At 42.4% G+C, this 144179-nt stretch overlaps 1 protein-coding gene across 2 annotated transcripts; it reads left to right on the top strand.

Moving 5' to 3' along the window:
- Window positions 1-75247: 75247 nt before the first annotated feature.
- On the top strand, window positions 75248-143270 carry LPAR1 (lysophosphatidic acid receptor 1). Of its 2 annotated transcripts, none has more exons than XM_054288780.1 (4): window positions 75248-75303; window positions 99417-99587; window positions 110726-111473; window positions 141460-143270. In XM_054288780.1, exons 2-4 carry the CDS (start codon window positions 99528-99530, stop codon window positions 141759-141761), a joined length of 1110 nt encoding a protein of 369 aa, XP_054144755.1. In that variant the 5' UTR covers window positions 75248-75303; window positions 99417-99527; the 3' UTR covers window positions 141762-143270. The 2 variants fall into 2 exon arrangements, with proteins under 2 accessions (XP_054144755.1, XP_054144764.1); XM_054288789.1 differs by lacking the exon at window positions 75248-75303 and adding an exon at window positions 75800-75894.
- The last annotated feature ends 909 nt before the right edge of the window (window positions 143271-144179 follow it).

Genomic DNA, 144179 nt, shown 5'->3' with positions numbered 1-144179 from the left:
ACTAGTTCTAATTATTTATATTTATCCTAATAGGTGAACAGTACTGGGTTATGTGTGAGCCCATGAAACTAACCATCTCCTGTTGTGTCCCACCTGATGCTGAAATCTTTCTCTTTCCAGAACTTTCAGAGTTGCTATTGAGGGCAGACAGAAGGAAAACCATGGATTGCTTTTCCTACAGCTGCCGAGCTTGGATTTCCATGCCCAGATGCCTGTGTGACAGAAGCTTTTTCGACTGAGGGAAAGCACGTGGTGTTAATGAGATGTGCAGTAATGCATTTTTAATTTCAAAGCTATCCCAGAGGGAGGTGCTTCAAGGATTAGTGGAAAGCCAAACACTAGTTATCTTGTTAAAATTTTACTTACTGTCCATCTTATCAGGACTCACAAATATTAAAGTAATTTATGTTTTCAGGATTTGTGATATTTCATTTGCTGGAGAGGTTGTTCCTTGAAAATTTGCCTGATGAGGTTAAAAACAAAGATTAAATAAGAGAAGGAAATATCTTTATTTAATAGGGGTAGGGTATTCCTCCTCAAGGTTTGGATAGTGGTGAGAAAAGGCAAGGAGGATTTCTCCTTTTGTTGAAAGGAAAGCATTAGTTACTTAATTTTGTTTAACCCTCCATTTCTTGAGCATTCCAGGATAGTTCCCAAAGTAAGATAGGACAGCCAGGAGAATAAAAGAACCACACAACTGCCTTGCCTCTCATTTCCCCTCTTGTTTTCATGAGCAATCTCCTATCCCCTGTGATATCAGCTAAAAGAACATCTCAAAGCATTTGTTAGGACCCTAAAACCTTAACAAATTAGCAGAGGATTGCTTTCCACTGAAATTTGCTTTTGGCCTTAGGCTTCAGTTTAACAGAGAAAAGTATACAAGATGTTTTTTTTTGTAATCAAAGTTTTGGGGCAAAACCTTTCAGCTTGACTCTTTTGGAAGTGTACTACTGCTAGCTGAGCAATGAAGGATGCTCTAAATATTCACCAGTTTTCTTTAAACTATTTCCAAAGAACAGATCTGTCAAAAATCAACATTTTCGTGCAGATGGAAGCAGGTTTTTTCTATGAGAAGATACAAAGGCCCAAGGGCATTCTCAGTAATGGGGAAATTATTTGCAGTTGGTCAGACAAGGTGTCTGACTCAGGTAATCTACAGTTCATCAGGTCATGTGGTTGAAACTGAAGTCCAAGACGAGACACTCTGCTCAGTTAAAATGAATTGTAATGATTTTTTGTGCATGTGCATGGGCCAGCATGTGTGTTTTTCCATGAGATAATCTGGAATTATTTACTTTATGTGTGCTAAGGTGTCCGCAAAACTTTTGGACAGCAGCAACCCAAACTGAAGAACAAAGCAGACATTTCATTCATCAATTTACTTTAAGGGGGCAAAAAAAAGGACAAACTATTTCAGGAAAGAAGACACAGATGTTCTAGATTAAAAACCAAGAGAATTGGGAGAAATACTCTTTCAGCTGATGACTAGTGTCAAAATACATAAGAGACTGGTATCTGAATAATACTGGTGAACAAAGTCACCAAATAACTCCCCTGAAAGAGGGCAACCGATGTGTTTAGCAGTCTCATTAGCAACCACCAGTGGCTGTCTAAGTGTTTTCTCATCCGCAGGGCTGGGAGAAGAAAGACTTGCTTTGTCATTGCTTGACTCTGGAAGTAATAAGAGAAATTTTCAGTTATTGTTTATTCTGTAGGTGTAAACCACATATCCCCAGTGGAAATCCAAGTCATGCAGTGTTAAGTTGTGTGTCAGCACACGGTGCTAGATGATCCCTGTCATGAGATTTTATTTCTAAATGAGATTTAAAGACAAAGGCAGGGAAAGATGTTTGTCCCAGTTGCCACCCTGTGACTAAATCTCTTGGTCTCTCACAAATTGACCAGTGCCCTTGCCTACTTTTACACGTGGTGAGACAAAGGAAAGTGTAAACCCAGTCTAATCTGGGTAGGAAACCATTCTGCAAGACTGTTGTGAGGCAATCAGCAGAGCTGACTTCTTCACCAAAAACAAGTGACACAGCATTCCCTCAGCAATACCCCACATAAAGCCACAGGGGCTGGGCCCTGGTAGCAAACTGCCCCGCAGTGCAGTGGAGGAGGGCAGGAAAAGAGACAATCCTTAAGCTTCAGTGATGCTGGCCTATTTTTTCTCATCTTTCTCCCCTGGCCAGGCAACTTCCCTGAACAGCTGCTTAAAAAAAGTCCAGCAAATGTCTAGTTAATGCCTACATGTGCTTCTGATTATCTCTTCCTCCTCCTCCCCCCTCCACTGAAAACTGTGGTTTGTGTGCAGCTCACAGAAGGCAGTCAGAGGAAGTACAGGGATGTCTTAGGGAGCTGCTGATTTTCTCCAGTTGGTCCTGACTGCAGCAAATAAACAATTCTTGTACATATATAACTTGTATGCAACTTTACTGGGCATTTCTTCCTGGACGGGAAACTAGCAGCACAAAAAGAAAAAAAGTATGGTCACAGCAACAATGTCATATTTTTAATTATCTCCTCTCATTGCTTGATCCAAGAACCATGAGGGTTTAAGCCCTGCCTGTAGACCACTGCCATAGGCATCACTCGGGAGCTCAGCTCTGGCTCTGATCACTCACCCTTTTCTCACTCACTTGAAGAACAGGAATTTTGCTTCACTGCAGCATCAGGACACACTGCTTTCATCATATGTTCAAAAATTCCTGGATACCTCCAGAATCTTTTTCAATATTCCCATGTGTACCTGTGAAGTCTCTACCAGTCTTTAGTGAAGTAATCAGCAGCACCAAGTTCTTCCCCAAAAACAAGTGACCTGGCCTGCCCTCCACCACGTGTTTGTAGGAGTCACTGCTCCCTGGGAAGAACCACTAGATGCCTAAGTACTGACTCACAAAAGGCTATATTTGAAGAAGTGGCAAGTACTCATGCACAGGTCTTATGCTTGCTCTTTAGGAAATAGAGGAAGGAAAAATTACCTTTGAAGAGGAGACAAGATTTGCCAAGGAAAGAAAGATTGGTAGGGAATTATCCCATGCTTAAAACAAGCATCTTGAGAGCTAGAACAGAAGTCAGAAGAGTGGTGGTGGTGTGTTTGTATGCCCTGCATAATAAATTCCAAAACCGACAAAAAAGGGGCTAAAGGTCACAAATGTCAAAACACCAGTTTTTCCAGTCCTCTCTTCCTACTTCATTCCCTGTATTCAGGAAAATAAGTAGCTGATTATTATGTTACGAGACAAGAGTCCAGGAAAGGTTCCTTATGGACAGTCATATCTCATCAGATGGAATTGCTTGGAGATACTCTCCAACAGTTACAGCACATGTCCTTCCAGCTGTGTGGAATTTTCCCTGTTATTTGTATTATAATAACATTTTATAATATATTTTAGAAATACTTGGAGTCCCAGCTGACATAAGATCCTTACCATATCGTTTGCATGGCTGGGGAGAGAATATCCTGTGGTGTTTAAAGCCTGCATATAAACAATTCAAAATATGAATTGAAGAGATCCACAAACTCTTCCCACAGTATGGTGATAGCACTGGTTTCACCTGATCTTTTGGGTGCAATTATATGGAATTACATTAATGAGAATTTTTAATCCACCCCATTACTTCTGTGAATAGTATCATCCATAAGCACCACAATCTGACTCGAAACTTCTGATGGATTTTCCTGAGAGAAAACAGCTGTTGACTGAAATTTACTTCTTTCTGCTCTTGTGTTTCTAAAAAAAACCCCTAAAACAACAAAAAAAAACCCCAAAACTCTCAACCAAAGTTTTTGTTGTAACATTTAAATACTCAAGTTAAAAATTTTACTGCTTTACACTGAAAATAAGGTTTGTCAGTGGCTTCATTTTGCACTTTTTTATGAGAGCAGGGTAGAAAATAATTTTATGGTTTCTACAAAAGTAACAATTTTTTAAAAGCTCCGGGTCTGTCCAGAATTGTACATATAACTTGCCTATGGTACTTTCAGAAAATACCCATCTGCAAGCAATTGTTCAATCAGTGTTCCCTGGTGGAAGTTCCAGCCTGACTGGAGGGAGGGAGGGAGGGAGAGGATGGTGGGGAGGGGAGCAAGAGGAGAGCAGACATACCCTCCTCCAGGGCTTGTCCCTGTTTGCAGTCCCAGCACTCGGTGCTCAGCCCTGCCTTGCTCCAGCCTTGCTCCGTGCTGGAGCAGAGCTCCCAGACAGCCTCACAAAGCTGCCACAGCACGTCCCCATCCGATCTCCATTACCGTGCAAAACGCGCCAGCCTCGTGTCGGCAGCAGCCAGCACCCTGGAGCTTCTCCTGCCCAACAAAATACTGAGCCATCCCAGAGCTGGATGGCATCCAGCCTCCAGGAGCGCTTGGAGGAGTATCCCCTTTGAAGATTCTGTAGGTTAGACAATGGATCCTTGAGAACAGCACTGTGAAACTTGCTGGTTTCTAATGGGGAGTCATTACCCAGAGGAAGATTTATGGCATTATCAAACAAACAAACATTATCAAAATGGTATTACCAAACAATATTAGAGGAATGAGGACAAAGGTGAGCTTGTCCACACACCTGAAGTCTACCTGCACCACGGCAATGCATTTTAAGGACCCCATGTACACCACGTGTGAGTCATTTACTGTAGGATGGAGTTGTGTGGCAGGAGGGAAAGGGAAAGCGAAAGGGAAAGGGAAGGGAAAAGGAAAAGGAAAAGGAAAAGGAAAAGGAAAAGGAAAAGGAAAAGGAAAAGGAAAAGGAAAAGGAAAAGGAAAAGGAAAAGGAAAAGGAAAATTTCTGGCTTTGGAAAATTTATCTCTTTTTACCTGTTTTGAACCAAATTATCAAGGATACAAAATAGTAATGTGGGTTAAAAAGTCTTAGAGTCTTCCTTAAACAGTTATATTTACTTGATGGGGCCTGGCAGAATGAGAAAGTACATAGTGATAGCTGATTCTGTTATCAGGTGAGAACCTGTAGCATGACTTTCAGTGGTGTCAGCCCTTCTAGTTTACAACACAGTCTCTCTTTTACACTGACCTGCCTGTGCCTCTAAGTCCGGTTTCTGTAGCCGATGTACTGTAAGCAATGGCTGGCTTTGCGTAAAGCAATCACAAATTGCACTGAGACAGATACAAGCACATTACACCCAAACTTCACTCCTTGAATTCCTGACTCCCTATGGTGACTGTGGTAGCATTTGACACCAGAATGATTCTGATGCTCCATAGAGCTAGAAAAAAATTAATACTTGAGAGGCTGGGTTACAAAAACAAATGAACTTTCAAATTTTGTTAAATGGAAGAAACCAGATAATTAAGAAAGATAGACTGATGTATTTAGTCTGACAATGGCATAAGTAGCCAGAGCATCATCTCATCCATTAAATGCTGCCTTCATTTCCATTTCTGCTACAATTCCCTTTTTTCATCAGTAGGTGCTCTAGTTTTGGGAGTGTTAACTGTTGGTAGAGATCTGTCAAATATAAATTAAAAGCTATTTATCTGATCATCCTAATTAGTAGAGTTTTACAATTCAGCTCTTTAAATGTCATAAAGCAAGATGGGCACACCTCAAATGTAAATTTCCGAAAGCCTTTGAGCCCATAGAAAAAATAGAAGAATTTTACACTATTGACTATATTCTGTAGTTAACTATATGAGATATGTAACAGCAGAGATCTTCCAAATAAGATTCAAAACCTTGAATGCCATAAAGGAATGCCCAGCTGACACAGAAGCACACGTTGCCTGGCATGATCTCCAGCAACTCATGTTGACCTGATTTTTAATATTGGTACTTCTGGTTATGCCAAACTTGTCGCAAGTTTTAACTTTCTGCTGTTATCAGGGGCAGAATCTCAGTTTGAAGCAGTGTGAAGGAAGTGGCTCATAAGCACTGGTACTAATTGTCAGTTCCTTCCCTTTCAGGTGATTTCCACTTTGCACATTTTGACTTTATGCCTAAATGCTATCAGAACTACTGTGCATCTCATGCTGAACGGAATGCTAGCAGCGACATGAAACACAAGCAGTGTCCATAACCTGTCTTCAGGGAAGCCTAAATCTAAGCATAAGCCCTATCACTCCAGGTAAGAAAGAGCCCTTGAAAAATAGAACATGACCTCTGCTTAGTTTTTGCAAATATGTGGATACCCAGAATTGCTATTCACTGATGGGGAGGGGTCCCCTGTGTCTGAGGGGCCACTTTAAGAGGGCAAACTGAGCTGTTCCTTTTCCCTTAAAGAAGGCATGAGTTTAGTTATTTTGTTTTCACAGGCTGCCTCTTTCCACCAAACCGCCTGAAATGGAGGGCTGGATTCTGTTTCATTCAGATAAGAATGGATGACAGCCTTTAAGCTGCTGGGGGACAGAAGCAGTCATCTAACTGTTCCTGTCATGCACAGAGGGAATGTGATCAGGTGCACTGAAACAAACAAAGATATCCATTTCTCATAATGTCTTTCAGTTGTGCCAGGATTGAAATGTTGGAAGACTGAACTGGCTTTACCTCTACCTGTGAGATCTGAGCAGTATGGAAACAGTATTGTTACTTCACCCTTTTGCACAGAAAATAAATACATACAGAGAAACATTACTTATTATACTTAATAGTACAACACTTGGCTCTTGTTTACCCTTATTCATGTTTAACATTAACATTGTCGTTTTAGGCAGCAATATAAGGAGACAGTTTAACAAATGTTCCTCAACCACTCAGATTTTAAAACAAATTCTCTTTGACTATCTCCAGATCCCTATTGTATTAGTAAATGTTTAAAGGCCAGATTTGGCACAGGGCGTAGGGATAAGTCAAAAACAAAGAGTATGTTTACTTCCTCGTATCTCCAGCGCTTTTGAAACTAAACATATTTACCATTAAGTATAGGCATGAATCTTTCACAAGTGAGTGGTGTAGAACTTGTTCCAAAGCCTTGTGGAGTCAACAAAAAAGGTTACATTAATGTTTTTGGTTTCAAAACAGACCCTCAAAGAGAGAGCCTTGCTACTTCAGTGTGTTATTTACCAGAATGGAACTTCAAACTGCACAGCAAAAAACCACCACATTTCTGAAGTTCTCTGAGAACCTGGGTTTGTAGTGAGGATAAGACTGTCTTAAAGCACTTTTCTGCTTGACTTTGCTGTCTTTGCGGTCCTCAAGAAGTGAAGCTAGAACAGAGTCCAGCATTTCTGGAAATTCAGTCTTTACAGTCCACAAGTAAATAAATGGATTACATTTTCCTATAGAGACAATCCACTAGAGTGCAGGCTTTATCCACAACTAAAAGAACAGAAATAGTCAGGACCTCTTCATGCTCTTCTGTTGCTTGCAGAACAGCCAATGATTACCCAATTACTCCGCAGCAGAGAGAGGAGCAGGGAGGTGCAGTGCACTCCCATTTCCAGGGAGATGCTGCTGCTGGCAGGTCCTGTGGCTGCATGCCAAAGCACACATCAGCAGCCTTCTCCCACAGGGTCCTCTCTGATTTTAGGGGGCTGTTGCAAGTTTTGCTAGGAGTCCTCCTCTGAGTCCAGCTCATTCCTAATTCCTCTAGTTTGGTTCCCTTGGTACAGGTCATGTTAGCTATGGGTGTTGGGAGTTTGTGTTTCTAGTAAGGTTTATGAAAGCTTTTTGTCCAAAAGCATTTTTGAGAAATGTAGCTTTGCCAAAACTCTTTGTTTTATGAAAGCACTTCAAATTCAGGAAAACATTCCTTTTTCCCATTTTAGAAAAGACACTGTAACCTTTCATTTCTCCCTTTTTTTTTTTTTTTTTTAAGAAAAATCTACTTTTATCTTTGTTCTACTTGCTGCTTTTTCTAAATACACTTATCTTGGAAAGTGAGGGAAGAGCATTGAAAGCCTAGAAGGAGAGGGATGGGAGTAAACAATGAAAACAGGGAGGGAATCCTCTCTCCTTTCGCTGTCCTCTCCCTCATGTTTTATTCTGACCTGTGCTCGCTCATGGAAAAAGAAGCACAGGAGCACATGTTTATAATTTAAGTCAGCTTCAAAGAAGTAAGGGCCCTTCGCATCCCCCTGCCCAGATGTGCAGAAGTGGGATGCACAGCTGTGTAGCCCCCGTACCAACCCACTCCAAGTCTCCTGGAGCAGCAACCTGGGAATGTCAACACTCCCAGTGTCTCTCCCATGTATCTCTCAGGCCCATCAGGATGTCAGTTTCCCAAACTGGTTGTAGTTTCCTCAAGCCAGATTTCTTGCTGCTCCATAATCTTCCTCACCTGGTCTAAGCCCACTAGGTTTTATGTAATCCCATTAGACACATATGTAGTGTAGTTTGCTGCCCTTGAGAAAAGTATGAGTGGTTTTGAAATGTGCTCTCCCCACAAGCAGGATTTACAAGTCTTCTGGACAGTCTTGTCTGGCTATTAGTCGCCATAGAAAGGATAAAATATTCTGTGAAATACCATGTTTCGCCTAACAGGATCTTCCTGCCATGGTAATTTTCAAGGTGATCAGAGAGTTTGGTTTGATAGAAGTCTGCAAGCTCAAGGCAGCGAAGTTTCATTTTTCAAATAGCGGTGAAAAAAGTACAAACAGTGGGTGAAGTATTTGAAAAGGTCACCATGACATGGCAAAGCTACCTCTATGCTTATGAAAGCAGTGGAAAATGAACTTTCATCACTGCCAGTTTATGAGGCTGCCATTAAAAAGTAATTGCAAAGTAATTTCATCTGCTAGTATAGATGTTTAACCCTAGCAGGCAATTATGTGCCACGCAGTCACTAGAGCCAGCTGCAGCTGGGGGATGCAGAGCAGAATCAGAAAGGCAAAACCTTTCTTGTGGATTGAGACAAGAACAGTTTAATTATTGAAATAAGAACACCATAATTATTGAAATAAAATAAAAATAATAATTGTAATGAAAATGTCTGCTCTGGGGAGGAAGATGTTAACTTTCAAGAAAGAGCCGTGGCTGCAGATACAGGGCTAACAAAATACTTCAGTTAGCTTTTTGTATCATTAATTTCTCAACTTTTTTTTTCTGCTGCAACCCTTTAGTGGGTGCAGCTGGTACCACTCATACTCCATCCCGCGGGTTCCTGTGATTTTGAAGCTCAGTGGATGGTAGCATTTAGATGTGCAACAGGCAGATTTGTGGGTGTGGAGCTGGCAGCAAGCTGTGAAGTGCTACCATTTGGCAGTCATCTTGTGGAAACCCCATTATTAACAAGCATGAGTGCACATCCATTGTGTTAGGAACATTCCTTGGACCCTTTTGCTAATTTCACACCTTGATTCTTTGTAATGACCAAGGTGCCTTTCACATTTGGTAAAGTGTACACTCTGCTGCTGCCACTGCTCATTTCAGTCCTGGTAGGTAGATTTGGAACAGGGCTGTTACTTTCTGTTTTGAAAAAATTAATTCCCACCATTAACATTTATTGACCACATTGTATTTCTCAGTTTCCTTCTAGATTTCCATCATATGGTTTTCAATATCATAAATTTATGTTTGACTGTCAGTTATTCTTTTTTGTTTATATTTTGTTTCATTCCTCCACACAATTGCTGGACTGCCACAGTTTGGGCTTGATGTCTCTGCTCAAGCCTCCTTGCTTTGCAATTTGACAGAAGACAGAGAGAAAAGGTTCTTCTGCTGACCAGAAGAGAATGCAATAAAAATTAATTCTGCCAAAATTTCATTAGTTTTCTTGTTGCCTCTGATTTTTAAATTTCTCTGTGCAATGGGACTTTGAGATGTCTTCGGGCTGCTTTAAATAACCATGCAACTGGTTTGGACCACAGGCACCCACAGTGATAGGAGAAAACTGCACTGACAATTGTCTTTGAACAATTCTAACTGCATTTAGTGCTCTGGCATAGAAAACCTGCAAAACCAAAGTGTCTTAAAATTTACCTCAGTCTCAAAGCCCAGTGAGACTGAGGTTTTTTCCTGCTGTTTCAAGAGAAGTTCCCATTGTTACAATATGCATAAATATATTTATTTGTATGTTTTTATTCTACATTAGGTCATGGGGAAAATATTTTAAAAGAATGGGCTATGAAGACTGTACATTACTGGTTTTTGGTTTGGGGTTTTTTAAAGGAACCTGCATTTTTGCTAAAGTCAATCTAACAACCATTTAAGACAGGTATTTTTACTGCATCCTCTAATAACAATACCATATAATGTCCAGTGTGTAGTTCTAAAATTTGGACTCCTAGTGCCATTTTCTGTACTTCTGCTGGGCAGCTTCTTGGTGGGGGTTCAGAAAAGCCAGCAGTTCCATGTTTGCTGTGAACACAGAGAGGATTGACGGCTCCCCAGCCCTCCCCAGCTGCCTGCAGGTGAGCGAGCAGAGGAGGCACTGCTGCCAAGGGGCTCACCCAGAGACCTGCAGCAGGCTGTGTGTGGGGCTGTGATTGCAGCACGAGTCTGGAGCGGAACAGAGAGCCTGCACGCCTCCCCCGGTCCCTCCTCGCTGCCTGCCCCGCCTGATGTGCTCAGGGCTCTGATTGGGACCAGCTCAATGCAGCAGCCCAGGTCAGAGCCCCCTGCAAATGCAAAACTGGTGTAGATGCCCCGTGCACTGAGCTGCCAGGCTACAACAGGCTGCAGCAGAAACAGACCTGCAGAGAAAAGAACGAAATTGCACCTTGTCAGGAGGGTGATGGAGAGGGCTGGAGAACAGAGGGAGAAAGCAGATCAGGAAAGCAGCTGGCTGCCTTTTTTCATTTTACATTTTTTTCAAATGGTTCTATGCTTCCTCCAGCAATGTAAGAGGTGCTGCTGAGGTGCTGAAAGGGAAGAGGGAGGCATAAATACAAAGGTGAAAGGGACGCTTGATAAAGGAAATTCGGACCAAGGAGAGAAAACCTGGAATTGTTTCAAAGCCAACCTTCCCTTAACTATGGGGAGCTGGCCTGTGAGTCCAAACAGTCTAAACAGGCTACATAATTTGCTGCAGCTCATACCCTCTAATTTAGCCACTAGGTGTATTTGTACAGAAATACAGAACTGAAAGCAATTCAGAGCATGTCAGGAAGTGGAGTATGTGTTTCTTAGGACTTTGTCTGGTTGAAGTACACTTAAATACCCATTTGGGAATATAGGTTTGGCAAACAATGTAGCCATAAAAAAGAAAAAAAATTATTTTTGCTTCAGAACTCCTCAGTCATTAGTGAGCTGTGCTGGAAGCGTTAATGAATTACCATTTCAGAAGTTTGTTCAGAAGCTGTCACCCCAATGTAGCAGCAGTACTGTTAGAAAAGCTGGAAAAAAACCACTTTTCAACTTAAGAATAGTCAGAGGAGTGTTGAAAAATACCTGGAAGTGCAAAATCTTTGCTTGTTGCAGGATTTGAATTCATCTGTGAGGCTTTTTTTTTCTTCTATCAAACAGTAATTCATAGGCATCCTCAACAATGTTATAGTTTACAGTGGGACTGCACAGGGAAACGAGGGATGTGACAGTATGATTATCCTGTACTTCCTTCTGCAATCAGGAAAGAAACCACTGCAGTGTGTATTGCAGTGAGAACCTGACACTGATTTTGTGGGGCTTGGCAGCATTTTGCAGCAGCATGTTGCTGCTGCAGGTAGGGATTATTTGTATGGAGCCAGTGTCCTCGAGTGTGCTAGATCCACACAATGAGCAATGATGAATGAAGTACACAGTAAAAATCATGTTTAAGAGACAACAATGGAAGTAAGAAATAAGAAACACAAATGGGAACCAACAGGAAAAACTGCAAAACAGCAAGATCACATCAATCAGGATAAAATGCTGTGCTTTTGGCACCAATGACCTCACTCTCTCTTGGTCCTCCAGTATTACCTCTCTCAGTGCCATTTCCTGAAAAGATCAAACTTCTTTACCTAAGTCACTTTATTCTCACAATATTCCGCCCACAGATGTTGCTGGTGCTCTCCACATGGAAATGGACACCCTGAGTCTTAAAATAAGGTCACCCACACTCAACATCACAAGTGTGAAATATCAAACACAGTCAAAATGCTAAATGCATTTGATTGGAGCTCACATCTGGTAAAAGGAGATTGCACCTGGATCAGCTACAGGCTTTAAACTGGCTTATTACTGGGGGTACAGTTTGTGCAGGAGTGCTAGAGAGGTTTTTCATGTATCTATATACACAGGCATGGGATTTGAAATTTATAATAGATGCAGGGGATTGGTTTGTTGTGGTTGGAGCTATTCTTTATTATTTTTTCATTTTGCTGGTGCATGCTAGAGGACAATGTTAAATGCAGTAGCTTGTGAGAGTTTTTATAGAATTTAAATACAAAACTCATTGGCGGGTTATCTGCCCAGCATATCTGATTAGACAGAAAAAAATATATATATATAATATAATAAATAATTTTTAATATTGTTCATATATTGGTCCAAAGTTAACTGTTATCAATTTATATATGGTTTATAGGCTGTAGTTTTTACGTAGTATAGGTAATACATTAGTCTGTAGTTAATAAATAACTGACATAGTTGCAGTATCTGTTATTGACACAGGAATATTTGCAAATATTAAAGCAACTTATATAATGCCTGTAAAAGCTTTCATTTCCTTAATGTCTGGACTAAATGTAATCATGAGTCACCTAATGGCCTGGAATGGTGTCCTTTGTACACCCAAACGCATAAGCTTATGAAGAGGATAGGTGAAGGAAAAAGTGGTGCGGTTTACTGAGGAATCCATTTCTGGCTGTTATGTTTACTTGTAAAAAGTTCCCAACATGCTGAAAGGCAATTATCTGCCATTGGGTATGCACTGAAAATCTGTGGCATGGCAACAAAGACCATAATTCATATTTAAGAGGATGGGGTCACGGCTGTGGTCACTTCCCTGGGCTTTTGATCAGGGTTGTGGATGGAGTGGAAATTGCTGCAATGTGATGGATGATCTTGGGCTCCCACAGTAGGGACAAACCTGGCAAACATTACTGCCAGGGGGGCTGGGGTCTGAACATGGTCATTAAAACGTAAAATGTTAAGTACTTTCATGCCATCAGCAAGAGCTTAATAGCAAAAAAATTTTACTTTAGTCAGTTAGCTTTGCTTGTGCCTCTGTGGTTTTCATCTCCATTCTTATCTACAAGACACCAGAAGAGCTGTTTGCTGAAGATGTTCTAATGACAGCATGATACTGTCATGATAACAAGCACATATCCCAGCTTAAACCTGTGTACTTGGGAAAAGAGCGCTGCTGTATTTCCCACACACGGAATACAGTGTAGGAGAAACAAATAGTCTTCCCTCAGGCTGACTGCACATCAGAGGATCTGGGTAGGTATGGCCTCCCTGCAAGGCTTTCTGGTTGTCATGTTGGTCTGAGACAGTATTCTCAAGGACTGCTCATCCACAGTCTTGTTTGCTTTCCTGAGGTAAGAGGATTTCATGTTCCGTTATGAAATCAAGCTCCCTAAAACACCATGAGTTTTCTGAATCTAGAAAACCTAGATTTTCTGGGAATGTTCAGATTTCTCTCCATTTTGGATGCATTTCCCTTTCATGTAATCATTTCAGCATGACATGAAATATTAATGGAGAAGCTAGTCCCGGCCAACACGTAGCTAAGGTGTTTAACCAATCTTTCAATATGTTTAATGTTCATCTACACCTCTTCTCTATCCAAAATTTGGAGCTCTTTTCCCATGCACTGACTTCCCTGAAACTTGTGTCACTCAGCTGGCCCCTTTTCCTTCCATGTTTCACATCCCACGAGACGGTTCACAGTCAGGATGCAGAACAGCTGCTTATTGCAATTGTTCAAGGCAAACATGTTCCTTGGACATGAACAATTCCTCAGTGAAACACCTGCAGCCTGGATAAGAGCATCCTGGTACTTAGTTCAGCCCTCACAGTGCTCTGTTTGTTGAAGGCCATTTAAAATTAGGAGGCTTGCCCGAGGGCAGTTGCAAAGGCCAGTTCTCTACACATTCTGGTCTAGGATCTGCTCTTCCCAACAAGCCCACAAAGAGCTTCTCATTGTTGGCACCTTCCCCATGTTTCCTGGGGTTGAAAGAGGACTTGATTTACATTGAGTTTCAAACTAAGCAGATTGACATCAAAGCAACGGAAATCAGGCCCCAGTAAGTGGTTTATAAATGCAGCCTAAGTGTTTTGAATCAAAACAGTTCTTTCAGTGAATTTGGAGGGGTACGTCTGTTGTCCTTATGATTGTTAGTTTCTGTCTTGAAAACACTGAAAGGTCACTCACATGAAATCCACTCGGGGGATCATTAGAAAAAAAGTTTCCATTCCTGAATAAAACCTATACCGGTAGGTTTTCCTGTTCTTTTTTTGCATGGTATTACTTGGAGAGTATAGTAATCTAAACAAGAAAGGTATGTATGGATTGTCTCAGAGAAGCCCCTGTGGGTTGTATCGTACAAAATTAAGGAACAGAACCTCAGTTCATGAATGCTTTTCTCATCCCAGATGGAGAAGACAAGGCTTTGCTCTGCAGTCTTTGCAAACAGCTTTGAGACTGCTTCATACCCCTGAAAAAAGAGCTTATGCAGAGGCACCCAGTGAGGACCAGATGTCTGACTCATAAAGTACTTAGCTGAAATGACAGCAGTATATAAGTTAGCTGGATGTTTGTTTTAGGAAATGTGCTATCTCTAGGTGTATATCTCTAAGCTGTCAATGACAACATTTCCTTCCAAAGCTGAAAGAACAGTGTCTTTTTGCAGTACTGGTGCATCTATTGGCTGCACCAAATAGCATAAAACAAGTACAATGTTACAAGGAAGGAGCAAGGAAAATCCAGCAGCTTTTGACATGAACATTTTCTGTAACTGGCCATCTGAAGCTTCATGGAGTACATGTGTATAAACACAGCACAGAATATGATAAATAAGGCTTCAATAAATATTTTGAATTACAATTTACCCAAACAACATCATTATTTAAAATCCAGTCTTCATCCAGACTTGACTTTTACAAAATGGATCTGGGATGTCTGATCAGCTCAACTAGAAACAGCAGGGTTTTCACTCAGGAGTTTTCACTCAGGAGCTGACGCACCTAGGTGCTCAAAAGAAGTGCTGTGTCTCAGAGCAATCTTGTCTTCTGTCTTCCTCTGCCTGAAATGGCTGAGTAGGCACAGTGATGTCACCCTGCTGATGAGACCAGTAAGAGAAGGAAAAAAACCTGCCAAAGGATGAGCTTAGACTTTGATAAACTAAAGTAAAAAATGAAGCCCAAAAACACAGAGGTGCTTCTGTCTCTTTCTGCCATTGAAACCCTTCAGAGATGGACACTTTATCAAACAAGCCTATGTAGAAGCTCACAAAAGGACATCTTTCTGGTACAGAATAAAATTTCCTATGTATTTGTTCTCAAAACATTATAGATTTGGTAAATTTTTCTTTAAGTTTCAGCTCATCTTTTCAAAATGTAAACTGCAAACCATCCTTTTCCCCTGAACTTGATTTAGAAGATAACCTCCAAAGAATAACAAAAAAAATCTGTCATGATTGAAACTCTTCTTTGAGCAATGTTGCTATTAAAATGTTACATTTTTTAGCAGCCATGAGGCAACGTCATGCACTTTTTATTGTGGCTAAGAGCAGTCGGTGCACTGTAGCTCACTGATGAATAAGTGAAACTGTATAAATATTCAGTAAATTACTCTACACAATGAGCAGTCTGTCTAAGCAAAAGCTTGTGTTACAGTGCAGACAATACTGAGAACTTTCTAGCACTGAACTTAGAGAAGACATACTGCACAGCCCAAATCCAAACATGACCAAGCTAAGTGCAAGCAAACCAGGGGTGCTTTCCTTTCATTAGAATTTCTCTCTGACCTCTGGATGACAAGGGCATAGGAAAAGGAAGCAATTTTTCTTCTGTCCTTGGGGAAAGAACATTTGAAAGAGATTTCCTGTGACTGGTCTGCATCATCTCTCTGGTGCCTGATGTGAAACTCTCGATGACCACCTTTTTTAGCATCCATCATACGCATTTATTCTTTTTTTTTTTTCCATGAAGAGCCCTGTGTGAAATTCACAAAAGCTTTAAGTGGGTACTGCAGGTAGCTGGATGGGATCAATCAAAATATTTTAGCACTTTAGAGAAAAGAAGTGTCTTACTGGAACAATTGTTCCAAAGTCAATCCTTCTGATCTCCTTAAATTTTAAACTATTTCCCATCTTTTTCTCACCAAAGGCTGTAGAAGTCTATTAATAAAGTTCAATGTGATATCCTTCTTTAAGTGTTTTGTTGAAATTTGAGAAGGCCTTTTTTTCAATCTTATGATAGGTTTAAAAATATATTTAGTATCTCAAAATTTGTCATTTTAAGTTACCACATGCATTACAGAAATAACACTTCTTATGTACTTCCAATCCTTTTGAGTTGTGGCCTGTTTCATCATGGTAAGGCCGTATGCCAAAATCTTTGTTCTCAGAGTCACAGGTCCCCAGGGAGCCCTTGGCTATAACCAGCAAGCCAGAAATCAGTGCTGGACCTCTCCAGATTTCCCTCTCTGGTGATATCCACCTAAGGGCAATTCATGATTCTGCATTTCCTACCTTCCTAATGCGCAGCTTACTGCACATTAGAGCTTTCTTTTTTGCTCTGCCTGGATGAACAGAATGCCTCAGCATTCCCTGTCCTCTTTCCTGTTGTGCAAGTTGCTGTACTGTAAAGAAGCACCCACCAAGAGTATCATGGTTTACCTAAGTGTTTTACATGGTAACATGAGCAAGGTTATCCTACACAGAGTACCAGCCGCATGAAAAGAAAGGTACTAAGTGAGCGAAATTCAGGCACAAGCATAGGAAAACAATTGATTCCTACACTAAACAATATACACTGCTGAGCTCTTTTAAATATGGGCCTCTCAGATGTTACAATATTATGAGACTAACCTTGTAGTCTCATAATATTTCTCAGAGAAACAGACATGTCTTTAGGGTGCATGTAGGGTGATGGTGGGCTACAGCTGTAATCAGGGAAGCCATTAGGATCAGCAGTAGGGTTTCAAGGAGGCAAAGGAACAACGGGTAATGTTCACAGGCATTCTAAATTTTTCTTTCCTTTGTGCTAATTGGGAATGGTAAGATCATAGTTTCAGAGGCTTCAGAGATACAGCATTAAGAATAAAACTGGTTGTAACTCTGAGGAGTGATCAGGATGGAAAATATGGCTGGGCTACAGGGGAAGGAAGGAAGGACCCGAAAGCAGATTGGAATACATTAACATTTTGGGCTTCACAAAGCAACAAGTGTCTGGCGCTATTTTTAGAAGTCAGGGAGATGAGGAAAAACTAGAGGTACAGTGAAATTGGGGAATTCAGGAAGGATCAGCTGTGCTGTGCTGAGACCTGCCATCAGCCTGGGTCCATATTTTCTGATTCAAAAAATGGGTGGTGTTCTAGTACAATGGCCAAGCATTGTAATGTGGTTTAGCCAGCTAGAGCTGAGTGGTCACCTCTGATGAAGATGTTCAGGACAAGTTTCCAAAGGGACCCACAAAGAAATTTGCATCAGTTACAGGGATGCTTTTAGGTCTTCCACTTTTAGTGGTCTGTAAGCTATGTCTGGGGGATTATAATTAGAATTTAGACTTCATAAAATTGATTAACTGGGAAGACAGATGTGTTTAGAACAATCACCCAGTTAGTTTTTTTCTTTCATGTTTATAATGGGATTAGTGTCAAGAAAGCGACACTTGAAGCAAAGAAGGCATTTGAAATTGACAGATAATCTTGTTTAGAACTGCTGGTAGTCACTTGGCCCCAAAATTACTTTTAATTCTGGATTTCATGCGTATGACTTGGACAAGTGTCAGGTGTCACTGACACTGGTTTAGGTAGATAATTGGAAGAAATTTAAAATAGGTCCCTAGGTATGTGGGAAGTTAGTATCACCATTATGCCCAAGATATTTTGCTCTGAAGTTCATACATATCTATGACATAAGGCTCATATTTAGAGTATTCTGCATGGTGGAATTAGAAGTATTGTGGTATTTGAAGGAAGAAACCACTGAAGAAGTGTTGAGTTCTGCTTTAATGTCACTGAACTAGAGTTTCACTTACTAAAATTCCTCAATTCAGGATGATATTGAGGTTTGGGTTTCACAGAGATCACCAGACTGTCACAGACATCTTTTTATGAAAAATCCTTTCCTTAGGATTTTTCCCTCTGAGAAGCTGAGAGGCCTCAGGAACAAAATGTAAACATTGATTATCTGCTGCTGTGAAATGCAACAGGTGCATCTGTGATTGGTCTCATGTGGTTGTTTGTAATCAATGGCCAATCACAGCCCAACTGGCTTGGAGACAGAGCCCAAGCCACAAACATTTGTTATCATTCTTTCCTTTCTATTCTTAGCTAGCCTTCTGATGAAACTTTTTCTTCTATTCTTTTAGTACAGTTTTAATGTAATATGTATAATAAAATAATAAATCAAGCCTTCTGAAATATGGAGTCAGATCTCCGTGTCTTCCTTCAACAAAAGACCCCTGTGAACACCGTCACACCAGACCAAACATAAAACTGTTGCTAAAACAAGGGCTGTGATTAAGGTGGAAGATCTGGGTGGGAGAAAAATCATAGAAGGAAAAGTCTAAGAATAGGACAGTATCCTAAGTTAGGGCCTTGTGTGGCTTGCTGCATATTTTTATCTCTTGGGTTTGTGGTGTGGTTGAGTCTTTGTCCTAGATTATTGGTGATACTCTGCTAGGAAAAGCGAGACAGTGAAAGACTACAAAAAAACCCAAAATCAGAAAACACAAAAGGTTAAGGTCCAGCAGGTTATGGAAAGTGTTTGAACTGTGGACAATGTTTTCTTGCTGCATTCTCCTACTCTGAGGCTCAGCCCTGGGCACCCACCACCCTTCCATTAGTCCCATGGCTCTTCCCAATTCTTTCCTGGTGTTAGTGGCCCAGGCAGGAAGGGTCCTGTGCTCTGCTGAGGCGCACACCTAATGCAGATTGGAACTGGAGTACACTTAATACTTTAATATTCTCCAAATATTTATGGAGTAAAAATAGTAAGGGGACAATTCCTGCACTATTCCTCAATTCTGTTGAATTATGTATTCTCTGCTTCTGACTCCAGTTTAACACGTTACTTTGAATTCTGATCCTAGTTGTTACTAACCCATCATTATTTGATATGTAAAAACCCTGGAAGACAAGTGCTGAAGGAGCTTTTATGCTAATTAAATGGCCTTTAGGTATGATGACACTTGGGATTTTTGTTTATCACAGTCTTAAACCAAGACATAACTCTCACAATACCTCTAGATACAGCTGTAGTCCCAAGACAGCTGAGAATCTCAAGCCTGAAATAGGACAAAGATAATTTTGGATATCAATCCTCAAATTCTCATTGCAGACCACTTACCATCTTTTCGTTACTACAGCCTTTAAATAAGCAGTCCAACATTCTGAAAATCAGGGTTAAATTAGCACAAACAAAAGATATAAGAAGTAAAAAGGATTTGAAACAAATGTTGGGGAAAATATCCCACTGTGCACCCCATTTCTCCTTATCAGAAACGTACTTGAAAGTGAATGCTGGTTAGACATGCCACCCAAGATTTGCCAATGAATGACAAGTTTAAAACTGAAACCCATGTTGTAATTGATCACAGATTTTCTTCTTTAACATCTTCATGCTCTATGGAAAGACTAGCCCTTATCTGGGTCTCAAAGCAAAGGAGGACAGGAAGTTTAAACTACTGCATTCACTCTTGTTGGAAACAGCCCCCAAGATATTAATATATTTTTGCATTATAATGGCTTCAGAAAAACAGAATGCCAGTCTATGTTTCTTGTTGTTTCTTCCACAGTCTAATAATACCTAGAAAATCTAAGTTTAAAAGTTAATACACCTATTGCGCAAACAATGTTTTCTTTAGAAAGCAGGTGATGTACGGTACAGGTAAAAATATTTGGGGATTTCTAGCAGGGAGGACGTATTTCTCAGCCTACATTTAGACATGAAACCCGGAAGCTTGAAAAAACAAAACACATATCAAATTCTATGTATGTGCAAGATCTCAAATTCATCTGTTTTATCCTTCATTAACCTCCTATTTCTCATAGACTGAACCCTAACTCTGATATGAAGGTTGGTTTCTATTGCACTGAGACAAGTCCTAAACTTCAGGGTGGATACATGAGAACCAGGATGGGTGAAATGTCACTACTGTTTCTGTAAAATTTGAAAAAAACATTTTAAATCCTCAAGGGGGAAAAAGCGGTCAAAATCCTCCACGGGAAAAAAACCATCTCAAAAAGCCAAACCCATCAGATGCATGTCAAGAAGATGTGCAGGAGATGAGAGGGAAGTTGTGCTCCTTGTGTTCCTTGCTCTCATTTCTGTCCAACACCACCAGTGAGTCCTCCCTTGGGCCCCATGTGACAAGGAGCTTTCGTGCTCCCTCGGCGGGGTCGTCCCTTGCTGCTGGCTGGCAGCATGGGTGATGCATGCTGTGAGCAGGCATTCTCTGCATCCCCAGAACAAAGCGCATTCCCAGCTGGATTACTCATACTCCACTGGCTTCTGTTTTTCTTCATGTGCACTCATTTGCAAGCCATTAAACAAGAGACACAAAGCTGTTGCTAAAATTGGGTCACGTGTGTGTTGCCCTGTCAAGCCACTGGGTTTGCCAAAACCAGGATTTTCTAGCCATCACAATGGATTTCTTAAAGCTCCATCCATGACAAAATTAACAACAACAACAGCAGCAAGAACTGCAACAACAAAAATGGGAGGAAAGGGAGGTAATGGAAAAAAGAAAATCCAAAAACCTGTAGTGTCAAGAAGTAAAAATGAAGTTAGTATCATGTGACACTTTTTTCATACACTGATGTACTGTTCTTCACCATGACATTTAATGTCCAACACAAGCTGATGTTTCTTACCATGTTTAATTCTTTTCTAGCTAAGATGCATGTGGAAAGACAATTCTAATTTTTTTTACAGAATATTGGTTTTCTGGGCTGAACATGAACTAAGCACTGGGATCAGAGAGAGTAGATAAACATTTACACAAATCATATGTCAAACTGGCCACCACTGACATTCAGACATACAGTACCTCTTCCTTTCCATGAACTGCACATCCTTTCTGAGCTCAGGGATCTGTCTGGCTTTTGGGAAAACTGTGTCAGGTTCAGTGGGCAAAGAAAGGTTCAGGAATTATGAATTCCCTGAGGCAGGAGAGTCTTAAAGAGAAGCCAGGATATGAAAGCTTGCAAAAAAGGTGTTGTTGGAATATTTTTGTTAAAAAGCAAAGATTTTTTGCCCCTGATAACAGGAGATTTACCCTGATAAGTGGGCAAACCCAAGCAATCTAGCTATGAGCACTGCTGGCAAAGTAGGAAAGTGCCTTATACAGGAAGAAAGGGGAGAATGAGACAAATCAGAGGTTATTCTGAGCCACGCCTGGCTCAGAAGTGATTTACTTTGTGGTGGAGGAACGCCCTCAAAAGGGTAGCAGCATTGTCATCCCTGTGCACAGATTTAGATTTCACTGGAATTTGTAAATTCCAGTAGGGAAGTAATGAATTAACCCAAGAGAAAAACTGCAAAAAATAAAACTTTTGCTGTCCCTTTAGGGTTGCTGTCATCCTGCACCAAGAGACCATGAGGCCAGAAGTATGGTGGGAGCATTAGGTCTGGGCAGCAGGACCAGGGCTGTTTTTCTCACCCAAGAGCAGTCAGTAAAAGTCCCAGCCTGCTTTGCTCTGAATGCTTATGTGCTGTCTCTGTGCAGACTATGAACAGCATCACATAATTACTTTCAAGAACAGCAATCCAGAACCTTAGCACTGTCAGATGTGTGCCTGTTACACTGCACTACAGCCTTTCTCCTTTTCTGCCCATCTGCTGTGTCTGCTGCAACACAAATGGAACAGGAATACCAGACAGAAACCAGTGAGGTCACAAGTGATTTATCCTTCCTTTCTGTTGTTCTGCACTCTCATTGCTGGGACCAGAGAGGCAGCATGCTGACAAGGTCTCCATCGTGAGCATGCTCTGGAGAGCCAGAACTGGCTGCTTCATATGAACCTGGGCCAGATCACAACCAGAGGCAGAATTCATCTGAAATTTGAGAAGATGTTTTGGTAATTTGGATGACAGATTCAGCTGTAGGAAAAATTAAGGTCTTGCTTGCCTCTCAATGCACATGAAAACCTACATTGGCATTATCCAATAAAGAGATAAAACAGACCCATCAATTTAGTTTTGCTCCTCCCAGAGAAACATGGTCAGTGCTCCTCCCAGTCAGATGAAGCTGCTGCTGAGCAGGCATTTCTGCCTGAGCAGAGAAGGAATAGTCTACTGTGAGTGCCATTTTAATTAGTGTTAATGATTTTGGCCTTCACTAGAGCAGTGAGATACATTTGCTCTTTTATAAGGTGTTGTAGTGCGTTCGGTTAGTTTATTTAATGTTTCCCCCATTTTGTGTATTACTCCCCCATTTTATGTATTGTTTCCCCCTATTCAGTGTAATTGGTTCTGCCCTTCCAGTTTTCCCCGCCTCAGTTTCTGTCTATTATTTAGTTGCCATGGTTTCCCCCTTGTTATGTAATTTCCCTGCCCTATATCTCCAAATATGTATAGTTTTCTCTCCTCCCTGGGCCCAGTCAATCATTCCCCACCACTCCCAGTCTTCCAGAATGTTCCTCTCGGTGGGAGTAGTGATTGGCTGAGGTCCCGGGGCCCCTCCTTTACAATGTATCGATTGGTTCCCCCTTGCAGTCCATTATGTTAAGCTCTTCCCCCATTCTTCCCTGATTGGTTTTCTGTAAATCCCTCCCCCAGTTACCACCTCCCTTTATAATCCCATGCTCTACCCATTTTCTTGGTCACTTCCTGCTGGTCCTTCCCAGTTTGTCACTCCCTGCTGGTCGTCCCCCGGGACATTAAACCCGTTTGACCCCAGGAAGTGTCCGGCTCTCATTTCGCTCCGCCCTGCTTCGCAGTTATCACCAAGACCTCGTCCTGCAGGCACAGCCCAAGGCTTCTACCGCTGAGGGGTGCCTGAAGCTGTCAGTCCTGGGGCCCTGCCACCGGGGCTGACACCCCCTGCTGCAGTGTGGCTGTTGGCCGCCCTCTCTGCCAGCTGGGTCATCAGGTCTCAGGCCACGGTCATCGCTGCAGATTGGCGCCGAACGTGGGGCCTGGGCCGTCGCTCGGACCCCGCGGACGAGGTCATCGGACCTCTGGACGTTAATCTACCACCGGTCGCAGCAGGCTCCATTGTAGGAGCGGCACTCCCGGTGGACTCGGAGCTACAACTCCTTACACCCAGGGAGAGCTCCGAGGGCGGAGTCCTGCCCCGGCCGGATTTCATTTAGTCATTCGCCTGACTGGTAAGCCCCTGCCTTGGGGGTCTTCCCTCCCACCTTTTTAATCCCTCCCAGGAACTGAGCCCTGCTTTGGGGACTGCTCCCAGCCCCTTTTCTCCCTACACCCCTTCCTTTTTTGTTTTCACTTTCCTGTGGGAGCTGTGCTCATGCCCTTCTTGGGACCGGCAACCTGGTAGTCATGCCCAACTGGGACCGCTACTAGGGAAGAGCTCCTACTTTCCCTAAGCCCTTTTACTACTGTCTGGTCACTGGGGGGTTCATGCCTGCCTTGGGACCGATCTCCTAAACTAGCAGTAGTGTGGGAGCAGGTGAGTGGACGGTTCTTGTTTTAGTTGTCTTTTGTTCCGGTTCGGGCGGTTTTTGTCATCGGAGGAGGACTCTTTTCTTTACTTTTTCTCTCGTTTTCTTTAAGTTCCGTGATGGGTGCGTGGCAGAGTTCTCCTCAAAAACGAGCCTACCATCAAGTTAAAAGTTTGTTAATGGGGGGAGGATTGGACCCCCCTAAAATTGATTTAAAGAAGTTGATAAGATGGATTTTTTCCCAGTTCCCCAACACTACCCCAGAGCAAATTAAAGACCCACTCTATTGGAAGGCCGTGTTGGCAAAATTGGATCAGAAGGTCAGCTCTGGGGAGGCAAAGCTTTACCCGGCCGCTTACTGGGCTGGTAAAGTTTTGCAGTTGTTGTCTCTGCAGGGGGAACTGTGGAAAAATCCATCAACATTACGTTCGCACCCCAGTTCTCCCAGTTCTGCTGTCCCTACCCCGTCTACCTCACCCCGTGTTCCTCGGTCGGAGCCCTTGAGGGGGGTCCTCAAGGCCAGCACAACGCAGAGGCTCCATCCTCCCTCTGCCCCCTCTCAATCGGCCCGACCTGGCCCTCCTAAAGGAGGACTCCGAGGAGATCCTGGCCAGACTCCTCGGAGCAGGTTTTCCTACCCCTTTTCCCAACCTCCCCAGTACCCAGTTGATATTCCCAAAAGTGTTAGGTTTAATGTCCCACCGCCTCCACAAGATGGCTCCCATGGAGCCCAAGATGGAGGCGGCCAGGCGTCCTTTCCCGCCAATTTCCCTTCTCCTTCCCATAATCCTTTCGCCCCTCAGTCCAACCCCTTCCTACCCCAAGACCCACCCTCTTCTCCCCTGCCTCCGCCCTCTGTTCATCCCTGCGCTCCTCCCCTCAGTGGTCCCTGCTTCGCCCCGCCTCCTCACTCCGCCCCGCCTCCAGACTCCACCTCGGAGGCGGAGAAGGTCCAGCCACCACCTCCTGTTCTGCCACGCCCATCAGCCTGCCCCTCCCAGATACCAGGCCCCGCCTCTGCCTCCCTCCTTTCCGGTTCCCACGCCTTCCCTTCCAGCTCCCACGCTTCATGTTCCAGGGGGGGAGGGGGGTGGGTAACCGGAAGCCAGGGCGAGCCCCAGTTTTTGAAGCCGCCCTGGTTAGCTACCGCCTGAGCGGGGAAGGGAGTTCCCAGGCACAGTGGATGCCGATTGCACAGGACCGGATTAAGGAACTATGTAAGGCCCAGAGAGAGTACTCCCGGGAATCAGAGTATTTCCGGGGGCTCCTCTGCTTGGCCCTTGCACCGGGAGATTTGGTCCCTGCTGACCTGAGAACTCTCTTTTCTAGCCTTTTAGGCCCTATGGAGTTTAGGGCCTGGGCAGTAGAGTGGGGGAGGGAGGTCGCAGAAGTTCTCCCAGTTCTCTGGGAGAACCAAGCGACCTCATATGACGCGGATGGCCAGCTGGTATCCACAAACCATCTGGTGGGTACAGGGGCATGGGCTGGTGGGGCAGTCCAGGCGCGGGTGCTCTTCTCGGCTCATATCACCGAGTCCTGCCGTGCTGCTGAGAGGGCCTTTTTTAAACTTCTAGCGGTCTTCTCTCAGCAGGACGAGGAAGAGCCCCGGCAGGGACCACAGGAGCCATACTTGGGTTTCTTAGAAAGGCTGTATAGGTATGTCGAGACCCAGGCTTCAGAGGAGGGAGAAAGAGAGACCTTACTGGGACAGATGGCATTCAAGAATGCAAATGCCGAATACAGGAAAGCCATCCGAACCCTCCCCCGTAGCCCATGACCGACCATCGAACAGATGATGGAGGTCGTGGCGCGGGAAGTCCCTTTACAAGGAGCGCCAGACACCAAGTCTAAGGTCAAGTGGAACTCGGTGGCATTTGCGTCGCCTTCCATCGCGGACGACGATGACCACAGCGCAGTGGCAGCTGGATCTTTGATGCCGGGAGCAGCCAGAAGGAACCCAGGCACCCACCCTTGCCACCTTTGTGGAAAAACTGGGCATTGGATGCCTGACTGCCCCCTGTGGGAGGAGTTCCTGACATATAGGAGGAAGGAGTGTCCTGCCGGGAAGCAGGAGGGAAAACAACAAAAAAACTAGACAGCGAGCGCAGCCCCTCCCTGCGCCATGACACAAATAAGGCGGGCAACGTAACACCAGGCAGGGAGGAGGGGACAGAGGAGAGCCCGCCACATGCCTCAACTGGACGTGACCTTTCTTTTCCGGACTTGACATACTGTACCTGTTGGCTACAGCCTCAGCCTGCTCTAACTACAATCTCTGCGTTTTCTCCATACAGGCTGCAGCTGACCCGTGATATCCACCTTGTGGACAGTGATTTCCACCTGGTGACTGCCAACATTCAACATCCCGGCACCTGGAGGAGACTTGGACGTTGCAGGTGGATCATTGTTGGGGACACAAAATATACTCCAACAGATCTACATATAGTCCCGGGGCTGGTAGCCACCGACCGGGACAGATTTGCACTAGGGCTGTACTGCGTCCGGCCCCTGCTTTCTTTCCCCAAGGGCCAGGTCATCGCCCAAGCCATCCCAATGCCGGAGGAGGTGCAGGACTCCAAGCCATCTCAAGGGTCCTCGCCTCCAACGGTTGCTTGGGCCCAGGTTGTGGGGAGGGAAAAGCCCAGGTTGACGTGCCAACTGTCCCTGGGCGCAGACCGTAAGATCGTGCGGGGGTTACTGGACACAGGAGCAGATGTGACGATCATTCCCTCTAGGGATTGGCTGTCACATTGGGATTTGCAAAACGCAGCCGGACACATTCAAGGTGTGGGGGGTGTTAAACTGGCTAAGCAATCAAAGAGCGTTGTGCAAATTACGGGGCCAGATGGGCAATTGGCTTCTGTACGCCCATTCGTTTTAGATTACACCGAGCCCCTGTGGGGAAGGGACCTGCTAGCCCAGTGGGGAGCCAGAATTGACCTCCCAAAGGCTCCCCAGGTTTTTCGGGCGGTGGCCACTGAGGAACGCCCTACCTGGAAGCTGGATTGGCGATCCGATGAGCCAGTACAGGTAGTACAGTGGCCACTTAATAAACAAAAATTGAAGGCGCTCAATGAGCTCGTTCAGGAGCAGCTGCTCAAAGGCAACCTGGTGGAGACCATGTCACCTTGGAACTCCCCAGTGTTTGTCATCAAGAAGCCCAAGAAGGACAAGTGGCGGCTCCTGACCAACCTCCGTCAAATTAACGAACAAATAATTGATGTGGGTCCCCTCCAACCAGGGATGCCGTCCCCTACAATGCTCCCCCAAAATTGGAATTTGGCCATTATTGATATAAAGGATTGGTTTTTTCAAATTCCCCTACATCCTGATGATGCCCCGCGTTTTGCGTTCACGGTTCCTTCCATCAACCGTGAGTCCCCGGCCAAGCGCTACCACTGGCGGGTTCTTCCGCAAGGAATGAAGAACAGCCCTGTGATCTTCCAGTGGTAGGTTGCTTCGCTGCTGTCTCCTGTTCGTACAGCCCTTGGGGATGTCGTCCTGTTACATCATTATATGGATGGCATCCTCGTTTGCACCCCAACAGATGATCTACTTGCCCATGCGCTTGACCTGACAGCCAGTGTGTTGGTTGCTGCAGAGTTCGAGCTCCAAGCGGACAAAATTCAACGGATGCCACCTTGGAAATACCTGGGCCTGGAAATTACTAAGCGGACCATTGTGCCGCAAAAATTGGCTATAAGGACTTCAGTCCAGACCCTTGCGGATGTCCATCAGCTGTGTGAGTCTTTAAATTGGGTGAGACCTTGGCTGGGCATACCAATTGAAGACCTAGCCCCCCTTTTCAATTTATTGAAAGGGGGAGAGGAGCTGAGTTCTCATAGGGAACTCACCCCAGAGGCTCAGGTAGCCCTAGAGAAGGTGCAAAAAACCATTTCGGCCAGGCAGGCCCACCGCTACCATCCGGGCCTGCCATTCAAATTCATCATTTTGGGGAAACTGCCACATCTTCATGGCCTTATTCATCAGTGGGACAAGAGTTTAAAGGACCAAGGCCTGGGTGACCCCCTCTTAATCATAGAGTGGGTGTTCCTCAGCCACCATAGGTCCAAAAGAATGACAAGGCCACAAGAGCTGATAGCCGAACTGATCAGGGAGCTGGCAGGTTGTGATTTTACATGCATTCACCTTCCAATTCAATTGGTTTCGGGCCAACTTAAATTAAAGACCTTCAATGAACTGCTGGAAACCAACGAAATGCTGCAGTTCGCACTAGATAGCTACACTGGCCGCGTTGCAGTTGATCGGCTGGCCCATAAACTTTTCAATTCAGAGTTTAAATTAGCTATCAAAGGGATTCAGAGCAGGAAGCCTCTAGATGCTCTGACAGTGTTTACTGACGCGTCCGGAGCATCCCACAAGTCAGTGATGACTTGGAAGGATCCTCAGACTCAGCGGTGGGAGGCTGATGTTGCCATTGTGGAGGCTTCTCCACAAGTAGCTGAGTTGGACGCAGTCGTCCGAGCATTTGAGAAGTTTCCTGGTCCCTTTAATTTGGTCACAGATTCGGCATACGTAGCTGGTGTGGTATCTAGAGCAGAATCAGCAGTTCTGCAGGAGGTCTCAAATCAAAAGTTGTTTAACTTGCTCTCAAGGCTAGTTGAATTAGTCTCCCACTGAGAGCATCAATTCTTTGTGATGCATGTATGGTCACACACCGACCTGCCAGGGTTCATCGCTGAGGGCAACTGTCGAGCCGATTCTTTGGCCGCGGTTGCTGTCACGGTGGGCCTGCTCCCCGACGTGTTCGGCCAGGCTAAGATCAGCCATCAGCTGTTCCATCAAAATGCGCCAGGTCCAGTCAGGCAATTCCATCTTACGCAGGACCAGGCCAAGGCGATCGTGGCCACATGTCCCCAATGCCAAGCCCATCAGATGCCCACCATCGTGGCTGGGGCAAATCCCCGGGGCTTGGCAAGCTGTGAAGTGTGGCAGACGGACGTGACACACATCCCATCTTTTGGGAGGTTGTGTTACGTCCACGTCTCCACTGATAGCTTCTTGGGAGCTATCTTTGCCTCTGCCCACACAGGTGAAAGGGCAGCGGATGTCCAGAAGCATTTGCTTTTGGCGTTCGCTGTCCTGGGCATCCCTAGGGCCTTAAAAACAGACAACGGCCCAGCGTATACCTCCAAGGAGCTGCGGAGCTTCCTGCAACAATGGGGAATAGAGCATAAGACCAGCATCCCCTATTCCCCGACAGGCCAAGCTATGGTGGAGAGGGCCCACCAGAGCCTGAAAAGGACCCTAGAGAAACAGCGCGCGGCTATGAAGGTGGAGACCCCCCACGTCCGGTTGTCGAGAGCTTTGTACACCTTGAATTTCCTAAACTGCTCTTTCGACAATGTGAATCCTCCAGTTGTCCGACACTTTGGCAGTCACCAACAGCTGCAGCCGAAGGCCAGGCCTCCGGTTCTCATAAGAGATCCGGGGACCTGGCGAATGGAAGGGCCTTATGACCTAGTTACCTGGGGGAGGGGATACGCTTGCGTGTCCACTCCCTCGGGGCCGAGATGGATACCATCAAAATGGGTCAAGCCCTTCCTTCCGAAGCAGGCAAAGACATCCGAGGCTGTGCCGCAGGTGCAGGAGGCATGCTGGCGGCGGAGGAGGAAACCTTCCACCTTTTCTCACTTCTATTTGCTTGACAGGTTCCCTCCGGTTGAGTCCTCTTCCTCACCTCCTCTGTTTCATGCCCCTTTTAGTGTGGTCTTTGACTCCCGACCTTCCTTCCCTGTGTCCGACTCCTCCTCCGAACTTGATTTATTGTTTGGGGCAGAACCATCCATTTAAATATGTTATGTCTAATTGTTATCCTTTTATCTTTTAGTACATCTCCCCAACTTACTTTTGAGTTTCACTCCCCTGATCCGCGGGCTGGTCCTGCGAAACAGACAACGTCAAGTGCAAACGTGTAACACCTTGGACCCATGGAAATGAGCGACCCTGCTTCTTGGACCTCTCTTCGGAGGCAGTGAGAGCCGCTGATGAAGAGGGGCCCGCTGTTCTACCTCTCAGCCATCCATGGGCCGATGAACATTGCCTGGAAGTCAAAATCACCTGTCCGGACCAGCCGCGGGTCCCTGCGTTTTGAGTTCCTCTATATGGACATTTCCGTTCTTTTCTGTTTTATTTGATAAAAAACGGGGAGATGTTGTAGTGCGTTCGGTTAGTTTATTTAATGTTTCCCCCATTTTGTGTATTACTCCCCCATTTTATGTATTGTTTCCCCCTATTCAGTGTAATTGGTTCTGCCCTTCCAGTTTTCCCCGCCTCAGTTTCTGTCTATTATTTAGTTGCCATGGTTTCCCCCTTGTTATGTAATTTCCCTGCCCTATATCTCCAAATATGTATAGTTTTCTCTCCTCCCTGGGCCCAGTCAATCATTCCCCACCACTCCCAGTCTTCCAGAATGTTCCTCTCGGTGGGAGTAGTGATTGGCTGAGGTCCCGGGGCCCCTCCTTTACAATGTATCGATTGGTTCCCCCTTGCAGTCCATTATGTTAAGCTCTTCCCCCATTCTTCCCTGATTGGTTTTCTGTAAATCCCTCCCCCAGTTACCACCTCCCTTTATAATCCCATGCTCTACCCATTTTCTTGGTCACTTCCTGCTGGTCCTTCCCAGTTTGTCACTCCCTGCTGGTCGTCCCCCGGGACATTAAACCCGTTTGACCCCAGGAAGTGTCCGGCTCTCATTTCGCTCCGCCCTGCTTCGCAGTTATCACCGAGACCTCGTCCTGCAGGCACAGCCCAAGGCCTCCGCCGCCGAGGGGTGCCTGAAGCTGTCAGTCCTGGGGCCCTGCCACCGGGGCTGACACCCCCTGCTGCAGTGTGGCTGTTGGCCGCCCTCTCTGCCAGCCGGGTCATCAGGTCTCAGGCCATGGTCATTGCTGCAATAAGGTAAGGACATGAGCTCTAACTGAGAGATCTATCTAGCAGGACACATTGTACACATCACTAGCTCTGGGGTTTGGACATAATGAGCTCGTTTCAGCTACTGCAGCTCTGCCTCTGTTGCTTGAGGTAAAGTTACTCTGGGATGAACTTGAGTCAGTGTTCCTAGCAGTATCTCTAATATTCTTGTATTATTTGATGGGTGGGGCTGGAGGCATAATACAAGATATTTCATTTTCTCACTGATTATTATTTCATAGCATTCCTTTGCTAGGCAGAAGTCTAGGTGGAAAAGTCAGGCAGGGCTGAGCCTACCCCCACTTCTAGCTCTCCTGGGATTGAGAGCAGCCCTGAAGAGAAGAGGTTGGGGCTGTTGCTGAATGAAAAATTCAACATGATTCAGCAATGGGCACTCCCAGCCCAGAGAGCCAAATGTGCCCTGGGCTGCATCCAGAGCAGCGTGGGCAGCAGGGCAGGGAGGGGATTCTGCCCCTCTGCTCTGCTCTGGGGAGAGCCCACCTGGAACCTGCATCCAGCTCTGGGCTCCCAGCACAGGAAGGACATGGATCTGTTGGAATGAGTTCAGAGAAGGGCTCTAAAGATGATGGCTGGAGCACCTCTCCTATGAAAACACCTAGCAGCATGGGAGTTCCTCAGCCTGGAGCATGGGAAGTCTTCAGGGAGACCATGTAGCACCTTCCAGTATATAAATGTAGCCTACAAGAGAGCTGGAGAGTGATTTTAGACAATGGAACGTAGTGATAGGATATGGGTAATGGCTTTAAACTGAAAGAAGGTGAGTTTAGATTAGATATCAAGAATAAATTCTTACTGTGAGGGGCTCAATGCACTGGCACAGGTTGCTCAGAACACTTGTGGATCCCCTGGAGTGTTGAAGAACAGGTTGGATGGGGCTTTGAGCAACCTGATCCAGTGTGAGATGTCCCTGTCCGTGTTGAGGCAAGTTGGAACTAGAGGGTCTTTAACATCCCTTCTAATCCAAACTCTTCTATAAGTCCATGATTTCGGAGGGATGAGCAAGCAGCTTGGCAATGCCACAGTGCACCTGCAATACTTTGCTGCACTCCTGATTTGTCAGACTGCTCCTCTGGCCCTGCCACAGACGTGTGCAACCATGGCAGGATCACACACTCCTTGCTACTTAATTCCTGTTCTGCAACACTGAGCTTTGGATAGCCTTGGCATTCACTACTGAAAGTGTTCAAAGTCTCCTCTGGTTGGATGGACCATTCCACCACCACTCTTTCTTTCAAGAGAGTATTTCCATTATTTCCAGTATCTACAATAGAGGTCATCTTCCTGTGCCATCAAACAATAGACAAGAACTTGCTCTCTGACAGTGGAGGAGCCTGGAAGAAATCTTCATGTATTTCTTCGAAATCTGATAACAGAGTTAGCTGATAAGCATGAAAATACGTATGACCTTAAACGTCATTGTGGAATAATATCTTGCAGATATTAAGCACAACTGCTGACTCCAGTGTGTAAGTATTCAAAGGGTTCCACATGGGGCATAACCTTTCTTGGGAGTGATTGTGCAGATTGCCTTGTAGTTTCCTGTCTTGTGGTATTGAAAGTCTGGATATGTAACTAAAATACAGCAATAGATTTTTGGTGCAAGAAACCTTATATGAGAATAAAACAGTCTCATGAACACAGCTAAAATACCTTAACAAGGCAGAAGATCTGTGTCTATATGTCCTACTGTCATGTATATATTTTCTTTGCTGTTGCTCAGAACAAAAACTTGACTATATGCAGGTACACACATACAAACAAAAAAATGTTTAATGCTATTTCATTGTGAAATAATAGGAAGCATGCCACTCTTGTCCATGGCAAGATGGTCAAACCTGCTGCCAGGAAGAGGCAATGCTTTATGTGTAGAAAGTAAGATAGACTTAGGAGTAAATCTTTTAAGTCCAGGTGTATCTGAAATATGCACACTTCCAGGCAGATTTTGCTGTCACTGTGAACAGTAATAAAAGTTCTGCTAATAGGAACAGGAACAGGATCAGACAAACAGTGATATCTTAGTATTTTGAGATTTACAGTGTACAGGGTCTGAAAGAAAATAACTCTTCCTTACTGCTGTGAATTTGGATATCATGCAGGTAGCAAAGGCTGGAAACTACCTCTTGTGCCATCCTTTCATGTTCAAACACTGGTCAGAGGCAGTCACTCCAGACTGAAGGGCTGCAGACAAAATGCAGCCCTTTTAGGATAAGATTGGAGGAAATGGTCGTATTTAAAGTTTGTTCTCTAGTCCCCAGAGGATTATTCTGAGAATGGTTATGAACTTTAGGGTCTCCCAAAACTGACCCAGAGAAAAGCTGATCATCACTTGCTTGGATCTGATAGCATTTGCTTGACACTGCATAAATTCTTGGGCAGCTGATAAAATGCCATGGCTCAAAATAGAAATCTGGCAGTCCAATGAGATGGTGTGTTCCCCTTAAGTTGTTTTACAGGGTAGTTCATGGGAACCACTGAGAAACCCACTGAAACCAATTAGTTGAACTGTATACCTCTCCTAGAAACAGTCTACATTTATGACTCTGGGCCATATTCAAATTACAAATCTCTCAGTAGGATGGTTACAAAAACAGAAAAACTGTCTTTGGAGAGATTCACATGACTTTCCAAGCCAGGTTTTCTGAAAATGCAGAATGATAATGCATGAAATATGCCTGTCCATTACTAAGCTCGTGTGTGACCTGTGATGTCCTCCTAAGGGAGAGCTGGATGTGGGTGTGTTTGCAGAGCTCAAACTGATCCATGCTCTGGGAAGGCTGTCAGGAGCCTCCCAAGGCATCTGGATCTTCCAGAGGGAAAATATCAAAGTTTTGTAAAGCATTTCTCACCTGTTCTTTAGCTGATATATGATCTTTTATCTTATTTACCACCTGCAAAGACAGATCATTTTTTCCTGATTTTCTTATCTTACAAATTCTCCTGCTATTTTGTCTCCTGTGTCACTTGGCAGTTTTTATGCCTGCAGGTAATTAAAATTTGTACATATATACTTCTGTTCTGAAAATGAGAAATAATACTGAAAAAATGAACATGTAATGTAAAATAGCCATTACATTTTTTCCATTTTTCAAATGAAAGGGAATTTTTAAACTCATAAAGTTTTGAATAAGTATTCCCTTTTCCTCTTCTTGTGGAATGGGAGAGCCTCCCTCTCCAAATTCAAAGAAACCATTCATAATGTACCTTACATCTGAAAGATCTTCATTTTCACATGTAAGACAAAAGAAAACACTCTTCCTTCTGGTTGTTCAGTGCATTCCCACATATATTAAACATGTGTGGCATGTCCCGCCAGCCAGCTGTCTTTCACATAATTGTGTGTGTGTGCTTGGAGCCACTGCTGCTAAGTGGCTATGTGTTATGCTACGTGTTACCTCTGTGTTATGTGTTACCTCTGTGCTATGTGTAATGCTATGTGTTACCTATGTGTTACCTCAGTGTGACTTTACTGATGGCTGTCAGTGCAAGGTCTACTGGGAGGGATGGCACCTCTTATCAGACAAACACATCCACTACTGACCAAAAAACAGACCAGGGGACAGGCACACAAGCTTTCTCTATATGTCTGAAACCAAAACAACAGACTGGAAGCTAAAATATGTGTGGAAATTAATGTTCCATTTCCATAATTAAAGACATTTTGTGTCTGTGGCACAGGGTAATGTCAACAAGGTTATAGAACCCTTAATGCCTGGGAGGGGACAGAAAGAGAAGGGATTCATTTCCGCCTCTAGGCAGTCATTTCTGAAGTGGAGAAGAATGTAATTTTTTAATGTTTTTAATACAGATTGGGGAAGACTATAGAGGTGTAGCATACATTCTCCCCGAGTCAGTCCAGTGCCTTCTGTGCTCTAACACATTTTTTCGGACGGGAAGCTGAAACAGCACAAGCCGATCAGATAGTGTCTCCAGATAGATCATGTACATAGGAAATGGGCCATTAGTCACTATTATTCAATGATTTTTGCAGGACACTCCTTTCTCTTCTTCACTAAGGCTGCAGGTTTTGTACTGCACATTCACTTCTGCACCATCCCGGGGTCGGCATTCCTGCAGGGTAATTGGAACCAGCTGGTTACCTACAAAAAAGGGAGAAGGGAGAGGTCAAAAAGTTGAATTTTTCTAGCCAGAGACATCCCTTTGGAGATAAGGATGTCTTTGACAGTGATATTTACTGTCTATTTGTCATTATAACTACTGCATCATTTTCTTTTCCTGGATGCCTACAAGGTCTAGTGGCCCTATTTCTGTGAAGAGTGAGTGCATTTAAACTCTGTTTGGCAAACTGCAATGACTTTTTTCCTCTCCATAAAAGCAAACCTGTGTGACTGCACTGTCAGTGCTGTTAAATGATTATATATGCAAGCATTTTCAGGAGAGGTTTACAAGGTGTTAACAGTGAAAGAAGACACTTCAAACTAAATAGATTCAGCTGAGGCACAAATCCCTTAAATTACTTGAAGCTCAGGGAGCCTTGGCAGGAATGTGCTTCCTCACTTTCTGAAAGACAGAGACAAACAAAAGCCACAAGAAAGTTTGAAAAATATTACCTGGCTTCTCCTGCAGACAACTAAGAGTGCTTAATTTAGAGAAGGTGCATTTGCACATAAACCTTCAAACAGGTTACAAATGATACAAACATCTGTTATTTTGTGCATGTGTTAATGAGCTGGGAAGAAATAATTTTAATTTTCATCCAAAAACAGACGTGAAGACTGCCTAGGAGGTGGAACAGGGGACCTAGCAAAGCTGATGGAATGGCTTTGAGAGGCAGTAGGAAGGAAATTGTGGTTTCATTGCTTTATAGGGAAGCAACTGCAATGCCACTGCATTTTCCCCCAGTGACTCCTTGAAATTTGCAGGGTCTGCCACAAAGGGCCAGGATGTTTAGAGTGAGTGAAGGTGCAGTTAGTTGGGCTGAAACCTCCCATCTCAAAAAGCTGGGGAGAGATGTAGGATCTGTGTGAGGGGGGAAGAAATACCTGAGAATGGATGAAATCTGAGCTGCAGCAGTAAAGCAAGAGAGGAGAGAGATGTAGCCAATATTGTCTTGTTTGTACAGAGGAGAGCACAATGAGCCACAAGCAACTCTCAAACACTGGGTTGGATCACTGTTGGTCAGGGCTAGACTAGGAACCTACAGGCTCTCTCAGAGCTGGGAGTGGTGCTTGTCTGACTCTGAAGCAATGAAGTTTTGGTTAGCATCATGAAATGTATGCAGATGTCCACAGCATAAATCAGGAGGTTTTCCAGAGTTGGAGTGTTGCTGGGTTCCATCCTGTCAGGCACTCTGTGTAAGTGACTGGTCTTTTCAATCACCATGGTGGCCTCCTTTTTATTTCAGCAGCTTACCTTTTGTCCCTACAAGGGGATAAAACATTCTATGTTTTAATTAAGAAGAACTTCTAGTGTGCAGATTTCTTTAAAATTATATGATATTATCAGAGTCCCCAATGTTATGGTATTTGTTCAGAAATCTCAGGAAACTTCTAGATAGAACTCAGTCATGAGGAATTATAATGTAACTGAATGCTGCTAGGAATGTCAAGAATCTCTGTCCTTGGCATTTTCAGCAAATTACAATCAGCAATTACTTCAGCCTTACAACCCTTACCTAGCCAGGATTTCTGAGATTCTCTGCAAACTCAGCTTTAGACAAGCAAAAAGTTCCATGGGAAAGTTAAGGAACCACCAAGCTTACCTAATTGTTTCTTCATCACAGCAATGCAAGCAACAACTTATGCTTTGAAAAGAGCATGAGCTATGTCTTTAACAACAGGTCTGTGTTTGATCCACTTAAGATGCTGCTTCTGAACTTCAGCAAAAGTATTCACCCATTTTTGATTTTATGGCAGCTCAAACACAGGGTATTTTTGTATCTTCTCTGCTTTTTTTCTTAAGCATTTTTTACTTAGCCAAACTTCACATATTGGTATTACTCTGTAAATGTATTCTGCAAGGTTTTAGAACCGCTCTGTTGCCTTTGTGTGTTTTGCATGGAGAGACAGCAACTCCACATGCCTTGGACCAAATAGTTCATATGTATGAAAAAGGCAGAAGATTATTCTGGTACAGAAGGGCAGAGGCCTGCAAATATTATCTGCAATCCAAGCAAGAAGTGAATCAAACCAAATACAACAGTTTATAGATAGCCCAAGTATCTTTTCACTATCACTGAGGTCTGCCCTTAGCTGGCCTGCAACCAGTGAGGAAACCATAGGCAATGACATGTAAGTGGCGTAGAGTCTGCAAAGCTTACCTGCCAGGAGTGGGTTATTGCAAACAGTGGTCAATGTGCCAAGGGATGCTGACACATAGCTTACATGTAATTACTGAGTTCATGATATTTTCCAGTAATGGAAGAGTAGACATGAGTAATGCCCGCTGAAATCACTTAGAATATCTGTCAGGCTGACTGATACAGGCTGTATCAATATATTTTCTGGGGTTCCTTGTAGCATGTCTCTTTCTTTGGAGAAAAATATGAGGATTGTCTGTTGACTTAAATGATCTATGCCAGAAGCATTTTGATACCGTATATGTATGTTAATGAGAGGAAAAGTCTTCAGCCTGGTCTCAGCTCTATGACACATCCCACCATGGCAGATCCCTCGGGCACTTGCTGGTGCTGCAGGTGTGCCCCAGCACAAGGGCAGGACAAGCATGCTAACACACTCTCCTACCTGGAGAAATAGCAAGACATTTTATTTACAGCAACTTCTAACTTAAAAGCCTGCCTGATAGCACTTGAGGAAGGAAACAATGAAATAAATAGTGTAAAATATTCAAAAGGGAAAGCACTAGACAGGAACTTCAGAAGTGGTTTAAAGCATTTTCCAATTACAATGGAAGTTTTAGAAGGAAGTGAATGAAAATAACTACTCTAGCATTCTTTAGATAGTCTGCATTATTTCAGAAAAAAATACATTGAGCTATTTCTTTTATTTAAAAATAATAAGATTCCAGGGAAAGGAAAACCAAAACCAGTAGCATCAGCAAAGAAAAAAAAAAAACAAACCAAAAAAAAACCAGGGAGCTGGATGTAAACCTAGCTGAAGTTAAATAAACAGCATAACCTAGGCTTTGTTTGCAATCCTGGAAGACAGAACATAAGATAATGCAATGTGTGTAATAATCGTTTAAGAGTTTCATAAAATAATGGGTTTGGAATAAAAAGATAATATAAGGGTAGAGGTATGATAAACCCACGGAGATCAATTAGCTCTGCATTTGAACTTTTGAATGCAATGAATACTTTATCAAATTTGGGACTGCACTGGATAACTCAAAATATTCCATATGTATTCCATATGTCTCTGTGCTATGTCATACTCCAAAAATCGTTACTGTCTCTTTAAGGGCTGCCGGCTGGAAAGGGAATTGTGGCGCTAGGGAAATGCCAGGACCTTTTTTAAGGTCAGGGTAGCTCAGGCAGGAGCTCTCTTGCCTTTATCTCTCATTCTTGTAGGGAAGCAGGGATGGTGCAAGGCACAAGCCTGTTTTTTCTCCTGGGCTCCCTAGCAGGTTGCTTCAGGCAGATCTCCGAGCAGCAGCCCAAGAGGCTGAACTTTGCAATCCTGAACTCCTGAATCAGGCAGATTCCACAATCCCTGTCCACAGCCAGGAGCTGGGGCTGTTCGGGGCCAGGCCAGCGTCCCTCGGTGCTCGGTGGGACCATTCCATTCCCCTGCAGCACACCAGCAGCTTGGAACCGCTGCCAGCCAAGGGAGAGGCCTCAGAGAGGCTGGAGCTGCACACTGGATGAGTTCTTCTGTTCCTGAATTCCAGACGCCAGAGCCTCTCTGTCAGTTCATCAACAGAGAGACTGGCAGACAACAGCCACACCAGAGAGATTGAGGGGGCATTTCCCTGGTTTTGGACTCCAGCTTTTCTTTTTGTTTGGTCCTTGTTCCCTCTTGTTTGGGGGAAGTAGGAGTTTTTGTCATCACAGTGGTCACTCCTTATTGGTAAAAAAGGAATGGTTAAAAATAAAAGGGATGGTAACTCATTTTGGAGTGTCTTCCCCTTAGATTGCGTTAAACCCAGTCAGGCATTCACTGTACCCTAAGAGTCCAGAAATATTTAACATATTTTCCATACTATTACCCACTTGAATCCCTGCTATGCTTTGTGGTGTTGTGTATGTTGGGTGTTTAGACCATTGCTGCTGCTTCCTTGTGACTGGCAGAGGGGTCACTTCCAGATCCACAGGTGACACAGCTCCCACTTGCTCATCACCCTCTTGGAGGCAACATTTCATAAATGGATAATGGGGTGGTGGTTGTCGTCAGGGCTGGATCATGAGCCTAACAAAGCCAACAGATGCTACACCAACCACCTGGGTATGAGATGTGATTTTGGGCTGTGTCTTGTAAGTGAAACATGTGACAGTGGTTTTTTACAGGGGTATTGGTAAATCCAGTGCAAAGGAGAGAGGCTTTCTGCACTACATCACACATAAGCCTTTGGTGTTCCTGGGGTTGCTTTTACTTTTCTGGCAAGCAGTGATACCAGTTGTAGGATCAGATTCCCCTGTGCTCAATTTCCTACTCAAGCAAAGCCATTTATGGCACTCTGACCAAAGGAAAGTCTCAGCCTGGGAGTACACACAACTGGAGGTGGAAATGGAACAAGTTCTTGGCAAATTATGCTGCCCATCATGAAAAAACTTGGAATAAAAAAACCCAACAAAATCAAAACCCCCCAAGAATTCAAGAGTTGCAACAGTTTCCAAGAAGCTGTGCCTCATTACTGCTGACCAACGCTGCATGCTGAGGCTGTCAATCACATACTTTTTCTTGCAAAAGTCACTGCCATCAAGGCATGTTACCTGTTGTGGTGTCAGCTTGATGTCAGTCCAACACCACCACCATGGCCCCAAGTGCTAATGGTTACACCAATACTACGCCATTACTAATTAAATTGTGCAACAGGCCAGGAGCACACGCCTCACATCCCTTAACAGAGGTTCATGTGGATGGGTGCCCGCCAGCCATTTCTGTACTGGAAGGGAATCAGTGGCCTCATGCAAAGGACTCTCTTAATTGAGTGGCTACAGTCAGGGACACTAGAAGGCAAGTAAAGCAGATGCCAGTTGATCTGTTCCTTCGGTCTCCCCAGATCTTTCAACTGTCACTCTATCCAACCTGCTGCAGCAGGCATCATTCCAAAACACAAAATCCTGAAAAAAGCCTCAGGACACCTAGATTAGAAGAAAACACCCTCAACAACTTTTGGTACTATGTAGTGACTTCCCTTCTCTTTATTTTACAGTTGCTAACCCTGCAGCAATTGCTTTATTCACATTTTTAAGGGGTTTTTTTTGGTTTTTTTTTTTTTACCACTGTGAACAGTGGAAACCTTGTAAAAAGGCATTTCCTGGGGCTTCATTCATGTTCGTTCATTCAGTGTAGCCTCAAGCAAACAGCTGCATGAGACGGAGGACAAACAAGAGAAATACAACTCAATTTGATAGAAAAAAACCCACAGGAAAAAAACCCAACAATAATATAAAATACTTATTTTTCTTTTCATTTTCAAATTGAATTTTGGAGTACATTTATTAGCCACTTTTTCCCACTGCTGCATATCATTATGAAGGCTACAATGGCGGCAACAATGCATAGTCTGTGAAGTTCAAGAAACAACTTCATGAGCAGAGATGGGCTCAGAGCTGTGTACAGTGCTCGAGAAAAGGTGCAAAACTTACCATTTGTGATGATGGGCAGTCAGCTTAGGATCATAGTACCACAGAGTTATTCTGGTGACATTACATCAATCTAACCAAATCCATTTCTTACTGTGTCAAAACAGATATAACACCTTTGTCAGATATTTAGCTTTTCGAAATGGATTTGGATCTAAAACAAGCCCTAAAACACATGTAGTGTCAGTGAGGATTCTTTTTTATTATGTGATCTAGGAATTGCTGAATTTTCTGAAAATATTTCTTACCAACTCTGTAGAGATTTTACCAAAAGCTGCAGGACTGAGATGAGACTGATGTCTCCTGATTTTTAGGTGCCCCTATTAGTTTGTATTCAGTGTGAGACAGTCAGGATGTGAATCGATGAAGTGGTGTAGTTGCAGTTGTGAAAAAAAGGACATTTTTTGAATTTGGTGGTAAATTTCTCTAAAAGCTTAAGCTTACACAAGGACTGTCATGATTGTTTTATTATTCAATGCCAGGTTTGCTATTCCCTTTGTCCATCTGATCTTAATGAGACCCATATTGCAAAAACGTCATGCAATCTGTAGGGAATACATACAACCTTGCATGTTTATTTAATGTCAGTTACTTCAAGACCACTTAGGATGAGGAGAAAGAAGAAGACTTGATTCCTGCATGTGCAAAAGTAAAGGCGTGTACAAGCTGTGTTATGAGATTAAGGGAATACTTGGAATTAATTACTTTCTGCCTTGCTTTGAGAATATTATATGCTGGTCTTGAGGAGTGCTGCTGATGTCATCTGCCATGAAAGCACAGCTGGAGCACAGCGTGAAGGCAGCAAATCCCGGAGACAGAATCACACTCTTGGTATTTCAGCCACGGCCACGTGTGGTTTTCTGGCAACTGGGCTGTCTTACAGAAAGGAAGTTTGTTTGGAAGCAGAGACACAGATCTGCCTGTACAGGTAGGAGGGATTCCTGCCCAAAGGCAGGGTGGCCTGAGAACCAGCGTGGCACAGCCATGCACTGGCTCCCATGCACTCAGTCAAGCCATGGCCTTTGGGGTCTGTCTGCACCTGCACGCTGACTGCAGCATAAAAAACAATGAACATTTCTCACTTCTGTGCTACAGAGATGTCTCTGCACCCAAGCAGGACAGAGGTACGAACAAAGCACGTAGAACAACAGACTGAGAGCAGCAAAGAGGTGAGGAATGATGGTCCCAGTTTAATAACAGGAAGGAAAGGTTTGGGCTGAAATGATATCACTCCAAGTCCTGCATGTTGCCTTGAACCTCAGGCTAGGAATCTGAGCTCTGAATGATAGTAAATTCCTCACTAGGCATGTAAATCCTAAGCCAAGAACCCTCTGTGCTAGGGTAGATCCTAACAAAGGAGTAGAGAGAAATACCTTGTTGAAATGAGGGCTAGCTATACTCTGAATTTTCATGGTTTAAAACTTGGAAAAGGAGAGTCAGGCAGAGCTCAGTATAAATCAGAATGAATTAGGCTGTACATTTATTCAGGGCAAAATTACAAGTGTAAGTGCACAGCAGTTTTCTACAGTGCTGCCTCACATCTTGTTGATGAGCAGCAGACACCCTTCCACTAGCTCGCTTTTCTTATGACACTGCTGTATCCTGAGTCACTGTCTGAGTCCCATCTTCTTAAGACTGGACTTCCTCTAACCTCAGTGCAATAAAGAAGCTTTTGCCTAGGAGTCTATTAGTAATGTAGTAGTCTTTTCAGAAGTGGAGGCAATTTCCTCCTGCTTCAGCCCTTTATCTTCTAGATCTTGGGCTAAGCATTCTCTATACTGTAATGTGAAATGCTGTTAAATTCATGATATTGCAGATATGTTTACTCATTTTGATAGAGTTATGTTTTCTCTTTCCCCATTCCTTCATAAAAGAGCAGCATGTCATCTGTATTGACAGCTCAGTAAAGGCAATGTCATCTTTCAATTGATACTTGGCTGCACTGTGAATTGTTCTGCTCTTTTCTCTTTCTTTTCCTGCACAGCTGGAAATTCCTCTTCAGTCCCTTTCGGGATGAGGTGAAGAGTGGAGAGAGAAAAAAAAACACAACTGGCAAGGACAGTGCTTGTTCTAGATAAAGTGGAATAAGCTGAAGTTAAACAAGGCAGTGTCTTCTCCTCAGGGTTAAGCTGATGGCTGGGTCAATGCTGCATTTGTGGAGCAGCAGCTGAAGTGTGGGGAGCATAAAGTAGAAATGTTCAGCAGTTTGGTGAGAAGGGGGTTGGCTGCTGACCAAAGGTCTGGGCACAGGGCTGTGAAGTGCACACACGCCCTCCTTGGCCTAAAATGGGGGACAGAGAGAAACACCCTTCTGTTTCACACAAGCTGTGGCTGACCCCTCGTTTGTGCTCATTGGAGGTGGTGAAGTCTGGGTGTAGTAATGCAGCCACCTCCCTCCCTCCCTGGGAACAGGGTAAAAATTACAGCTCGTAAAAGGCATTTGACACAACTGCAAAGGATGAGAACACAGACTGGAAGCGGGGCTCAGATGCACAGGGCTCCTCCTGAAGCACAGCTTGGTGCTGCAGAGGAGCTCCGAGCGTGACTCAGAGCCGGCTCCTCCCCGTCAGGGCCCCGGCGCGGCCCGGCAGGCCGCGATCGGCTGAGTCACCAGCTCCCCTGCCTTCATGAAGCTCGGAGGGGAAGAAATTTAACCAGACCACGAATCCAGTGAGGTTTTATTGGAGTTTTGCTTTTGGAAAGTATGCTGTTCTGTTGGGCCTGAAGTTTTTCCACAAGCCATCTCAGCAGCTTCCCTGCCTACCTCTCCAGCCCACTCATTCACATATACTAGCTTGAATGTGTATTCTGCTACCAGCTCAGAAAACATAAAGCTTCCAATTAACATTTTAAACTTACAAGCAGCAGAGGCAAAACCAGAAAAACAGAAGTACTGTCTTAATTACCCTGAAGCTATTTAGAGTAATGTTAAGTGACACCAGTTGTGAAGATTCCCAAAGGTTAACCACACACCTCCTAATTGCTTTGAAATTCTCCACTGTTCTTGCAAGAGAATTCACATCTGCGAGGGCTGGTACAGAGAAGTCTGAGGAGCCACAAAGAATGAAAGGCAGGCTAACAAAATGGGGAAAACCTGTAGCTTGTTCAAGGCGGGACATGGTTATTAACAGGAAATCCCTAAGGTTCCATAAAGCCCAAAAAATACTAACTCAAACTTTCAAATGAAAACCTCTGCTGTTTTCTTCTGTTTGGCAGCATACAACGTGCTCATTAGGACACATCCTCCTACATGTTAATACTCATAATGTTCATTAGAAGTTAATAGGAAAATGCATTACAGCTCTTTGTTCTTTCAGCAGCTCCTTACATTGGGAGCATTTCCTTGCAGTGAATATTTGTTCTTGAATGCCAGCCTTGCTCTGTGTATGATGCTTCCTTGGGCTGATGTGTAGAAATGGCACAGAAAGAAAAGAAAAATAGCAGAATGTAAGCAAGACTCAAGCAAGAGGCTGGGTTTTGGCCCATCTGCCCTGTCTGGGCCATTCCAAGCAGTAAAAGGAGAACTAGAAAGTTTAGAAGTAATACATTCTTCTTATTTACAGGGGTTCTATATTGATTTAATTGTTTAGATATAAATACCCTCCAAGCAACACTGGCGCAGCATTCGACATGGACAGCAAAGAGGGAGAAAGAACCAGAAGTTACAGCTGCCAGTCTTTAGATTCACTTCAATGCAAAACCCTTTAATGGTCAAAGAGAAGGGGTTGTCAGTGAAATCTTGAAAGGGACTGAGATTCTCACTTGAGTTGACTATAGTATGAGAACATATTGCACCATACAATGCTTTCTTGTCCTTTGATACAAATTTTTTCTCTTTGTAATAGCTCCATTCATTCATATTTAACTTCACCATGTCATTCATAATTTCATCTATATTCTCACAATTACTTTTTCCTGAACATGATTACTTGCCCTTTTTTCCCAGAGCTCTCCAACAAACCACTGTCTTTCAAGCAGAACAACATACCAACAAGCCAATACAGTCATAAAATGGTAGCCATAACTTAGAAGAAATCTGGCAGTCATGGGTAAGCCTGTGATAGCTGTCCCCTGAATTCCAGTCTAGTAGGAAAGGATAGATATTTGCTTCTGTGACCCATGTGTGACTGCCACATCACTTATTTAGGGCCTAAAGAAGCAAATTGGCACTGCCCTAGTGAATGTAAAAATTACACAATGGGATGTTTTGGTTTTTTTATTCTTCAAATCTTAAAATCCTCACTGCATTTGCAAAAGTGCTTTGGACCTACAATTCCACAGCTATTTCAGTTCCTGTATCATCATCCAAAGTAGCAGTTTAACAGGTTAAACTGTTCAGCTGTCACAAAAGCATAAAAAAGTGGCATCACCCATGTGTGTGTGCAAGGATATATTTTTCTATCACCAATGACATTTCCAGTTTGCTGTCACTGTGTGAGTGCCTCTGGATTCACTCCCAGTAGAGGGCAGAAATCAACATGAGGTTCATCAGGCACAAATTTGATATTCCCAGGTTTTGCCAGAAATGCTCAGCAGAGATGTGCCCAGCCCAAAATTTTGCATCCGAAGGAGATTTGAAAGAGTTTAGTGTCGCATGAGGTGCTTAATTCAGTATTCACTGAAGTAGCAGTACTCTCATGAAAAGTTCTTCATCCAAACATCACCAGCTTTTGAGCATATTGCAGTATGAACTTGATTCCTGTCATTCAGGTCTCTCTCAGCTGTAGAGTTCCTTGTTTCCAGGGAAGTGAAAAGCCTTTTTTTTTTAAGCATTTTTTACAGGTAATGTATTTTTAAGTTCTTAGACATAATGCCATTATATGGTCTGTGTAGCATACTGTTGAATGCTTTAGGAGTATGGTACTTGTACCGTCTAGATCCTAACAAGTCAGAAAACAATGAGGGAGCTACATTTCAGAAAATAGTGTCTGTGCAAAGCTAGTACTTCTGGGGCCCAAGCCTTTTTCATTCAAACTATACTTCCAGAAAGCAAAGTTAAAATACATATGTGAGAAACTCTAGATTGGGAATGACCTGTATTTCGAAGCCATTCTTCTTCCTTTCCTTTTCCCATGAGAACCATTCCCCATATATCTTGCTTTCATCTCCTGCCTACTGGTGGTGACCCTGTCACTCTTGCACCAGAAAAATAAAAAAGGCCCACAGAAGGTGTTATTTCTACCTCTGAGGACTGCTGATGATCTCAGAGAGGCCCAAGATCCTCACAAGGCAGGAAATTCTCTCACTCTGTTCCCTGAAACATATTTCTTCTTTAATCTCGTTTAAAAATATGCACAAAAGGTAACACATAACTTGTATGCCCTCAAAAAAACCCGAGTCTGTAAGTAAATTATATTTCTAAAAATGATCACAATTTTCTAAATGTTTGTTTGTTATCCTTAATATTGCGTGAAATCTAGAAAATCACTGTGGCTCTTGGATTTACCTTCTCTGTGATCTCAGTCTTGCAGGCTTCATTTCACAAGAGCACTCTCTTGTTTAGGCTTGGCAAAATATGAGATGAAAAATTAACCTCTGCATTTGCTTTGCAACACTACTTTGGTGAAATTCTTAACTGCGTCTCTTCACCTGTGGTAATGGTGGCTGATGAAGAAAACCAATAGCTGAATACCTTCAGCAGCTGAGGTAAGAAAAGGTCTTCAAACAGGAAGGAAAAGGAAAAAAACCCCTAAAACATGTTCTAGATGATAAACTGGGTTCCTCAGTTAAAATGAGGAATAAAACACCCTTCAATAAAAATTCTTACTTCTTTATATTTTCCAATAGTTTTTTCTTATTTTCATGCAGTCACTGTGTATCAGATCAGCAGTCACAATCCTCACCTGTAAACTGTGGTCCAACAAGACATTTTGGAAGGAAAACAGGGAGAGAGGTTCTTCTTCAGTTCTGTTTCTATGTCTAAAAGCTTATTCCTGATAAGCTTGATTGGCAGTGGTGTTCAAGCTGAGAACTGCCTCTTCTGAAATACTTTGCAGATGTGTTTCTGGGGGCAGCTGCTGTTTGGAAAGAGAGGCAGGGAAGTCACTGCTCGCTCACACCAGACGTCCTCCACCCTTATCAGTGGCTTGTAGATCTCAGTGACTGTGTCCTCCAATTGTACCAGGAAAACCATAAGCAGAGGTGAGTGTGGAAGAACACTTTGCCCGCATTGGCTCCCCTGGTTTAGCCTGTCTGTGTGCACAGTTGAGAGCAAGGGTCCAAGGCTGCAGCTGAAAACATCTCTGCCCTGATATTAAAGGCCGCAGAAGCATCACTGGCAAAGGAACTGATACCTAATGTGAGCTGAGCTGTTGATGTCTCAGATACACAAGACTTCCTTTTGTGGTGCAAAGACTCATGCTGCAGTGCAGCTCTGTGTGTGGGAAATGCACTGGGGCCCTGAAATAACCATAAGCAATTGCTTGGTCATACATCATTTTGCAAATAAAAGCCATTTTTGTTCTCCAGTGGCAGTCAGATAATGAGATGGCAGGTGATTTACCAGATGATGCTATCACATTTGGAAACTTGAAATGTCTTACAGAATCAGAGAAAATTTACCAATTTCATGGAATGGTGCTGAAGGAGGGAGTTGTATGACATTATGTGTCTCCCTCCCTCCCTCCCTCCACCACTTCCGCCACTTCCTTCCTTCCACCACTTCCTTCCTTCTACCACTTCCTTCCTTCCACCACTTCCTTCTGCCACTTCCTTCCTTCCACCCCTTCCTTCTGCCACTTCCTTCCGCCACTTCCTTCCTCTTGTTTAATATATGAGGTTTTATGTGCTTAATATTCTGCATAGTTAAACTGGTCTGTCCAAACCCACACAAGTTCTGCTGCCTGCTCCTCTTGCTTCTGTGCCCCTTCTGATGTATTTCACCCTTTAGGCTTTCTTCTGAACACAGAGCTGGACCCCCGGCAGCCTCCACTCGAGCAGGACTGCCTGCCAGGCTCAGGGAGCCTTCCATCAGAGGTTATTTGCAAGGGAGCAGCCTTTGTTCCATGGTGGAGGAGCAAGAGAGCGCCTACCTCCTCAGGCAATTAGCATGGCAGTAATGACAGTTGTAAGAGTGAGCTTTTTACAGGGCTACAGTGATTTTTAGTAGGGACAGGCCTGATGACAGCAACCTCAAGATGTCTGAAATACCACAGGGATCCTCTAATGGGATACAGGAATGCCTTTATCCTCATTGACTGGCTACAACTGGAAAGACATATGATTTTAATTTTAGCTAGCTCTGCACCATTTCAGAGAGATATTTACAAGAGTATAAATAGACAGAACAGCTCTGCAGGCCAGCTCATTGAAGCACCCCAGAGCATAACCCCTGCCCCCAATGCCACAATACAGGACCTACAATAACACCTGATGGAATAGACAAAAACAACCTCAGAATGGTTTAATGCTTAACGCATGCAATTTCATGTAATTTTTCCTGTCTGAGTAAATTTGTGCCCCTCCGCTGTACAGCCAGTGGAAGATAAATGCTGGACTAGTCATCCACAAGGGGCATTTTCTTACAAAAACATGTAAGCTGCCTTCCCCTCTAATAATTTTGTTGCATTCTATAATGGATATTTTGTTTGGTGGGGTTTTTTGTTTGTTTGTTTGTTTGTTTAATTATATATATATATTTTAGCAGGTGTTCTATTAGGGTTAGTATGGGATTGGAACACCATGATTATACTGAAGGAGACAGCTGAAATAGTATTCATGTTTCATGTGACAAAGAAATGATAGACTGTCTTGAGGAAAGTGGCCCTACCAGTGCAAACCTGAAGGTTTCTGAGTACAGTAATGACAGAAGAGAAGCAGAAAGTAAGTCAGTAGCATTAAAAGGATCCAATTAGGAACAAATAAGTCTTATTGCATTAGCAGAACAACTACGGAAGAGTGTCTGAAGGTCCAGAAAACCCCCAAGGGGTAGTTTGTCATTAGTGTACCTCCTGATGTCCAGAGCAGAAAGAATGCCTTATGCTTTGTGAATTAGTCCTGTTAGCCACAATCAAGGCACAGAAGGGAAAGCATCTAAGTCCCATGAGACGTTTTTCAGACTTTTTTAAATTTTATTTTTTTAACGGGCTATGTTTTGTCTATGTAGCTGAAATTTACAAAACCAATAAATACCATTTTTAAATAACATGTTGAAAGCACTGGTCAGCTCCCTCACTGTAGGACTTTCTGGTTTTTCAGTCATGGCTGATACATCTGATAGTGTAAATATGATATGACTTTCTTGATAGCAACTAAACACTCTTTAAAAAAAAAAAACAAAACTTTTTTGTTTTTTAAATCTGACACTGGAGAAACCGAGAGCTTCAGGGAGAAGACAAGGCTCAGTCTGAAAGCTCACATTGGAGCTGGACACTAGGAAACATTGCCTCTGGCTGATATCTTGCTGTTTGGAAAGACATTTAATTGTCCTTAAATTTTATTATGAAAAATATCTTGAAACTGTGATGGCAGAAAAAGAACACAGCAAAAGGATATGTGGCTCCTACATCCTCTCAGTAGTCTGGCGTTCTGCAAAAAAATGCAAGCAAACAAGGGATAAGAGGATTTTATTGGTCTTGAATTGCAAAGATCTCCTTTTATATCCCCCAAACAAGACTTGCCAGCACACTGTTCTACCTTTCTTTATCCTTCTTTTACTCATTGTCCCTGGAAAGAAGAGTAAAAGAACTATCTATCAACCCTTTGATGCTTTTTCCGCAAAATGCCACCCCATCCCCAAGGTGGCCACTGCAGCAAAACTTGTCCTAATGCCGTTGGTCACTGCTTTCTGGTATATGAGGAGGTCCTGAGCCTCCATGCAGTACCTAGAGAGGATGACATGAAGATTGTACCTACTTTGTGGACTTGTCTGGCAGGGCTCTTAACCATCCAACATTCCCACTTTTGCTGGTGCAAGAGGGGCAGTTGTGCTGCTCCAGTGCAGGCCGGGTTGTGAGTTGAGTGACATTACAGGCATAAAAGCTCTCAGGCCCTGCAGTGAGAGAGGTCACAGTGCTTCAGACAGGTCAGCTAAGTTTAAAATCCTAAGGGAAATCTTACTTTGTAGAGTCTGAGAGGGATAAATAATGAATGGCTGTAACTTACCTAGATAAAGGCAGTGTGTAGTGTCATATCTGTCTGTACAAAGCAGGGAACGATACTTGTATTTAAATATACTTGAACAATACAAAGCAGCAACATACTCTTTGGCATGTGATGTCATGTCTTAACTCAGAGTTGTAACCCAGTGGGAGGATCCCTGTGGGAAGTTTGGTTATGCTTTTGTTTTGTTTGAACGTGGAGATTGTGAATGTGCTGCCTTGTGCACACTGGTACATATGTGTGCATTCAGAAGCACACTTGTGCTCCCAGGAATGCTGTGACTTGTCCACTAGAGCTGGGGAGTCCCAGGCCACTCCCAGTAACCCCATTCAGCAGACAACAAGTAAGTGCCCGAGTGATACCAGAGAATTTGCTTCCTGGAAGTACTGGGTTACTTTGACTTCACAACTAGTCAAATTTACCTTCCTGAAGCCCTACTGGAAAAGTCAACAGAGTGTCAGGGGTTTGTTAGCTTGTATTCTTCCAAAGGATTATTTGGCAAAGCACAGCACCAAGCTGGTAGCTGCCTCCCTGAGCCCATCAGTATGGAATATCAAACAGGAAAAATAACAGAGGTTGACTCAACACAGTGTTCTATTTGCCATATTGGTAATGCTATAGTGAAGACAATATTCTGTCTCAAATGTTAAATTGCTTTATTATCTGAACACCAAACATTGCTAAAAACCCAAAGACAAAGTCACTTTTGGCTTTGACCACTCAAAACTGTCAACTGTAGCCACAGCACTCCCATACGAAGGACACCCAGAAATAAAGGTACAATCATCAAGATATCCAGAGAATATCTTTTCGTTTGTATCAGGTAATGGTCCCCTGGGTCCTGCAGAGTCCTGCAGTTTTTAATGGTGGATTGCCAGAGGAAAGCACTGGGTAAAGAGCAACAAAATTATGAGGAGAAGTTGCTTTTGCAACATGATCCTTCCTCAGTGCCTGATCACAAAGCTACAGGGCCCTCAGAGTCCCTTCTGATGGCCATCCCTGAAAGTCGTTCAAAAGAATTTAATTGTCCAAGACAGGAACTACACAGATCTTGAAGACAGAGAACAATTACTTGCACTGGCAAAAATCTCCGTTGTAACCATTGAAAAGTAACTCAGGAGTCAACACAGTGGTGCAGGGTCTCATAAGAATGTAAGAGAATAAACTCACCAGATAGTCAGGTGCTGAAGCAGTGGAAGCACAAAGAGGAGACCAGGAACAGCCATCACCCATGGGAACAATGCCACCAAAGTATGGCATTGGGTCAAAGCAAGGGGGCAGCAGTAAATCCCAGTGTAGTTTTAGACACACTAATTCCTGAAGATATTAAGAAGGAAAACCTGCTGTAGGTATGTATTATCTACACAAGAGCATTGTTTATAAATAAACAATATATTTACAGCTTAGTGTAGTAGAAGCTGTACAGTGAAAATTGGACTTCAGTTAGATAAGAGACCTCAGAGGCACTAAGCACTGTACCCATGAGGTTTCTTAGGGAGAAAATGGTATTTTTTTTTCCACAGGCTATGTAGATAGCACCCAGTAGACAGAGGCTTGGTGACAGAGCAACAACAAGAGCTGCCCAGCGACTCAACTGACCACAGAATAAAACCGTATTGGTGAGGATTAGCACAAACCAAAAACTGGGATAAACACAAACAGATTCTTCCTAGGGAAAAAAAAAAAGGAGGAACTTAATGAATACAGTCACTTCTGACAACACAAATCAATAATAATAATGATCAGACAATGAAAAACCTCCTCTCATCTGGAAAAATGTTCTTCTGACCTTAGGTTCACTGCATGCTGAACTTCTCACCAGCGGGTACACTGAGACCCCTCTTCCCCTTCAGAAAAAGATGCAATGGTAAATAGAATAGTCATCTTTCATCATATTTTGAAGTTTCTAGGAATTTAATTACTAAGTTTCAAATCCTTTTGTATGTAAAATTATATTTCCTGGCTATTTTTTCATTAAATATTAGTATTCAATAACTGTAATCATTCTGTTCTGTTCTCCAATTATCTTTTCCAGTAAAGATGTTTTAAAGTCAATTCTTTAGAAATTAATCATGGAGTATTTCTGGGACAACCAAAATTAGGTTTATCAGTGAAATAACAAAAATGTCACTGCTTAAATTATGGCTGGAATTAAGATTAATTTGCAAGTTGTGAAGGTCAGGGCTGTAAAGCAAAATTAAGCATGCCACTGCAAAGCAGATCCACATTAAGTTTACAAGAGCAGGCATTAGATTTTGCAATGAAAAATTAAGGATTTTGTATCTCTGTGTCTAGAGCAACCATAAATTTAGGAAGAGAGTTCAGGAAGAAGCACTCAGCATGCCAGTCAATAGACTTCACAGAACAAGATCTTAGGTCTTACCATAACAATATTAGGAACTAGAATAAGAACTCCATTTGAAAGGTATAGCATTAAGTTTATAGAAGAAGAGAGCCTGCCAAATAAATGTAGTACAAAGCTGCATCATCCTAAGAGAGGAACTGCAGAAAATGAAGCAACCTATAAAGCAAATAGTAATATTTAAAGCAGAAAAGGCAAGGCAAGGAAAAGAAAAACAAAAAGAGAAGAGAAGAGAAGAGAAGAGAAGAGAAGAGAAGAGAAGAGAAGAGAAGAGAAGAGAAGAGAAGAGAAGAGAAGAGAAGAGAAGAGAGAAGAAGGGGAAAAAAAAGAAGAAAAAGAAAGAAAAAGGAAAAAGGAGGGGGGGGCAGGGGGTGGAGAGGGAGAAAAGCTTACGACCAGGCAGAGAGCTTTTAATAAATAAGGAGTTAGAAGCCAAAGTAAAATCTGTACCCTTGCTCCAAAAGAAAACAAAGCAAAGTAAACCCTTCATTGTTCACAGACTGTAAGAGTTAAAAAGCTTTCAAAAGGAAAAAATGCATTTAAAAAATGGAAAGGTTACTCAAGTGAAAACAACAGGAAAGTTTTGAAAAGGGATTGGGGCAAATTGACAAATGACAAGTCTGTCAGTTGGCTCTATAGTGCATACGGAGGTGCTCTGGAACATCCCTAAAAAAGAGGAGTTCCCACTCCTCTCCTCAAAAAATTTAGGACAGTAGATTTTTCCTCTAGAGTCTCTGAGAAACTTCTCAGTCCTCTGTTTTTCAGTCAAGTAAGGGTTAAGATAAAGGTTCTGTTCAGTGAAGCTGTAGTAAGGGGATATTCATTCATGAATTCATTGTATTCTGCTCTGTCCTAACCCTCTCTACCCTTGTAAAAGCCCCTCTCCCTGTGTTTTATTGCCCCCTTTAAGTACTGGAAGGTGCTATAAGGTCTTCCTGGAGCCTTCGCATCTCCAGACTAAACATCACTGATCCTCTGAGTCTCTCCTCACAGCAGAGGTCCTCCTCTCTCTACTCACCTTGGTGACCTCTGCTGAGCTCACTCCAACAGATCCATGTCCTCCCTGTGCTGGGAGCCCAGAGCTGGCTGCAGGTTCCAGGTGGGCTCTCCCCAGAGCAGAGCAGAGGGGCAGAATCCCCTCCCTGCCCTGCTGCCCACGCTGCTCTGGATGCAGCCCAGGACACGTTTGGCTCTCTGGGCTGGGAGTGCCCATGGCTGGGTCATGCCCAGCCTCTCACCCACAAGAATCCCCAAATGTTTCTTCACAGGGCTGCTCTCAATGAATCCTTGTCCTAGTTTGTACTTGTGTCTGGGATTACCCTGAGGACAATCTTTTGAGTAGAAGAGGTAGAAACTTCATTCTACAGGATACCACTTCAATTCATGCAATACTTAGCTTAAGATTTATTTTTTAATTTACTAGAGTGATGCTAAAAGAACAATGGCAGCAATAAGGAGCAAGCAGGAAATCCATGACAATAGATTCTGCTTCCAAAAGACAGAAATACAAATTTCATTAGACATCACTGTGTTATGTCTGAGTCTATGTCTACTGTTAGTCCAGATACATTAAAGAACAATCAGAATAGCAATAGTAAAGATATCACAGGAAGCCAGAATCACAGGTTAAAAGTTTGGGCTGAAATGTATAAGTGATCTATAGAAAAAACTATGCCAAACTCCTTTTGTTGACTAGTCCTCAAAGCCCATTAAGAGTAAATTGGTTTTTAGTATCATATGTTTAAATTTTCATTTCCACTTGAGTTATAGAAAACAAAGAAGTTCTGAGAAAGCTACAAAAGTTAAGGTATGGCAGTTTCCAAGACAGTGAATTTATGTCTGAGAATGAGCTGTTTGCCATGTGAATTCCAGGAAAGTAAAACTTCTCAAAGTGACAAAACTCTCTTTTTAAAACATATCTGGGACACATGGATTATTCCCATGGAGTACTGTGGAGCACCAAATAGGAACACTATGTGCTCCCCATAAAGAACTCCCTACACCACCTCTCTAGATCTTAAAGCAGTACTGCAGTCAGATGGATGGCAATGTCTGCCTCAGTAAGGAGACAAAACTTGCTCTTGGGGAAGTATATCCTCAGTAGCAGAAAAAGCTACACAGCTTAATAATAAAAAAAAAGGGCAAAATTCCCCAAAGGGCTGGATCTAGTGTTTGCTTCATGTTTCCTGAAGCTGTCTTCCAATTCCAAAGCAAACATGATTAAGATGGCTATGATGTGCCTGCATGCAATTGCAGAGCAAACTGCTCTTAGTTTGTTCTCTGCCAATCTGTGACTTCAAAAGGTTACCTTACATTTATATTTAGCTAAGACATGGAAGCTCTGTTGCAACAGGATTTACATACTCTCAGTAACTCTGCAAGCAATTAGGTTCTTTGCCATGTGACACAGTAGGTTAAAAGCACAGGTTTTTCTTATTCCTGAAGCCCATTTTTTTCTCTCATAGCAAAAGGAAAAATTTTAACTCTTTATCAACTGAAGCTGATCCTTATTATATAACTAATGTCTTTATTAAGCAAAATACATTTTTTTTTTGTTAGTGTTTTTTATTCCCCTCTTAACATGGGAAATGTGGATTGGATCTTCAGAGTAAATTTTTTCTGATACTGAGGGAAAAGTTCCACCTAGGGATTAGAATGGAAGGGCTGTATATCCAATTTTATGCAGAGCCACCATTACAGTTTCCATCTAGTATCCGCTTGAGTCCAGACAACAACAAAAGGGGGTTTTTGCTGTAGAAGCTATTTCTGTTGAAAAGGTTTGTGCCATACACACAGGGAAGAGAATTTGGATGGAACATATTTTTATTTTCTAAAAACTACCACCCTTTTTTTTTTTTCTTTTTTCTTTCACAAAAGCATCCCATGTGACTGGAACTCTGGCTATGAGCTTTTAGGACTAAATGGGAAGCAGAGATATAGTCTAGAATATATTAGTCATGAAGCTGCTCAATTGTGGATTGTGAGTATTGCTGAAGCTGTTATTTCCATACTAACAATTTTCTCAGCACTCTTTTTCTAAAGCATTTCTTAGATATAGGCTGCAGTTCTAAGGTACCTCAGACTGGGCAAGACTTTAAATTAATATTGGATGAAGAGGACACAGGGGGCTAGGGGGATTTGGACTTCTAACAGGAAGAAGAAACTAAATTTACTCAGAAACTTCCCATGTTGAAATTCTGGAATTCTCCTACAGTTTATTTTTTGAGTGACTTCAAGACGGGGATAGGAAGATAGAGAAGGGAATTGTTTCCTTTAGACAGGAACAATTTGTGCTTCCAGACAAATTAGTCTTATAGAAAAGCCCAATAAGGAAGGATTTGTTTTTTCCTAGCCCAATTGTACAGACTAAGAGATTCTGTTAGGCATCTGGATATTTAACTGCTTTTCTAAACACAACTCAAATGTATTAAGGCTGCAGATTACTCCAGTCCATATACAACTCGCTGCTGAAGTCAGATGGAAACTTGCTGCATTCACATCTTTGCAACTGCTCCATGTCCTCATGGAATGATGAAGCAGCAGGACATTAAATGGAATGAAAAGTATTTGTGGAACTGTGATTCGTTACACTTGTTACCTCTGACCTGCTCATAATTCATGCTGAAGGCACAGAGCTCACTCTTACCCATGACCCTTTCCTGTGGTAAGAGTCTTTGACCTGTGTTGCACTTGAATGCATGACTTATTTTCCCAGTACATCAAAAATATTGTTGACCAGATGCAAAATGTTGGAATATCACAGTTCCTGAACAGCATCACATTTTTTACTGAAGAATCTCTAATCCAGAGATTATCCCATCCTTTCCTTGCTTGGAATGTGTCTTTGCCCTCGAACATGAAAGAATGTCATCTCCATTCCTCCCTGCTGTATTCCTGGTCTGAACTTAGGCTCATGTCAGGATGCTTTAGTGTTAAAATTATTATTTCTCATTGGCTTTTATTCTATCCAGCACTCACAAGCCACCCAGGGTAACTGAGAAGGAGCTACCTTAAATTATTTTTTTCTACTTTGCTGCACAATAGGTGCTCTGAGGAACATGCATGATTCTTAGGGATGGTGCTGTGCAGGACTAAGAGCTGGGCCTGATGATCCTTGTGGGTCCCTTCCAACTCATATTGGAATATATTCCAACACATTCTGTGATGTTGTGATTTTGTTGCTTTGTTCATTAAATCAATCAAATTAACACCAAAGTGGCTGTATCATTGAGACAAACAATATCCAGAGCAACAGACTTCTAAGTTCTTTGTGCATGAAAGAGTTTGGGCTTGTTTTCATCTTATTGGTTTTGAGAATACTGAGAAAACTTTGGCTGATGCACATGCTCTTAAGATACTAACCATCTTAGCTGATGAAAGGAAAAAAAAGATTACTTCTTTGCTGGAGGAAAATGACTTATGTCATAAAGGACATACAGCATTCCACTGAGTGAAAAACTTCTTTGTGTTAACAACTGGCAGCCTCTTCCTAACCTTCCCAGTCTTTGATCAACTAAAGAAAGTATTGCTAAGGCACATGAGCAGTTTTCATATTTTCCTAGTGTCTTGGAATCCTCTTTTAATTCATTGGTGGCACAAAGTTTCCTTGCAAATCTGTTGTGCAGAAGCTGCTGAGGTCATGCCAGTACATCAGAAACAGTTCTGCATGCATGCAATAGGCAGAGCTTGGCTCTTTGGGCTGAAGATTGAGGCAGAAAAAAAGGAATGGCTTGTTTCTTCATGGGATGAGCCAGGGACATAAAATTACCCTGTGTACAGATTATATTCAGTTCAGGGCCATGAGTGACAAAGAGGGGGCTCTTGTGGTGTTATTTGAATGAAGAACAAGCAGAAGGCTTCTTTATATGCATTCTGTTTTCAAACCATAAGGAGATTTTCCTTTAAGAATCTGGGTTCTGGAAGATACAAGCAGAGGCTGAAAAATTCTGACTATTTTCTGTTCTAAAAAAGAGTTTCCTTCCGCTACTGACTGATTAAATACAATGGCAAAATACAGCAACCCAGCTGTTTGGAGTTCTAAGGATTGGAAGGATTTAATTAATTTTGGGATAGTCAGTTATACAAGTGCAACGTATAAGTGATAATTAGTTGGTGAAGCAGTGAAGCAAAGCAGGAGGAGTTGCCTTTCTTTCTCTCTCTGCTGATAATCTTCCACAAAATGAAAAGATTCAAGGCTGAGGAAATGTCCATTACAGAATGTGCTCACCTTTCCTTGCAATACTGTGTTTGTCCCACTAAAGCCAATTGGTGGTTTGGCAGTGTTTAGGTGTTGGAAATACAAATGCTTGCAATGGCAGCTCTGCCTGTTGCTCCAGCACAAGCAGAGCTTTCAGTCCTAGGTGCGACCCCATTTTTCCCTCAGGGTCTGCTGTCTGTATTACAAGCTGACAGAGGAAAAATATCCATCAAGCAGAACCACCTCCCACAGAAGTCCACATGTTCACCACATGTTTTCCTGCCTCACCCTTTGAAGACTCTGCTGGGAACATCTGTAAATGTTTCCTGTCCATATCAGAGGAGGCAGTGAATTCTCACTTCCTTGAGTCAAACCCTGCAAACTCTGCAAGAATTTCAACCTGCTACTGACTTAGACCTCCAGTGTCAAGCAGCACCAGTGGAAGGGCTGTGATAACCTTTCTCCAAAACTATGGACCTTGTTAGAAATACTAGTGTGTTAGTAACGAGTTAGCTGACCTGGTGCACTGAAGTGATCACAAAATGAATATGAGAAGCTGGCCATCACATCCTACACACGTTCACCTGTTCTGTGAATTTACAAAAAAACTGCTCAGAAATGCCACATTGCAAAATGGATGGGAAAAGGAGTGGGATGGATACAAAAGAGCTGCATCCATGACAAGAGTGCTCTATAGCCTCGCTGGCTGAAAGTCAGTGGAGGAGAGCCTTAGGAGCCATCATGAAGTTATAGCAGTTCACCTGTCAGCGACCTGTGGCAAAGAAATCAGGAAGTGCATTTCTGACAGTGTCCTCCAGGAGAATAAGCACTCTTCCATTGATTCTGGCAGAGGAATGCAGGCAACATAGTCAACTAACTATAGCTGCAATTTTAGTCTTACTTGGATCTGATACTATTTTATAACCAGAAAATGAGTCTGTCATGTGAATGAGGAGGAGTGACAGGACTCCCCACAGCGACAGTAAATTGATGTGTGCTGCTGCCACAAGATAAATATATTCAGGCTACTGTCAGGTGCATGGATAAGAAGAGGACCTGAAGAAGTAGCTTGCATGTGTTATTCTGATGGTTGTCTGCCCTTTAGCTTCTCCCAGAGGCCCTTGAAAGCATTCAGGATCTTAGCTCTGCACATGTGTAGCTCAGGCAACTTGAGGATGCATGAGGATCCCTTCAAGAAACTACTAGATGCTGACCACATGAAAAAGGTATGATCACAGGTCACAGCCATGGCATAACATCTGCCTTCCATCACTTGGCCAGAAACACTGGCTATTTTAGGGTGGTTAGTTTTGCATATATCCTACCAAAGAAACATCTATGTGGAATACATGCACACAGGCAGCCATGCAAGCACGGGCTGCTGAGACCAGCTGAATGAATGAGTTCAACAAGGCCGAGTGCCAAGTCCTAGTCTTGGGTCACAACAACCCCCTACAGTGCTATGGGCTGGGGACAGAGTGGCTGGAAAGTGGCTCAGCAGAGAAGGACCGGGCGCTCCTGGTTGGCATCCAGCTGAACGTCAGCCAGCAGTGTGCCCAGGAGGCCAAGAAAGACAAGGGCATCCTGGCCTGTGACAGGAACAGTGTGGCCAGCAGGAACAGGGCAGTGACTGTCCCTGTGTAATTGACACCAGTGAGATCACACCTTAAGTCTTGCCACCAGTTTTGGGCCCCTCACTACTGGAAAGACACTGAGGTGCTGGAGTGTGTCCAGAGAAGAGCACTGGAGATGGGAAAGGGTCTGGAGCACAGGTCTGATGAGAAGCAGCTGGGGGAGCTGGGGCTGTTTAACTTGGAGAAAAAGATGCTTGAAGGAGACCTTATCACCCTCTACAACCACCTGAATGGACCACATCACCAGGTGAAGGTTGGTCTCTTCTCCCAGGTAACAAGTGACAGTGCAAGAGGAAATGGCTTCAAGTTGCACCACATTTAGAATGGGTGTTAGGAAAAATTTCTTCACTGAAAGAGTTGCAAGGCATCAGGTTGCCCAGGAAAATGGTGAAGTCATCATCCCTGGAAGCATTTAAAAAATGTGTGGTAATGGTGCTTGAGGACATGGTTGAGTGGTGAACATGATGGTGGTTCTATCTTTACAGCTGGATGATTTTAGAGATCTTTTCCCACCTTAATGATTCTATGACCTTGCCCTTCTTTTATGACCACTCCTGAGAAGTTGGGCACTGTGACACAACGTGGCAATGAGCTGTACCTAGGGACATTTGTGCTGTCAAAAGTGTAGAGGCAGTTTCTATACTTACACAGGATTAGTATTGTCAGTGCACACTGACACTGTCCATCCATGACAGCAGGCAAGCTTCTCTAGGACCAAAAGAGCCAATAGCAAAGATTTCTTCAAGCTATTTTGGAAGCTTTGAAAGCCAGTGATTTGTTTTGTATATCTAAATTGGGCTAAGTGGATCTATCTAGTCTGTACAGGGCTAAGCCTATATCCAAACTATTCACAAAACTTTCCATCCATTGCTCCTTTTACTTCATGGAGTGCACCATTTGCAGAAAACTTTTCAGATTAGATACAGTTCACAACTTGTTTCCAGACATCATGGTTCTTGCAATCCCAGTTTGGAGCTTGATTTTGCTCCAAGAGTGGATTTTGACAATAATTTTGTGTTTTCAGTATGTTGGAGGGATCTCTTTTTTTCCCTCAGGCATCATTGCTGAGCTCTGGCATAGTTTCTTTTAAGTTGTGGATGTCACATATCCTTAGCATTAGTGCTACAACTTTTTTGACTGCTGCTCTTTGTTTTTCATCTTCTCAATGCAGCTTGTATTGCTGACACTTCTATTAGAGGGATATTAATGATATCTTGGCTAAGTTCCCACATTTCACTGGAAATTGTATTAAGGTGGAACTAACTCTGTTTGGAAGTCCCATGTCTTTTTTTTTTTTTTTTAAGGTGTTGTTCTACCCAAATCTGAGGATGTTTTGCACCTTTGCTTTCAGTTTACCCATTTCTTCTCTTGCAGATCGTCACTTGGTAGAAGGCTCTGCATTTACCCACTTCACTGTAGTTTCTGCTTCAATCATTACTTCTTCACTTACTTCTTTTGCTTTGCATTTGCCTGCTCTGTCTGCTTCCTCAGGCACCTCACTCCCCCACCTGGAGTTTTCCAGTGAGCTTTGCAAGAGTTTTCCTTGTGGTTTCTTTTCTTTCCTGAGAAGTTCTCCACATCTCTCTGTTTCTCCAGTTCTTGCTCACTAGATCGATATCCAGTTGTTCCACATACAGCTTGATGTCTGCTGTATCTGGATAATGTCAATTATTCTTCCAGTGTGCCTTTTCTCCTTTCTCTCAATCCATTCCTCAGTAAAGAAGGAGCTTCTTGCAGCACTGTCTTTCTTTTCCAGTACATGTTCTGCCTTATATTACTGCATCTACTCTGCATTTTCCATGATGTGATTTTTCTTTGCAGGAGCCTAGCTGCAGTGTTAGCTCAGCTCTCTCTACCATGCAACACTCCTCAAAATAAAATCATGTATTTCTGAGAACGGACTGTTCCTCTTACTGTGACTGTAGGAACAAAAGTGCAACATGATCTTCTTCGTCACAGAAATTATAATTAATCTGGCTGAAGGACAGGAGTTCTGTTTCTGCTTTGTGGGTCCTCCTGCCAATGTTTTTTGTGCTGAGTAATGTCTTGCTCAGCTGATTCTCTTCTTGAAATCAAAACAGGAATCTCAGAATGAGGAAGAGCAAAGGGATCGGTCCTAGTGTTATATATTTATTACTAAAGATTTTGCTTGAAGTGCTGGACAATCATCACAAACTTAAAAAAAAAAAAAGACCAAAAACACTATCCCAGAACCAGAGCATTAGGAAACAGTTCCATTAGGAACTCAGCAGGAAGGTGAAAAGTTTAAACAAGTGAAAAACAGGGTAATAGACAGCCGTTGGAGATTACGGTGTAGATGCATTTGTACAAAAATATTAATTAAGTACGTTGTCAAAGACATAATACCTCTAATTCAGCCATATGTAAATAGGCACAGTTTCAGATGAGTAAAGCAAACTTCACCCACTTAAATTCTGACTACTTCTTCGTGTGTGTCTGTACACAGAATATGCATTTGAGAAAGGAGGGGTTTTATTGGTGCATGTTTTGATACATATCAATCATAAAAATCTTTGAGTTTATTTTTAAAGCAATTTTTGTTTTCTGTGGTCAGAGCTGGGCAAATTTTGGACAAGTCTAGTTTCTTATTTCTGGCACTTTGGAGCTCCCCAAGTTTTCAATTGCTAGCTCTGACAGCAATTACATGGACAGATTTGAGCAAATCACTATATCCCTCATTCCTTAATGGACAATGCACCTCTTCCCTGTCTCCCACTCGCTGCTTACTTAGAGTGAAAGCTTTAGAAAGTATGAATATCTGTTCATATCTGGCACAATACAGTCCTGATCCCCTCGGGTGGAGCCTCAGAGGCACGAGAGATGCTGCTGCAGTAGGAAGAGTTTCCAGATGCACCGGCATAGGACTAAGATGCAGTGAAGGGTAATCAAGCAGGTGAGCAAGAAACACAAGCACTTTAGCAGCCGTGACTCACAGGAGCTTTCATGCTCACCCTTGCTCACTAACAGCACAAGACAAGAGCTACTCAGCCTAAGATTAAACAAAAGAGCAGAGATGTGTAATTCTTTTTAGGTTTGGGTTTGGGTTTTTGGTTTTTTTCAACACAGACACAAGCCTTTTAACACTGCTATGGTTTGGTCTTGTTTACGTGTTTATAGCTATGGCTCCCCCACTCCTACTGATAAATGATCCCTTCTCCCAAGGTCAGTACTAGTGGCTTTTGTCAGAGCACACCTCTCAAAGACACAAGAAGGTGGTATTGTCTGTAAACAGCACTGGAGGACTTTTATTACAAGAGATATTCAGTATGACAGAAGTGTTTAATAGACCTAGCTTAGAAGTCTCTTTCATAGTAAACTGACTGGCAATTTAAAGTAGATGCAGATAAAGGAGGTCAGTGCACTTTGAAAGGAAAAGACCCAAATGAGAAAGAGGAATGTGTGTCCTTTGGCATGTACATTTCTGCTTCCAGCAGTTACCTCAGCCCTTGAAAGGCAGCCTACCTCTTCTCACTGAAATGTTCAGATATACAAACCATGTATTGATCAAATCTTAACATGAAATCTAAAATCAGTCATGCCTATAGGGCAAAACAAGTCTTTTACTGCTGGCAGGAGAGATTTATGGCATCACCAATGACTTCAGTTTTAACAAAAATGAAAGAGAAATATGCTTGCTTTTAACACATTCATCTTAGGTCAGGTCTTCAGGTATGGTCTAAACATTTTTTTTTAAAAAGCACAAGTTATCTGTTTTGCCCCCACATTGCTGTAGCATATACATGACTGGAGAGCACCACAATTCTTGGACTAAAGGGAAATTTTGGCTGATAATGTTGTTTGCAAAAGGAAACAATAAAACATATGGGATAATATTGAAGACAAAAGGCATTTTACTATTTATTATTATTATTATTATGTCATACATTTGGTTTTGCCAACTTCAGTTTTCTTGCTTTTTAATAAATTTTTGCTCTAGAGTCTCAGAACATTACACAGCCTTCCAACATTTCTGCTCTATACCCAGTCTTTTTACTCCATGTGATTCAACAAAAGGCATCTCCTTAACACAGTTTTCCTTAATGGCAGCAGCACACTGGCAGTGGTGGAGTTAGAAGAGGGTTTGATAGCCAGGTTTGCATCTTTGGTGTTGTCCCCAGCACCAAGCTATCCATATGTCAAGTGCTTCATGGACCAGAGGAGGAGGAATGTTCAGAGTTAGCCTGGTTTCAGATTTGCTGCACAGTGGAAGGGGAACTTTATGGGTCACAGCTGTGCTTATTTGATGGTTTCCTGGCTTTTTATAGTTCTGCCACCTGCGAGCCACTAAGTCTGCCATTGCACAGTGGTGGGTGGAGCTTCTACAGAGTGGCTCCAAGCTGTGACATGATCATTTTAAAATCCCAGCACAGGATTTGTTTTGCTCTTGGAGATTGGCTGCCTTTTGTCATGGAGGCCCCTGTTTTTCCCCCATGTTCTGTGTCCCTGCACCACACGTCCTGTGTTCTGCACTGCTGAGAGTCAGGCCTGGCATTTCCACTGCCAGCTGGCAGAGCAGGGCAGTCTGGTGGCTGTGGTGTCATTGAGGAGCTCCAGTTCATGTCCCTTTTGTCATTATGGCAGTTTGCACAGAGCTGGAAGTGGGCAGCACAGACTGAGACCAGGACAATGTCTGTGTCAGTAAGAGTGCGTAGCAAGAGGTGGTAAGTAGTAAGACACTCTATGCCAATGTACTTTTTATGTTATTTAAAACTCCAAGCCAGGAGTCACATGCTTCCAACAGCTAAAGATGTATGGAGTGGCCGTGCACCAACTGCATTTTTGTTGTTTGCTTTAAACTATAGTACTTGTGGGTTCCACTTAAACCCATGTTTCACTCTTCTGGAGACTGTCAAAGCCTGGTTTCTGCCTTAAGTTTACAAATCCCTAGAGTGACTTTGACTAAGTTTTGCATTGATGCATTTAAATGGAACATTTGAAATAAGAATATGTATTTTCTGACTGGAGTTAGTAATTTCAGAGTTTTCAAGGCCCCCCTCTTTATTCCATATTCTGAGGGACTGCTTTCATGAAACCTCTGACCCTGGCATGCTCCAAAAATCCTGGGAGCTGTTCAGGACTGCAGCAGGTGCCCAGCTTACAGATGGGTCCCAGAGCTGCACATGCCAACCTCCACTACTCCATGTGGATGAGAGTTTCTTAGAATGGTGATTTTTTAGGGATCAGATTTTTTTTTTTACAGGCAGCTATTCACTATCCACCTGAAGATAATCCTCCTCCAGATAAAATCCATATGTGGGTAGAAGAAAAGCAGATTCACTGTTCTTGGTAGACTCTTGGAGGCATAGTAGAAACTAGAATGGGATGGTACAGACACAGAGAGGTATGTTCTCATCATGCCGAGGATGCTGAAAGGAGCTTTTCCTGCTCTGCACAGGCAGCATATTTATGATGAGAGATAACCTATTTCTTGTGCTCAGAGAGTATTTTGTACATCCAGCAATGTAAAGCCAATAAATTTTTGGTGTAACAAAGCCCAAGCTCCTGACTCAGGAGGGAGCAGAACAGGGAAGTCCTGCTGCCTTTTATTCTCAGTCTTCATCCCAGAGAGCACGAGTATTTGTTCTGCTGAATGGGCAGTGTGAGGAGGTTTGCAATTTGAGCAGCAGCACTGTGCGCAGTCCTCGCTTGAATGACTGACCAAAAGAGCATCTGGAAACCACCAGTCCTGAGTCACAAGGAGCACACAGCTTCAGGCTTCCTGTGAATGTGCTGAAATACAAGGCCGTATTCCTATTTTGAATATGAGGGATATTTTCCTGTCACACTCCTTTCAGGTACTAAGGGGAGTCACAGGCCAAGCTACCTAGGCATACAGACAGTGGTGTGGACACTTTCATATAAAAGCCCCTTAAATTACATTGGCCCTTTACTGACACTAGGACCTTGATTTTGACCCCAAACATTAACTCATCATTGCCTACATGACATCTGTACTTTGTGGTAGTTACTGATTTCTGGAGTCCATACAAGTTATGCATGTGGCTGTGTGAAGGACTTCATGGTCTTCTTCTTATTAGGTACTACCTCTCCAAAAAACGTAAACTTTCACTTACTGCAGTAGGTAAAAGCTTGGCTGAATCATACTAGGCACAAAGAATGGGTCACAATTCAAAAAGGAAAAGACAATAATTGGGTCCAGAACAGTTTGTCTGAGAATATATTCTTTAATGTGACAAATTTAAAAGCTATTCTCGCAAAGTTCAGGAAGGCATAATAAGCCATGGTACTCAAAGGCTTACTTAGCACATTGTACAGATTGTTATTCAAAATGTAGAGAATGTACACAATGCCAGTCCTCTCAAAAATATTTTTTTAAAATCATTTTGCATCCAGATTTTTCCAATCTCTCACACAATAGGTAACTTCTCTTATTCAGTGCTTACAGAATCACATAAGCTCACCTTATCAGAGTCACAAGAAGATTCACTACCATGCACGAGTGTTCACCCTTGTCTAGGAAGAGCCCAGAGAAGTGGATTTCACTTGACTCATCCAGCTGCTCCTAGCCCTCAAACACTCCTTAAAAAAAAAAAAAAAAAAAGATAGATTCTTTGCAGTCAAATAAAGGGAATTCTTTTTTGTCATTGCAATTTTCAAAGACATGTATTTTTTACTATGTGTCAGAAAGTAAGATGCATTTCTGGCATGATGGATCAGTGACTGAAAATGGTACCTGAGGGATTTTTTCTGAAAAGAAGGATTATTTCTGCTTTTTTTGTGCTTATTTTTTCAGGCTATGAATCTTGTCCAATAGATGCCAGCCAAATGGAAGGAGGCACAGTGATATTGCTGTTTCCAAGGATTCAAGCCTTACTCCACCTGAGTCAGGAATAATTTGTTTGACCAAGAGATTGGGTCAAATCCATGGCTTAATCAGTTCTTCCCAATTAGAACAAGTGCAACAGACAGCAGTCTGAACAGGGCAGATTTGTGAAGCCTCGATGTTACACAGCTCAAGAAAGTGGCCACAAGTGTGTGCAGTTCAGCAGTAAGGCACCCAGAATATAGAGACAAACAAGCTTGCACCCTGACCCATTTCTTCCTGCTCAACCTCAACATTTTGCAACTTTTTTTTTTGAGAGGTTTTGCTGAGAAGGAAAAACTCCAAATTTCAATATATCTGTGTAACTACTAAAGACCAAATTTCTGGTTGAGCAATTTAATAATGTGGGGCTTTAATCCACTTCCCTGTAGGGCAAATGCAGTACCCATTAACCTTCACAGGGCACATGCACCTACCTCAAAGAAAGAAAATGTCTTTCTTTTCAGACTTCCTGCACAGCTTATGATCTGGAGACTGAATTTTGGCCCAGAATCTTCTGTGGACAGGTTCCAGAACAATTTGAAGAGATCAGTCTCAGGTGGTATATTGAAGATTTCCTATTGCATTTGGTTGTTGCATGCACAAAACAATTATTCAAATGGTGCATGTTCTTCATTAATGATAAAATAATTATAAAATAATTTTTTAAACATCTTCATAAAAATTACCATTATTCTGCTGATGTTTAGCTCAAATATTCAATTATAAGTTTGTCTCCTCACTCCTGTGAGGAAAAAAATTAATGTCCATTTTAATCACTCACTGTTAACTTTCTGGTTGTTAATTCAATCCCAAAACTAGTGATACTTTCGTCTATTCTATTCTGTTGAATAGTAGCAGTGGGTAAAACCATACAGCATGGCCTGTTTCTAATTATCCTCTCATGTTTCCTCCTAATGAACAAAAAAATCTCCGTTTGGTACGTTGCCTGTTAACCTCTGCAGAGGTCAGTGCCTCGTTCCTGTAATGCAGCACACTTTTTTCCCCTCCATTTTGACACAGTTATTACTTTCTGGAAGGCAGGATGTTTCTTGCTCAGACTGATGCACAATCAAGCTGGCCCTTTTCACTCAATATATTACGTACTTGTGTACTTGAAGGCTCAGGGAAAAGTAATTAAGTCCGACCACAAGTGCAATAGCTGCCACAGAGGTTGCCTTGGCTACTCATCCTTTGTGTGCAAAACTGATGACTGATAAAACATGTTTTCTATAAAAATATATACATGCTCTTGGCTTGAAGATCTTAAGCCATGTTAGAGCAAGGACTTGAAATCAAATATTGCTAATCCTGAACAACCTGATAGCCATTACTACCATGAACAAAACTATAGGTATCAGCAACCCATATTCTTCTGCCTACCAAACAGCTTATTTCTGTCATGGTCTAAAAACCTCAGTTCTGTGACAGGAAATTTGAACCAATATACTCTATTGCCAATTAACAAACTGTTAGTTACCAGCTGTGCGCTGAGAAATAAATAAACGAACACATAGAGGAACATCTCAGCTCTGTGCCTGACATCTCTCCTCCTCCCTTTTTACTCCCTTTGTTACACTCAGCCCCTTCTGACATGTGGCTGATGACTCAGGGCACTTGGTTGTTGTTCCTTTACTTTTGCTTCTCTCGTTCCTGACTTCACTGCATCAGCAGAGGGTCCTCACAGGCTGTATGCCCTCCTGAGCCTCCTCCCTGCCCCTCCTGGGTGACTCTTTGTTCTGTGCTGCTTGAGAGGCTCTTGAAGGGAAAAATTAAAAACCAAAATCTGATGAGGCCCCAGGTTTGTTTTATGGCACAGAGCTGGAGCTATTTTTTGTCTCTCCCAGTGCTGAGGGGGTCACCATCAGGGCAAGTATGTCTCTGAAGAGTTACTATGGAAATTACCATGCACTTTGAACACCTTTTTCCTACTGAAAGAAAGGAGAGCTGTGCATCTAGAAATCTTGGGAAATCACAGCCCAAGCCAGACAAAATCTGTCAGCTGGTCAAAAAAGTAGATGTGCCACCAAGGAAGGTGTGCTCATCTTTTGAAAATATGGGGTTAGACTTCCATCAGGTTTAAAGTGGCTTTAGTTGATGAGGTCAGGGACTCTGTTCCCCTACTTCGCTGGCATTAAACAAATGGCTTTCTACTTGTTTTCTATTGAAGCCCTTACTCTGCCTGCCTGGTGAAAGAAACACAAAAGAACTACAAGAACAATTGCAAACAAATGCTGCAAATACTACACGTGGGATTGTAAACACAAGCAGTGATTCAGCCCTAAATGGCAAAGGGAGTAGCAGGCAACCAGGCCTTCAATTATTAACTAACAAGGCTGGACTGACCCCAGGTTTTCCTCTGTGCTGGTGAGGCAGAGCAGGGGCATTTCACCGAGTGCACAGCACCAGCGTGATTGGGAAAGCAGTGCGGTGGCAGCCAGCCACCAGAGCACCCCTAAGGCTGCAGCAGCTGGATTACACAGGCTTTGCTCCTGGGGAGCTGAGAAAAACCTTCAGATATCTTGATCATCCTGGCTTGATCTCTCTAGGTGGGGAACAGAATCCAAGCCTACATATCTCTTTCCATTTGCGGTGCCCCAGAGCGTCCTCCCCCGCTATTCCAGAAAGACACAGAAGGGTGTCCTGCAGCTTCCTTGTGTGCCAACACCTACAGGATGGGTGTTAGATAATCCTAACAGTGTCTGTGGAACAAGTAATAAGATGGTGTGAATACCATTCTTATAGCTGGAGATCATTTCCTGTCCTTTAGTGTCCCTGAGACAAGATGCTGAAGTTCAGGAGAAGCAAACCTCACAGAGCATCTCAGGAAAAACCTGGGATGTTCTTCTTAGAGAAATGGAGTGCCTTCAAAAAGGGGCTTCCGGCTCTATTATCTGGTATCCCTGTCTCCTGCCTTCCTGCTAGGGAGGCTTGACATGAGAATTTCCCCCTGCCACCCGACCTCTGCTTCTTTCTTGCTGTGGGCCTGCCCCAAAAAGCAGTATCAGAGATAACTAATCTCTTCCAACACCATCAGGGGTTTGGAGGAGCTAGGGAAGCAGAGGAGCCCCAGGGATGAGAAGAACTTGCCTCCAAGGGTCTTGTGACCAGTCTGCATCCACACTTGTCTACTTGCATTTTTTCCCTCCTGTTTGTTCTTCATTATTTTTTGGGATTTTATTCATTTTACTCTAATTTTAGCTTTTTTAATAAGTGCAACCACAAATGAATTGAAATGGAAGTAAAATGAGAGACCTGGGGTCACTTCTGATACTAGGGATTGGAGTCTTTCCAGCCTCTCAAAGACAGGTGTATAGCAAAAGCTCTGACAGAAATCCTTTAGTCACTGCTATATTCTAATATTCTCTATTTTTTTTTTCTTTATCCCTTTTGGTCTGTTCAGACATGAGGATCAGTGATGAGCCACAAAGGATACAAATTTGTTCATCACCTAAATACACTAGGCCTTTTTGTGACAAAAAGTGTCGGCAGAGCCACAGTGAAGATAGAGCCAGTGTTGGAGTAGAGTATTGAAGCGGAGGGAAAGCTTACAGAGGAGCTGTGTAAGCCAGAAAAATTAAACTTCCCGTGGTAACATACACATCAAGTGGGCTCCTAGACTGTTCATTAATTAAGCTTGGAGACCGGAAAGATTATTGCAATAGGAATTATATTTAATAGGGAGGCATCTGCTCGGGAGGAAAAGTGTATTTCATAGTGCCTGACATTGTTGCTGTATTTGCACATATCTGGAAGGAATTTCTCCTTACATACCTACAGCTATGATTTTCTTTTGTCCTACATATCCATCACAGGATAACTCTGTTGACTATAATGGACTGTCACCTGGAATGCATTTTCCTGTGCCTTCTTTTCCTGAAGAAAGAATATATTGTGCATGGCTCCTGCATACATTATTTAAATTGAAGAACTAAGAAAAACAGCATGAAATGTATTCATCAGCTTGACTGACAGAGGTGTTGCACACCTGCAGGTCAGTGGAAAGTGGGGACAGAGGCAGCTCCTCTTTTGCATTCTGAGGAATTCTGAGGTTATTGAAGGTTTTTAATGGTGGTGCAATCAAATCATTATAAGCAAAAAGCTACAAAATCAAATTCAGAACAATGAATGCATCAGTTCATTAATGGAACAGTTCCAGCCATCTGGTATTCATATGTTCTACACTGGGACTGCTATTGTGCAGACATAAATGACCCAATCTTACCTTCCAGCAAGAGCTTTCATTAACTAAATATATCCAAATTCTTTATTGTTCAGCTAGTATTACAGGTCCTATCCTGTGTTTTGGAAAGGCTGGGTTTTGGAGGATTCTGTTAGTTTTGGTCAGTTAAATCTTCAGTCCCACACTATTTCCCCTTTGAGTTTGTGTGTTACCCATCTCATTGTGGACATGGCAGCTCTTGGAAAACTTTTAGTGACTTCTGCAGCTGAAGCTCTAGAAAAGACAGAAGGGGTCAATTATTATTTTAGTAAAAATAAAAACATTAAGACACTAGTAAGAAATATTGTCTTTTGAAGGAAAAAATCTAATGTAGCACTGAGTTTTTCACTTGGCATTATTTGCTTTTTCAAATGATAGCTCCAGCAGCTTTTCAAAGCCCATAGAATCCCAGAATGGGTAAGATTGGAAAGAACCACAGCAGGTCATGCGGTGCAACCTCTCTGCTCAAGGAGGGTCATCCCAGAGCACATAGCATGGGATTGTGTCCAGACACTTCTTGAATATCTCCAGTGAGGGAGAGTCCACAACCTCTCCGAGCAGCTTGCTCGAGTTCTCAGTCACCTACAGAGTAAAGAAATTCTTCTTCATATTCAGGTGGAAATTCCTGAGCAACAGTTACTGTACATTGCCTCTTGTCCTAGTCCTTGGTACTACTGGCACCACCAAGAAAAGCCTGGCTCCCTCCTCTTGGCACTGTCCCTTCAGATATTTATAGATGTTGAAGAGATCCCCTCTTAGTTGTCAGTCCTTGAGGCTGAACAGGCCCAGCTCCCTCATCATTTCCATGTACAAGAGATGTTCCAGCCCCTTTGCTGTCCTCTGCTGGACTCATTCCAGGAGTTCCATGTAAGACCTGGCATTTAACCAGACCAAACCGGTGTCCAAAGTTATATAGTACTTTGTACAGAGGCATGGCACTCAATTTATTGGTGTAAAAATATCATCCAGTTCAAAACGAAAGGGCACAGACAGGATAAATTATGGATTTTAGATGCTGTCTATTGACTAAGGATCACTGTTGGAGCAGGATTTTATATTCATTGGACCTCGTAGTTATAGCCAAAAGGACAGGTGCTGGAGCAATGGACCCAACAACTGCTGCTGCACTTGCTGAAGGTAAAGCTTTCCTTGTTTTCCCCATATCTCATTTCCCCCTTATTAGAAGAGGGATTTCAGCCATTTTGTGGCAGACCAGAGCCATGTGCTTGATGAGAAGACAAATCAGAACATTCATTATCTGGTCATCCCTTAACACCCTACAAACAAAGGTTTTTTCAGCAGCCTGGAAACAGAAGGCTGAATGAGTAGCAGTGTTTGGGCAGCATAAATGCAGAGCTCCTCTGAAACAGCAGTGGTGACGCAGCCCCAGGCTCCAACACAGGTGCTCCACAGAGCTGGAGGACACGTGGAGGTGTTCAGTGCTGCAGCCGTCCCATGGGAGATGCCTGCCCAGCCTCCCCCCAGCTTCCCTCCCTGGAGCCTGCAGCCATCCCTCAGCCTGTGCTCACCACAAAGCCGGAGCTCTTCCTCAGTGTCTCGCCTCCCCCACCACAGTGGAACCACAACCAACAGCTTCCTGGCCTCCCCTCCAGGAGCCTCCTGGCACCCCCGTGCACGCCCCAGACAAACACAGCCATCAGCTCTCCTTGGTGCATCTCATGGCACGTGATCCGTAAGACTCCTAACAGTAACACAGATGTTTATGGTTCTCTATGAGTTGTTACTGGATCAGTCACTAATGCACTGGACTCCTTTGCATCTCTGGCCATAACTACCCGAAGCATCTTGCAAACCCTAGTCCAGTCATCTCAAGGAAACATGGATGTTGCAAGTGCCAGGACAAACCCAAACCTTCTTTCACGAAGAGCCCTGAGCCCTGGTCACTTGGACAGACACTGCTCTTATTTCTGGCTCAGGCATTGTCTAAACAGCCTGATCTGACCTAGATTTTGCCATAGAGGCTATGACAATCAACCACCTCCTCTGCTTTTGTGGCTATATTCCTAATCCTCAACATGCTCAGGCACCTATGGGCATCCATTTTTCCTTCAATCCTGGCCTTGCAATCCTGCTGTTAGAGGCTGGGCATGGGCAGAAAGCCATAAAGAGCCAAAGCTTGGCTTCCAGGGGCACTATGGTCACATTCACTTTTCAGCAATCTGCTACTCTTCAGAAGGATTAGGATATCCTCAGGTCCAGACAACAGGAGGCTGAACTGGGGAGAGACAGAGTTTCCATGGAAAAAGCTGCGCTTTTGCCTTGAGACTGAGGTTTTATAGGAGTTTGTGGCTCACAGAATGTCATGCACTGCTGTTGCATCATAGCAGGAGCTCCGAGGAGACTGAACCAAGGCAGAAGCACTACCACAGAACAAAGATGACATAGCTTTATGGATAGGAATGATTTCTTTCTGCGAGATTTCTGATGTGTCTGAAGTTTCTCTGGAAAACAGCATGTTTTCTAACTGTAGGTAATGTCATTTGCTCAGTTTTCTAGCTATAGGTAATGTTATTTCCTCTGCATCCTGTTCTGAACAGAGATCCCCAGCATGTGAGCATCGGGCTTCAGAAAGTATGTACATAACAAATGAGCAAAAAGTCAAACTCCAGAGAGTGCTTTATTCTTTGTGAATTGTTGGAGCTGTTCTTTGTAATGTATACATGCTTTAACAATCTGGGACTCCCATAAATGGTGGAACTCTAAGAAACAAAAGCTGATCAATAAAAAGTGACTATACTGTTCAAGTCTCTAGTTATTCCTATCTCAGATAGAGCTGAAGCATGCCATTTTTTTCCACAGGAATTAGTTGTGATCTCATCAAATATTTCATTCAAAGCACTGAAAATTGCACTGAAAATTTCAGCACATTTCCAATCCAAAATGAAATCATCCACTGCTACCCACACCAGAGTATGCTGCATAGAGAAGTGACAGAGTGAAGAGACATCTCAAGTGTAAATTCCCAGAATTTTTTTTAAATTAAAACCACCAGAGGTACTTTCCAAGCCCAGACCAAAGAGGAATTAGATGTTTAACTTTTCTGGGTTTGTATGACTAATCTTGCAGCCACTCAATTGAAACTTTATGAATGCTGAGAATGAAATATAAGTATATCAATATCTGCACATGTTAAGCATAGTTATGATTTGAATCAATTCACTAAATTGAGCACATGGAACTTACATGGTTTGTTCTGGAAACAGAAGTTTTTCCAGACTGAAGGATGTGAAAACTACTTCCCTATCTAATGCAATTCAGTACATCTGTGTGTGATTACATATACACGTCTCAGACCACAGAGCAACACAGCCAAGTCTCATAGCAGTTACATTCATTAAACATCAGACCACGTGATCTTCCCTGGACCTTCAATATTTGCCTGTTTGTAAGATTTACTGAATATTCCCTATATCTTCTATTCAGACCAAGAGTGGCTGACTGAGAATTAATGGTATTATCCTTGAATAACCGACAAGTCAATGTTTCAGGGCTGAGTGAGCATGCCTGAAGTCACTAACAGAAAACAAACTAACTGAAAAAACATTGCTCCTTTAATTACATCCATTCACTGGAACTGGACTCAAAAATAGTTTTCTATAACATGTTTGCAATCATTTTACCTTCATGAAATTCCATCTCATGCTCATTTTCCCATGAGCTGAGGATGCTATTCTCTGCTATTTTCTTTCAGGGGTCAGTAGCTAGAATTGCTGCAGAGGACATCCTAACCAGCACTTTTTGAGTAACCATAGGGATGCTAAGCAGTGGTGATTTCCAATGTGCAGATGTAGTAGCTCTTTAGCTCTTAGCAGCAAGTACTGTCCTACTGAAGAAGACTCCTGCATGCCTGAGGTTGTAAGTCCCACCCACAGAGATGTAAATCTTGTCAGATCACCCCTTGCTCGAAGCTTTGATTGCTTTCAAGTTAATCTTGGCTCTTATAGTGGTATCTGGGCAACTGGCTGAGGACAGGACAGATTCTGTAGACATGTACAGCCAGTTTGTGTCCCAAAAAGATGAGTAAATCTGGTTTATAATGAAGCTACAGCAGATACACTGCCACAAGACTGGAATAATCAATTCTGCATTCTGAAGACCTGCTTTCTATTCAGTGACTAATGTATGTCATCCCTTTTCTGCCATCAGGAGACGACACATGCAGTTTAAGCACGTTGTTTCATGACTGGAGTTGTCTAGCCTGGATGTGGTCTGTGCATAGGTGAGAAAACTACTGAGACCTGTCACCATAACTGGTGTATAGAGGCTAAACCATCTATGAGAGCTTGTAATAGAACATGCCTTTTGGTCACCTCTTGCAAACACTTGGTAGCTTGCTTTGAACAGGTGGAAGAGGAAATCTAGCACTTTCCAAAGTTAATAGCCTGCTGAGTACTTAACAAAACTTTTCAGCATGTTCAAGTCTAGTTTCAGAGCAAAATTACAATGCTGAGTACAAAAACAAGGTCTGTGTGGTGACAACTTCCTAAAGAGAAAGCATCTCACCAGCCATGGCAGCAAGAGACCTGCTCTCACTGGTGCCAAAACCTTGTTAATAACCATACCTGTGGTGCAGCAGATATTGCCAGTAGCTATAGCAGATAGTGTCATCACTTTGTTGATGCCACACAAGTAAACATCAGAGAATTGTCTCTGCTGCTTTCTGGTTCCTTAAGAAATACGAGTGCTTTTAGTGGTCTTGGTGCTTCATGATAGGCTTTTGTGCTGTGGGAGGCACTGACGGCTTGCATAGCTGTAGGTAACCTCCTAGAAATCTCACTACAGGGGTTAGAAATGCTCAGCCATTTCAGCTACTGAACTCCAAGTGTTGTGCAACATATGCCTTTTCACTTGATGCAAGTACATGCAAAAGTGGCCTCTAGAATGAATAAATACAATGAAATCTGGCTATTGCACACTAAAAACCTATGGAGGGCAGGAGGTGAGGAAGAAGCAGCAATTTGAACCTGGTTTTGTATAATAAAATAGTTCTAATCTGGAAAAGTATCTGTTGTGCAACCCTGTCCCTTTCCAAGGACGAGTGCTCGGTGAGCCTGTAAATTGACTGTTCCTGTGACTGGGGCTCCCAAACGCCTCTTGCCCACATCGGCAGGAGACGCGAAAGTTTCACAGGACGAGAACTGTGGCTGTTCCAGAAACACCTGCATCCCACGGCCCATGCCCGAGGCACCCTCCGCGGCCGGCCGGCCTCTGGCACGGAGCGAGTGCGCGGGCCAAGCCGAGCCGGGCCGGGCCGGGCCGGGCCGGGCCGAGCCGAGCCGAGCCGAGCGGGGCGGGGCGGGCACACCTGGGCCCCGCCCGCGGAGGCGCGCAGGCGGAGCGGGGGCGGAGGGAGCCCAGCTCGTCCCGTCCCGTCCCCTCCCCGTCCCCTCCCCTCCCTGTCCCGTCCCTCTCCGCTCCGCTCTGTCCCGTCCCTCTCCTCTCCACTCTCTGCTCTGTCCCGTCCCTCCCCGTCCCTCTCCGCTCTCCTCTGCTCTGTCCCGTCCCTCCCCGTCCCACCCCTCATTCCTCCCTCCTTCTCTCCCCTCCTCCCTGCCTGCCTGCCTCCCTCTGTGCGCGCCGGCCGCGGCGGCGCCGCGCTCCCTCCAGCCGCGCCCGCGCAGCCCCCGCAGGTAAGCGCAGCCAGCGCAGCGCGGCGGGCCCGGGGCGGAGCGGGGCGGGGGTCCCGCCATTCCCGCCCGCGGAAAGGTGCCCCTTCCCATTCCCCCAGCGCTCCGTGCCCACGGCGCTCTTCCCCTGCTCCCTTTGGCTGTTTCGCTCGTGTTTCCGAACCCGCTCCCGTCCCGCGGCGCGCAGTGGCGTGCCGGGCGGCGCGGCTGTCGCGGTGCTCTCCGGCGAAGGGCTCCTCCGGGATGGGCTCCAATGAGTTCGAGGCGTTGGGTCAGGCTGCTGTTCCTGCTGGGCTGACGTCTCCGGGGCTGGCGTGGAATAAGTGATGGGCACTTGTTTGATTAAGGAGCACTAACAGGACTTACTTAGGGGCTGCCCTCATATTTTTCTTTTTTCCTTTTTTTTTTTTTTTCCTTTCGTCACCCCTTCCACCCCGAAATCTCTTTGGATTTATTTGTACCAAACTAAGGCAGTGGAAAAAGTCCTAGATAAAAAATGGTTGCCACCTCTCTCTCCTGACTTCAGTCCTTCGGACGAAGAGCCTGCTCAAGTCCGATGGGAGCAGTGTCGGTGTATCCATGATGTTTACAAAGGTAAAGGACGGGGAGAAGATGAATGACAAGCACAAGGGTGTGATTTATTAGAGAAAGACAGGGAGCGGGGGGGAGCAGGAGGGAAGCTGGAGGACAAAAGCCGTTAGCAAACTGAAGTGAGAAGACAGAGGTGGAACCAGAGGGACCAAGTTTTTTCCTCTCACTTCTTTTCCTATGTTCTTTTAAAATAGCTCCACAGTGGGAACGATACCAAAAAACTACTTCCTATGGAAATATGTGCAAAGTTTTCATTATCACAGAAACGTTGGAATGTCTAAATTTCATTTTCTCGGGGATATCTCTGTGAAACAAACTCACACCTTCACAGATTCAGTTGTCTGTGAATGTTAGAAGCTGCCTAAATCCCCTCTTTCTTTTTTCCCCATCCTTATTTGCTCCAGGTTTGGGTTGGTTTTCTGTGCGTCTTTTTCTTAATTGTTGTTGTTTGCTTGTTTAGTTGGATTTTTGTTTGGTTGGGGTTTTTTTGAAGTTTCAAGGCAAAATAACTTGGGGAGACCCTGTATGCAACTTGTTGTCTCGAAGTGTGGGGGAACTGTTTTAGCAATGTTTAGCAAAATTGTTTTAGCAGCAACGTTTTTGCTGCTAAGAACTGCTGCAACTCTTATCTTCTCAAAGAAAGTTTTTGCATGCTAGTTCAGGTTTGCAGCGTTGTACCATTTGGTCTAAAATGAATCACTTTCAGGTCTGGGAGTCATGTTTCAATTTGGCGGCCAGGGCTGAGTGTCGTGCAGCCTGTTACTCTTGTGTGAGGATGGGCTATACGGCAGCACTAAAATAATATTTCTGGCAATTTCAGCAGTGGACTGAAGCAATACTGTGTGTGCACAGGCGTAAGTGAAGCTCTGCCCTGCAGCTTGCTATTACTGGCTATAGGCGTGCCGCGTGTTTTTCCTTAACTGATATGGGCTCGGACTTACAAAGCAACTTGATAGGCCTGTGTTTTACTGTTGTTTTTATTAAATATTAACCACACAAAATTAAATGCTGTTCTGCTCCAGAGTAGCTTGACGCTGTCTCATCCTGTGCAGTTGTTCATGAACGGTGATTGTTTTCCTTTTTCTACAGCAAATAATTAAGGAAATGGTACTTAGGAATACTGGGAAGCGCTGCTGCATGATCAGTGTGGTGCTGTCTCTATCACTCCCTATTACAGATTGCAGTAGTTAGACCCTTGGCTGCTATAAACCTTGTTCTGAGAACTTAGCAGTAGCAGTGCTGGTTGAAGAGAGGAAAACATTGGCTGGTGTCTGCTTTCTCTTCCTTTGCTCTTCAAAACAAATATTGAGGGTCAAAAGGTTAAACAGCTTTTGAGACGAGCCACATGGAAAATGCAAAATTAAAGTAATGCTACACTGCGTATCCAGCTTTAATATGTGAACTCCACGTGTGAGTAACAGACAGTCTTATCACTGTGAGCAAAAATACTTTATGGTCATGTGGTTTTCATCAGTAGCTCTGGAAGATTGTAGCTAAAATATAATTCCTTCTCTGCTTAAAAATTGGAAAAATAAAAATCTGACTTTAACTTGGTCTTATAGTGTTACACAGTTAAACTATTTGGGGAATCCAGGAGAGGTTGATGAAGAAAGTGTTTTGCTCTGCTTTGTACTTGCATGGGATTCACTTTGATATCACTGTGATGAGCTCTTTATAACACGTTAATGAATGGTTTGCTGTTTCTCAGTGGCCTGTCCGTATTGAGCTTGCTCTGTCTCATATTCAGAAATTTAAATTAAAAGGCAAGTAATTCTTCTGAGCACTTTATCCCTTTGGGAGACCACCAAAGGAATATTCCCTTTGAATACCCAGCAGTTTGAGCACTCTCAGAGGTGAGCTGCCTTCTCCAGATGTCAGAAGAGCTGGCTTTGAGCACCTCTAGGTGGTGACCTGCCAGCACTTACTGAGCACTGTTGCTGTGTATCTGGCTTTTTGTATCATTTGGATGCAGAGAAAATGGAATGCAGCTCTTTTGCCATCAGGGCTGAGTGGGGAACCCTTCACAGGCCATGACTTACGGTCTTGGTAATGCTCAAGGATTTGTGGAAGAATTTGAGAGTGGTAACCAGTACTGTGTGGCAGTTGTCCTTTTCATTGCTATTTCCCTCACAAAATTAGAATTTGCTACACAAGTGCAATTTCCTCCCTTTCAGAAAGAAAAGTGCATGCAATTTAAGGGACGCTTAAATTCAGCTTAAATCCATCCAAATGGGATATTTGAAGAGCTCCTGCTACACATAATGCCAAGGGAAAGATGCATACAACTGTTTTACTGAAAGAAGAATAGAGTAATCAATATTTGATCCTTCCAGCATCTTTAGTTACTGGATTAGTTCTTTATATGTTGTGCATTTCACTACATCTTTCACAATGGCTCGTATTATTTTTTCTATCTGTTTAGTAGGGTGAAAAGAAAACCAACTTTTGAGAAAATAAAGTATGTCTTTTCTTTTTCCATCTTCCCGTGTCCTTTTCTTTAGGATTGCTTTCAGTTTAGGTATGATCCTCATTTGTTGCCTTAGGAGTTTTGATAATTTGAAGGGAGAACACTGCCCTCCAGAAATGTTTGATCATGAGGGACTTGAGGCAGTAGTAGCTTCAGCTGGCAGGGGTTATGTAGCATCTGATGTGTTTTTGACTTTTCCAGATGTCACAAGGTGGTACCGTAGAGATGTGGCACTCTTCAGCAGTGCTGCATGAGGGCTAAACTTACACACGTCATGTTTTCTCCCATGTGTTTTTCTTCATAGCTAAAGCAGAAGCTTAAGGCTTCATCCATGGCCCATAAATGTCAATGGCAAAGTCTGTATTGGCGCTGAATTACTTTGGATCTGGTGCAAGGCTGATGGGTTGCTTTGACAGAAATACAAAAGTATTCCCAGGGCAGAAGAAAGTTCTGTCAAGGAAATGAGAGCTGCTGTTCTACTTACATGTCAGGGAACTTGAATTTTGGTTTTCTCCATTTATATTTCAAGCTTAGTTTTTTTAACATGTAGAAGCATTGCCTGGGCATTCTTGCACTTTCGTGGATGTATTAATATATGTGATGGTGAACATCTGAATGTCTGGTACCTTGGTTTGATTTTTGTCGAAAGTAGGGGAGAATTCTGAGAAGGGCCTGTCTTTGTGTACCCAGACCTCTCCTTCTCACCTCCATTGGTGTTTCTTGACCGCCTGACAGGATTTCTGTACTCCCAAGCTGATTAACAGCACACCTGGCTTGCAAAATCTTCGTAATTTCTTGGATGAAGGTTGCATTCTAGGGTCAATTTTCATTTTTAAATGACTGGTGTCTCTAATTGTTGAAATACTGTTTCTATTTGTGCAACATTGAGCAACCAGAAAAGAAAAGACCCTATGTGCTGGTGCTGGTTTGGGTAGTATATGTGTGTCCCCATCTCACAGGGCAACTCCGTGACCGTGGCATTTCTCTTATAAGCTCTTAGCAAACAGCTTTGAGGTGGTTAAGGCATTGTATTTCTCCACAGAGGAACAATAGCCTAGCTTGAATTAGTGCAAAGTGTCCAGAATTTCCGGATAGGCACAGCCTGGAATGGTTTGTGGATCATGTTTTTTTCAGTCCGGTCCTGATTTCCTACTGGATCTGGGAGCTTCTTGATCCAGGTACTGCAGGCACTTAGGTTAGTGCACTTAAAGAGGGGAGCACTTTTCCCCAGAAGTAAAGATGTATTTCTTCTTAAAAAGAAAGTGAATCTTCTCCCTTTGCTTCTGGTAGGCAAAAGCAGCCACAGACTTGCGGGGCTGCTGTGGTTCAAGGAGTCTGGGTAAGGCATGCCTGCCCCTGCCAGCAGCACAGCCGGAGAGGGGGAACCACATCCCTCCTCCTCAGGCCACTCCCAGGATAAATAGCCTGGACAGGGTTCTGGCCTGGGGTGTGTGCAGAGTGTTTTGCTTTCCAAGTGCCTTGAAGATTTGTGCTCTTTGATGGATAATGGCCTGGCTGCTGGGGAAACAGGAGCAAAGGGGTGTGCCTTACTGTCTCCCACTCATGCATTGCAATGTGGTCTGCTGCTGAAATGATGGCAGACAGTGTGGATCAGTGGCACAAGAAGTTGCAGAAGTGGGGAGGCTGGATCTCTTCTAGAAGGAAAAGTATTTTGGGAGTGCAGATACTGTAATGCAGAGAACTGTATGTAGATTTTTATGCCAACTGAATTACCTTTATTTTAGACTTACATAACTTGAGAGGAATTGGAACTGCCTTTTTTTTTTTTTTTGGCTTCCATGTGATATACTCTAGATAAAATTCAAAGGTCCTCTTATTTTCTTTTTAAAAATACAAAGGTGATAAATATGAGAGACCAGTACTATCTTTCTGGTTTTGCTTCTTAGTGTGACTAAGAGGAAAACACCTCCTGAAGTGGATTTTTGAAACTGCTGAAAAAAATGTCTGTGAGTTTGATAGTCACGTATGATAATTCTCAGTTCAGTGTGGGCCTCATGTTGCCATATTACAGATCATTCTGGCTTTTCTGTAGGAATATACATGCCACAATGACCTTTGAGTAGGATGGATTTAACAGGCACTAAATGCAATACATCCATTTCTTTGCCAGCTAGAAAATGTATTGCATATTGCAGTGCTTGCAGGAGCAAGCCTGAAAGCATTGGATTGACATCAAAGGCAAGATCTTTCTGTACAGAATGCTGGAGATTGTGAGAGGGGTAAAAATCTGGCAAAGGAAATGCATACTGTTTTTCATTGCAAGCCCCTTTCCCTCCCTCCTCCCCATCTTTTTAGGGTGTGTATGGCAGATATGAAATGGTGCTGGTACATTATTTATGGGAGCAGAAGTTTTCCTTAGAAATATTTTTGCCATTTGAGGAGGATTGTTTGCACCCTCCTCACCCAAAATATAGCTGAAGTAGTATCCCTGTTTTCTTAAGAAGAAGTTAGCTACAGCAATGAATGTTGGATGAGTATTGAATGTTTACAGCATAGAGAAATTTGTATCTCCTTTGATTAAGTGGGTGTTTTTTTAATAGCAGCGAGCTGAACGTGAGCTCTAGCAAAGACTTGCTGGAATCCAAGCAGAGAAGAGAGATGCTGTACAGGTCACACCTGTTTTTAAGGTGGTTATACTTCAGGTTGGTGTTTGTAAGAAAAGAGAAAGGCTGATAAACTCTCAAGCTTTCATAGCTACACAGCTTTTGAGTGTACCAAGTGTTGTTTTGTCTACTGTGAATGGGTTTTGATAAAGAGACTGTAGCTGCCGGATTTCATTAAGTGTTTAGCCTTTGATAGTGCAGTCTGTTTCTGACCTGTTGTGGTTGTCGGATCTGCCAAACAATGTCCTGAAGCCTTCAGCTGCTGCTGGTGACAGAGCAAGGGAGCTGGGATGGCGTTGCAGGGCTGCAGTGTGAGAAGGCCAGCGTGCTTCACCCAGCCAGGATGTGGGTGTCAGGGTGGGTGTCATGCCGCACACAGCCAGGGTGCTTGTGCAGAAGAAAACTCAAGTTTGTTTGCTGCTCAGTCCTGAATCAGCGTCGCTGGTGTCAGGTGAGGTGGAAGGGCTGAAGGAGGGGTGGAAGGCCCTGGGGGTGCCACCAGTGCAGCATTCACTGTCCCTTCAGCTCACAGCACAGAAGCCCAGGGGGTGCTGAGCACCCCTGCCTTCCTGCTGCTTTGGATCAAGGACAAACAAATTGTCAGTGGCACCAGCTGCTGCCAGAGGGATGGCTGGTGGCAGGAGGCCTCGGGGAGGAGTGCAGGTCAGTGCCTGAAGCCAATGGCAGTGTCAGGAAAAGGTCACCTTGCCCCTAGATGTTGCCTTGCACTGGGAGGGATTGTGGTGGTCGTTATTGTGGTCAGGTTTTTTTGGTTTGTGTGTCTATGTTAGGTGTTCACTGACTCTCTCGGTGGGATCTGGTTTCTTGTGGCTACTGTGTATTTTTTAACAGTCTCTTACTGCAACAGTGGTGTCACTTCTGGAGCCTGGAGCGTGGTTGTGTTACTATTTTCACAGTTACTTGTAACCAAATATGAAGTAGCAAAGGGTGGCAGTGTGTATGTGTGCCTGACTCCGGACATTTCCGAGCTCTTTCATTGATACTCCAGCTAATATGAGTCAATTGTGTGCTTTTGTGCATAACTGAGTTGTTGTTTCAATGTCTATTTTGATAAGTGTGTTTTCAGTGATTGTCTGTAGGGACTGGATCGGCATTTTACAAGATATGTACAGTCCTCTTATGAGTTGCAGTGGAAGGGGTTTCATGTGGTTGTGAAGCTGTAATGTAGGATGTAAAGGGGAAGTTGGCTACCTTGCCTAAGGTTGTGTTTATAGGAGTAAACTTCATAGCATGTTTCTGTACTTGCATGCTAACTTTGAATATATAAAACTAATTATTGAAGTAAAAAGCACTTGGGAAATTGGGAGGGGAATGTTAGATACAGAAGCATAAATTCAGACTGATAATGATCAGCTTGTCAATCCCAAAGGAGGGTAAAGTGCAGCAAGGTCTGTATTACTACTCTGTTGCATGTCAGTGACTATTGCACTTGGAAGATGTCTTTGCAAATGTGTACACAGCCCTGCTAAAGTGTTATATGTTGTACTGGCAAATTATTAGTACAAGAGAATAACCTGAACATTTCCTGCATCCATCTGAGAATGTCTACAGGAATTTCTGTCTTGTCAGGATGAACCAGCCAGCTAATAAGAGCGTGATGTCCTGTGTGCCTCAGTGACACTGGGATGTACCAGGAGTGGTGTTTGAGCATATGTTAACCATCCACATAAGCATTAGATTTGGTAGAGGAGCAAAGCCTGGGCTTTCAGTGAAGAATTCATTGGGATTTTCAGCTGTTTCTATCCACTTTTGTCTCCCTGTTTGTTGTTACATTCCTGTAGACACAAGTCCAATGCAACAATAGGTCATTGCCCCTTCATTCTTCTTGCCAAGGAAATGGAATTCCCAAATTGTTTTCCTGAGATACTGCAGCAGGACAAGCAACTTCAGGGAAATGGATGTGTGGATAGGTACCCAGCATTCAAGGAGTATCATCTTGAATGTGACTTGTACTTGAAATGTCTATATTATAAATGTCTATTGAGCTTGTTGGTCTTTCTGTCTTTCCTTTTCCTTTCTGTCCCACCCAAAGATGTGTCATATGTGGAGGGCAATTCTGTGGAAATGAGCCAGGTACCTTTGGGCTGCCCTGGGCATGGTTTTTGCATAGGGCTTTGAGAGCTAGCAACATTTCAGAATTGTTTTGCTCCTCCTAAATATTTTGATGGAACTGCTGAAAACTTTACCTCAGAGCAGTGTATTTCCCTGTACAGAAGCCTTGCAAACAAAAGAAGACTTTGCTGAATTAGTGTTTCCACCCCTAGTCTTTTAGCTTCTTGTTTACAGTAGTTACAGTGTCCTATTTCAAAAGTCCATGCTAGTGGGACTGGAAACTGACTGAGACTTCAGGGTATTACTATAATCAGAACAATGCTGGCATTAATGAATGCACTAAAAATGGGTCTTTAGAATAATTCAATTTTGCAAACAGTTGATAGGAATAGCATAGGTTAATGCCTGCTTCTCCAAGAAGAACAGTGTGTTTCTGTTTCCTGCCTTGGATTGCCTAAGTTTCACATGCAAAAGCATCCTAGGAGGTTCAGCCTAGAGGAAAAAAATTCAGTGGGAGATGTGCGAGCTGATGACAATCTGATGACGGGAGGGAATTATAAGATTTTAGAAAACATAAATGCCTTAAAAATAATATGCCTGAGCAAAGGTTTATGCCATGGTCCTGCATATTTCCATCCCCAACATCTCTTCCACAAAGTTTCTTGCCATCAGTTGCACAGATTTTTTTGACCAAGTTCTGTTTGAGAGATTTGCTTACAGCTTTTTCAGTTCTTCATTCTAAATTGTTCCTAATATGCTATGAATATTAGGAGGGGATCTCTTTGGGAATCTTTGGTGTAATTTTTGTGTGAAAACAGTTACTTTTTCCCTCAGAAGAGTGGCCCAAAAGTGCAGGAAGAGCTTTGGCAAAGAAGCCACATTGTGCTCCTTTGTGCTCCACATGAGAAAGGGGGTGGGGGGAAATACTGAGTTTTCTTAGGAGCTCCTAAGACGAGGAAACATTTCTTAGTTGGTAGGAAACTCGAATGTGCACTCGCCATGCATCTGCCTCTTGCGATTGCACCAGTAGTCGTTCTGTGCTCTGTGTACTCCTCTGACTGTTCCTCTTGTGGTTTGATAAGCTTTCTTCCCAAGACCCTGCAAGTGTCATCTCCTGCTTGGATAAGCTGTGTCTCCACTAGAGGGGGGTGCCAGTATTGCTGCAGTGGGAAATTTTGAGGATTTGCTAAGTTGCGGTGCTTTATTCTTCCTTCTCACCTGGCAGCGTTGCCCGTTGGGTTACTCCAAAACACCATGGCCAGCATGCCATAGTGCATTTTTGTATAGAATTATAGAAGGATTTGGGTTGGAAGGGACCTCAAGGGTCAGGTAGGTCCCAGGCCCCTGCCACAGATAGGAACACTTTCCACGAGACCAGGTTGCTCAAAGAGCTGTGCAGCATAACCTTGAACATTTCCAGGGATTGAGGTATCCACAGCTTCTATGGGCAACCTGTTCCCGTGTTCCATTACTCTCAAACTAAATAATTTATTCCTAATATTAATTTTTACATATCCTCTTTCTTGGTCAATTACCCCCTGTCCTATCACTACATACCCTTGTCCCTTTCCAGCTTTTTTTATGAGCCCTCTTTAGGTACTGGAAGGTGCTATAATAACCTTGACTTCTCCAGGCTGAACAACCCCATTCTCTCAGCATGTCTTCATAAGAGAGGTGCTTCAGCCTTCTCATCATTTCTATGGCCCTCTCTGAACTTGCTCTTTCTTCTGCTCAGAGATCCAGAGCTGGATGCAGCACTCCAGGCGGGATCTCCTGAGAGGGGAGTACGAGGTTGGCTGACCAAAGAGAGGCCACTCAGTAGTGGGAGGCTGAAAATCAGACCCAGCATGACTAAGTGTGTCAGGGATGAGAGTAGCCGTGCATGGGCCTCAGGCTTTGGTGTCATGGACACAGCTGGTGTGTGCAATTGTGGCATGCCTAAAAAGTCTGGTTTGTGGGTGGATTTCAGTACGTTCTCCTTTTGTGGCCTGGATCCCTTAGTTTATTTGTGTGGTCACAAAAAAAGTCTTAGTGGTTCCCAAGTAATGCTTTATGGCTTATGCTTTTGTTACAAAACTGTCTGAAGGAGGCTTTGAAGTGTGTATGTGTTTAAAGTTTGTGCCCATGCTAATGTGCACCAAGATTCAAGGGAAGAGCTGGAGGCAAACTACTAGTTAGTTCTTAGTTTCTTTTTTCTTTAAAAATAATCCATTGATATTCAGTTGTGCTTTTGTCCGATAGGACTGGGTTTTTTGCCTTTCTTACTCTTTAACAGAGCTGCAAAATGAGTTTATCTAAAAAGTGGTGAGACGGACTAGGTAGTGCTCGGACACTAACCTTTCGGTCATCATATCTGTTAGAAGATAGGCTTTTTTGGTTTTGTTCTGTTTTTACATCAACTCCATTCTGCCTCCTGGCTTTCTGTTTTCACTTGAATTCATAGCATCTCCCAAATATTCTGATTGAATATTTGTTGTTTGTGTTGGGCATTGTACATACTGAGGACTTAGAGAAGCAGAATAATCACTGAAGTATGGTGTGAATTTACAACAGCCTACTTAATTCATGTGACCTCTTGCAAGCACTAAGAGCCTGTCTGCTAAACACAACTCAGAGCTAATCCAAGTCAATTCTTAAAGTGAATTAGTCAAGCTGTGAGCTAATCCTCTGTATTTACCTGCTTGTTCAGATAGCCAGAAGCCTAAGTTGCTTTAAACTTCACTTGATAATTGAAAGGGGAAGGGTCAGAGGAAAGGTGATGAAGTCTTGGTGTTTTCTTCATATCTCTCCCTCCAGGGCATATTTCAGTTGTGCTTTACATTTATAAATCTTGTATTCATGGAATGATCAGCGTAAGCTACCCAAGGCCAAAACCCAGTACTCTGCTGCAGTTCTCTACTAAGCATCCCTGACAGAGCCTGCTGCTGCTCCCAGGGTATTTTGCGAAGTCTGTTACTTCTTGATCATCCATAAAAACTATTCCACAAAAAGTCCAGCCAGTTGAGTTGGTGTACTGTAAGCAGCAGGGACCATGGTGCAGACTGTGAGGACTAGGACGCCCTGTCGACCTCTGCCAAGAAATTAGTAACCAGTCCCAATTTTACAGCAGGGATTCACAAATCCTGGGTGTATTGTTCTGAGCACACCAGATACTGGCATGATGGACAAGAAGTAATTCCCTTTCATTTGTCAACAGCAGGATTTTTGTTGTCTTGAGCTACTGGGTTTGCTCCCCCTCCATTTTGACAAGATCAAAGGTAAGATCTTATTTCTGGGTCATTGCTGTCCATCAGATAAGTTTGTTTGTGGCCTTGGGAAAGAGCAGTGATATGAGAATAGGGAATTTAAATCCTGTCATTAAGATAATTCTTTCTTATTGTTAATTCTAAGCTCTTTCAAATTTCTTTCAGGTTAACTTTGCAAAATACAGCACTCAGGAAAGTGTCTGGAGAACAGGCAGTTGAACCAATGCAGATGTTGCATAAATATTTCTGAAGGAGCATTACTGTTATTTCTGGTTTGAGGGGTTGATAAATATTTCCTGTGTCTGCACTGGTGGTGGCCTGAACCATGTTAAGCTATTGCCTTAGAGTCTCTAATGTATTGTTGTGAGTGAGGGGAATAGTTGGCAGATTTCTATTTCAGATAAACTAAATTAAACTCCTGTTTGTGTATCATTGGTCATGGCACATGTAGATCTATACTGAGGTGGTGCCTTTGTAATTTGGGATTTGAGGTTTGGCATGCTTAATTGTGAACTTCCTTGGCTTCAGCATTTCCAGATTATTGTATTTTGTGGTGGTTTATTCTGCCTGAAGATTGAACATCTGTTTTGTGGATGTGGGGTAAAAAGGAAGTATTTGTTTTAAGGCTGGCCCCCCTCAAAGCTGCTTAGAGAATTGTGACACTTTGTTATCATCCAGATGGTTTTTTTATCTAGCAAAAGGATATTGCCTGAATGTTTAAATACAAACTTGTTTCAGAAGAGTGCCAGCCTTCTGCTACTTTTCTGAGTTTAAAACAAAAGGTTGAGTTTACAAATGGAGTCTCTGTTGCTGATCCATGGAAGTGTTGAATTTGTTATTTCTTCTTGGAAACAAATATTAAAATTCTTTTTGTAAGTTTTTTAGGAGATTAAGTTCTTGTGCTTTTTCTGCTGAGAAGTGATAGTTTGGAGAAAAGTATCCTGATTTCTGGTATAGCTAGAATCATAATCATATAATGGCTTGGAAGGGACCTTAAAGATCATCTAGTTCCATGCCCCTTGCTATGGACAGGGGCACTTTCCCTAGACCAGGTTGCTCAAAGCCCCATCCATCCTGACCTTAAACACTTCCAGGGATGGGGCATCCACAGCTTCTATGTGCAACCTGCACCAGTGTCTCACTACCCTCACAGTAGAGGATTTCTTCCTAATATATGACCTAAATATATGACTACTCTCTTTCAGTTGGAATCCATTCCCTCTCCTCCTATCTCCACATGCTCTTGTAAAAAGTCCCTCTGTCTTTCTTGAAGACTCTCTTCAGGTCCTTGTAGGCTGCAAACAGGTCACCCTGCAGCCTTCTCTTTTCCCTGAACAATCCCAATTCCCTCAGCCTTTTCCTATAGGAGAGGTGCTCCATCCCTCTCAACATCTCCTCTGGACAGAGTCTATCAGGTCCATGTGCTGGGAGCCCAAAGCTGGATGCAGGGTTCCAGGTGGAGCAGAATCCCCTCCCTGCCCTGCTGCCCATGCTGCTCTGGATGCAGCCCAGGGCACGTTTGGCTCTCTGGGCTGGGAGTGCCCCTGGCTGGGTCATGCCCAGCCTCTCACCCACCAGCACCCCCCAGTCCTGCTCACAGGGCTGCTCTCCATCTGTTCATACCCCAGCCTGTGCTGATACTGGGACTGTCCTGACCCCGGTGCAGCACCTGTTCTTGGTCTTGTTAAACCTCATGAGATCCCCATGACCCCACTTCTCAAACTGTTCCGGATCCCTCTGGATGGTATCTATCTGCAAATTTGCTGAGGGTGCACTCTATCCCTGTGGCTATGTCATTAATAAAGCTGATACAAAAGCCTTTTTCCACTGTTATCTTCTTTAATTATATTAATTAATAAGCAAAATAATCATGAGAATGTATTTGGAGATAAATTCTGTCTACTACCCTTGCAAATCCAGTGTTCAGAATAATTTTAATGAGCATCTCCTTGCTCTGTCACTCTTTTTCTCTCTCTTTTTATTTTTTTTTTCTTTCTAATAACAGAAGAGAGAAGAGGACAAAAGCATGCACCATACTTTCTTTTATACACACATGAGCACACAGTGCTGGCAACAGTTAATAATGTATCTTAAATTATGAGCTATCTATGGTTACTTTGAACTTTTCTGCCTCTTTGTTAACTAGTTCAAGTTTCATGTCTGTCAGTAGAAATAAACAATTTCAAAAGAGTTTCAGAAACTGTTTTGAAATTACTTCTTTTAGGAGTACTTGATACTATAAATGTCAGTATGATGAAAGTGTATATTTTGAAAATACAGTCACATGACAGCAACTTCATTGTGGTTGTGCTATGAGAGACCATCCATATTGTAGTGGCTTGTTTTCATAAGCCTAAGCACGCTGGCATTATTCTCCTGGAGTTGGTGTCTAGCTGTATTTTTCCTCTTTATTTTCTTGTGATTCTGGAAGTTTAAAGTAGTGAGATAATGTTGAAATCAGATGATTGCATGAATTATTACTCTGGAATCTTCCTAGTTCTTTAAGTCTCTTTTACTTGAAACGCAAAAATTAAAAATTCACTTTCAGGAATATCTTCCTGTTCCGGTATTTACCAATTACAAAAACACTGTGGAGCTGCTTCTTCATTTCTTGAAGATGGTGCTGTGCTAGCAGAGATGTTTTAAAGAAGTTTTTGTATGTCTGTGTGTTTGGTGTGAGTATTTTTACACCGACCTGTTCATTGTGTTGAAGAAGCTCCTAATACTTCCCAAGAGATGTGCGTCTACCAGCCAGCATCCCTTGCATTAAGGCAGATGCTTACTTTTCCCCCAGAGAGTGGGAAGCAGTTCTCCAGCCTTAATGAGTGGCAAAGGAACAATCATCTCTAAGCAATTCCTAACGAGCAAACACTTATGGAAGTCATTAGGAGAAGCCAGATAATGACTGAAATAGTTCTAGGGGTGCTGGACAGTAATGGGAAGGCAGACTGATGTGTTGGCTTTAAAGGGCAAACTGCAGGAAAATGAGAAAACTGAGGAAGCCATGCAGAACTATTTTTGAGTTCTCACAAAGTTTTGCTTTTCAGAGAAGTACGAGGCTTCAGTAGAAGATGAGGTATCATTCTGGGTTGAAAAAACAGCAACAAAATGCTCCCCAAGAGATGGGTGTGGAATAGATACAATATGGAAATAATCAGGAAAGGAGGTTTAGCAAGTGAGAGAATTGCACAGAATGGTGCAAACTGACCTAGGTCAGGGAAGTACGGAAAGGATTCTGGAAAAGGACAACTTCATAAAATAAGTGAAAGTTTTCTCTGACTGCAAATGAGAATAAGTGTCTCAATCTGCAGCAGAGAAAAAGGAATCCTGTCTTCAGCAAGGAGAAGGAGTATGAGTCAGTTTTTGAGAGCACAGTCATGACAGTTCTAGCAAAAAAAAAAGTTGAGGTATTACACTCCTAATTTTCTATTGTCTCTTTTCCTTTATTTTGGTTAATTTCTCTTCATAGTATGCAGAAAAACTTAGTGGGTTAGCCTGCTGCTGATGTGAATCCAGTTTGTATCATAACTGCCATGACTTAGGGTGAATGTGTTCATGACTTCACATGTTACAATGCCATATCCTATGGGTTTATCCTTTCAAAGGATGCTTTCTGTCACTTTATAAAATGTGACGTTTTCTTTTCCCTCCAAAAACCCCAAAATAACAAAATACACAATACTAAGACAAAAACAATTCCTGGAAGAATTAACATCTTGTAATTTTGGGAATAATCTATTCACTTAAGATCATCTGGAGGTCCTTTCTGGGGCAGGACCTCAGAGCACATAGAGGAGAAGGGTAGGCATGTGTAGTTTAATTACAGACTCTTGAGCTGTCTGCCCTTTGGTGGAACCCCTGTCGTGACTGTGGTCAGTCTGCTTTTGTCATCCTCAGAAGGGGTATGAGGCAAATTAGAGTGGCATATGGAAATGATTACCCTGCAAGGTGAAGGCTTGAGGATATTGTTCCATCTACTGGTTTGTTTGGTTATTTTCATTGAAAATCTGGGGAGAGGGGTTTCTGTCCTTCTATATATTCAGATTGCTCTTCTGCTTTAATTTGGGGATGTGGGCAAGCTCTCTAACCTTGCCCTGGTGGGGTCACTGTGAAAGTTCCTTTGCTGAACCTCGTTCTTTGTGACAGCAGATGATCTCTCTGAGGGAGTGCAACTGCATGATGATACTATTTTATTGTTGTAAATTAATTCAGTGCATGATAAATTGTTAAGGTGATAGATCATCTCCCTAATCTTAGTGTGGAGAAAGAGGACGGTTTCAGACCACATTCCCTCTACAGAGTTCATGAAACTAGCTTGGTTGAGGAGGCTCCACCTGGGACATCTTTGCTGAACTTGCAGGCTCTATTCTATCATGGGAAGCCTTAGGAGCAATCTTGTAGTGCTTGTATTATTGAAGCCAGAACAATGATCTTCCCCAGATTAGCCACAGAGCTTCTATTCAAAAAGGTTTGAATGACGTAATTATTTTTTTCTTGTTTGAAGCACAGCCTGCACTGTGAATGCAAATGGATTCGATTTGAGAGCCTCTGTGTAATCTTGTGTTGTGGAAGAGTGCACTGAATCTAAGGGCAGTTTTTAAAATTTGTATAGAAATAAATTTCTAGCCTCTAATCACTACTGAACTCTTCATCTTTTTTTCCTTACCTAAGAAAGGCTAACAGCTGTATTTTGAAAGTAAAACTGAGGTAATGGTAACTGGAAATCTCATTTAGCCCCAAGAAGTTGCAAGCATCCCTGCAGCAGCTTTTAAAAAGTCTAAAAGTCTTTGAGGTGTACAGGTGTGATTTGGTGGAAGACAGAAGAGAAGATAGGAAACATGAGTTTCTTGTTTTCTTTTTTTCTGGTTAGTAATGCACTTTGGGACTTCTGCATTTTAGTTTGATCTTTAAGTGAGCTCTCATATACATTTCGGTTTGGGGTTTTTTTGTCAGGTGCTTTTCAGGTACCTGGGCATCTTGAAGTTAAATTTTCCAAGGTGTTGTCTTGGTTTGCTTAAATAAAAGCTGAGTGCTCTGGCCAGCTGATGCTGTTTCAGTGAAGCAATCTGCAAGCTGATAGACAGCTAAACATGCTGCTGGTCTGCTTTTAATGCTGTTCATGGCTAAAGAGGTGGTTGCACTTAATGTTAAGATAAATGTATACTTTGGGTGACAAATTGCAATCAAAGCAGGCATCATGCCACACAAAAGTAGATGCATTATTTATATGGAAACAAAGCGGTAATAAAATCCTTGATTCTTTGTTGTATAACAGAATTACTTCCAAGACAATTGTTTAGGACACTGTCGTTCTGAATGGGCAGCAGTGGTGTTAGCATTACCTGTTTTGACATGTTCAGTGATTAGGTTTGATCTGTAATTGGGAGAGAGTTTTGTCCTGTTTTTCTGATTATCAAAGTCCTGAGTGCTCAGATTGCTGAAAACAAAGAAAAAGAATCCTACAAAACCACACACTCATACACAAAAAAAAAAAAAACAGAAAAACAACAAAAAACCAAACAAAAAAAGTCCCACTCGCCACAATTTTTTTTTTTTTTTATGACAGTAAAACATTCAAAACACCATATTGTTGCAAGTATTCTTCCCTCTCATTCCCTCCCTTTCTCTCATTCCCTCTCTTTTAAGCCTCAATGATATTTTGTTTAGGCAGTTTCTGTGTTGAGTATTTATTGTGTCAGTTGGAAAATGGCAATTTTTAATAATTGCTCTGGGTATGTTTGTGCTAAAAAAGCACAATGCTTCATCAACAGCAGGAGTTCTGTGAGCAGAAGTGGCCTGGATAGACATTGATGCTGTTGGATTCACCAATTTCTTCTCAGATTGCGAGAGAAAATTCTGATCTCTTAAACAATATCTGCAAGGAATTTAGATTTAATGTCAAAGTGAATGAACTATTGACAACTGCAAAGAAATTACTGGGTCCCTAGGGGAGTCCTCCACAGAGACAGGGATTTGATGGAAAAATATTTCTAGATATAAATTTATTTCTAGTTGTGGTTTTGGTAAATATATGCACTGTGTTTTGGGGATGAGGTATTATTTATATAAGCATCTTTTATTCTGTGTACTTATTGCCTGTCTTTGGTGCATATGTAAGAGCTTTTGCCCCTATATAGCATGCTAGTCCAACAGCAGCATGAAAAATTCACCTTGTTTCCTGTGAGTATCTCAGTTTCTTCTGCAAAAGTGAACAAATAAGCTCAGTTTTGTTGTAACTTCAGTCTGATCTTTAGTCTTAAACTTTAAAATCTGGCAAATTTCTTCGGGTTTATTGTAATTTTTGTTAATTTTGTAATTTTTTGTAATTAATACCAAAAGTATCCCGCTTTTGATGCTGGAAAATGGCAGAGTCAGGTATGTTTTACTATCAGTTTTGGTTTGGTTTGGTTTTTATTTCAGTGTTTACAAGGTAGAGATTTCCTATTGTTTTGTCTGAACTTTTGCATATGTTAGAAAATTCCATTCTGTTTTTCTAGAGAGTGAAGTTAGACTCAAGAAATGTCTGGCTTTACTGGCAGGGACTGTTTCCAGGGAGGTCTATGGTGCAGCCTAGCGCAGGAAATGTGGTGAGCTTGTCCCTTGTTTTTGGAACTCCCCTTCCAGACTTCCACAACCCCTCAGCAATACTTCACAAATCTATTTTCACAGTGAATTTATTCATTCTTATGAAGAGCTTCCAACTGGGTGAGAAGCTATAGCTCTGTATTTTTTCAAGCGGTCTGGCCAGTGATTAGAAACAGCAGACAGGAAGGCTTGGGGGTGGACATATTTGTAAAACTGGTCTTCCCTGGGATGACGGAGGCATTGAATGTGCTGTAAGAACAGGTGTAACTTGTGCATTTTGTTGGTAGTTGTACCAGTTTGATAGTGAACCACTGAGAGATTCCAAGTTTAATAGGAAAATTGAAATAAAGGCAGAAAACACTGGCTTAAACTGAGAGAGTCAGAATACAACCTGACACCCTGTTGGTCAGGGTGGTGATAGCTGTCCAGTTAAATAGTGGATGTGGTTCTGTTGAAGTGGTGGTCCTGTAGTAAAGTCTGGTCCTGCTCCAGTGGTGGTTGTGGAACTCTTGAACTCTGGGAATCCAGTGGTAGATGCTCTGGTGTTCTAATCCTCAGATTATATCCAGGTAGGAATGCTTGGTTCCTCCCTCTGGGCGGAGCGTCTCACAAAGGGATGATGTAATGTATGAGTCATGCAGTGAGACCTTGATGTTCCATTAGCAGAAGATATCCCTCAGAGAGAGCGATCAGGGATGAGTCATGGAAGAGATAAAGAGCACTCCCCCAGCTGGTTTTAACAGCTTATGAAAATGGTGATAGAATACATACTTTGGGTTACATTTTGCATTGTAACCTAAGACAGTAATTGGTCTGAAGGTGTGCTGATTGTTGCAGTCACCACTATTGAACATGCTTAATCAATGCCATAGACTATTTCAGTACTTATTGCCATGGTAATAGATACTGGATGTGATGACACTCTTTATCCTGCCTTCTGGAGATGGGTGTCAGGTAGTAGAGCCAGGCTAATACCAACCACTATGCAGAATTTGCTCTGTAAAATATGTGTATTCAAGCACACCCTATCAGCAAAATTTGGCGGGGACCGTTAATTTTGTGCTAGCTTCCAAACTGTTAGTGCATCTGCTGAGGCAAGAGAAACCACAGTCTCTTTGCTCAGACATCAGAAAGTGATGGGGAGATGGTAGGGAGTCTCATTAAATGGAAGAAAGTTCCTCACTGTTGTTCAGAAGAACTTTAGGGCAAGTGTACAACAATGGGCTTCACCATCTGTCTGGAAATCTCCTCTTTTATTTCTTTTCTGCTTCTTTTGCCCAATAATGAATCACGACTATTACCTTTTTGCAGCTCTTTCAAGTACTGAACAGAGTGAAGGGGGTTTTCCTCAGCTGCGTATACAATATCCCATTGAAGAGAAAGAGGGAAGAACTAGGAGGAAATTGTACATATCATAACCACTTCCACTGAAGAATACACTAAATGCAGGTAGCTTGGCTTGCAATCTGCACACACTGAGCTACCTTCATTAAATATATTCAAAACAAATTAGTTTGGCTTGTCCTTATGCTTTGGTGGTATCATGGTTTTTGGTGAAGTAAGCTCAAGGGATCTGCCCAGGAAATTCAGTTTTTAGAGGTAAAATGACAAGATGGACGTTGTCAAATTAAACAACAGATCGTTCATGCAGTAGCCCTTGGGCCAGACAGGATGAGACAGGGTGTAAAAAGTGTGCTCTACACTGCAGCCAGGGAGAATGGACCATCCTGGAATCTCTTGCAAGTACCTGGAGAGACTCAAGGACTCAGAACCTGTGGGATTCTGAAGTCAGCAATACAAAGGATCTGAGGCATCCTACAACCTGGCTGAAAAAGCATATCTGGCAGCTTATGGGAGGGATCAATATGCTTCAGAAGTGATTGGCACCAAAGTAAAGCTCCTCCTGGCACGCTGGCTGCCCAATGCTGGGCTGGATATTCAAAAGGAAAGTCCCTTCCACACTTCATGCCACTGATGCCATGTGGAGTAAGTGGGGTGCACTTGATCACACAGCAAGATCAAATAGGTAATCCAAATCACTGGAAGTAATCATGGACTGGTACAAAAGCAAAAATTTCAGATTATCATCAGAAGTGGAGGAGGAGGTTGTGGTGATGTACTGAGGAGACCTTACCATATTGTCCACTACCTGAAAATGGGAAACTATTACTCTGTCTTTACTGACAGTTTGTGCCATATCTTACGGGTATGTCAAAAATGAAAAGCTGCTCTATGGAGTCCTGTATGGCAAGCTGCGAAGCTGTTGATGAAAAGTTGGATCAAGTCAGGTTGCAGGGCTTAAAGCCGTCCAGCTGGCTTTGGATATCACTGAATGAGAGAAGTGGCCAGCGCTCTATCTCTGCACTGACTCATGGATGGTGGCAAATGCTCTGTGGGAACGGCTGGAACAATGGAAAAAAGACAGTTGGCATCACAGAGGGAAACACATCTGGGCTTCTGAATTTTAGCAAGACATCTCTGCCTGGATAGAGGAGTTGCTGTAAAAGTGTGTGCTGTAGATGCACATGCACCCAAGAGTCAGGCTTGTGAAGAACATTGAAACAGCAGACAGGTGGATGAGCTGCTAAGGTTGAAGTGTCTCAGGTGGATCTGGACTGGCAACAAGAATTGCTTCTGGCTCAGTGGGCCCATAATGCTTCAGATCATCAGAGAAGAGATGCAGCACACAGTCGGGCTTGTGATCTAGGGGTGGATCTAACCATGGACAGTATTTCTCAGGTTATCCATGACTGTGAGACGTGTGCTGCCATCAAGCAGGCCAAGCGAGTGAAGCCCCTGTGGTACGGTGGGCGGTGGTCCAAGTACAAGTATGGGGAGGCCTGGCAGATTGACTACATCACACTGCCCCAGACACGCCAGGGCAAGCGCTACGTGCTGACCATGGTGGAACCCACCACTGGATGGTTGGAAACCTACCCTGTGTCTCATGCTACAGCCCGGAACACCATCCTGGGCCTGGAAAAGCAAGTCCTGTGGAGGCATGGTAACCCCCCAGAGAACGGAGTGCGACAACAGGAGCCATTTCAAAAACAGACAGCTGGCCCAGAGAGCACAGGATTGAGTGGGTTTATCATAGTATCTCCCTATCATGCACCAGTCTCTGTGAAATTTGAGCAGTGCAATGGACTGCCAAAAACCACATTGAAAGCAATGGGTAGTGAGTGGGACCTTCAAACATCGGCATCTACATTTAGAGAAGGCCACCTGGTTAGTTGACACTAGAGGCTCTTGTATTGGAGGCTCTACTGTTTGAGCTGGCCCTGCCCAATCCAAACCTCCACATACTGTGGAAGGGGATAAAGTTGCTGTGGTGCATATGAGAAATGTGTAAGGGAAGACAATTTGGATTAGTGCTGCCTCAAGAAAAGGCAAACCCATCCAGGGGATTGTTTTTGTTCAAGAACTGAGTGCACTTGGCAGATAATGCAGAGGGATGGGGAAACATGGTGTGTACCTCAAAAGTATTTGCTTTTTGGGTGAGAAGAGTCTGTAATGTTGGTTGCAGAATGACACTGCCTCCATATGCCATAACTACCAAGGACAATGGGTATGGATGCTCCAGATACAGCAGCTGTGAGCTCCTCACAGAGCCCACAGTCAGGGACTAAATGAACACAACAAACATCTTGGAGGGACGGCCCCTGACTATGGAATTGATACCCGTGTTTGTGTGTATCTGTATATGAACCTGTGTAAGGTTGGAAGGTGTAACACTGGGGCGTGATGCAGATGGCATAGAATAAGGAGTGGATAGTGCTTGATTTTTGGCCAGGACAGAGTTAATTTTCTCACAGTAGCCCGGAGGGGTCAGAGCCTAGAGCCCTGTGGGCATGCCCAGGTGGTTGTTCTATGGCCCAAAGGTCACCACAGGGGGCTGGAAGTAAGGGAATCTTGCTTCCAAGCAAAAGGAGAGGCTTGCAGTCAGGAGGAAAAACATGGGCACAGACAGTCTGTGCATGGCTCATCATCTTAGGGGCAGCATGGCACCAGGTTGGTTTTTGAGCACATCTGCATGTATATCACCCTCTCTATGTATACTTATGTTATTAACAGTGTTGCTGTTGCTGTTTGTATTCTTATCTCACTGCTGTTTCCAGTAAATTGATCTTATCTCAACTTGAAACAGCAGAAAAACACCAGTTTTCCTACCTATCACTTCAACAAGCAGTAAAATGAAATGATAGGCAGGACAAGGCATTGCTGTTGCCCTTCCCTGGATGGCATTCACTTGTCCTTGTGACTGGTAATGCTGCCATGGTGGGGTGATGTATTTATTTGTGAGCTGAATGAATTAATTGCAAGCAGGATTGTTTAGTGAAGGCTGCCAGAGGCAAGTGATGCCAAATGAATAGTTTCAGATGGCAAAAATTCAGATGGGACATCTGGAAGTGTGACACTTGTGTGAGATCTTTTTTTTACTTTCTCACCTTTTTTACATGGTGTTCAAATGTTTTATTTTCTTTGATGAGTTTACAGAACCTAACCATCTGGGATCAATTAGTGCTTTACACTATGAGCTGAACAGACTTCAGAAATTTTTTTTCTCAGTTTTTCACTTCTTTTTCTTCATGGTGCTCCATAGTAAAAATGTTTGTTTTCTCTCCTTTTTGTTAGACAGACAGGATTCTAGGCGTACCTTTGGTTTTGGTTCTGACATTTTTCTCTAAAGTCAGCTTTAACTGTAATTATTTCCCCTGCTTCATTATACAAAAGTGGCAGCATTTCAGAATTAAGAGAAAAATTTTAAAAGAAACTAACAATGATTGTTGTCAAGTAGGTGCACTGAAACTGCTGCTTTTAAGCATGCCATGAGAAGAACGGAAAAAATTTCTTCTGAGACCATATTTAAGTTACAGTTGTAACAGTTCACATTGATGAGATATGTTGGTTGAGGATTTCAGCCTGTTGATAGAACTTTACTGTCAAGTTGCAGAAGCTTCCCTAAGAAGCTGATGCTATCTGTTTCCCTCATCTGTCCATAGAAAACTTAGTGAATTTCAGAAAATTCATTCACTTCTCATTTTTTAAATAAAACAGGAAGCCTGAAGGTTGTGTTTGTTCTTTTACTTTGTGGAGACTATCTTGGAGAGATGCTGCAGCTCCATTTTCTGCCCTCCCCATGAGTATAGGAGAAGAAATTTGGAGCAGGGAGTGGAAAGAATGAAAGGTTACTAGCCAGAACTGAGTAGGAAAGAATAGGGGTCACTGGAAAGCTATATAAAGATGGAAAAAGTGATCCTAGAGCTTGGAAGATGAGACAGCTACATGTGACGTAAGGCATGTGGGGATGTGTTGAAATGTGAAGCAGGCATTTCAAGATGATGCTTTTTAAGAAGGAGGAATAATTTCCACAGTGGCGTGCAAAGGCTGACTTTAAATTAACAAGACCAAAAACAAAGACATAACTGAATCAGAAAAGCATGTGGAGCATAACTTTTCTACAGCACTTATCTGTTCTTTCTTGGCTTGGTAAGTGTTGCCTTTGAAAAAATAAGCTTATGGCCAGGAAAGTTATTGGCATTGTCTGTGTAACTATAGCATGTCTTCAGTTTGAAAAATACCACAGAAGTTTGGAGTAATTTTTGGTACATTTATTGGATGCTGATTACACTTTGCATGAGTAGATTTCTGCCATGGCTTGCAGAATAGGAAGTAACAGATGAAGACAGGAATATGTGTCTCTCCAAAATCCTTTCTGTGGTGACTAATTTGTGGCTTGTGTTGTATATGTCTGGTCTCACTAAGTGAAAAAGCCAGCAGTTGTCCTAGTCTACTTTAATTTTTTACTTTACTTTAATAATTTTTTATGGAATTATCTTGGACATTTACAGGGGTTTCCCCCTCCACCTCTTTGTTAGTTTGTTTTCTGTGCACACGAGAGTAGAAAAAGAAAAGAACATATATATGGAAGCTAGACTGACCTTGATAAACATGATAGCTATGGAGATAACTTCATTCTGTTATATCAGCTGAGCAGATTTTGCAGTTTGGTATATTCATGTACTGCAAATCTGCGACTACCTGGGAAAAAAGGCTGTCATATTTTTAAGTCATAATATGTAAGCTGTTTTCCTTAACAAAGAAGAAAAGTTCATGTGATCAATTAACTGAGGGAATAAATGTCTCCTGAATTCCAGCAGGCAATTCTATGAGTACTCTTTTGTGGGGATTTCTTTTTTCTTTTTGTTGTAGGGGAAAAAAAGTCAACACAGTTACAATGTTCTGTAGTAACCATATTTCCTTGCAAAAGAAAAGCAGTCTGTGCGTTAGCCTTCTTGCTGATTTCAGTTTGTGCGAGTCTAGTTTGTGTTGTGAAGTGAATTTTTTTCCTGTTCTGGATCAAATTCCAGTATACCTATTGAGACCCCTGAAAATCTATTGTGAGTGGTCATGTCAGCAAGTGGGGCTGTACAAACTGGGACTGGTTTTGCAGCAGCCCAAGATCTTAGGTGTTGACTGCCTACCCAGTTCTCTTGTTATTCTCAACACAGTTTTTTTCTTTACTTTTAGGAGTAAATATCAGTATGACTAGAGTCTGAGGAAGGGCTTCTGTGTTCCTACCAAAAGCTTGCTGGTGCAGAGGAACAGGCAAGGAGAGCAGCAGGGGCATTTTGAGCTACCATGGATGTCCCCACCGATTTAGTGCCATCGTCCATGATGTCCCAACCTGAGGTGATTGAGGTGAGTACACCAAGATGAAACTAGCACGTGAACTGATTTTTTATTTTTTATTTAACTCTTTTTTTATTTCCTCATTGAATCCTATCTTTTTCTCCTCTCTTATTTTGAGTATTCAGGGGACTTTTCTGGAAATACTATATTAAAAACACTCATCACTTTTTAAGACTGTTGTTATGCTTTGAGACATGACATTGCTGTGTTATAGTGCTGTTTGTAGCTTTTATATCTGAGCTGACATCAAATGCCATGGGATATGGCTTTGGTCAGTTTGGGTCAGCTGGCCTGGTTGTGTCCCCTCCCAGGATCTTGCCCACCCCCAGCCCCCTTGATGGAGGGAGGAATGTTGGAGAGACAGCGCTGGTGCTGTGCCAGTGCTGCTCAGCAATAGCCAAAACAGCGGTGTGTTATCAGCACCTTTCCAGTCATCAGTGCAAAGTGCAGCACTGATGCATCTCTCCAGATCTCCAGTGCATCGGGATGAGTGGTCAGGACAGGGCCCAATGGTATACTTGATCATTGAACACCAACACCATCCTGGCCTGGGTTGTCATTGCATTCTCCTTGCTCCTCACAAAATTAATTCTTCATCAGTTCATGTCACTCCTGCTACTTTACTTCCTGCAACGTACAACTTACACCACAAAATGTTTTCTCCACCAGGATTAAATCTCCTTGAGGCACACACCGTGTCCATCCACGCTACCCACCAAGACATCACCCACCAGATACACCAAGGTCCTTGGGCAAAGACAATCCCACAAATGTGTTTGCTTTAGTGGGAGGAGAAACCCACACTGACTTCCCCAGCCACTTCCCTGTGTATTGCAGGGACTGTATCTCCTCCCACAGTGTGAAGGGATTTTCTAGCAGATCCCCTAGTGTTTACCAGCCAAATGACTTCTGCTAAATTTGCATCCCAGTGATTGCATGCCCAATTCCCTAATGTTCTTAATGTGGTCTTCATTATATCTCTGAACCTTCCCAGAGGCTCCTGGGCTATAAGGAATGTGATACATCCATTCAATGCTGTGTTTCTTTGCCCAAGACTTTCTGAGGTTGTTTTGGAAATTATTCCCATTGTCTGATTTGATTCCCTCTGGTGTACCATATCACTATAAAATCTGTCCCTCAAGGCCTGAGATGGCGTTCCAAGGAGTGGCAATGGTTTACAGGGCATGCTTACAGCCAGACAGTTGTTGCCTCTACCATGGTGAATATGCAGCTCTTGCTTTGGTGCGTTTATGGCAGTGGCACAATGTAGTCATTTTGCCAGCCGTCACCATTTTGGGAACCCAGCCACCACCCTCTATTCCAAGGAGATTTCACTCATGTAGTTTGCTCGATTGCAGCATGTTTCATATTTGTGTGCATCTAAGGATTGTTGTTCAAGACAAATGCCTTGTCAAAAGGAGAATAAGAGCAGCTGTAGTGTAAGAATGAGCAGAAGGAAAGCTGTCACTTGTAAGGGACTTGATGATCAGCATGGTCACCTTTCTGTTGTGTTGTATAAATGCACATATCCTGGGTCTACAGAGAGTTTTCACTGAATAAATCTGCCTGGACTTAGATCACTAGGCCAAAGACTAGAAATAAATAGGTTCATTGATTAGTAATAGAGAGGACTCTCTCCACACTCAAGGTTTAGGAATTCTGCTTCAATGAGGTTTGACTTGGGAGCCAAAAATAAATGACAACAAGAAGCAGAGGAAAGACTGGTATCTCAGTGTAGGAGATTATGGTAGAAGAAGCACCATTTCCTCATCCTTATGTTGCAAAAGTAGGCTCAAAATTGGTGTCTGTACAAGAAGACATGTTTACATGAATTCCCAAAGATTTCAGTAAATCGTTGTGGATATGACAGTATATAAAAGTCTTCAATCATATATAAACATCTTCAAGCATCTCCAGACAATCTGCTGGGAGCCATCTATATGTTTCTGAGAGTAAGGAAGACCTTTTTAACACACAAGGACATAGTGAGATACATATGTAAAGAGACAATTACTAGATCAAATATTGAAGTAAAGCACTTTTTATACTTGCTGCATGGGCAGCTTTTGCCTTTCATGTTTGGAATGAATTTTTGGATACAGTTTGGAAAACAACATCGACTAATTTTTTTCCCCCCCAGAGGACATTATTTTGCTTTTTGAAATTGAGGAGGTGCCATGGTGTGCTGCAGAAGTAATTTAGAGACTGGTGTTTTAAGGAAGGATTTTTTTAAACTTGGAAATAACCTTGCATGCCTTTTGCATGAGGTAGACAGCATCTTAGTTGCAAAAGAAGAGTTCTGCGACTTTACTTTTCATTTTCTTTTCTTTTTTTTTAAAATCCTTGTCTTTAAACTTTCCTTTGACATTGCCAGCATAGTTGGATTCCTTCACATTTGGTCAATTTAGACTCAGAAGTAAATACTGCCTATTTTTCATACCTAAATATGTACAGGTATACATGTTTACACATTGCAGTAAAAAATACTCCACTACTTATCATCAGTCCTTTAACTCCACCAGGCAAACAAGTTTGTTTCCCCTGGGAGAGAATCTCAGAGACCTCAGCAAGACCTTTTTTTTAAGCCAGAGCTCCTTCCGATAGATTTTTGCTCAGACTTCAGTCTTAGAGCTACTCATTGTGGCACCACAATAAGAGAAGTTCCTGTTAATTTAGTGGCAAATGGCATTTTCCGAAGATTTGTGTCCTCTGAGTCAGGTAACAAAAGGCTCACATTTTATAAAAGTTTTTGAAAGTCACTCCTGCGTACCAGATGTGAAATTGCTAATATTGTCTTAAATGTTCTTACAGCTAGTGTGTCAACATAGGGCCTGCTTCTGGTGCTGCTCTACAACCCTCTATTGAAGCAATGCATTTGCCACAGTCACCTTTCTTCATACCCTCTCACCACACTAATTTATTCAAATCCCCCCTCTTCTCTTCCACCCCCAGAATCTTCTTACCAGACACACGAAATGGTGAGTAAGAGCAGAGACATCCTGGTCATGTGTAAAGGTGAAGGATAAGTAAAGTTTCAAGGTAGTTTACCTGTCCATAGCTGTGATCTGAAACAGAAAATAGTTAGGGGACAGCATTCACAAAATGTCAAAGAAGTCAACGAAACAAGCAATTTCCCATATATGCTTTGAGCTTTTTGCCACAGAATGTCATTGTAAGGCAAAATGATCTCAAATTAATCACAATAAATCACAGTCTAGTGACTTCTGATTAGATAAGCTGTTCTGTTCTTAAAGAGAAATAAAATGTAACAGAAATTTATGATTTTTAATTTGGAGATATTTTTATATGTGTTATGACTTCATGCCTCAAATATGGATAAGTAAAATGATCTCATAGAAACCTGACTGATAATGCATTAAACAAAGTTAAATAATTCTGTAAGAATTATTTAGCATCCCAGAGGGCTTTGCTGTTTGCAAAAAAAAGAAACATCACTAGTGGTGACCCATACTGATTAAAGTATTCTCTGAAGTAATTAGTATTTTCTCTCTTTGTGAATGGCATGAGATGAATTCTGCAGTAAAAGCTTTGAAGAAGTAATGATTTGAGCTCCAGTTACTTAATGAACCATGGACTTCCAACAGTGCCTCAGAAATGCTCAAAACAAGAAAACAACAAAAATTCATCATTCTCTCTTTGCTTTTGCCAGCAGTGGATCCTACCAGCCAAATACTAGAAGCAAATGAGTACTGCCTTAAATAACTGCCTTGCAGCTGTTCCAAAGAGAAATCCAGAGCAGTTTCCATTAGAATGGCCTTTCATGGCCAGAGCCCAAAACCACTTCTCCCACTCTGTGCCATTGAACACAGCATCTCTGTTTTCTCCTCATTTTGTTTGAACTGGGGTGAAAGGGATTTAAGCTATCATTGCCACAGAATGGTTATCCTTCTCATAATGTGCTTGAGAACTGTCTGCCGTGAGCTGGCACAGCTTTCCCCAACGAAGTGCAACAAAATTTGCATTTTGGATTTGGTGCCCAAGTTTCTGCAGTCAGCAAGTGTGTGGATTTTTTTGTCCCCCTTGAGCTGAATAAACAAATTAGCCTTGTTACCAAAACAGACCTCTTGTGGTAGTAAATACAGCAAACAGCAGAACAAAAGGAAATGGTGGGGCTGAAGAAACAATTTGTGATTAGCTGTATATCCATCCAGTTACGGACATCATAAGAAAAACTAAAATACCAGTACACCTTTTTCAAAAATTATTTTACTAGATGAGATTACTGGAGGTTCAAAATGCATCTCCATTTTGTTTAAAGTAGACCAGTACTGCCTTAAAGGCAACTGCTCAGTAAAGTGTGTACAAGTTAGTTATAGAGACCCCATTGTTTCTAAAGTTTTGAGACAAAGATTTTTCTATATTCTGTTTATATATTTCACAAATATCTCAATATATCAAAGCAAAAGAAACTCATATTGTCTAACATATATTTCATTAAATAAATGTAATTGTTTTACTTTACTGTATTGTAAACACAGAACAGTCTTCTTATTTCCATCTGCAAATCTCTATTTCCAGTCCCAAAATGAAATTTGCTAGCATTTTGCTTGTAGGTTAAACGCTCCCAAGTGTTCACTTTGCTGGTTTGCTCAGTGAGGAGTGATGGAAGGTGTGCCCTGGAGGTAGAAGCAGCCCCAGTGTAGCCCACAGCATTTTTTCAGCATAAAATTGCTATCTTTGAGCTGCTGTAGCCAATAATTAGCTCCCAGCTTGGTTTACTAACTGGGTTTAAAGGATGCACATTGTAAATAATGAAATGATTTATGCATGAAAACTCATTTGGGATGTTATAGGTGCAGACATTTTTCCCCTCCGACTGCTTTCACTGTGGCTTTCGCAGGGCTCAGATTGGACTCTGTGCTGCACGTCTCTCCAGAAAATCCGTCCCAAGGTGGGGGTCTCTGATAAAGGTCTGTCCTGCACTGCACTCATCCTCACAGCAGCATTCAGGGACACACAGCTGTTTGCAACAGGGCAGCAGGGGGTGAGCTGGGCAAAAAGTGGAGCAGCCCAATCAGCACCATTGGTCAGCAAAGACATTTTCTGAAGGCATAAGAGGTGGAATATTTCAGTCACTAAATGAGATGATGGAATATAATTGTCTTCCTGTTTCTCCCACAAAGCCACAAAGTGTTGAGCCTGTGCCCATGTTTGGCTAGTTTTTGTGACGCTCAGCTTGTCATGAAAGCTACTCCAAAAGAAAAGAAGTTTTAAGAGCTTTGCAGAAGCGCTTTCTGTACTTTGGAGCATTTGGACTTAAGTGCCCAATTTGGGCTCAATATGCTCTACCTGTACCCAATTATTTTTTTATGCTCAACCTTCAGCCAATTTTTTTTTTTTTTGCATGTATCTCCACATTACAGTGAGGATCTCCCTTTGAGCTGGGAAGACAGATAAGGGCTGGCAGAGAAAAAATAATTCCTTAGTAATCAGCATATATAAGCCATTCTAGGAATGTAAGTGAGGGTGTGATGATGTAGAACTATGCCCTGATTCAAACAGTCTTCATTTTCTCCTCTACTGAAAAATTCTCTATGAACATTTATGTAGTACTTGGGAGGGACACAGCTCATTAAAATGAAAATGCTGGTTCTGTGGAAAAGGAGCAGCAATACAACAGTGTGTGAATTGCTGGCTAAGTTGTGGATGGATGAGGCCACTCTATCTTTTCTTTTTCAATTCTTCTTGTTAATTAATTCTAGTTTTTAATTTCTTAAATCTCCTTTTACTTGCAGAATTTTGGAAGGTCAACAACCTCACTGGTTTTTTAGCCAATCTGTATAATCATAGTTCATCAAGGGATCTCTGTCACTTGTGAATTATACCTTCCAAGAGTAAAACTGCCTGTTTTCTCACTGTTGCTGGGGGCTGGGTCTCTTTAATACACTGAGTGCCTAGAATGTTAAGCTGCATTTTCAGGTATAAACTGTAGGATACAGAGAAATTCTCAGTTCAATTTCGAATAGTTGTCAGCTTGACAATTTGTCAGCTCTGAGAATCTGTAGTAATACAGTCTGCTACAAAAGCATCCTAAAAATTACTGGATGCACTAGCTGTTGCCACACAATCCTTAAGTAACTTTATGCTTTAGGATGTTTTTATAGCATCAAAGGGATCCCCTTTAGAGATTAAGAGAGAGGTTAATTTGCTCCTGTCTTGTCACCTTTGTGAATGCCAAAATGAATCTAGTGAAATGAAGTAACCTGCTGTGACAGACCCACCCCATCTTATTATACAGATTTATCTTTAAGTCTGTTGTATGGTTACTTTGGGAAATGCAGTTCTGAAGAGGAGGAGGCATTCTGTGTTGGTGATAGGGTTTCCTACTTCCATCATGCAGATGAAAAATATGTCTGTGCATAAGGCTATAATGAATCAGGACCTTTGTCTTGTGACTTCATGTTGGTTTTTTTTTTTACTTCTACTTTTATCTTTGAAGGAAACGCATCTTTTCTGCCTTATTTTAAAGCTTTTCTTTCATGTTCTGCAGTTTGAAAAGTAGTCTATGTTTTTCATTAGGTAATGGACAACTGTTTCTGCAAATTGGATTTTTTTCCTCATCTGTTGCAACTTTACTTTCGTAAACCCCATGTTTAGCAGTTGTGGGTTGATGAAGTATTTACATATTGATTCAATTATGCCTATACTTACTTGCTTATCCTTATTTTAAAGATATTCCTAATTTATACCCTTCTTTGGGGATTTTGAAGTTGGTAGTTTGCTGAAGTTTTTCAGCTTGACCCCTTTCAGTATGTTGGTAACCTTAAGATATTTACATAAGCTGAAAGCAGGGGTACTGATTTCCATTCACTGCTGCTCAAAAAGCAAAGATATAAGAGAGTTATTATGGTTTTTTAATCTTAGTTTACCACAACAATATTAGAAAAATTGTTTTTCATCTGCTCTGTGTTCTGGGTTCAGAATTCAGCAAATGACAATAAGGAGAGGAGCAGAGTGTGTTTGGAGAGTCTAGGGTTAAGATATTTTTAAGAGATTTCCTACATATGGATTCTTTATTTGTGGCTTACAAGTTTGAAAAGTGCTGTAAAAGTCAGACCTTAGTATTCTAAGAATGTTCCACTCTGCTTCTCTCAACAAGAAATAGATGCACCCATGGGTACTGGGGGTGGGGAGAGAGTAACCTGCCTTTTTTTGTTTTGTGGATCGAGGAGCTCTCAAACTCTGAGATTGCAGAGGGGTTTGTAAACTGATCATCTTCCCCTCAGGCACCCCATGCTAATTAATGCTTTGTTTAGGCAGGATCAGTCAATGGTATTTGAAAACTTTTTGATGTTTGTTTTCCACCCCAAGCATGTCTCCATACACACTCCTTACCAGGTGAGCAGCCCTCACTGGGTGAGCTGGCAGGATGCAGAGATCCCCTCTCCCCTTCTGCTCCAGGCAGGCTGTGTGCTCTCCGCTGCTGTCTCTGCCCCAGGAGGGGCAGGTAGCAATGGGCTGCTCTCCCAGGGACATCCAGTGGTCAGGCTATTGTGGATCCAAATCCTCATCCTGCTCTTCAGGGTGTGATGCAGAGGTGGCACAGCAGCAAGATGAATCAGGCACAAAACATGGGAAAGCTTACATGGGCTCTTCTTCCCAGTGTTGCCACTGGCACCCCTATGGTGTGATCCCATATAACCAGAGGAGAGAAGACAACCAGGCAAATAGTGCCTGAAAAGGCCAGTGCCAAGGTGAATTGAATGACTCATTGCTGAAGAAGAGTGACTTTTATTTATTAATTCCTGGTGCCAAAAATTTCCTGGTTTGTGAGCACTGTGCTGTGATTATAACTATGTCTCAAGATATTAAAAGATTGAATTCCATGTACTTGTGATTTTCTTCTTCTTTGATTTGGGACAAACGTGTCTTGGGTCATCTTCATACAGCGGGAGGAGACTTTGCTTTTAGCCTGCTTTTACTCTATTTTTCTTTATCTGTCTTGTTGGTTTATAACTCAATGTTTACTTCTTCCACACAGATTCATCCTAGAGGTTTAGTTAACATGGGCAATTTGCAGCTCAGTTTGTTTTAAACTTCTGTTGAGATATACTGAATGGATGAGGTAAATCTCCGGGCACCACACATCTGGCTTACACAGGCAGTGAAACACACTGAGTGAAACTTCAGGAAATTAAAATATAAACTTCCCTGCCCCTTTTCCTGCAGGGGCAGGAGAGGGGATGGGGTCTGCCTGCTTGGATATGCCTTTGTGGTATGTTAACACTTTGAGTACTGAGGGATACAGTGCATTTCTCTCCTGCTTGAGCCTTTCCAGTCAGTATCCCAGTTAAATGTGATGCCTTGGGATTTTTGTGTTTGTGACCTGAGAGGTCAAAACCTTCCTTTAAGATATACAGTGGCATCCAAGAAAGCTAATAATCTGGAAGTCCTCTGCTGGAATTTTTGCCAGCAAACTGTCTCATCTTCTTCTCTTCTTCCCCTTGGGGGAGGGTGGGGGGTTCAGGGCACAAAAAGATTACTTTTACAGGAGATCCTAGGTTTTAGATTAGAATGCCTTAAAAACAAAGCTTCTCCAAAATCCCTTACATGAACACAGCATTTTGTTTTTCTGTCTTCCAAATGAGAGAAGCAGCAAGTGAGCCCCATGCTAACTTCTCTGAGATTGCTCAAGTGCTGTCATAGTTTCAAATTGAACAAGTCTGGCTCTGTAGCATTTTACATACCCTTATGTGTGTATGTTCATTCCACCTTGGCTTGGCATTTCATGATTAAGTCATATTTTTTGTCATACTTTGTTTCAGATTTCAAACTAAAAGGTAGGGGAGAACATTGCACAATCAGGGAATAATTCACATTTTAAGCCCATGTGCAAACAAAACTACAAGGAAAAAAAGAAGGAAAAAGAAAATAAAAAGCATAATACTGGCCACATTTTAAATTTCTGAATTAAAAATTCATGTTTTTCCAGGTGTAGCACGCCGCTTTCCATAGGAGCAACAGTGAAGCAGGAATCATTACATGTGGGCAGCAGACATCTGAAAGAAAAAAACAGAGTGACAAATACACAGGCAAAGAGAATTTATTCAAGATCACAAGTATCCACTAGATCCTGCATCCAGATATTCCTACAGAGACTAAAAATCCTGTGCATTACATAATTAATGCAGATGTTGGCAAGCTTTTATAAGGGCCACTAATTCATTCATATGACTTCCTCTCTCCCTCAAGGGTTCTTATACTTGACCTGTTATTACTACAAGGTCTTTAACCAAAGAATTAAAGCCAGATGTCTTGTACCTAGGTCTCCTTTTGTTAAACGTCCCTTATAATAATTTTTTTTATATGCAACAGATCCTACATGAGAACTTTCAAAATTTCTTAAGTAATTAAGGCTAAAAGGCTTCAAACCCAAGGGTTGATGTATCCTAGAGGAGCAATAAAAGCATTATACTCACTGTGCTGAGAAATACTATTTACTCTAACTTTTTATTATCCTGGGACTGCAAATGTTTCTGGTCAATGTTTAGGCTGGAGGTAAAATCTTTCTTAAAAGACCTTTTTCTTTAACATAAATTTAAACGTCATGTAGTCCATTTGGGATATAGATGGAAAGTTTTGTATATTGCTTTACGGGAATTGGCTTAATTGCATTGACAAATGTAGAAATGAAAAGAAACAGAAACAGTTTTGGGTAATTCTAAGGAGATCTTTATCAGATACTATTTTCACTTGAGTCAAGCTATGAATTCTGTTTCCCAATTCTGTATGTTTTTGTTTTCAACAAGAAGGTTAGGCTGGCTCTAGGACTTCCTGCAGAGTAACTGGAGCTGTCCAAAACCTATTGGTTAACTTTGTATGTTTTAATGGGAAGAAATTGCCGTCTTTTAGTGTTGTTGATCTGTTCCTTGATTTGGCTTCTTACCTGCATTATTAAAACTGGTGCTATTTTTGTAAAAATTCAAGTTTAGTCGATAGAGTTCCAGAGCAATAAAAACAGAGAGGCAAAGGCAGATCTTATATAGAAAAAGACTTTTTTGACATGTGTTTCTTGGTTTGATTTTTAAAAAATTATTATTTTTACATATTTGTTGTTTACCCATGCTAAACAAGAAACCAGATTTTATTCAGAGGGGTTTCTTTTCCTAAGGTTTGCCTTTTGGGAATTGCACCTTGAGTAATTAAATGGAACTGAAAAAGGAAACTCCTTAGACATTTTCTTATAAGCCAACAGTTTTACCCAAAACTTCCACATTCTAGTGGAATATGGGCTGGTTTGTTGCCCCCCTAGCTGTTCTCAGCAGAGTACTCTGCAAAAAAAAATTAATCATGTGTTCTCTGACATAGCCACAACAATAGTTATTGCAGGAAATAAGGGTGGATGCTTTTAACACTAGTTAAGCCAAATATTACTTTTCTTATTTCTTGGCTTACTCCTATTTCAAATTGGAATAAGTCACTTCTGGTGAGTTATATTTAAAAGCACTGTGTATTTCAAACCATTTCTAGAAACGTGGCTGGTGCTCATAGAAATGCTATGTCATGCTTCCTTTATTGTTCATAAAAAGCACTTTTTACGGCCATACATTATCCCTTGTAATTCACGGTCTCAGAACATACTGACAATCATTATCTAGGGTGTTCTTCCCACATTTTAAGATGGGACAAGAAGGAATACCCATGATGGAAAATGGAATGAATTAAAACCTGCTTGGGAACGTAATGCACATTTCCTCCTCTTTGAAGAAGTAGTCTTCCACTACAATCAAACAACAGTTCTGTACACTGATAACATAAATAAGGTGTCTAGCAGAGTTAATTTTTCTTAATTATGAATTTCATGCCTTTAACTGAATCTCTCAGCAGAACTGCTTGGCCAGAAGCTCTTTTTCTATGCAGTTTATAACTACATCAGAAATCATGCTGGCTCCCAGAGCAGATGGAACCATTTCTGGTTGTTTCTAATCTGGTTGCTGTTACTAGATTCCTCAGAGCAATTGTTTGTGAGTTGTGGAATACCATTTGGTCTGAAACAATTAATTTTTTCTGAAGCATGCTCCTTTCCTGTCCCCCTCCCCTCTCTTTGTGTATGTCTTAGCCATGAAGGCAATCATATGTTTTCAGTTCTGATGTCATTCTGGATTTTTTTTTCTCTCTTCTTTCAGTCCACAGCCATGAGTGAACCACAGTGCTACTACAATGAAACCATTGCCTTCTTTTATAACCGAAGTGGAAAATATCTAGCCACTGAATGGAACACTGTCAGCAAGCTTGTAATGGGACTGGGGATTACTGTCTGCATCTTCATAATGCTGGCCAACCTCTTGGTTATGGTGGCTATTTATGTCAATCGCCGATTCCACTTTCCTATTTATTACTTAATGGCCAACTTAGCTGCTGCGGACTTTTTTGCAGGGCTGGCCTACTTTTACTTAATGTTCAACACAGGACCCAACACTAGAAGACTGACTGTAAGCACCTGGCTTCTCCGTCAGGGTCTCATTGATACCAGTCTGACAGCCTCTGTGGCCAACTTGTTGGCCATTGCCATTGAGCGGCACATTACGGTTTTCCGAATGCAGCTGCACACTCGGATGAGCAACCGCCGGGTGGTCGTTGTCATTGTTGTTATCTGGACTATGGCCATCGTCATGGGGGCCATCCCCAGTGTCGGATGGAACTGCATTTGTGATATCACCCACTGCTCCAACATGGCACCGCTCTATAGTGACTCCTACCTGGTCTTCTGGGCTATTTTCAACCTGGTCACTTTTGTGGTCATGGTGGTCCTATATGCTCACATCTTTGGGTACGTTCGCCAAAGGACTATGAGAATGTCCAGGCACAGTTCTGGACCCCGCAGGAATCGGGACACCATGATGAGCCTCCTGAAGACTGTGGTCATTGTGCTTGGTAAGTGCCTACTTTGCCCACCCTGTTCTCCCTGCTCTGTTTCTTATCAGGTGATTTCAGTAATGCATGCTCAGCTCCTGGGGGTCAGCAGAATTTGGAAGACACTGGAAGAGATGCAGACAATAAGAGCACCCAGAGTTCACCACTGTGACCACTGGGACTATCAAGCTTATTTATGGAAGTTGATGTGACGTGGTCACTCAGCCCTGTAACATGAAACCAGTGACAATGTAATGTGGTGGTTTTTTGCAGCAACACATGTTTACAATCTTTTGTAGCAACCTATTACATAATGTTTGTCCTTTTGCCTTTGAAGATGCCAAATGGCTTCCAACTTAAAATAGTACAGGAAAGGCTTGGTATTCCACTGAAGTATCTGTTGTCTCCTTTTTGCCACCAAAAAAAGGTGTTGTGTGCATTCATGTGAAATTCCAGTATATGGAGAACACCTCAGAAGCCTAAGGCTATTCACAAAAAGATTGTGTGTTAAGCAGGACTGCATGTACCCAATCCTGTAGTGTTTGGTGCATTTGCTAATACAGGAAGGTAGCATGTGAGATATTAGTGTTCAGCACACTGCTCAGGAGGTGCGTAGGCTTCAGTGTTTGGCATGAGGGAAATACCGTAACACATTTTGGATTCAGGAGGTTATTGTAATTTTGCGTACAGTTTTACTAGGGTTTTGTCTGGGGCTCCCAGTTTCCTTATGCAGAAGCACAGCCTAAAGGCTGAGTACCATTTCCTGTTGATCTTCTTTGCTGTTTGTTCTCTTCTTTGTTCCTGCAGATGATAGTGATGGTGCAGGTTGTCTCCTTGTCCCAATATGTTTTCTCACCTATTAGGTCTCCCAGTACAGTACATGTGTCTCCCGGTATCCCAGTAGCCTGTTGCATCAGATGGTTGCCCTAACAGTTCATAAATGCAATTGTTATGCAGTCTACAAAACCCAAAACTTAGCCTCATTTCTCTCCTTGACATTATGGTTCCTGTAGGTCTATGCTGTGACTTGATCTTTCTATCACAACTAGCAGAATGGTGGCAGAGATTGGGTGTGAGTCACTGTGTCAACTCATTTTTTAGGTTAAGAATTTACATGTTGTACTTTGACCTAGTAATTTGCTTTCCAACTAGAACGTGAATTGTGCAGTTAACTAACCTGCTAAACCATTGATAAGATGTATTCCATCATGTCCTGCTCTTCTCTTCAAGGAAGGAACTTATATATGAGTTTTCCAAGGGAGACTGTAGTGGTTGGTGAAACCTCTCCTGACTTCCTGGTGGTTCAAAAATCTGTCCTTTCCCATCTCCATGATTCTCATGGCAGAATGAAAGATGAAGTTAAGAATACCAAGAAAATTTGGGTTTTGCAGTCCTCTTTTAGGAAACAGCTCTTTGTTTTCCTTCCTGAAGACATTATTGTTCATACAGTATTTCCTATGAGGTGAAAGACTGGCTCAGACTTAAAAAAAAAAAAAAAAAGGCAAAAGACTCCATAAAAAAACTGGATGGAAAATAGTAGGCACTTCTATCAATGCAATGTGGAGTTGTAGCAATAAACATTCACTGAATAAATAGCAAATGTCAGCTAATCCCAAGCATGTATGGTACTAGACTTATTATTTTATTAAATAACTTACTATTTTATTAAATCTGTTCAAAGGAAACAAAAGTGCTCGTAAACACTCTTTATCATTTTTGCAGCTCCCACCTTGGTATCTTTTGCAAAGGGTTTGGAATTTGGTTTTTTCCCTAAGCAATGTGGTTTCTAGAGGAAAGCTAGAGGAGGTCAGTCATAGGCCTGCAGTGTAAAGAAGCAGCAGTGCTTTCATCTCCTTACCACCTGGGAGACACAGTTGCAAGATAAAGATGGTTGGGAAACAGCTGTGGGTTTGCTGTGTAAATTCTTTTAATTTAAGAAGTAAATAAATAAAGAATAGACTGAAGTCAAGAGTTAGGCTTTTGGGTAATCACAGGGACTTTGAGGGAGTTAAATATTTGTGCATCAGGGTGTTACCAGACTGCTCCATACACCATGAGAAATTTTCATTAGTTGCTATCAGCTGGGAGTATCATCCCATATTGCTGAATTTGCACTTCAGGGGAGGATTGTTTTGCGGTTCTAAAGAAGAAAAGCTAAGCATCACTTCAAAGGACTTCTGGGCAACAGATATTGCAGATATCAGCAGGTATCTCTTGAGCAAACAGTGTGGTCAACATGTTGATCAGGCAGGTGTGGTGATGCTCTATCACTGTTTGCAGTCTACTTGTAAGTCTGGCTTAAAGTTTTCTTAGGCAGAAGATTTAATTTCAAGGGTCATACTTCCTGAGTGCCTTCTTGAAAAGGTAGTGCTTCACGTTTATCTACTGGAGCTTTAGGAGGACAGAAAAGGTGAGTGTGTTAGTCTGCATGGAGCAATTTGCTGAACATTTATCTCATGTTATCTGGCTTTTTCTACATCGGTGAACCTCAAAAACATGCAGGAAAAGAATCCATGCCTTTCTTAATGGTGCAGATCAGAGTAATAACACATTGCTCAATACATTGAGCAATGAGGTTTGAGGCAGAAACCAACTTTTTGCAGGAAGTGAAGCTGAGAAGGAGAGTAGTTTATTCTGAAGATGCTTCTCCCTCCTCTCCTTCCCCACAGCTGAGTGGGGAAGGGAGCTGGTTTGTGTCAGCCTGTTTTACACAGGAGAGGAGGAGAATTAATTTTGGAGGAGAGGGAGGGTGCCCTGGGATTGAAAGGAAAACAGAACTGGGGCTCTGGGTATACCTGTGAGCATTGGCAGAAGGAGGCAAACCATTCCTCATTTTAGAATCTTTGTTAAAATTACAGCTGCTCAGCTGTAAGTAACCCCATTGTGAATTGGGCAGCAGTGAACTGTTCATTTGACTTTTAAACTTCCATAAACGGGTGTCCTGGAGTTGTCCTGCTGGCTGTACTCCCAGGCACAGCCATGCTGCTGCTGCTGCAAGCAGAAGAGCATCTTTTCCCCTGTCTGCATTCTCACTGTGTTTGGAGGCAGGAGGGGGAGGGAATAACACAAGAGCTTCTTGTTTGTTAGCTGCCTAACACGGCCTGGCCTCCTCATGCCTTGCTGCCTTGCTCCAAGAGGAGAAGAGCTGCCCCAAAGGGGTGCAGTCCTCCAGGCAGCGATGCTGTCAGCATGTGCAGGGAGGGTGCCAGCTGCCTCTGACAAGAGGGTGATTGTGTGGGGAGGGCTATGGCCGCCTGACGCACTGACTGGAGCGGTCGGGATCTGGCACACTGCGTCATCCCACAGAGCGGGTGGGATGCTGAGTCCTAGGAACAAGTCAAAAGCAGAGAACAGATTTTTTATTTTTTTTTTCATGCCCTCTTGTTTTTTTCCTTGAGTGAAATAGTTTAAACAGAAGGAAGTGATTTCATAGCTGAGCCCTTTTTTCTTTTAACAAGGCTGCTTTTGAAATCTTTCAAAAGTAACAAGGAACATAAAGCTCTTTCTCTAAACCATGCCTTTCCTTTGCATTGGAACTAAGGAAGAACTGATCTGTGTACTGCACACAGCCATAAAATCATGTCTGGTTTGGCTTGCAGCTCAGTGACACTTTGCCTTTCACCACCACCATGTGTTCCCTTTAAATGAGCAATCAGGGAACAGGCAGAAACTGAGCAGATACATCAGCTGAAACTTGGCATCCTCTCTTCTGTTCTCCACTTTTTCTCATGTTACATTTAAAGACAAAGCTAAACTGTTTTTCTGCTGGGGATCATAGTTAGACTCTGAAAGCATTTGTCTGGGCCAGTTTGGCCCAAAAATGGATGACAATATCTAACTATTGTTTTAAGAAATAGTGAAAGCACCAAATTAAGGATTTCAGAGCCCAGGCCTAGATAAACTAGCTCTGGTCTGGATTTCCCTGGCTTGGAATCACTCATGAAAGGCTAGGGTCTTTCAGAAATTTTCAGGTGCATACCTGCATTTCTAGAGAAGTACTGGCTTAGAATGTTGCTGTTGAAAAGTTAGTCTTTATTTCTCCTGCCTAAATGCTGATTAAATATCCATCCTAATTTGTCACCTCTCATTTTTACAGTGTGGATAACTCTGCCATATACCTCCACATGCATCTTTGGGCATTCATCTCTATTTAGAATTTAGACTGTGAAATTGTGATACTGAGGGTTTATAACTGAATTTCAAATAAGCACGATACCAACAATCCTTATTTGTATTTTACTAATCCTGATGATCAACTTGCTATGTTGGGTGAGCTCTCAATGTTGTTTGGCCAAAATTAGGCATGCCTGGTTGAGCCAAGAACCACAGCTAGCCCCCAGGATGTAGGGAGACCAAACAATGAAATCAGAATTGTTTACCCTTTATGTTCCTGGGAAGTAAAAAGACACTTAGGACTTTCCTGTCTGTAGAATCATCTCCTTTGTTTGCAGAAATGTGGTTTACTCTGTAATTGGGACATTAATGTGGGCACAGATAAAAAAGCTGAAGTTTTTTTTGTATAAACTCTGAGTTTGTATAAATTTTGATTTAAAAGAGTCTCACAGTGTTTGAAGACGGTCTTTTACTTATTATAATGAAGAACTAAATGTAAGAAAAACATCTGGAAGTTCAGTATAAACATCTGGAAGGGTAGAACTGCTCAGCAACAGCTTTTTTCCTGCCCTCTCTACAGCAGTTATGAATTGCATGAGACTTATTTTTTAAATTTTCTAGCTTTTCTTTCACATCTAGGTGCCAAATGGGAGTGGAAAACAGCAAAAAAAAACCTGTTAATGTACATGAGCGTTCACATATGCTGTAGCTACACCATTGAAGAAAATAAAGTACGTTATTGATAACTTTAACTTTTCTGAATGGTTGTTTTGACATGCAGTCTGCATCTTCACTTCCTTTTCCTTCTCACGGACTAAAAGCACTTGATTATCAGTAAAATCTAAAAAGACTATGAAATAATGCTACAACCTGACTGACAGCACATGGTGTCTTGACAGAGGCATGTCTTTATTTCCATATCCCTCATGCAGCCTCAGTCAAGTAATTAACTGGAATGGTTTATCTTTGTTGGCCTTAAGGCTTGAACAATATGAAATACATTTTATCAGTTACCAAGGCTGTGGTCCTGGACTGAGATGAAGATGATCATGTCTAGACAGAGCTTGGCTATGGCATCTCTCAAGCTTTGACAGACTTTCCCGCCTGTGGAACATTATTCCTGTGGGCCACAGGAAGCATCACCCCTCTTACACAGTGCAGCTTATAAGATGATCTTTTGGAGAAGCCAGGGTTTAACTCTGAGCCCAGTGATTGTAAGAAGACAACTTCACCTATTTACCTCCTCCTTGAGGAGTCCTGCTGCTGTTGGGAGAGATGAGCTTTGCAGCAGCATTTTTCCTGAGATGACTGAAATTGAGGATGCTGTCTTAGATGGGAGATGTCCTTCCACCAGGTAGCAGTGGCCTCGTGGGGAGAAGAGCAGCACCCAGTCAAGTGTTTTTCCTTGTAATTAATACATTTTTTATAGAGAGTTGGGCTGGGCCGTAACATCATGCTGAAGTTCAGATGAGAGCAGCATTTTTCACAGCTTCTTGTGTGGAAGTGGTGCAATGTGAAGCCATAAATACTGTGTTACCCTGTGGTCTGCACAGGGGGCCAGTTCAGAGTCACCAACCCTGCCTGACCCCCGCGCCACAGAAATGTCACTTGTGTATTGATTTAATCCTGACAGAAAAACAGGGCAATAAACTCTGTAGTTGGTGCAGGCAGTACAAGTCTGAGCATCAATGACTTTCTGTTCTAGCATAGAGGTTGCAGTTATGTGCAGTCCCAGTGTTTTTAGATCAGTATATTTTAAATGTGCATATACTGTGAATTTAACGCTACAGTCATGTAATCTGGGAAATTGTTGCCGATGACTGTAGCCTAAATGGAGAGCTCATAAGTTTACAGGATAAAATTTTGTTTCATAGTATAGAGAGCAAAGGTTTGTAACATGCTTTCAGAGATGCTGTGTGACAGCAGTACTTTCAAGCTGTATCATCAAATATTTGCATGAAAAAGTGAAATCTTTATTAAAATTATTATTTTAGCACACCTTACCTATACTACTGGATTTTGGATTACTTGGATTTTTCCCTCCTCTCTGCCTTCTCCCTCTTCTCCCTCTGGCCTTAGGAGTAGTTCTGATTGCTGCTCAAAAGCCTCCTTGAGGGAAAAAACATGCAGTTTAGAGAATCTGTGGTTTCCAGGCCTTGCCATTTCCACTTACTGTGAATCTTTTTGGTTTTGTTGTTGTATTTTTTTTATTTCCCCTGTGCATCTTAATGACATTTTGGTATTGACTTAAGTAACAGTGTACTTACAATTTGCCAGTAGATGAAGGGGAATAAAATGTATTCATTCATATTTGTTAGAAGGTTTAATTGTGAAATCATTCTGATTTGATAACAAGAACTTTAACTTTTAGTCGGTGATTCATAACAAGTGTACTAATATTTTTATGTTTGTAAATGTAAATATCTGTTTTCTATTTTCTTGATAAATACGTCTTGATCCCTATATTAGACAGGTCTAGCACTCTTTTCTAACAGGAAGACAAATTTTCACAAAGAATTGTTAAAAATCCGTTAGGTTTTCTTTTTCCAGTTAAAATAGTGGAGGCATGAAAACTTGCCAAGGATCTATGTACAATATGGATGTGATTACACAGTGATTGTAGTGTGTTTTAAATTTAACACCCTTTGTAGGATTTTTCTTGATTGCTTGATATATTTCATGCTGCTGGTAGAAGCAGTACTATGTGTGCTCTGTCTCAAAATCTCAGTCACTAATCATTTTTATTGTCATTTATAGTCCAGCAAATGAATTCTGGTGGATCTTCTTGAATTTTTTCTAGTAGTCCCAAGCCAAACTCTTCCTGTTACTGGTTGGCTGGTGAGAATGCTGAAAGGAAAAATAATAAGGAAGCACAGGATATGGAAATTGGAGTGAGGTCAGTTTGTTTGTGTGATAAACTTCATAAGTGGCTTTCTTTTCCAAAACAAGCCCATGCAAGCTCCACTTGATGAAGCAGAAGTTACTGATGCCTTCTATCCAGGCAACTTTCACCGGACCCAGAGTATGGCTGGATGTGTAGGAAGTCTCACTGTAAATGTTTTGTTTAATTTCTTCACTGCCTCTCACAGTTAAAACTGATACATCCCTGGAAAATGTCTTTTCTCTAAAGTATTCCAGGTATCCCTACAGCATTCAATGCTTCACCCTGGGGAATCCATTTAGAAGTTTTCTCCTTTTTCCCCCTTCAGCTAAGAATCAGAATTATTTATTTTCATTCAAAACCCTTTGAAAATGCACTTTGAGGACCCTCCATAATTTCCCAAGACAGGAATGTGGTTTTATTTTATTTTATTCTTGAGAGGGAAAAATGTCTCTAGTAAATACATTCCTTTAAGTATGATGAAAATGAGGCATTGTTTAACAAAAGTCTTTCCCCTGACTTCAGTATAATTTATTACTTTTTCAGATAAAAAATAAATTTAAAGGGCAGATGAAAGATCTCTTCATTTTTCCAGGGATCGCCAGAAAGGAGTAAGCCTTAAGTAGTTCTTACACTTCACATTTTCATTTTAAAAAAATTATAAACGAGAAACTGATTCTTCTTGCTTGCATAGGTTTTGGCCTTTTCTAAGAAGCTTCTAAAAATTAATTGTAATGGCAAAAGTAGGTATATTTCTCAATAGGCCCTGAGAATTTATTTGTATTTTCCTTTACTTTGATAATAGGATTTGGAAATCACACCTTGACCTTGAAAAGTAGAATCCAAGATTTTCACTTGGATCCAGGTAAAATAACAAAATGCTGACTAAGGAGTGATATTCACTTACTGAAAATCCACACCAAAATCAAAAATTAATTGGTAACTTATCTTGCTCTGATATCAGACTCCACTTAGCAGTGCTCCATCCATGAGTAAGCAATCATCAACTTGGGCTTCTGCAAAACAATGCAGATGGGCATGTTTTGTGGGACATTTGCCCTAAAACAGAGGCCTTGGTAAACTTCATTGAATGCCCAGGTCAGAAATTGTTACCAAGAAGAAATTTTGAAAATCAGCATGTACAAGAAGGCTTACAGTGAAATGCCAGCACATGGCCAAGTCCTGCTGATCTCTCAAAATTTGAGAATTTTTAATTTTTTGGAAGAGAAGATGGGAACCTGTCCTTTCTTTAGAAGAGGCAACAATAGTGCTTTTAAAAAATGGCTGCTCACAAAATAACATTTTTGTCCTCTAGAAAGCACATGGTTGCATGGAAAAATTGCTTCTAAATGTTTTGCTTATTTTGTTCATGGACCTTTTGCCCCCTCAGCTAAAACTGATACATCTTTGGCACCTCCTAAAGGAAAGCATTTGCAGTCTGAAGGTATGGGGTAAGGTCCTTGTCCACCCACTGGCTTCTGTTTTCACCTTTGTGATACCATTTGTCTTTCCCGTGTTTCAGCACACCACCCAAGTGCTAAGTCAAATTTACAGCTAGACCTCAGCTTCAGAAATTTTGTGAGCAAAAATGCCAGCTGTTAACTAGTCTCATTGTAAAACTGCATTCAATGAGGCACTGAACTCTTGTTTGTTTCCACCAGTGGAAAGAAAGCACTGACAACAACAGACTGTTTTGTGCAAGAGAAGCAGTGGTCCTCCTTCTGCATTGCTTCATTGCACATTAGCAGTATGATTAAGTATTCTAGACTTGTTTTTTCTGGGATTATCTGTGAAAACAGAAGAAAAACAATTTTCAGTATCAAATTTCAATTTTCAATATTACTTTTGCCTTTATAGTTTCAGTGAAACTATGGCTCTTAACATCAAATCACAGAGTTACTGCTGCTGACAAAACTTGCTGAGACATTTTAGGTACAGCAGCCAGTCAGTGCAGTGGGAAATGGTCAGCAGTGATTGATAGCTTTCAGACAGTGGCCATGGTTCTATCCTTCTAGCCTCTGCATAAAAAATGTTTATCAAAAAAGCTTAGTTTCTGCATTTTTTAAAATAAAGATATCTAGAATCTGAATATGGAAGGAAGATATGATTCTGAGTTCTTCTGGTGGCAGCAGAACAGCTTCCTCTTTGCATGTTTCTTACTCATGGGGATGCTGTCACTGAACTCATTGATGGACTACTTTTACTTTCTTTTTTTTTCTTTCAAAGATACTTTTAGGGTTTTTTCCTTCCTTTTTTTTTTTTTTTTTTTTTTCCCAGCTGGTCCACCATAAGTTTCTCTCAAACACTTACACATTTGGTACCCTTCTTTAAAGCTGGAAGCAACAATCGCAGCAGAAGATCCCCATCCTTTCTGTAGTTCTTGTTTGGGAAAACTTTGTGTCACACTTCTACTTTCCTCAGCATAAGATAATGTCTCTGAAGTTCATTTTCCTCTATCCATGTGGACAAAGGCTGATATTATGTCCAAGTCTGCTGCTTGTGTGGCGTGACAGGTCCACTGCTGAACACATATCCTCTCCCATCAATGCCTAGAGGACAGCAAGGGCTCAGAGTTTGTATGGAAGGTGATGAGACTTTGGAAGCTATGACATCATTTGAGGTATTTAATTTGCATGCTCTGGTGTTGTCCATCAGTCTGTGCTACTTACTGACTTACTGGAGCAAGGGGAATTGTTCTAAGTGAAAATCCTTTATTTCCAAACCTACTAGCAAACAGGAGGAATTTGAACAGGGATGAGTGCTTTGAAGTTTGTGGATAGGGTGATGTAGAGTTTTGCAACTGGGAAGGTGAGAACTTGGTCTGTAAAACTGCCCCAGACTTATCTGCCATGGGGGTGGCCATCTGCTGCTGGTGGGAGAGTAGCCTCTTGTGCGCTGCAGAGGTTGAAGTAATTAATTCCTTGATGTTGGCATTAAAAGACTGTGAGGTTACTATAAAGAAAAAAGGTTGAGACATGTTTGAGAGAAGTGAAGAAGTGAGAGAGTAATTCTGTTGCATTTTTTTGTGTTTGAGTAAGAGCTATCTGCCTGGGTCTTTCTGTTTTAATAAAGTCCTTGGTATCTGATTACAAGTTTGTTAATATAACCATAGATATGCGAGAACAGTTAAGATTTTTGAAATACCTTCCTTCATTAAAGAAGTCATCTCCTGAAGAAAAGGGAGGGGATTTAGCTGTTAAAAGGAGGAAAAGCTGCCAAGCTCTCCTGGATTCAGTACCTTTCTTGTTCTTCTAAAAGCAGTTTTAAGGGAACTGTTTCACATCTTCTGGTATTGATATAACCTTAGAAAGAACTTGCTCTAACATATGGCATTGATAATTCTCATCTTCCCTTGTTTTATGTTGCTTTAATGTGCTCATTTCTTAGTTTTCTGGAAAAGTACAAGGAGTAATTTATAGATGAATTTTCTAAGCAAAAGTTCAGTATATAGAGAGTAAAAAAATACTGTGTAAATATTTTGTGGTTTTGTAAAATGGTTGCTAATTTCTCTGTAGACTAAAATTGAAAATGGAGAGATGCCATGTTGGGGGACATAGCTCTAAAGGTGCTGGGTGCCCAGGGATCATTGCTAGCAGCCTGCTTGCTGTCTGATACTCAGCCTTGTGAACACATCTGGCCTTCCAGTTGCATTTTGTATTTAGCCTCCTTCAGCAAGGAGAGTGTAATATCTGTTGTAGCTTAACTTCTTTCCTATTATTGTTACCCACACACACAGAAAGAAAAGGTGAAGTGAATGCATATTGGTTAATAGACTCTAATGCCCCTGTAAACCATGGGGGCTGAAAATGGTCCTTCACTGAGCGTGATCTGCATCTGATCCTTGCCTATTTAGCCAGAGTTCTGCACAAGATGAGTTGTGTGGGCTTCTGTCTTTCCAGCAGAAAAGCTTGGCTTGGTTCACTCTATGGGGAGGAGGGATCAATTTAAGTAAGCAAAGTACTTAGCTTGAAATAAGTAATGTAGCATTCTTTAGAAGAACTTTCAGCCAATTCAGCCATCAAATACCTGAGTGCTGCACTCACCATGTGTAGTCCTGTGATAAAGCAGAAGGTGTTCAGCTACACTGGCCTGGCCCCAGCAAGGAAAGTGAGAGGTGTGTATAAAGCCATATGCACTCCAGAAATACTAGCTTTTAAGCACATTCCAGAGAACACAGTACTGATTGATGCGGTTTCCCATGAGATTTTCCTTTTATTTTTTTTTTTTTTTTGTTATTCTTCACCCTCCTGCCTCACCTTTCCCTCTGTTCCCATCTCGTCTGCTCTCTTTATTTCTCAGCGTTGCCTTGCCCCTGTTTGGCTGGCAGGCAGGAGCAGCACCTCTGACAGCCAGCGTAACTGCCTGGGTAGTTTGTGGGAGCCGGAGCTGTCAAAGGATGTTCTGGGGCCTTCACAGTAGAGACCACCCTGTCCTGGAGCATTGGTGCCCCATATCTCATGCCTCTGAGCTGGACTGGGCTGCCAGACTGTCCTGGCTTGTGGCATGGCATAGAAAAGCAATTCCAGACCTATTTCCAGAAAACAAATTATAGCCACCTTCCTGCAAACCACTATCATAGGCATAAATATCTCATATATAGAGATTTACCCTTAGAAGAAAGAACAAATGTGTTTCTTTCCTGAATTATTGGAACCAGGTTGCGAAACGGCAGGCCCATCTGTTCCATTTTTACCCTGGCAGTTCACCATTTAGGCCTCTGACTGATTTATGTCTCTGACTGTAGGAGATAAGTACCTCAGTGGGAGGAGTCCTGAGCGCTTTGCCTGCTGGGTAGGCCGCCATTTCCTTCGCAGCTTCCCTGACTGTGCTGATCCAAGAAAGGGGGGCACCAGGATGCAAAAGAGCCTGCTGTCTTTGGCCACTGGCCAGGCACAAGTCAATTTACTACTGCTGCTGGGATTTTGGGGGTATAGGGGTTGGGCTTTTTCCTTAGCTAGCTCCCTCTGCATCCCACAGGAGTTCGGAGAAGCCAGCTGGGGCTGAGACACATCCTCTGGTTAAAGGTGTAGAGGACACATGACATTCCAGGGCTATAACTTCTCCTCAGTGCCGTGGGAAACTCAACATCAAAAAGATACTATTTTATTTTATTTTATTTTATTTTATTTTATTTTATTTTATTTTATTTTTTATTCTTTATTTTTTATTTTTGTTTTCTTTTTTCATTTCATTTTATTTCATTTCATTTTTGTAGTTGCCTTGTACTTTCAGTTCCTAAGTCCAGGGCTTCATTGATCATCAGTAATTCAAAAAGTAGATTGCCCAGAAATAATGGCCAGTTAAGGTTTGATTCATAAGGAAATTGCATCTGGGAGGCATGTACACCCACAGACGCAGCAATTTTCTAGCATGCAGTGCCTACAACAGTGTCTCAAATTCCAAAATCTCCTGCATTCAAAATGAGCTGAGAGAGATGGCTGAAGTGCAAGTTCTGCATTTGTCTGTATAAACACATGGATTTCTCCACGTGTACTGTTGAAATCTTAGCAGGGACACGAACCAGATTTCAAACCTTGCCTTGACCTTGAAACCAGTGATGAAACACATTAAAACCTTGACCACAAAGTGTTCATAAGCTTTGTACTTTATGCACTTCACTTTAAAGCAATTCACCTTTCTCCCCAAAGTTTGCAGAGTGTCTCCTGCATCCAGAGACTACCAAGAATTACCCTTGACTCCTACAGTAGAGGGAATCTTGCCACGTGTCTCTTACGGGATGTCTTCATCGCATATTGCACTGTTGAGTGCAGATTTTCCCCAAAATAACAAAGAAAATGTTATATTTGCCTTTATTAGAGAAGCTTGACATGCTTTTCATTTGAAATTTAAGTTCACTGCCTCTTTTTTGCTGAAGTTGCTTTCAAACAGAAGAGATAAATGTCTAACAGATGCAGCAGTTTCACTGAGCGTTTCCTCAGATGTGTGTAAGGACGCAGAAAGCACAGCAAGTAAAAATGCCAGCCCAAGCAGAAGGCTTCTGTTGTAAAGAGTTAAGTTGGATTTTTTTTAACAGGAAGTACTGTTAGTATGGTGCCCTGTAGTACTGTTAGTACTAGTACCCTGATAGAATTGACCAAATATCTGCATGTAGGCAATTTTGACGGCAGCATTTTGCAGCAGCGTGTTATGGTAGGGCTTCTGTGTGTGCTGACATCTGTGATAGTAAGAGATGTTTGTTGCCACATCTTGAAACAATATCCTCCACTTCTGTGACACAGACTGACCGCTTTCAAAAAAACGAGAGAAGTCCACATACTTAGAAGATGGGTAGTGTATTTTTTGTTGTTGTTTAAGCACCTCTATTTCTCACGCCTCAGAAAAATGAAACACAGAGTTATTGGAAACACCAGGCACGTTACCAGCTTTTTTAAGACCTGTGAAAACAGTTATTAGGCTAGCAGTAATAACTGTTTGGAAATTTGATGAACTAACATGAGAGGTATCAGTAAGAGAAATATCTGGAAATATTCAATGATTCAGTAGCTCAGTTCATGTATGAATTGTTCTTTAATTTAGATAGAGGACTTGTGTTAGAATATTTTCACCCTTTTTGATTAAAGGGTGTGTAGGCACATTGCAGTTTGTGCCCTTGGTATGAGGGTTTTCCAGGAGACCCCTTATTGCTGTGACCACAGCTGCCCTCTTCATGGCAGTGTCTTCTGGCTCCAGGACTGGCTTGGAGCTCAAAGTGCTCAAGAGCTGATAAAGACAACTCTATGGTGCTGTCACATTAAGAGTAAGACGAACCTTTCTGACACATGAAGAGTCAAGAAATTTAACAGGGAAATAAACGCCCTTGTGTTCCAGCTGGTCCTCAGATGTCAAAGGGGCTGGTGGTGGCTGGGCCTGGATTCTGGGTCATAGACAAGTCCACAGTGAGTAACAGAAATGCAGCGGCAACGCAGCACTCTAAATCCAGCAATGTCCTATAAGCAGTACTCCTATTACAGACTCACAGGTAGAACAATACCGTGCAATACACTGTAAGCCTAGTCATGCCCAGTGAGCCCTCACAGCCAGAACAAAAAGGTCTGGTGGCATTCAATAGCACTCACCACCAGGTACAAAACAGTGTCATTTCATGAGCAACAGAGATGCGAGTTCTTCTTGGATTGCTCATAATCAATACACTCTCTGTGAAAGCATGCTTGAATACTTATACAAATAATGCAGGTGACAAAAAATGCATTTAGTTGTGAGATGTGTGCTAGAAATGTGATGACAACGTAAGCTAGATTTCTGAAATTCCCCTTAGTATAACACTTAGTGCAGCCGAGTCTGACCCAATAGGTGCTCCTGTGGGTGAGGAGATGTGTACAACCCATTGACCATGCCTGGATGCATTGAGAAAGGACGGCTAGAAATAAAGATGGAGAGGTGGCAGGTTAGAAATGGCTCTCTTCTGCCATAAAATAACTCTTGGGTGTGTCTCTTTCCATCTGGCTGACACATCTCAACACAACATTTCTCTGGAAAAGACTGAGTTTTTGTTGTGTCCATAAACTTTTACATGTGTCTGTTGCAGTGATATGCATTGTTCTTGCTGGCATTGCCACCTCTGCCTCTCCCTTTCTCTGTGCTCATGGACAGTGCTCAGATGGTGACCGCTGTGATATGATCATCTCACTGCTTATCTCAAAGCCTCCTGACAATGCAATCAGCTAACTCATTTCTTTACTTATTGATGATTTTGCTCTTGCCTGTGCACTGCGTCTACTCTGAACATGTGAATTTTCTACTGAAAAAAGCTTGCATTGCAGCAGCATTCAAGCTCAGACTTCACAGCTAGCAGCAGTGTTTTACAGCCACAACTGAGCCTTGCGAGATCTCTGAGTTCAGCCATTTCCCATCAGCCCTGAACTCCTGCACAAAGTAACCCTTATGGATATGGGAATTAGTCTGTCATGCAGAATAAGGAAGAGATGGAGGCTGTGGGTCAGTTACAGGTGCCTTTTTTGTTGGTTTTTTGTTTGTTTCTTTTATGAATGAAACATACAGCCGTATCTGCAGAAACATGCTGCCATAATTGCATAAACATGGAACACATCACAGCCAGTGAACATCCAAGAGGTGGATTTCAACAGTTGCGGTTTTAATCTGTAGGGACCTACCCTGGCCCACAGAGAAAAGATGAGATCCAGTACCATTTGAGACAGTAACAGTGCTTATAACTTACTGGAACAAAATTCTCGTGTTTGGGGAGGGTAAGAGGGGTCTCTCTTCGGTGTACTGCTTCTCCCCATTCTCATTCATTCCCTTCCCCAGGCACACACACCTCGGGTTTTACAAAACCCCGTAGTTCAGGGACTGATGCAAGCTTCTCCAACCAGGGGTCAGGTGGGAGGAGAGGAAAGTTCACCTAAAAGCCGTGTCAGTAAGGGGGAAGGGTGGCTGGACTGTAACCAGGATGATTTCTTGTGCACTAGGGCATGGAACTCACCAACCCAAGAGACTCCTGTGGCATCCCAACACTGCAGGCTTTGCAGAGTGCTCAGCCAGCTTCGCACATGAGCCCCACAAAAAGTGGATTAAAGTGTCAGGGAGTGAAAACTGTCCTGCACAGACCATGTTACTTGCCCCGTACCTGTAACTTAGCCACTGATGCTGCATTCTTAAGGGACTTCAAGGTGGTAAAACTTGAATGAGCCTTCTCTAAAAAATGCAATTAAAGACAAGAGAACACACAAAGAAAAATATAATTAGTGAGTGCTTGTTTTCAGAAAAATATGTACCGGAAATACTGCAAAATCAACAAATTTGCAGTAGGTCAGACTGTTCATGGCTATGTATTCTCATGCTAATAGATAATTAATGAGCAGGATAACAATATCAGGGTTTGGATAGCATACAACAGCAAGAACACCAATAACAGTAAAATGCTTGTGATGTCACAGGATGCCTAAGGAAACTGAGTGGTCATTCTTTTGAAGGGCAAATAAGTGGGCTCATTCCTTGTTGCTTTTCTCTCCTAGAAAACACCAGGGAAATCCCTGCTCCTTTTCTCCCCTTGTAGCTTGCAGAACAGTTAGAGCCCAGCAGATTAAAAGCTTGCAGTGGTGTTTGGTTTAGCTCATTATTTAAGGCACAGCTGTGATCAATCTCCAGGCTATAAAGTTTATAAGAAGGAGCTGGAAGCATGGGCTTTTCCTACAACACTGAAATGGCCCCTCTGCCTTGCATTTGTCTCTCATTTAGCTAGCCTGACTTTGGTGTGGCCGCTGCTCTGAACTCTGTAGAAAAATGAGGAGAAGCCAGCAAGTATCACCAGGAACTACAAATGAAGTTCAGCAAAAGCTGATCTGAGTTTGCCTCAGGGCTTTTTCTTTATGCATCTTCCATACACACTGCTGCTTTGTTGGAGTTTACCTCAGTGTTGCTTGAATATTCCATTATTAAAACATTTTAAAAGAAAATAAAGTCATCCCTGAGTGGTGCCCTTCAGTGCATTGCTGAGTAGTAAGGAGAATTTTAATCTTTCCTGAAAAAGGAAAAAAGCTTTGTATTTCATTTAGAACAGCAGAGGTACTTCTTAGAAGCAATTAATTTGCTGAATAGAAGGATTTTGCAAGCGATTTTCTTTCACTGTACTAATTGCTTGTTTATCTTTTTTATTTTAAACCCAAAAATTCCTCAGTGGAGGGCCTTTTTGCCTGGAAGGTCTCATTTTATCTCATGCAGTTTCCTGTTTACTTTAGGCGCAAGCCTACAAGTATCTGCTAAAACAAAATAAAAAACCACAATTCTGGAGAAGTCTTTCAGATTCATATATCAGCATGTCTGTCCCAAAATAATCTGACTTGAAGTACTGTGGGCAATGATAAACTAAAACATCAGATGAACTAAAACTAAGAATGATCTCACAGGTTCATTTGAGGGGGGGGAGGGGGGTGTTGGAGGAGGAGTATTCAGTGGAAGTGCTTTGATTAGTTAGAATTGCAATAAAATATATTTCCAATGCCTCCAGGTTCTACCTCCTGGGCATGTGCCGGTAATATTGAGCAGCGCTGGTGGGCACAGCCTTTCTGCTTGGTGTGGTGCTTTTTTTTTAACATGGAGCAATACAAAAGCTGGGAGCAGGGATTTGAGGAGGTGTCTTTTTTTTGATCCTCTCAAAATGCTTTTAGATCCTGTTTCACCCCTTCTGCTACTCTGTCAGTTTACTGCCTCCTCAACCCCTTAGGTGGGCTGCAGCTGAATGTGCAGCTGCTGAATGTAATGCAAGTGGAAATGGTCTTTGTGGTTTGGTAGCAGTCTTGGTCCTTTACTACTTCTTCCATCAGGCAACAACAACTGATGTGTGCTAATTTGGTTTTCTATTTCACATTCCTGCATCCACTGTGTTGTTTAAAGCAGGACACAATAGAGTAGGTAGCTTATGCATACTAAGACCTCCTTTTGAGGACTGATAACTATGCGAAAACTTCTTGTGGGTTTCCACAGAGTGTGGAGGAGCCTTTTGTTTTCCTTTCAGAGGCTAGCTTTCAGTGCAGCTGTGGTGGTTGCAGTTGTTTGTTTTTGCAATTGCTTGTGGGAGTTAGTGGAGTTGCAGTATCTTTGATGGCTGACTCTGTATGCTGTCCCCTCCCTTGGAGCCAACATCCCAGCCCTGCACCTAGAGCCTGTTCACACAGAGGGTCAGGGCAGAATGCTCCACAGACGTGCCTGGGGATGGCGCAGGATCAGCCGGAGGGGATTAGACAGCTATAAGGGCCATCAGATGAGACAGAACGTATTAGGCTTGCTTTCTGGATGCTTCATCACTGTCTGCACGAAGTCTCAGGCATTCCAAGTGTGAAGCAAATGCTTTCACAAGTATTTTCTGTCTCTAGCAGCCATGGTGTGATCTGCATTGTATGTCATTATCTGCCACATCTGATGGAACTGTTATTAGCGGTTATTTTTAAAAGTAGAGTTCTACCCTGCTGTACATAATGGTGATCTGCTTTTTTACCAGATCAGCTTGGTCTGCCTCTTAAAGAGTTGTTTAAACTGTCTTTTCTGTTTTGAAAAATTCTGGATTGTGTAATTTTCAGCTGGCAAAGATTTTACTTTGGATGGTGTATAAATCCCTCATCGCTTGAGGACTGAAGTCCATGGCAAACAGAGTGCTAAAAGGGAAGAGATTTCAAGTTCTTCCCTGCAGAAGCAGCACATTCACTGGCAGATCCATGGGGAGCAGCCCCTGTGTGAGAGAAGCCATGAGCTCTGCCCTGGCAGCAGCATCTCTTCTCTGCATCACTGTGAGAAACAAGTTTGCGTTGCCCTTGGGCTGAGGACAGGTGACAGAAGAGAATGATTACTGTTGTCTTTGACAGCCTCATTAGAGAGGCCAAGAGTTCAGTGGGAGCTCCTGCTCGTGGCCAGCAGCAGAAAACCCAGGACAAAGCCAAGCAGCAAGGAAGGCATGCTGCAGAGAAAGCACCAGTGTTAACACCTCTGCTTTCCTTGCATGGTAGAGGGGGGCTGGATCTAAATGACCTTTGTCTGGCACTTCTCATGAACACCCCTGAAAGAGATGAAGGTGGCTGGGAGTCAGCCCACTTTTGGCACAGACAGTTATTTCAGTTTTCTGTTGCTATTCAATTGCTCTTTCATAAGAGGGTGGGAGTAAGGGAACTGAAAGTTAAGAGACTTAGCACCTTTTTTTTAAACTTCATCACTGTTGTCCCCTGTTATATATAGCCAAAACCTACAGTCTTTTATAGGGACACTGGAGCAAACTGTCTGCCAGAGGTCAAAGGAGTCACATCCTCAGAAATACGCAGACTGAGTAACCTTCAAAAAAGCACGATAGTGTGCTTTTTTGTGGTTTCAGAGGCTATTTATATGGCAATCTTTAAGCCAAGCAACCAAGGATGTGGTGCTAGCACAGTCCAAGCACTACTCTTGGGTACTTTTAGGTGCCATACTTTTCTTAGCAGAGGTTAAATTTAGAACAGGAGAGCAGACTGCCAAAGGTAGAAGACTGTTCCTATAAGCCAATGGAAACACAAGGATCTGTTCTGTAAGCCAAATCAAGCTCACTTCTCCAACAAATGCAGTGATTTTGGGGAAGCTTAGTTGTAGGGGGAAGGGAGAAGGAGTAGGGAGAAGACACATCCCTTGTCTAACCCAGGAGCAGTTTTAGTGACTAATCCTCTAAGTGGATGAGACTGGGATGCCCTCATTTGTAGTCATGAGGGTGTAGCCCTCATGACTACAAGGGTTTTACACCAGTGTGTACTGCTGAGAGAAGGAGCTAGCTGAAGATAAACCTTTTTCCCCCCAGATAATGCATGGCAGTGTGATTCTTGATGATATGACATGAAAGAGAGACTAGGTTTTATTAGAGCTCTCTTCTGTATTTGTCTGAAAATTTTAAATCAATCTAGATTCTGATATGGTAAATTATTAGAGAAGCATCAGAGAAGCTGCCCCTGGAATCCATCAGCAGCAATTAAACATTTCCAGTCCTATTCACTGAATTTCTCATTTGATGTATGGAAAATACTGTTGTTGCCACACTGAAATTATGCAGCAAGACAGCAAGCATCTTAATGGGGAATCCAGAGAAATCTGTGAGAGCCAAAAGGTAGCTGCATCCCTTTAAACAATGTCTCATCTTCACAGTGTGGAAATGCAGAACAAAACCTATATTTTCTGCCCTAGATACCAGCCTCATCTAGATAATTTTTAACAGGTACATGTAGAATTAAGTGCCAAAACCTAGAATTTACCCTTTTGACAATCTGTAAGTATGTACTTCCCACAATCAAAACACAGGTTGTTCTCTACTCAGTGCTTCTCCTGTGATATGCAATGCCACATCTGTCTGCTCCCCTCTGTTTTGGCAGTGCCATTTGTAGGTGCCTCCTTGATGGCCTGATAGCCTGAATAATGTCTGCATTACCTTAACACAGCTTGGATGGTGAGGTGTGCAGACAACTCAGGTGATAGTGCCATTCATGTGCAGTCTGTCCAAGGCTGCTTTTGCTTTAAGGCAGTAGCTTGATTTGTTATATTCAGGTGAGGACTAGAAAGGCTTTTCTAACTTGTCCTAAGGCAGGCAGATTTTCCCGAGCAGGTTTATCCAAGAGTGGCATTCCCTTATCCTTAGGGGCTTACCCTGTTACCCATTTCAATTTGGAGCTTGTTCTCTTCGTTTTCTGAAAAGCACAGCTGTCAGCATGGATTCTGCTTCTTAAAATCACTTTGTGTGACTGATCTTAATGCAGTTCCCTCAAAGGATGTCTACCACAGCTTAACCAGATAGCTATAATCAGATAAATGTTAGTATGGCTATATAAATTAAAAGCACACACAGTTTTCTTGCAGTTGAGGTAGAGCTGGTAACACTTGGTAACACTTTCTCCTACTCAGAGTCCGGTATTAGCATGTTAAATAAAATAGTTTTATTCCTATTAAGGGAACCGACAGAGGCTAATATTTTTCTTCTAATATTATTAGTTTAATCTTATGTAAGAATCAAGGCAGTCCTTTACATATTAAATTGCATCCACCCAGGCTTCATTTGGAATCTTGTGTTGCAACTGGAGCTTATCCAAACATAATACCAGTAACACTTAATGTCCTTAACAACAAAGGAAAATACAATTAAACAATCTCACATAGCAAAGTTGTTTGATATCTGCTAAATATGCTGTATTGTTTGAGCATAGCATTCTGACTATGTAGCAGAGTACCACAGAAGTTATATGGATTTCTGTAGGAAAAGTGGCCAGAACAGGGCTTTTTCAACATGGCTGTGAATTATTTTTCTGCGATTGGAAACTGCAGCTGCTAAAACAGCAGTGAAACACCCAAGTAAGTCCCAAGCACACTACACGTACCCTGCAGAAGCAGGCAGAGGAGAGTCCAGTCTGCAAGCCCTGCTTGCATGTGCCGGCTGTCCTGCCCTGGCCTCGCACCACCTCTTGCAGTGAGCCTTCACTTCTGCAGAAGCATCTTCATCTTTCAGGAGACCTGGTGACCCCCGCCTGAAGTCCCAAGTCATTCCTATGAGCAATCAGGGCCGCTAAAGAGAATCCTAACCGAGTTTGGACAAGGGGGTGGAAACAGGTCACCAGGTATGAGCTAAAGGTTGTTTATTGGACCCATTAGAGCACATTCAGAGAAGAGCCAAGATGATCAGAGGGCTGGAGCAGGCTGAGAGCATCGGGTTTGTTCAGCCTGATGAAGAAAAGGCTCTGGGAAGAGCCTACAGCAGCTCTCAGTACCAGAAAGGGGCCTTCAAGAACGCTGAAAAGGGACTTTTTACAAGAGCATGGAGTGATAGAACAAGTGGAAATGGCTTTAAATGGAAAAGTAGATTAAGATTAGAAATTAGGACAAAATTCTTTACTATGAGAGTGATGAGGCACTGGAAAGTTTGCCCAGAGAAATTGTGACTGTCCCATCACTGGAAGAGTTTGTGGACAGGGCTCTGAGCAACTTGATGAAATGCATGGCATCCCTTCTCATGGTGGGAGGTTAGAATTGGATGTTTAAGGGCCTTTCCAACCCAGGTCTTTCTGGGATTCTGTGGTTCTTGCTTCTAGTTTTCCCCAGATATCTCTTGCCTGCTTTTCTTTTTCCTGCAACCTAGGGAGACCAGTACCAGGAGCCTGTTATCAGCTGGGCTTAGGTGTTCATTTTCCAGCCAAGCTACCAGCACTGATTTGGGACTGTAGGAGTATTTGTTTTCAAGTTAGAACATAAAGACTTGTCTAGAACCCCAGAAAATTGAAAGAGACACCAAAATTTCCTCTGTGTGTCAGGTTTTTTGGCAACAGAGAAACTCCATGAGGACTACTGTTTTTCTTTACACAGAGATAAATAATCAGATTGCTTTGGCAACAGCCAAGCTTTTATTCAGACATGAGCTTCACATATCTTTATGGATTTAGAAATCAGTTGAAATGCTGACCACTGGCATTTAATGACTTCCTGTTTTTGTCTAAAATGCTTTCTATAGATAAAAGCCTTAGTTTCTCCCTTTTAAGAGGGGCAGTGCACCATCTCTCTCCTGCAGTTACTAGGTCAGGAGCAAATTCCATTTTTCTTGTGTTGAGGGATTCAAATGGATACAGATAAATCACAGCAGGATTAAGCTTTTATTTTTAGAATACGTTTTGCACATTCCTCTGTGCAATTTGTTCTTTAAAACCATTACAAGTACGTTCTAAAAGAGGGCTTTTCAAACACCTTTGGTTTGCAGATGTCAATTGAGAAACCCTCCTGGTCTCCTCCATTTGCTTTAGCACTGGAGTTCTCCTTCAGAGATGTCAGCTGTGCAACACTTGAGGGCAGCTGGATCAGCTGGCCAAAAACCAGTACACCCACTTGCAAGACTGCAAGCATCTGGTGGGGAATTACATCAGGTGTTAACCTGGGCTAGAGCTTGGCAAGTACCCATGAAATAAGCAGATCACTTCTGGTGGGTTGCTACTGCTCAGTTTCATTTTCTCTTCAGTTAGTTTTATTTTAGTTATTGGTCCTCCCCAGTCTTTTCTGCCTTTTTGCTGTTTCACACTGTCAAAGCTGCAGGTGCTACAGGGATACCACAGTGCTTGGGGACCGTGTGGGATGGGAAACATCCACATCTGGTGCCAGGCTCTGTGGAAGGACCACCTGGTGGTGTCCAGGTGGGACGCCATGCAGCAGATAGGATCTCCAGAAGGAAAGCCAGGAGTCTGAATGTCAGTATACCCTGCCTCCAGCACATGCCAGTGAGCACTCGGGGCAGTAAGCACAAGGTGCTGCAGAGAGCAAGGTCACAGAGATCCCCACAGTTGCCACTTGGGAGTCTGGCTGAGGGGAAAGCTGCTCTTCATCACCTGTGGTCTGGATTTGCAAAGTGAGGCAGGGAGAGAAGATGAAAGATGTTGGCTCACTCTGAGCTAAGGGAAGATATGATCACTGTAGATGCAGACCTACTGACCACAGGCATTTTGTGTCTGTGTATCTCCATGCTGCTCAGAGATGGTGGCCATGCAGCCAGCGATGCCAGAGGGATTATTGGCTAATGCTGTAGCACCATATTAGGTCAGATGTTTCTTCAGTTAACCCTTTGTGTAGCAGGTATAAGTGCCAAAGTGTGTCTGGTTTAAAAGAAAGACTTTAAAGATTTCACCAAGGTATTTATGTCTTTTTCAATAGGGGCAATGTGATGATGTGAGTGCTGGAAGAGAGCAGGTAGAGCAGAGGCCAGCCTGTAGCAAAGGAGTCTAGGTGCCAGCAGAAGTACCATTGGTAGTCAAGATGGTGTGTCCCCCTAGAAAGAGTTTTTTTTACTTTATTTTTTAGGAAATGAAATAAGGTGATGAGGACTGGATAGATGAAAAGACACACGTGAAATAGTACATATTAAGGCCCAGAAAGAGGTGATGGCAATATACACAGGATTTAACTCTTTGGGTTCGAGGCTTGCTGGTCCTCCCAGCTCAGCCAGAGCACAGGCAGAGCCCCAAGGCTGCTTTCATGTTAAGTCATTAACATGTTTTAAACCAGACAAATGTGTGAAGGTGGAAGCAGATGGGTTCTTCAGAGAAGGGATGATTTGTTGACAAAGATAGCCATGCCTTAAACACCAAAAATTCTGTGCACCTTCAAAGGTGAGAACAAATGTTTGAAGCAGACACATTCTGAATTCCTGCTGAGAAGAGGAAACACATTTTCGAGCAAGACATGATTTCTCTATTCCTACACAATCCTGCCATTATTTTGTACAAAGTCTGGCCAAACTTGCTAGCTGAAATTCCCAAAACAAGACTCAGCAAGGGGTTGGACTGTGCATGTGCATGTAGCTGTGGAAAAGTAGGGAATCACAGATCTGATGCAATACTAGCTTAACCAGTTTATTCTAAAATCTCTTTACAAAGCATGGGTACAGTAGACAGAAAAATCTCCCAAACCTGACAGTTACAGAATTCATGCAGAGTTAAGATATTTGATATAGCTGAGGATAGGGTTTTATCTATAACTTGCACATTTAGAGCAGCTCAGCTCCCAGGAGACTAGAACACAGATCCATAGGGATGGGGCATATATACTGTCATGAAAGACAAAATAGTAACTCGTATCACACAGCCTCTTTCATATGGTCTCTAGTTGTGTATTTTCTCTTATGTGCTCACATCCTTTTGCTTCAAATCATCTTAGGAAAGTATATGTAAGATAGCATTGCATGAATATTAATGTAGATTTTTTTTTAAGTTTGCATTGTTTCTCATTTCCTGTTTTACACTGTTTTACATCTTTCTTTCTGGAGATATTTCCTCTTTCTTTCACACACAGCCTCACAAGATGAAGGTTTGGCTTGAAACACAAAGGCACTCATAGTGTTAAAGTCTCCCAGAGGCACGTCAGAGAAGGCAGCATTTTACAATCAATCACTCTTTCATAATTCATACAGCTTTCTTAAATAAAGACACCTTCAATAAATGAAGCTGTTCTGATAGCACCTTTTTGAGCATGGCCATCCTTACCTCTACCCTGTAGGCAGCTCTCCCCCACCAGGGGTATTTTTCAAGGACTTTCCTTCACTGTCATCCTTCTCAAGTCTTTTGGAGTCTGTGGATTGAGAGGCAAGCCGCTCATATATCAAGTTCTTCAGAATTTTTCAAGTTTAGCAAACAATTAAATCTAGTAATCTGATCAAAATGTGGTAGTCACATTTTATCTCTTCACATGAAAATTCCATGGATCAAAGCAAACATTACCTCTATGTTAATATTTCCAGCAAAAAATACAAAAAACAACAACAGTGTTTTCATCTACCAAGAACTATTAGCATATATTGTAATAGTGTTGTGTCAAAAGTGGGAAAAATTACGTCAGACTAGAATTAGAAGAATCGCATCTACACTCTGTATGTTTAGAGCATGATAAATGCTCTTTGTGATCTTTGGCATCTATGGTCATTCATTCATTTTAGATTTCATGCTGTCATGTTTGTGTCAGGGGAAAACAGTACACAGCTGTAAACAGGCACTATTGCATACTTGCAGTACTCATCTCTGTTCAAGCCATGCACAAAACAATGCTCAGTGTGATAAGAAGGACTATTAATACAGTTTACAGATGGCTAGGACATGAAGAAGTGCAGTTGTGTTGCAGCTGATGAGTTTGCACCTCAGCTAGCATAGCAAGTGGCTTTCCCTGATGAGGGTGGGATTAAATCAGAATGTCGAAAATGCCAGGCACTTCTGCAGCCCTTTTTGGCTATGGTTTTGTTAATTAAAACAAATCATTCTCCCAGAGCATTGCATTTAGCCTGCACCAAGTGCAGAAGCACTCTTCTCCCTTGCTGGTAGCTGTGATAGCAGTGGTAACAGTGACGTTCAATGCCCTTTCCTCTCTCAGTCACTGTTGTCCCAGAGGAAGAGGGGGTGCAGCTGCCTGCCACCAGTACCACTCTGAGGGCAGGAGGGGATTTGGAGAGGACAGCAGATGGACAAGAGTAGACGGGCAACAGCAGCAGATTATAAACGTTCCTGCAGTTCAGCTGGAATGCATCTTTTCTGCTTTTCTGTCTTTGATATGCTAGTTCCGTATCCTATTCCTGTAATCCTTAAAAAACTGCAAATACAGGAGAGATTTTTTTTTCTTCTTCTCTCACTCCCTAAAAGAGGCCCTTTCAACATTTTTCCTCTCCACATAGACTGAGGAATTTGCAGGGTGAGTGTGAGCCCATGCCAGATATCAGGGTTAACACACAAGATGAATGGAAGAGAGCACATGAAAGGGACACAGTGTGGTTAAGGCAGAGAAGAAGGGTGTTTCAGAATAGGTGTGCATTGACAAGAGCTATATCCCTCTGGAGCCTCTGAAGGACAGCAGTGTATGACTTAGCAGAAGCAGAAGTGCTTCTTTTATTTTGCTTTTTTGAGTTAGAGGAAAACAAATGTTCACAGAATAAACACAGACATGGGCTCTCCAAGGCAAAAGACAAAAAAAAAAAAAAGAAAAAAGAGTGCTGCTTAGGAAACACTTTGCCTGCTAACACAAGAAGCTTCATGAGATGAGTAGCCATCCAGTCTGGTATCCTAGTAATGAGTGACTAGCTCATCAGTGTTTATTCTTGTGTAGCTTATTTCTTTTCTGCTGCTGGTTTTTGGAGTTGTTTTCTCTTTTGTTCTTGCTCTCACTGATTTTTGTGTGATTTATCATGGCTGGTTTCATATGCCTACTGCCTACAATAGTTTTTAGTCTCTTGCAATCAAACCTTACTGTGAGGCCTTGTCTCATTTACCCAAGAGTTTCCAACATCCAGCTACCATGGAAACATAATCTGCACTGTTGCACCAGACAAGGGCTCAAGACAGATGAGATGTAGTTATATTATGGACACTGGAAAGCCTCCAGTGGACTTCTATCACAGCTCTGCAAGACAGACAATGCACAAGGAGTCAGACTTTCATTTCTTATTGTGACAAGAGGTATCATACCTCAGCAGAAAATTAGATTAGGTCATAAGTGCTTTTTTGTAACTCATTCCTGCTGTAAAACATGCTTCTCAGTCTGTAGGGACCCTTCAATCTTTTAAGATGTGCTATTTTTCTGGTTGCCTCAAGCTTTCCTGTCTAATGGCTAGCCATTCACCCCTGATGGGCATTCAGCCTGATTGGGATTCCTTCTTCACCCAGCCCTCAGTGGCCTGACCCACAGGACAGACCTTGGCCGTGCTCCATGGGAATGTTCCTTCTGCTGCAACTGAAGAGCTCGTTTAGCTTCTTGCAGTGCCATCACCTTTGAAGGACTGCCAGGGCTGGCGGTGATATCGCAAGGTGCTCTCTGTCCAGGGAACAGTGCTCTTCAGCCACCCAAAGACATAAAGTCTGCACTTTTTTTCAAGTGTGTTGGGCTCTCCTAGTGCCAAAGACATAAATTTGGTACGATTCTGGCATATCCACAAAGGTTCAAGTAACTGAATGCAACAGATCTGCTTTGTATGTTATTGTAATTTAGGTTTGACCAAGTTTGTAAAATGTAAAGATGCACCTGGAAATTACTAATACTGTACTTCAGACTGCTCTCAGTTCTGATTCCGAGCAGAAAAACATCAGTATTTTGGTGTATGCTTAAGGCTCTCCAGTATATGGCAGCAGGAAGCTTTTGGATGTCTCGGTTTTATTAAATGTGGTATTTTTAGATCTTCATTCTTGGTGAAGTCAATTCACAACAGATTTCTGGGAGGTGAAGAATTTAATTTCACTTCCAGCTTACTTCAACAAATATTCTAAGTAAGAAGGGAAAAAAAAAATCAATCCTTGTTTTCCTTGCAGAAAAAGAATTCCATGTTTAACCAGATGAAGTTTCCTAAATCTGAAGTATTAAGAGTCTGACATTTATGTTTTCTTCTGTACCTAATTCAAGCATATCCTTACCTGAGTGATGCTTCTCAGTATTTTCCAGTGTACCAACAGTTAAATAAAATGATCAAAGCTGAGGCATTTTTGTGTAACCATTTACAAGCACTTAGTAAGCTACCAGAGCCATTAGCATGGGGGGATGTTTTGCTAGGAGCAGAAGGGTGACAACTTGCACAATGGTGACTTCCTTCCAGAGCTGGGTGGGAAGGCAACTCTTGTTTTTATCATTTTTCAGTGTAGCCTGAGCTGCACAGAGCAGTTAGTTGGTTGCTCAACCACAGTCCACTTTTTCTTGAGTGCAGCCAAGCAAGCCTCAGCACATAGGTTATCAGACCTGTCTGAGATACTGAGGAGCCCAGAGAGGCTCAGGAACTCCATCTGAGACAGGTGTTCAGTGCAGTGCAGTGCAGTGCATGGGGATTTTTCTGGATGACTTTGGGACTTTCTCAGAAGAAAATTCCTATCTGCCTCACCATAGACCTTTTTGTGGCTGTTTCTAACATATCAAAAATTATGCCAACAGAATGTTCTGTTATTCCTTAGCAACAGATTAAAAAAAAAATGGAAAATTGGAAGCCTTCAATTGCAACTTTGAACAATGCTATGAGAGCTTTCCTGCTAGCTCCATTGTTTCCACATTGGACTTTTCTGCTACAGGCCTGGTGAGGATGCTGTCATTGTCTTTTGTCCTTCACTGTAGATCCCATGACTCGCAGTGTTCCCATCTCTGATGTTGTTCTCCCAAGGCAGCCTATAGAGAAGAAAATACATGCTTAAGCTAAACCAAAGTGCACTGCTGCCTTACTAGCTAGGAGGCTGAACACAACATGCACAATTTCAACAGTGAGTTGTTGAATTTGAATTAATGACTTTGTTTCTGCAAAAAGCAGTTCAGCAGAGCTTTTCTGTGCAGGGGGCAGATTCTATCAGCATGGACAATGCTGCAAATAAAGAAATGCAGTTTTCTACTCTTATGGCAACAGGTAAAAGGAAGGGACAAAAGCCTCTAGTCCTTTGCATGGGTTTCAAGTACTCTTTTCTAGGACTGCTGGAATCCAAAAGAGCTGCAAAAAGACAAAAAGCTATGAAGGGGGTTCATGTGTTTGATGCCACCTCAGCTTGGGAGAATTTCATCCTCATGCTGTCAAATTGCTGCCAGGGACCCTAACAAAGTCATTTGGTGAGAGAGCTCAATGCTTTGACCTGGCAGCTGGCAATTCATCCCCCAGCTTCTTTCCATTGACGAGCATTGTTGGTCAGCAAAGCGATAGGCATTGAGGGGCACCATTAGTTGCAAGCAAACTCAGTTTAGGGATGCTTTTTGGTGTGTAAAAAGCCTGTGTGTGTGATTTCGTGTGTCTGTCCCCTGGTGTGTATTGCAGTCTTGCAGACCCTTTGGAAAATCTTCTTCTATTTGATCTACCTGGGTTTGCTGTCCAAACTGCACAGTTTACAGTTGTCACTGCCCAAGCTGGAAATTGCTGGCACCTTCTTGGCAGGCATGGCAAAGTCTGCCTGGTGTGGGAATTGACTTAGGTGCTAGTACTGCAAGAGGCCATCACTGTAATAAAAACAGGAGCAGTATATAAAAAAATAAATACCACAGCGATGGGAGAACCAGTTTGAAAACAGCACTCTCAGCGTAGTGCTGGGAAGTCCTTATTGCTGCTGCCCGTGCTAATCCTGCTCAGTGTTGATAAGATTTTGGTTTCCACCTCAGTAAAGCAGCCTGGAAAATCTCAGGAGCCCTGTCTTTGTTCTGACATGACTGGTGTGTAAGGGCTTCCCCAGCAGAGCTTATATTTAAAGCCTCTCTAACCTCCTGTAACTCCTGCAAGGAGTTACAATCTTCCTTTAATTCAGTACTCCCAATAAAGTACAAAGCATTTGACTTAATTTCTGCATTGAGCTCTGAATTTTGTTATGGGCTTTGTTCTCCTCAGAGCTTTGGAAAACAGAGAAAGGAGGGGGGAAGCATTTTAATCTGTGTAAGACTCTGTGGCTTTGACACTATTGAAGCCTGATGAGCCTCTGAATTTTGATTGAATAGACCCCTAAGAAAAGAAGTAGATCCGTTGAAGGACGGCATTTCAGTGCAAGAAGGATGTGTGTTTAGGACTTTCCATTACATAATGGGGCTGAAATGGGTTAACAAGAACCAGGCTTTCTTTTTCTTGAGAATTGCTGCCTGCACCACTCTTTTTCTTTCTCTTTTTCTTTTTCAGCACTCACAGAAAGGTTTTCTTTGTTGTTATTAGTTTGAGATGTAAATTGCAGTATTGTTTCTTCTGATCAAGAGATTGATTAGTCAGAGGTCTCTAGCTGAAGGGAAAAAATGTTCCTCATTATCAACTTTAAATGTAAATGTATTTGCCAAGCAGAGTTTCAGATGGTGGGGGGCTGGGACTGGGGCTTAGGGGTGTGTCTTGCTCTTTTGATGTGCTGCCCATAACCATTTACAGATCTTTGAAAGGCATCCCTCTCATTGGGTCAGTGAAAAGAGAGTGTGGGAACAATGATCCTGAAAGAGAAAATTAACCATTGCTGCTTCTATCTGGATGGTTCTTGTGGAATTTTGACAAGTAATGGTATATTAGTATATTCGTAGACTTTGTGTTTTGTCCATTCTTTCTCTTTCTAGGTGCTTTCATAATCTGCTGGACCCCAGGATTAGTCTTGCTGCTCCTTGACGTTTGCTGTCCCCAGTGCAATGTCCTGGCCTATGAAAAATTCTTCCTGCTCCTGGCAGAGTTCAACTCTGCCATGAACCCCATCATCTACTCCTACCGGGACAAGGAGATGAGCGCGACGTTCAAGCAGATCCTGTGCTGCCAGCGCAGCGAGAGCGCCAACGGCCCCACCGAGGGCTCGGACCGCTCGGCCTCGTCCCTGAACCACACCATCCTGGCTGGCGTGCACAGCAACGACCACTCCGTGGTGTGACACCACGGCCAGCCCCTGGCCCACACAGAGCAGCAGGCGTGGCCCCAGGGAAGGTAACCCACTCACGTTTTCTCAAACACTAATGGACTACAAGTGCATCTTTTCCAGGGGGCCTGGCATACCGGCGCAGACTGCCCTGCCCACAGGATTGGCCGTGCTGCAAAGCCTTTGATTTCTGCTTTGAAAAAGTAGAACGTGGTTGCTTTGCAGAAGAGGCCATCAGTGATCCACAGAAAGCCTTGCTGAGACTTTGTCGGACTTTGCTGCATCTTGGTGCCAGTCTGAATCAACTCTGATTAATTAAGCTTATACCTGCTTCACTGCATTTACATGTAGCCACTTAGTATTTTTAAAAAGGGAGTAAAGGGGATAAAAATATGCCTATCATTTAATAGACATGTAATATGTATCACCATCAGCATGCTTGTGATGAACATTTTCTGTGCAGGGAGTAAAACTGTGCTCTAGTCTTTGTATCCTTAGCCACACTGTCATAACTACAGTAAAAAGAAAAGTATTTTTTTCTAACACAGGCAACAGGAAGATGAGGGAAACTGACTCTTCTTACCTTCATTACTGGTGTTAGAGAATGCATGTTCTGTGTGTATGCAGATTGTTTCAATTATGAAAAAAAAAATCTCTTTGTAAAGTCTGCCGGAAAGTAGAAAAACATAGACTGTATTCCAGTGTTTGTTTAGATTATGAAATAAATAGTACTTTAGTCACAATGTATATAAGGTTCTTCTTTGAAGTACAGTATGAAATTTGTAACATGTAAGGGGTACCAAGTGTTTTATGGATAAGTTCTTAAAGTAGGATACATCCCTAAGGCTCTTAAAGTGCTACAGTCAGGTTGGTAGATTACAAAAGTTGTATTTATGGCATATTCTTGGAATGCTTTTCTTGTTCATGGCAAAAAGCATATGCATTTTTAATGGCAAAAAAGAAATGGTATGTTTTTATGGAACCTTTCCTATAACTGAAAACAAAACACCTTCTGCATTTTTGCACTGAGAAGTATTTGTAGGGTACCATTCAAATGATGCCTCCTTCATTTCAAAAGCAGTGGGCTACTAAGAACCAAGGCACAATTTTTTGTTGTGAAGTCAACACTTTATAAGATAGTCATCCAATGCAAATGACTGGACCATATTACAGATAATAGCCACACATGTACACTGTTATAAATACCTAAGCTAACAGGTGGGTTTTTTCCATATGAGACTGTTTTGAAGAGAAATGTCACTCATGTGAATATCAGTTACCAAGAATCACTGATAGTAAACAAAACTCATCAAGAAGGGTACATGTGAGCAAAGGTGGGATCTTGCTGATAAAAAACTTGGGACCTCTTTCCAGGAAACTCTGTGTTATCCTAACAATGTAAAATATATCAACAACAAATTCCTGGCGCTGTTTTCGTCATTGTAATTGCCTCTACAACGAAAAGGAAAAACAAAAAGGGGGGGGAACAAAAAAAAAAAAAAAAAAAAAAAAAGAAAAAGAAAAAGAAAAAAACAAAGGAAAAAGACTCACTCGCAAAAAAAATAACCCCGCAAAACAAAACAACCCAGAGATACATATCCTTCATTTTACCATACTGGAATGTAACTCAAGGGATGCTATTCTCCCATTAGGGCAGGGAAAAAATGGAGGGTGGAGGGTCAGCTCAGCAAAATCCAGTGTTTTCAACATCTCTTGCTTTGAGGAGATGCTTGGATTTTATGCTCCCAAGCAAAAAATTGCTTGGAATAGGCAGTTCCTTGCTTAGAGAGGGAAGAGAAACAAGTGAACAAATCCTGCCTCCACAGAATGAAGTGAGAGTTATGACACTGCTTTCAGTAAAACTGAAACCACCTGAACTGTCAAGCTAGTTTTGTGTGGACGCTGTGGAAAGTGGGGTAGGCAGAACGAATAAACATTACATTGTCTGCCAGTTGACCAAGGTTTTGAATATATCCACTGGCTTTGAACAAAACCAGTCTTTTTTCTGACTGTATTTGAGAGCAAGCGAATGTACAGATGGATTTGGTTTTATTTGCAGAACTGTAGTGAGAAACAGAAAAGCAGGCTGCATGAACTTTTTCATTTAAAAGCATCTGCTTGCTTATCCACTCATATATTTTCCTTAGTGCCTGCTTGATACTTGAACTAGTGCAGGTAAGCAGAAGAAAGGAGAGGGTAAGACTGCCTCCAAAGACAGATATCTGAGTCAAACAAAAATTTCTTTTTCTCAAGAATGCTTGGAGTTCCTTTCTTCCTTGGATTCAGCAAGAGCACTTCTTCCTGCCCCTAACATCCCCACGAAAGTAGAAGATTGTAGACACTTTTGGCTTGGCTAAGGTTTGGGGGTTTTTGAGCTGGGAGTTGTCCTTTCCATGTTCTTTTCACTGCTATTTGCATGCTATTATTGAATCT

Source organism: Melozone crissalis, unplaced genomic scaffold (genome assembly GCF_028551555.1).
Source record: "Melozone crissalis strain CALT ecotype California unplaced genomic scaffold, PUWL_Pcris_2 ptg000005l_1, whole genome shotgun sequence".
NCBI lineage: Eukaryota > Metazoa > Chordata > Aves > Passeriformes > Passerellidae > Melozone > Melozone crissalis.
This window is presented reverse-complemented; position numbering and strand designations above follow the sequence as displayed.

Excerpts from the sequence above, each read along its gene's own strand:
- LPAR1 (XM_054288780.1), top strand. The coding sequence starts at position 99,528 with ATGGATGTCCCCACCGATTTAGTGCCATCGTCCATGATGTCCCAACCT. Across the intron at positions 99,588-110,725 it reads CCCAACCTGAGGTGATTGAG|TCCACAGCCATGAGTGAACC; the intron begins GTGAGTACACCA and ends CTCTTCTTTCAG. Across the intron at positions 111,474-141,459 it reads GACTGTGGTCATTGTGCTTG|GTGCTTTCATAATCTGCTGG; the intron begins GTAAGTGCCTAC and ends TTCTCTTTCTAG.